The sequence below is a fragment of the Phoxinus phoxinus genome (assembly GCF_949152265.1).
Source record: "Phoxinus phoxinus genome assembly, chromosome: 13".
In the NCBI taxonomy this organism is placed as follows: Eukaryota; Metazoa; Chordata; class Actinopteri; order Cypriniformes; family Leuciscidae; genus Phoxinus; species Phoxinus phoxinus.
The window spans coordinates 4,970,246-5,114,424 of NC_136888.1; the positions used below are offsets into that span (position 1 = coordinate 4,970,246).

Genomic DNA, 144,179 nt, shown 5'->3' on the forward strand with positions numbered 1-144,179 from the left:
CGCCGAGACTGCTCAACCGCCCCCTGTAGCGCCGCGCCGTAAAAAGCGCCGCGCTCAGCGGGTCCCGGAACCTCCCTCCACGAGGAGCTCGCCGCCGCCACCGCCGCTAGCTCCTCTCAACGTGTCGCTTGAGTCGCTCACCGACGGACAACAGCCGCAGCACGCCGCTTTGTCCGTTATGGAGGACGACCAGCACGCCGTATCAGAGGGGGATGACGATTGCTGTTCGCTTCTCGCTTCGGAGAGCGAGGGATGGGCGAGCTCTGTGGACCTCCCCTCCCCCGCCGTTCCGGAACGTCGAGGAGGGAAGATCAGCATCGAAGCAGAGCTGATGCGTCTGCTCACACAGGCCGTATCGAGCCTCGGCCTCGAGTGGTCGACGCCCGAACAACCTGCACTCAACCGGCTGGATGGCCGCTTCCTCGCTGGAGACCGCGCTGCGCCCCCCTCCAGACACGCACCCTTTCTTCCTGAGCTTCACGAAGAGGTAGCGAAATCGCGGAAGGCGCCATTTTCAGCCAGAGTACGTACTTCTGCCTCGCCAGCATTCTCCGTAGTGGACGGTGCTCGAGACAGAGGCTACCACGCTCTCCCTCCGGTCGAGGAGGCTGTAGCGACTCACCTTTGCCCACCCTCTGCTGGACGGCGGGCTAAGGGAGTCCTACCATCTAAAGCTTGCCGCACTTCGTCAGCTCTGAACGGCCGCGTGTATTCCGCCGCCGGACAAGCTGCATCGGCGCTGCACACCATGGCGGTGCTCCAAATCCACCAGGCTAACCTCCTCTGCAAGCTAGACGAGGAAGGCCCGGGCGCGATCAGTGTTCCGGACTTACGTAGCGCCACAGACCTCGCTCTTCGCGCTACAAAGTCCGCCGCACACGCCATCGGCAGGATTATGGCCTCAGCTACTGTTTCCGAGAGACATTTGTGGCTGACTCTCTCCGAAATGGCGGAGTCGGAGCGCTCTGCGTTCCTCGACGCTCCCATTTCACCGACTGGCCTCTTCGGATCCTCCGTGAAAGACTTCGCGGACCGATTCGCCGAGGTACAGAAGACTTCGCAAGCCATGAGACATTTCCTGCCAAAGCGCTCCAGTTCCGCAACAGGCCGCCCTAAACAGCCGCCTGCCCGAACTCAGCAGCGCCCCGCGCCCGCCGCACCGGCCCAGCAGCAACAGGCCCGAGAGAGACCACGGTCTCGCTCCGCCGGACGCCGCCCGCCACCGCGTGGTCCTCGGCCCAAGATCTCACTCAAGCCCGAGGCCTCGGCGCCATCCTAGCCCTGCTAGGAAAAAGACGGTGTTCGGGTCCCGCTGCGGCCGGACTTCCACCAAAGGTTTTCGCTTGTACAGCCCTAAGTTCCGTGTTTGTACCAGTGTATTTAGAAGCCAACAAACCGGCCGTAAAGCCCGTTTGCCTGCACACAAACGCCGTTTTCACGGCGACCCAGATAAATCTAAAAAAGAGTTTAATTTCTGGTGTTCCGGCCAAGGCCGATGGTGTAATGTGTGTAACTGCAATGCCCACCCAGTGCCCATTCATTCACACAAGCACAGCCCCGTTCAACACAGGGTTTGCACACATAAAATCGGCTCATGCCGGTTGTGCTTTACATGTAGTGAGCGTGCCCACTATCCAGTGCCCACAACCACTACACACTGCACGTTCCGCGGTTTCTGTAAAAACGAAACTAACGAACGGTCAGTCAGTACACAAACACAGTGTCCCCGGTGTTATAAATGTGCCCGCCACCAAGCGCCCACGTTTATTCACAAACATAACGAGCCCCGTAGGGCTCGCCCCGCGTGCTCTCTCTCAACTCAGAGAACAGAGCGCGCGCGGGACGCATACTGTGTTAAACATGTCCCCCGCCTCAGACGCCACGGCGTCCATGTTACAGCACACGGTTGCTCTCGTGTCGCCGCCATTTCGCGACCAGGGCCCAGATTACATTCAACCCCTAGTCACACGTGCACATGCATGGGAAAGACTTCCCGGGGTCTCAGAATGGGTGCTAGAGACTATAAAAAGAGGCTATTCGCTACAGTTTCATCGACGCCCTCCCCGTTTCACGGGAAAAGTCGAAACCACGGTAAAAACAGAAGTAGCACATCTACTTCGAGCCGAAATAGCGAAGCTATTGAGCAAAGGGGCCATAGAGCCTTTATCTCAAGCTCAGAGCGAAGGGGGTCTGTACAGCAGATATTTCCTGGTACCGAAGAAAGACGGGGGTCTCAGACCCATTTTAGATCTAAGGCGTCTGAACAAAACGCTAACAAAGCGGAAGTTCAGAATGCTCACGACCAGAAAAATCCTCGCGCAAATTCGCCGAGGAGACTGGTTTATGGCGATAGATCTGAAAGACGCGTATTTTCACATACAAATTGCGTCACGTCACAGGCGATTTTTGAGATTCGCCTTCGAGGGCCGGGCATATCAGTACACAGTCCTGCCATTCGGCCTATCCCTAGCACCTCGTACATTTACAGTGTGCATGGACGCGGCGCTGGCACCCCTGAGACTCCGAGGCGTTCGAATTCTGAACTATTTGGACGATTGGCTGATTCTAGCTCAATCTCCGTCAGAACTCGCTCACCACAAGACACTAATACTCGATCACCTCGAGTGCTTAGGTCTGAGAGTCAATTGGGAGAAAAGTTCACTGTTTCCCAGTCAAAGGATCTCCTTTTTAGGACTGGATCTGAACTCACTGTCTCTAGCCGTGTTTCCATTACAGATTTGCGCAAATGTTTTGCGCTATTATCTAAATATCGATACAAAACTATTGCGAAATGACGGCGTTTCCATTAACCGATGTTATGCGACTAAAACGTCCTTTTTTCTCTCGCGATAAGTCATTCCAAAACATCACGGCAACGGACGTTGGTTTATATAATCTCACAGCCACCACATTATACATTATTAGTATTAATGGAAGGAGACGTAGGCCTTACGTGTTATCCAAGCATTAATGGCAGGGAAAGACCCTTATATTCCAAACGAAATATAAGGAGTTTCTGGGTGTTTCACCCTCATTTCTGCTCTGAGGTTTTGGCATTTCTTTGAGGTTTAGAATCCAGTATTCCTATAGGCTAATTATTGTTTCTTTTATTAATTTAATAAAGAACTCTGTCTCCTATTCCAAACGTTGTGTCCATTCGTTTTTTCCTTTTTAAACCCGTAATTTAAAAAACGAAAAATGAACGGTTTTCTTTTTAAAACGCAAAGTTGAACACCACAATTTTAATTTGAACTGGCTACACCAACTGCTGCGCCAAAAAAGTAAATATCAACGAATTTTCAGATGTTTGTTTAATGACTTTTTTCCCCTTTATTAAACATGTAAAATATTCACAAATTAATATGGAAAACATGTTGATTTTACTGGTTTTCTAAGGCCAAATTAGAACCTGGAATTGACATTTTCCCGCAGTGCTGAATTGTTTCTAACTCGGCTAAAAACATCTCCATCTCCGCTGTCAAGCAGATGCGCTTTTAGAGAGAAATGCACCTTTCATACGCATTACTTAATCAGAACAAAATGTATTAGCTTTCGATTCGAATTTGTTCGTTTTAAAGTGGACATTTCAAGCTTTAGCTAGTACATAGGCTATATTTTGTTTCAGTTCTCGCGCTCCAGTTCACGGAGATCATGAAAGCGCGCCTGATTGTTTTATTTTATTTTACAAAAGCACAACGCATTCTTGTTATTGTGAGTTTACACAAATAAAAGTAGTTACAAATAATGTATTATTATTTTCTGTATGACCAGAAATTATAGAGTAGGCTATATTAAGTTGTTTCACTGTTAATAGGAAAATGCAAGTGTTCACGCCCGCGCCTCCGTGCCATGTACTGCGCGCTCCACACTCCACACATAGCCTACCCTTAGATATGCGTCAAAATATTGTGTTTATTTGTGATAATCTCAGCCCTGTATTATTATTGTCTAACCCATATTATGAATGCCATTTGACGAATTGCTTTGTTCCTTTTTTGGATAAAAGCATCTTCTAAACATGTAGCCTAGTAAATGTTATAATAATGATGATAATTATTATTATTTGCGTACACGGACCCCAAACACACCGCGTCTTCTAAGTCAGGTGACTGTAAATGCGCAAAAACTGTTTCCATTGCAGTTTTGCGAAATATTCCTTTTTCGAATTGCCTGAAAAACCTCCTCATGCGAGCGTACAAACTTTTTTGCGATAAACGAGAGTTTTTGCGAAATTGACGTGTTTCCATTGTGCGTATTTTCAATTCGCAATTTCAATTTGCGCAATTTGAAGGGTAATGGAAACGCGGCTTCTGACAGCACGCCTGTCATCACAGCGCAGGCGAAATACCCTGCAAATGGCGAAATCCTTCCGCAGCGGCCACATAGTGCCGCTCAGGAGATTTCAGAAAATGCTGGGCCTCATGGCCTCAGCCTCTACAGTGCTGCAGTTGGGCCTGCTGCGCATGCGCCCACTACAGTTCTGGTTGAGAACGCGCGTACCGCGCCGAGCATGGTTACACGGTCGTTATCGCCTCAAGGTCACTCAGGAATGCATTTCAGCCCTGACACCATGGAGAGCGTCAGACTGGTACCGGTCAGGTGTAAGCCTGGGGACTTCCTCGAGCCTGAAGGTGGTGTCCACGGACGCGTCCACCTCAGGCTGGGGAGCACTGCTCGACGGCAGACCGCTCTTTGGCCAATGGGCAGAGCGAGCCAAACTACCGCACATAAACTGCCTGGAAATGATGGCGGTGGACTTTGCGCTGAGGCGTTTCTGTCCCCGGATAAAAGGACACCACGTCCTGGTCCGCTCGGACAACGTGTCGGTAGTAGCCTACATAAACCACCAGGGTGGCCTGAGGTCCCGAAACCTATTCAGGTTAGCGGAACGCATACTGGTGTGGGCCCAGCACAACCTGCGCTCGTTAAGAGCAAAACACGTGCCAGGCCACTTGAACGTAGGCCCGGACAGACTCTCACGGAACAATGTTCCTACGGGAGAGTGGTCCCTACACACACAGACAGTGCGTCTGCTGTGGAAAAGGTTCGGCAGAGCGGAAATAGACCTGTTTGCAAACCAGGAGAACGCTCACTGCCCAGAATTCTTTTCGAAGAGCGCGAACGCGCTGGCCAGAGTCTGGCCCCGCCGTCCGCTCTATGCCTTTCCTCCTGTCTCACTCCTGCCTCAAGTGCTGGAGCGTATCAAGGAGAGCGGATGCTCGGTACTACTGGTTGCTCCATACTGGACGAATCAGACCTGGTTCCCAGCTTTGATGCGACTAAAAAGTACTGCCCCGTGGCCGATTCCAGTGAGGAGAGACCTCCTCTCACAGGCCAAGGGCGCGATCCTGCATCCTCACCCCGAGCTTTGGTCCCTACACGTATGGGCCATAAACGGGTACCCGCTAACCTCCCAAGAGGAGTGTTAGACACGATCGAGCAAGCTAGGGCTCCGTCTACTAGACGGCTCTACGCTTCCAAATGGTCGGTGTTCTCTGGATGGTGTTCAGATCAAGGTCTGTCACCACTTCAGTGTGGAGAACCGGAGATTCTCTCCTTCTTGCAAGAGCTATTGGATAAGGGAAGAACCCCATCCACGCTCAAAGTCTATGTGGCTGCCATATCAGCGTTCGTTAATCCAACGCTTGGCCGTTCACTAGGCAGGAACGACCTGGTGGTCCGTTTCCTTAGAGGCGCCAGGAGGTTAAACCCCCCAAGGCCCCCCTCAGTCCCCGTTTGGGACCTTTCTACAGTGTTGAACGCTATGAAAGGGGCCCCTTTCGAGCCTATTCACTCAGTTGACATGAAACACCTGTCTTTCAAGACCGTGTTTCTTTTGGCTCTCGCTTCAGTGAAGCGTGTGGGAGACTTGCAAGCGCTCTCAGTGAGAGCTTCTTGTATGGAGTTCGGGCCAAACGACTCTGTAGTCGTATTGAAACCGAAGCATGGGTACGTGCCTAAGTCCCTCAACACACCGTTCAGGGCTCAGGTCATCTCCCTGTCGGCTCTGCCGGCTTCAGAGGACGGAAATAGCCCCCTTTGCCCGGTCAGGGCATTAAGAGCTTATGTGTCCCGCTCCGCTGTTTTTCGACAGACGGAGCAGCTCTTTGTTTCGTTCAGCGGACGCTCCAAGGGGCGAGCCGCGACGAAACAGAGTCTGTCTCGATGGGTAGTGGACGCCATTGCGCTAGCCTACGCATCTAGAGGTTTGGAATGCCCTTTGGGCATCAGAGCACATTCCACGAGAGGCATGGCCTCTTCATGGGCTTGGTATAGCGGAATCTCGTTACAAGATATCTGTATGGCGGCAGGCTGGGCCTCCCCGTCTACATTTATTAGGTTCTATAACCTAGAGGTTCCTGCGTTGCAGGCTAAACTGCTCTCGGTCTAGAAGACTATGTATTAGTGTCCTGCCCCGCGCTGCGGCCCAGGTCACTTCAATGTTAATATGTATAAGTGTTTCTGCCCCGCGATGCGGCCCAGGTCACTTCAATGTTTAATGTGTATAAGTGTTCCTGCCCCGCGCTGCGGCCCAGGTCACTTCAATGTTTAAGCATCACTCACTGACAATGTGTCCCATGAGCATGCTATTACCCCTCATATATATCTATATTTACATATATATGCTATTATGCCTTAAGAGGCACTACTATAAAGGGATGATGCTAATTTAGCCGCTCTCCCTATACTTCTTGGGGTAGGCACTTGTATACCAGGGCGCGCGTGCCCTTAGGTGTCTGTGTCGGTCCAAGAGCACGCACGGCGTTTTACATGGGGTTCCCGTAGCGTTCTTCGACGCAGTACGAGAGAACTCTACGTAAGAGAACGTACTCGGTTACTAACGTAACCTCGGTTCTCTCTAGAAGAGGGAACGAGTACTGCGTCTCATGGCCGTGCGTGTCCGCGCTGCGTCGCTTCATTGACGAAAATCGGCGTGTTAGACAGCTATGCTCGTATTTATAGGCCTAGGCCACGCCTGTTTGGGCGGGATGACGCAGAAGGGCGCGAAGCGCCCTCATTGGTCAGCGTCCTGGCCTCGCATAGGCTGTGCTTTTCTGGCAGAGCAGCCAATGGGTGAGCTGTATTGCTCCGCCTAGGTTGTATGCTTCAGAAAAGCGTTTTACATTATTACAAAATTAAGGATTAATTTTAGGCTTCAATCTCGACAAAGAAATATCTTTCCCGTAGCGTTCTTCGACGCAGTACTCGTTCCCTCTTCTAGAGAGAACCGAGGTTACGTTAGTAACCGAGTACGTTTTACACACCAGTTTTCAAACAAACAAAAAAATAAAACAAAAAAAGGGAAAAGTAACAAAAGGGTTTTTGTGGTTGTGTTCAACGTGTGTAAAACTGTGAACAGAAAAATAAATGTTTGAACTGAAGAAGAAGATAGAAGAAAACGAAAAGAAATGCAGAAGGAACTGGAATGTAGGGAAAGGTAGTAGGAAGATAGAATGGTTTTACTGATAGAATTTACAAATTTTGAATGGTTGGATAGCAGATAAAAGAGAACAGACGCAGAAGCAACTGGCATGTAGGGAAATAGGGAAAGATGAGAAGAGATATATAGTAGGAAAATGCATGTAATGAAATACATTTCTAATAGAATTTATGGAACTATTTATGAACACCTGTTAAATTAGATTAAGTTGAAATGGTGTCACGGGGTGACAAATAATCCCCGGAACTATTCCCACCAGAGAAGTGTTCCCGCCGGGGCACTTTTAGTGTAACACTGTCCCCGGGCTTGTGTGTGTGTCTGTCGTCATGACAACTAAACGGCAGATTGGCAACAGGTGTGGGGACTTCACTCTGAGTGTCTGATTGAGGAAGCGCCAGTGTTTGGAGAGGATAAAACACAAGGGGAAGAGAAGGCTGTGTGTTCGCTTTATAGTATTCAAAATATGAAATCTAATAGAGAAGATTTAATGCTAGAAATTCAACAAAGTTTATATAGATTACGGAGACTACAAATAGATGTGAGATTCTGCTGGGTACCTGCTCATATAGGTATAAAAGGGAATGAGGGAGCAGACAAAATTGCAAAAAGATCAACAAGGATAAACGATATCATAAGTATACCCCTTGGAAAAGGTGAGGTTAAGGCAATAATTAAAAAAGAAATGATGAAGAAATGGCAGGGTAGGTGGGATGTGGATAAATGTGGAAGGAATTATTACAGATTGCAAAAATCTGTTAATGCACAGGGTGTAATTAGAAATAATAGAAGAGAAGAGTGCGTTTTAACCAGACTGAGGTTTGATCACACAGGGTTAAATAAAACAATGTTTTTAATAGGCAAAAGTCAAACAGAGGACTGTTATGATTGTTGGTCAAAAGAAGATGTTGAACATGTACTACTACACTGTAGGAAATACAGGGAGGAGAGAATGAGTCTAAATTTAAAAATAAGACAGGCAGGAAGAGAATGGAATCTTGAAGGTTTGATAGGAACAGTAGGAGATGGGGTTAATGATACTCAGGAAGCAGTGGTACAATATCTTAAAAATATAGGGATATATAGTAGGATTTAGTTTTTTTTTTTTTTTTTTTTTTTTTTTTTTTATGATATAGTTACAATGTAGCTCATGTTACATACTCCTGTACAGTAGGTGGCGGTATGCACCTTATAGTCATGGTTGCAATCTGCCATTAATCGAGAAGAAGAAGAAGAAGAAGGCTGTGTGTTCTCTCTCTGTGTTGTGTTGTTGTTTCTTTGTCTCCCCCTGTCGATCTGGTGTGGTTCTCTCCCGTTGGGAAATGTTTGTAGAGTGTTGCAGCTGAAGGGTCATCGTGAAAGAAGAGGAGTGTTGCTTGTGGGATCCGAGGGCAGTTTTTGAAGAGTGGAATTCGTCGCCTGGACTGGAAAAGAGTGAGATGAGTGATTGATAAATTAAATCTCATAAACGCATGTTTTCTACACTAAATTGGATACTGGTTTGGAGTGCTCGGATCACGTTGTACACCTCGCACTGAGTGAAATATACTGATTCCTTGTCGATCTCTTGCCTCCTCCTTGGCCATTGGAAACAGCGAAGTGAAGGCCGCTTGTAGTGGTGAGGAAATTATTCAGAACATCTGTCCCAACTCTGACGATCATCGGCTCTTCAGATCGAGACCTCTGGGTGAGTGTTGGCCTTATTTTGCACTTGAAGAGTGGATTTGTAGTGCTGGAATTGACGTTTCCCATCACGTTGCATGTTTGGAGTCGGACTGTTGTGTGTGAGTGGAAGATTTATCTTTTATCGCCGTGCACTCCCCATGTGTCATGCTGGTCTACCGTTCATCATAAGAGCCTAGTAAGATCGATTTGTAGTCACCTGTTGGATGTCAGAAGGAAAAGCCCCCGTGTGCACACTACACGTGAGAACTGTTTACCTCTGCTTGAAGTTTTTTATGCTGTCTGTCCCAGTGAAAGCCCCGCTCAGCTTGTGACTCTGTCTCATGTCACCTATGTGAGAGCTGTTCACCTCTACTTGAAGTGTTGATTCCGTCTGTTCCAGTGAAAGCCCCGCTCAGCTTGTGACTCTGTCCCTGCAACACACTGGAAGCCCCGCTCAGTTTGCGACTTGAGTCTGTTGCAGCCCTGAAACCCACCTGTATGGTGCGAAGTGCCCGCCCTTTACAACCCACGTGAGAACTGTACATCTCTGCTGGAGGTCTTGGTCAGGCCTGTTCAAAGAGAGTTCTGCTCCGCCGACGACCCTGAGGTTGCTGTGGCCCGGAGGCCCCTTGTGTGGTGTTCGTCACTTACCACTGTGAGTCTGGTACTAGTGCCAGGAGGAAGTGAGCCCTGATCCACCTACTCTCCTGTGATGCCCACCTGTTTGTCACTTCCCACTGGGAGTTGGCACCAGCGCCAGAAGGAAGTGAGCCTGACCATCTACTCACCTGTGATACCCACCTGTTCAGTACTTACCACTGTGAGTTTGGCACCAGCGCCAGAGGGAAGTGAGCCCTGACCCATCTACTCACCTGTGATCCCCACCTGTTCAGTACTTCCCACTGTGAGTTTGGCACCAGCGCCAGAAGGAAGTGAGCCTGACCCACCCACTCGCCTGTGATACCCACCGGTCCATCACTTACCACGGTGTCGCCTTGGATTCCTGGGAAGAGGAAGGAAGAGGATTTTAGATTAGGATTTTCAAATTACTTTCATATATTAAATAAAGCTTGTCATTCTCTTTATTCCTGTCTCATGCCTCCTCCTTTGACGCTCCTCAGGGTGATCCTGGTCCAGGGGTGGGTGCAGTCTGGCTTGGCCCACCTCGACCTGTGACAATGGTATGAAAAGTCAGTTTTTAGATAAAAATAACGGATTGAGTATGATTAACATGATATAAAGATAAGGAATGTTTCATTAAGTGGAATGGGGAAAATTCTATATTTCAGTGATAAAGTAATGATTATGTGAATGTGCTTTATTGTATTAATGTTATGAAAACAAGGATATTGAAGAATAGAATTTAGTAACTGAGATATGAGTAATATAATCTTGTGATTTATGTGAAACAGTAGAGATAAGTGGGACTGAGGCATAATGATAATAAGTTGAACCTGCAGACTAACCATTTGATAGAAGAATAAGCCTTCAAACCAGTAATATTTAATGTTGGATATTTTATTGATATTAAGCCATTAAAGAAAATATATATTGTCTGTTGTGTAAAGGAGATTATGGATTGGAGATAAATTCCTTAGACACGTGTGACTAAAGTTAATCAGAAACTTTGTGAATCCAGCATAGAATCGTCTCGGTTACAGATGTAATCCTCGTTCCCTGAGTAGGGAACGGAGACGTTACGTCGAATGACGACGAAATGGGGTTCGCTTAGAAGCCTATCCTCTTCGAACAGTAATAAAACGAGCCAATGGCAAGCAAATGCCATGGGTGTGCTGAATTTGCATAGCATAACTCCGCCCCACCTTGTGGGTATAGAGGAAGTGAGCCGGCAACATGCAGATGTGTTTCTTCAGCCAAGGCTGAACTCGGCTGTTCCAGCGGTACAGCGGAAGTGGCAGGAAGACGTTCCCTTTCGTTGTCACTTCCGAATTACGTCGAATGACGACGAAATTGGGTTCCCAGTCCAATCACGCCACCTCGGCTGTCTTCCAGTGCCCTGCGTAAGTCTGAGCTCCCTCCACGGACTAAGGACTCTTACTTAACACATGAATACCAAGGTACACTGGGAAGCATATCTCAGTGGAAATATGCAATCAGTTCCTACCCAAAGGGGTGGGGGGGGGAGACTTAAGAATACACATATGACCTGGAGGGGGGTGCATACAGAGAACACTGGGGTGTCCAGCCCGCAGGGTGGAATATTTCAACCCCAGGGGTGGCAGACTGGCTTGCCAAGGGAAATACACATGCTCGAGAGAGGCTTACAGTGGAAATACACACGTGGGGGTTGCCCAGAGGGGGAACCATGCACATGGCGGCACCTAGCCAACGCGAAAGCTGCCAGAGGCATAACTCTGGCGTTGACGTCAACAGCGCTAGAACTCAGGGCTTATCAGGCTCACCTGAGGAGAATATCGCACGTATCCAGTCCGTGGAGTGGAATGGCGAGCAATTGAAGACACCTGAGCGGGTCCTAGCACCGGCTGGTTGAAGCGAGTACTCTGGAGGACACTGGCTCCACTCGGAGATTTTAGAATCTGGCGAATGTGTTGGGTGTCGCCCAGCCTGCAGCTCTGCAGATGTCTGTTAGCGAGGTGCCATGCGCTAGAGCCCAAGAGGAGGCCACACTCCGGGTGGAGTGGGCTGTCACACCAAGGGGGCACGCTCGACCTTGCTGCTGGTAAGCCAAAGCAATGGCGTCCACTATCCAGTGAGACAACCTTTGCTTGGAGAGAGCCCTTCCTTTCAGCTTCCCACCATAACAGACAAAGAGCTGGTCTGAGGTCCTGAAACATTGCGTTCTGTCTACGTAAGCACGGAGGGCGCGTACTGGACAGAGCAATGCCAAGGCTGGGTCTGCCTCCTCCAGGGGCAGCGCTTGCAGGTTCACCACCTGGTCCCGGAAGGGAGTGGTGGGAACCTTGGGCACATATCCAGGCCGGGGTCTCAGGATCACGTGAGAAAAGGCCGGCCCGAATTCCAGGCACGCTTCGTCTACAGAAAATGCGTGCAGGTCCCCTACCCTCTTGATGGAGGCCAATGCAACCAGGAGCGCTGTCTTGATTGACAGGAACTTAAGCTCCACTGATTGCAGAGGCTCAAAGGGAGCACTCTGCAGGGCAGTTAGAACCACTGAGAGGTCCCAAGAGGGAACGAGAGGAGGACGAGGAGGATGTAGTCTCCCCGCTCCTCTCAGGAACCTGATAACCAGGTCGTGCTTTCCCACGGACTTACCTTCGACTGCGTCGTGATGTGCGGCGATAGCGGCAACATACACTTTCAGGGTGGAGGGAGACAGCCTTCGCTCCAACCCATACTGCAGAAAGGAAAGCACGACACTGATCGGGCATGATCTGGGGTCTTCTGAGTGAGAAGAGCACCAAGAGACGAAGAGGTTCCACTTCAACGCGTAGGCATGTCTAGTGGTCGACGCTCTAGCGGAAGTGATGGTAGCCACCACCGCTGGTGGTAGGGTACTCAAACCTGCTTCGTCCCGTCCAGGAGCCACACGTGGAGGTTCCAGAGATCGGGACGAGGGTGCCAAGGGGTGCCCTGTCCCTGAGAAAGGAGGTCCTTCCTCAGAGGAATTGGCCAGGGAGGTGCTGTCGCGAGGAGTACAAGTTCGGAGAACCAGGTTCGGGTGGGCCAGTGTGGCGCAACCAATATGACTTGCTCCTCGTCCTCCCTGATCTTGCACAGGGTCTGTGCAAGAAGGCTCACTGGGGGAAACGCATACTTGCGGAGGCCCCGCGGCCAGCTGTGCGCCAGTGCGTCCGTGCCGAGCGTGCCCTCGGTCAGGGAGTAAAACTGGGCGCAGTGGGACGAGTCGTGGGAGGCAAACAGGTCTACCTGTGCATCCCCGAACTGATCCCAAATCAGCTGAACCGCCTGGGGATGGAGTCTCCATTCTCCAGGAAGAGGTTGAAGCCGTGAGAGCTCGTCGGCTGCACAGTTCAGGTCTCCCGGGATATAAATGGCTCGAAGCGACCTCAGATGCTTCTGACTCCATAAGAGAAGGTGGCGGGCAAGTTGCGACATACGGCGGGAGCGTAGACCACCTTGTCGGTTGATGTACGCTACTGTCGCAGTATTGTCTGATCGGACTAGTACGTGCTGGTTCTTGAGCAGCGCATGGAAGCGGTGCAGAGCGAGACGTACTGCCAGCAACTCGAGGCAATTGACATGCCATAGGCGGTGGGGTCCTGTCCAGGAGCCCGCGGCAGCATGTTCATTGCACATGGCGCCCCAGCCCGTGGAGGAGGCATCCGTTGAGACAACAACATGCCTGGAAACTCGTTCTCTAACTCGTCCCTGTGTTCGCAAACCTGGTCCGAGAGTGAGCTAGGATTAGCCAGTCGTCAAGATAATTCAGGATGCGAACCCCGTGCTGCCGTAGCGGCACAAGGGCTGCCTCGACGACCTTCGTGAAGACGCAAGGAGACAGGGCCAACCCGAATGGGAGAACTGCATACTGGTATGCCTGCCCCTCGAAAGCAAACCGCAAGAACGGTCTGTGTCGAGAAAAAATGGAGACATGAAGTAGGCGTCCTTCAGGTCGATCGCTGCAAACCAATCCTGTGACTGCACACATTCGAAAATGCGCTTGGCCATGAGCCTCTTGAACGGAAGCCTGTGAAGGGAACGGTTCAAGACGAGCAGATCTAGGATTGGCCGTAACCCACCGGATTTCCTGGGGACAATGAAGTAGGGGCTGTAGAAGTCGGACCTCATTGCGGCTGTAGGGACAGTCTCGATCGCACCCTTCGCCAGCAGGGTGGCGACCTCCGCTCTCATGACAGGGGCATTGCCACCGACCATAGTGAAGCGGACTCCCCTGAAGCGGGGAGGAGACCGCGCGAACTGAATCCAGCAGTCAAGCAAGCCAGCGGGACAGGGGGGAAGCTCTAACCAGGCTCCCACGGACTGTGCCAGCGGGGTCATGCGAACGACAGACGTCCCCCTGGGGGTGCAGCGAAGCAGAATGACCGGCCCGGACGTGGGTGGCATAGCGGCCCGGTGTGGGGGCACGGTCATTAGCCGCGTCCTGCCAGAGGAGGCCAGGGAAGGATCAGCGTTCCACAGGTGCGTGCTCTGGCAGGGGTCTGGCGACAGAGGAGGACGAGAGTGGCGAGGCCCGTGAGCGTGTGCACTGTTATCCGAGAACTCTGTGACAGAGGAGGGCGAGAGTGGCGGGACCCGAGGGTGGTCCGAGAACTTTGTGTGCTCAGAGATGGGAGAGACAGTTCTTTGGAAAAAGAGGTTTTCCCCCGGCCCTCCACCGGGGGAAGGAGTGGCCCTGCAACCACCTCCTAGACAGAACTGCAACCGATCTCTGAGCTGCCCGTAACGGGAGCACCGGGAACTCTGGGCAGAGTCCTCGACTGCGCCGCCGAGGAGGCCAGTCTGGGATATGGGGAGTTGAGGAAGCGGGTTCGCTCAGCCTCGCACATATCAACCAGATAAAGCCAGTTCTTGTCTCTGGACCACATATGTGGACATCACCTGACCCAGGGAGCGTGTGGTCACTTTCGTCGCCCGTAGAGCGAGGTCGGTGGCGGCACGCAGCTCTTGCAAGAGCCCTGGACCAGCCCCACCCTCGTGCATTAGCAATGAGCACCCCTGGCCTGGTAGACCTGAAGGATGGGCATAGCATGCAGTGAGGTGGCAGCCAGCCCGCAGCTCTATAGATCTCTGCCACCGGAGTAGACAAAAACCTACATGCTTTGGGGTGGGTGGGTGCTTAGGGCCGCCACGCCAGTGGAGGCGCTGTGGGGACACAGTTGTGTTGCCACAGAACACTCCACAGGGGGAACCCCAGTGTACCCACTGGCCGCGACCTCATCGAGGGCAGAGAAGGCGGAAGAGGCCACTGAGTAGTCTCATGACCTCTTCATGCACGTCCAGGAAGAAAGGAATTGGGGGCGGGCCGACGTGTGCCGGTGCGTCCCCAAAAACCGATCATCAGCTTTAAGCGCTTGGGACATGGCGGAGGGTTCCACACAAGCCCAATGCTCGCGACTGCCCGGGGAAGCATGGCAGAGTTCTGGTTCAGACTCGGGCAATGCTGGCACACCCGGAGGAGGCAGCACAGCCGAGTCTTCTCCAGTGTACTCATGCCCACCTTGTGATGCGGCGATAGACAAGATTTCATCTGCCGGGGCATCGAATGAAATGCTGGACCAGCCCGCGACCTCTGGCCGGGACTGGTCAGCGATCTCATCCGGATACCACACGGGTTGCAATGTGAAGAGGAGTGTGTGGACCGAGGATAGATCGTCGGGTTGGTTCCACACAGCAGCCTCTGATCACCCTGGCCACCAGCCGAAGTATTCCCTCTTGCGGAGAGAATAGATCGGGGTGTGGATGAGGGGACTCTCTCTCAAGGAGGTCATTGAGTCTCGATCGTTACATTGCGATGGTCATGTCCCCACAATGAGAACATGATGCATCCACGAACACTGTCTGTGCGTTTGCCCAAACACATCAGACAGCATCCGTGCCCATCAGCTGATTTAATCTGTGTATCGCACCCAGAAACACACGGGCGAACCGTCTTTAAAAAGACGCGCCGCGTGCAGCTCTTTTAGAGAGATAAAACTCAAACAGCAGTGTTGAAGCGCCCAGGGAGAGAGACACGACTGGCAGACCACTGCGCAGATCGGCAGGCAATATGAAGCTCGCTGGAATTCGCCGTCACACCAACACCTGAAGAGTAGCTCGTCTCGAAGAGTGAAGAGAGATGATCTCAGAATGGCTTGTGGAGTGAAGAATGCTCTTGGCTCCGAAGCGAAAAACATATCTGCATGTTGCCAGCTCACTTCCCACATGGTGGGGCGGAGTTATGCTATGCAAATTCAGCAGACCCATGGCATTAGCTTGCCATTGGCTCGTTTTTATTACTGTTCGAAGAGTATAGGCTTCTAAGCGAACCCCCATTTCGTCGTCATTCGACGTAACTCGAAGTGACAACGAAAGGGAAATACAGTTTACTCTCAAGAAACACTTGGTTGTTTCCCATATGATTTGTGGATTAGTAGTTGAACATGAGTTTTCTTTGAGAAACTTTATTTATAATTTAGAACGTAACCGTTTCACAAATTCTTCATTTTGCAAAAAAGTGGTATTCATACGCCACCCTTTGGAGCTTAGGGGAATTATCAGAGGAGATACATTACAAATCACTGCGGAATGATCTGAAATTAGTATGGGTAGAATATCAATATGGTTTACGCCATGGGTAAGGGATTTAGAAATCAAAATGTAATCTAACCTTGAAAATGATTTGTGGCGTGTTGAATAAAAGGTATAATCTCTACAGTTCTCATTCTTCACTCTCCAGATATCGCATAAGTCGTTATCAACAGTAAACTCGTTTAAAGACTGCGAAGCCTAATCACCATGAGCAGAAACAAGGGATCTATCGATTAAGGGGTTACAAACTGCATTAGCATCCATACCTACGACCAAGTTGTAGTCGACAAAGTTAAGGAGGAATTTGGTAAGAGATGGACAAAAGTGTACCTCATAAACATTAGGGGAGTATACTGAGAAGAGAACCATTTTTAAATTATTCCATGAACCTGAAGCATATGTAAACCGCCCGTTTTCGTCCCCACCCGTTTTCGTCCCCACCCGTTTTCTCTACTAGAAATGGGAATCTTCTGTTCAGAAGAATAATAACTCCTCTTGAGGCACTATTATGCGATGATGAAGCTATCAATTTAAAATGTCTATTCTGAAAGCGGGTAACATTGGAAGCTTTGAGATGGGATTCTTGTATTAGGGCAATGTCAGCTTGTTTGCGATGCAGATAATCTAGGCATTTGGATCTTTTTATGGGAGAATTTAGACCATTAACATTCCACGATAGGCTAACACAGTAACCCTCCGGGGACCAAAAACGCGCCGGCGCGTTGTCCTCTGTGTTTTTCACATAACAGCAAAATAGACTTAAAATACTCCCGTCATTTTTTGTCATAGCCTACAGGCTTAAGAAATATGAAAAAATAAACTGTTAAATGTTTTTTTATTCATGGGTTCACTTAAAATCGAAATAAAACATTGTGCTTTTGTAAAATAAAGAAAGTAAACAGGGGGTGCTATAATATTTGTGTTTATAATATTGTCAATTGTAGACATACTTCTCTCTGTAACACGTGTGTGTTTATCAATAGTAGGATAGAATGATGTGGAGTAGAGGGTATTAAAAAAATTAATTCCCTTTATATCTTCTTTAGAAATTGTCAATATTAAAGTCACCCATAATAATACTGTTTTTGTTCATCTGGTTTATACTGAGAAGGAGATTATCAAAGTTTGTTTGTTTGTTTGTATACTTTATTGTCCTTTTTCAGGAAATTTGTCTTGGACTCAAAGCTGCATTTATACAAAAATACATACATACAACATATGCACACACAAACCAATAAATAAAAAGCTAAAATCTATATGAGCATTACCAGACTACATTACTACATCTTGCTATTTAACATATTAATAGATACAGGGATAAAATACTTTTTGTAACGGTTGCTCTTACATAATGGGACTCTATACCGTCTTCCTGATGGTAGAATCTGATACATTGAAAATAAAACATGGCTTGAATCACTCACTATTGTCTGTGCATTTTTTAAAATCAGCGATTCGTAAATTGATTGAAGTGATGAGTACTCCCTTACACCCATAACTTTCATTGCAATTTTCACAAGACGAGCAAGCTGTGATTTTAATTGGACCGTAAGATTGCCATACCAAGTTTGCATCCCATAATTCAAAAGACTACCTAAAACAGCGTAATAAAATAATTGCATAATTCTCTGATTTACACCAAACAGCCTAAGTCTTCTTAAAAAATAAAATTCCGTTGTTGGAATTTTGAACAAAGATAATCAATGTGGGCTTTCCAAGTAAATGAACGATCAATGATCACACCTAGATACTTATAGGTATCCACCTGCTCAACGATATTATCATAGATGATAACTGGGCTATAATCACCTAATCTTTTTGGATCTATTATCATTTCCTTCGTTTTTGATACATTTACGATAAGATGATTTACATTGCACCACCGCACAAAATTCTCAATTTCAGACTGATACGCTAATATATCTTGATCTTTCTCTAGGAGACTCAATATCACTGTGTCATCAGAGTATTTAATAATATAGTTGTTCTTATTTATACTAAAACAGTCATTTGTATAAAGAGTAAACAGAAAGGGCGAACATACGCAACCTTGAGGCACACCAATACTAATAGATTTAACATCAGAGAGTGTATTATTTACTTTTACATATTGTGTACGATTGGTTAAGAAAGAGAAAAGCCACTTAATGATAAAAGGGTTTACATTGCTTTTTACAAGCTTACCCAGGAGTAACTGCGGCTGAAGCGTATTAAAAGCGGAGCTAAAATCTACAAAGAGCAGTCGTGCATAAGCATTAGATGTTTCTAGATGTTGAAGAGTCAAATGAGTGATAGTGTTAACAGCATCAACAGTCCCTCTTCCCACCATATAGGCAAATTGAAATGGATCCAATAATGAATTTACACTACATTTCAGTCTCGACAACACATACCTCTCCAGACATTTCATAATTACAGAAGTTATAGCAATTGGTCTAAAATCATTATTATTAACAGCACCTGTTTTTTTAGGAACAGGAGTAATAATAGTCTTTTTCCATAACAAAGGAACCATATGACTGTCTAACGATTGCTGGAAAATTGGACACCAAGCTGGAGTTAATTCTTCTGCACACACTCGTAGAAGATAAGCTGAGATACCATCTGGCCCAGTTGATTTCTTAGTGCAAGTTTTCCGAAAAAGAGAAGTAACTTCTTGAGGGTCCACAAGTAATCTAACATCCATTGCACATTCAATATTTAGTAAAAACTCGTCACATTCCTTAACAGGATCGTTTTTATCAAACCGAATAAAAAAGTAATTCAACTCATTTGCTTTCTTAAAATCGCCAGTGGTAATGAAACGTTGTTTTTTAGAATCCATGTTAGAGATTGTTCTCAGTGAATTCCACAGTTTATTATTGTTCATCGATGCAATGTTTTGTTCAATGTAGTCCTTTTTTCGCTTCCTTTTGGACGACTTTTAACTCAACCCGGTCCTTTTTCAGAAAAGCTACTTTTTTCCTATTGATGCAGCCTTTCACTTCTTTTGTTATGTGAGACTTATTATTAGGGAACACCGTTATCTCCTTTTTGGGGAGTATTGTATCCACACAGAAGCGAATATAGTCCGTAGTCGTCTCCGTAACTACATTCAGATCTGTGTCATGAAATACTGACCAGTTCGTACTTAGAAAACATCCTTTTAATGCCTCTACGTTTCCTTCGTCCCATATTGTTACTGTCTTGACCAGTGGTTTGTTCCTTTTTAAAACAGTTTTGTATGTCGGTATTAAATTAACTATATTATGGTCAGACGTGGATAAAGGGGGTTTAGTTTTTGCCTTATAGGCATCCTTAATGTTGCCATAGCATTTATCCAAGACGTTATTATTCCTGGTCGCAGATTTAACATATTGGAAGAAGCCTGGTAAAAATGGCTCAAGTTTACAATGATTAAATTCGCCTAAGACAAAGACTGGAGCTCCCGGTGTTCGCTGTAGCTGTTTTTGAATACAGTCAGATATACTTAAGGCAGCTCTGGATGCGTTTCCACTGGGAGGAATATACACTACACACAGTATCACGTTGCCAAACTCCCTCGGGAGATAAAAAGGTCTTAGACTTAGACAGAGGTATTCGGCATCAGTAGTACAGGCAGATTCTTTCACTGTATAGTGTGTGCACCATCCGTTACTCACGTACACACACACTCCTCCACCCCTGACCTTCTCCGAGGACTCCCCTCTATCCGCTCGAACCAAGGAGAAACCCTCAATCTCCATTAGCGAACTGGGAATGTCCTTGTGAAGCCAAGTTTCTGTAAACGCCATTACACTCGAGTCCCGGTATTCGAAGCACGATCTGGCGTTGATACGGAGCTCTTCCATCTTAGTTCTCAGTGATCTTACATTTCCAAGAATGATGGAAGGGAGAGGCGGCCTCTTCGACCTCCGTCTGAGACGCTGTAAGACTCCCCCTCGTCTGCCCCTTTTGCGAGATCTTCGGCGTGGTAGATCTGATTTCCGTTTCAGCTCCTCCGGCAGGTCCACCATCGGATTTAAATCCACTGATTGAGGTGAGAGCAAAAACAGGGCTTCTCTTGTGTATGATATAAGAGTTTGAGTCTCCCCACACATAGTGGTTGTTAAAAACCATGGTGATAAGAGCTCCCAAGTAATAAATATCTAGACGAGGATGTGTGCAAGTGTTGCCATTGAGTAGCTCGCTAGCGCGCTAAACTAAGGAAAAATAAAATAGCTAAATGAAGCAGTCAAACAACAACAATAAAAACATAAACACGTGCAGCCAGAGCCCGGGTCGCAGTCGTGCAGCGCCACCGGAAGTTAGTTGTGTTGAGTGGTTTCTGAATGTTTCAAAGTCAGAGTTCGGTGGTCGATATATTACTCCAATGATGATACATGCACCACTCGCCATTTTAACTTCTAGGAATAATGAATCAGTGTGGTCATCATCATCATCAACTGTCAAATCGTGACGCTCCTTCACAGAATAAAGAGAGTTTACATACAAGCATACACCTCCTCCGATTCTACCCTGCCTATTAATACAATACAATGAGTCTCCATCTATTTTATAAATATCTAAAAGGGTTTGCTCACTCATCCATGTTTCACTACAACCAATGATATCAAAACTTGTACCTGCGCTAGCAAGAAGTGCAACAATATCATCAAGATGCTTTTTAAGACTTCTAATATTTAGATGCATTACAGAAAAGGAAAAGTCATTATTTTGTTTCAGATCTTCAGGGTTGTAATAATCACAGCTTGTATTGGTAGAGGTACAGAGGTAATGTTTAAATTTCTCATATTCAGTAGCCGCCTATAATTTATGTCTTTCACACCCATTGTTTTATACTAAATTTATATTCCCGGTTGTAGAAATACATTCCATACAGAAAACCTAGGACCATACTCTTCTTTTTATTGAGGAACCCTGTAGCCTATATGAGAAAGAACAAAAAAAGAGAGAAGAAAGAAAAGAAAAAAAGAGAGAAAAAATCAAAAAGTAGGACATCCATCCAAGCGCATCTCTGGAGTGTTGGAGTTTAATGACCACAGCACGCGGGCGGTCCTCTTTAGGTAGGCTACTCCAAGGCCCCGATGGGCGCGATCAATGGATAGTCTGGACGGGTAGCTGCAGGAGCTTGGGAATAAACGCCTCGAAGAACGCGAGTGGGTCACTCCCTTCAATAAACTCCTTCAGATTTAACAGCCTGATGTTCTTCCGTCTTTGCCGACATTCCAGATACTTTATCCTTCAGCTCCTTGTTCACTTTCTTCAACGCGTCCAGTCGATCTTTTATCGGAACGATGTCGTCCTCGGTCCTCCAGCTGGGAGATGCGCGTTTCAGCCTCGGCTTGGTAAGCAACAAGTGCCGCTGTCGTAGTTGCGACATCATCAATGCGCTTCATCATGTTATCCTTTAGTCTCAAGTTTCCCAAGTGACTCGTTTACAGACCGTAAGATGCGCTGTCCCTCCTCTACAATTGTCCCTATATTGCCTACTGAGATGAGTAAAAATCGACTGAATACGTTGAAATAAAATGTCTTTGTATAAGCAACATATTAAACTGCAAATTAACATGTATGCCCTATATTATAAAAGACGATATGTTACAGACGAAATATGAAAGACAACATTTCGTTTTGGATAGATTATAAAGTTTTTAATGCCACATCAAAACCTATACAAGGTACAAACTAAATCTTAAAAGGTCAATATAAGCCTTCTCTTTAAATTAGTCTTGTGTTTTATTAGTGACAAATTTGGGGAGAGGTATAGCCTACATCTTCCAAAACTTTCTGAAAATACGAATGAGAATTAACTGCACAATTACTAGAAATGTTTACCTTGGATATTATACAATTTGCAAGCATAGCCTACACAGTTTGTGGAAAAATACACTTTTTTTCAAGATGTTTCCAACTCTGAACCAATTCTGTTGTTATACCCAGCTAACACAGTTACGTTGTGAAGACGTAACCGGACCGGACCATATTCGTCGTAGCGACGTACCACATAACGTTCCAGCGACGTAACTTTGTGATTATGGCGCGTACTCCGTGCCAAAATTAAACATTCGACCGACCGATTGACCGATCGAACGTCTATCCGAACGTCTATCTGAACGTCTTGTACTTTGAGCGTCTTACCAAACGGGTGGACCCACGTGACGATCTGACGTGACGTCAGCGTCTTGAAATTAGCAGTTTTTTTAACATGCAAGTATCCAAGCTGATGTGTAAAGACTATAAATGGACAAGAAAGGCAATACATATAAATATTGTACCCCTAAAACAACACTAAAACATTTTTCCTGAATCCTGTGCTTGTGTTTTACTTTCAAAGTGCAGAAATAGGCTACTGTAGGCTAGCCTATACAGACATTCAATAGTCTTAATTTGAACAATATAATCATTATAATAAATTTTTTTTTTTTCATTTTATTGCCCAATGTACAATGTTCTCACAGTCCATAAAAGACACTCCAAATTAATAAATGTAGCCTATGTTATTATTTTACTTTTGGAATAATCTTTAAAAAACAGATCCAGAAGGTTTTCGTAAATATAAATATTAGATTTATACCTTTGGAGAAAAATAAAATAAAAAATAGTGTGTGTATTGTGTATATATATACACATTTATATATATACACATTTATATTTTAACTGTTGTGACCGGTGAATCTACGGTTTAAATATGACACACAAGCACGAAACTTGTAGTCTTGTACTTTGATGATTGTACATGGCCTATACAATTTTATAACATAGTTTCATTTATAAATGGGGTGTTCGTCAATTGATTGCACGCCGTCAGAGTTTCCAGTGTTGACATCCGTAGCCTTTAGTTTTTCTGTAGGCTTACTGAAAAGTAGACAATACACAAATAACGTTTTAAATTAGGCCTACTTCCGTCTATGAACAAATAAAGTATAATTGATGTCATAAATACACAAGCATGATTTTTGTTTTAGCCTAATTGTCAGAATATTGTGCATGACGAATATAAAAAGCACAATCATGATGCATCTTACATTTTTTATCTAATGAAAAAAATTAAAAAAAATAAAAATTCTAGCCTATATACAGTTTATAAGGCTGTGTAATGTAAGGCATTTTATTTAAAATTAGGAAAAGAAAGTGGATTTGAAGTAGCTCTAAAATTGTTTTAGAATAGTTGTCTGAAGTTAAATGCGGCATCCGCAACTCTTGCTGACGGCGACCAGAGACGAGGGGGCACACTGGCCGCATTTGGTTTATATGACTTTTAGAGGCTTATTTAAAATATGCTGTACTTATATGTATATGCCTAGTTAACCGATGAAAAGTACATTGTTGAACATGTATTTCACATTAAAAACTGGTATTTACAAGCTTTCTCTGTGTTTGAGCAGCAAACCAGCAGGTGGTGCTAATGTCCCAAAAATGCATTTACGCGTTAACACGCAATTTACGTGTTAACACGCATTTACGCGTTAACACGTAAATTGCGTGTTAACACGTAAATGCGTGTTAACGCGTAAATGCGTGTTAACGCGTAAGTTTCACACGTTTTGGCCCTTTTGGCCTTCCATATATCCACACGTGTATCCACACGTACGTTATTCAGATGCAAAGTAAAAAAAATGCTTTCTCAGCTACGTCGCCGCCACGTCGCCGCGCACTTTAAACGCAGCTCCAACACGTGACCGTGACGTCTAACGTCTCAAATCTTACGTCTGACGCCTGAATACAATGGGATTTTGGCCAGACGGCTGGCGAGCGTATACACGTTTGTTCACCTCTCAGTTTGCTTAGCGATCGCTAAAAAATGCACAAAATACACCTCATAGAATGTTTAATTTTGGCACGGAGTATGCGCCATAAGTGGCTTGACACGGTCGGACCTCCGGCGGCACACCATCGGCAACCCGACCAATCAATAGGTTACTTGCGTAACCCCGGTTCTCTGATAGCATTAAGTGAGGTGTCTCACTATGGGATACGCCCCTTCCGCGTATTCCTCAGAAGCCCTATTACATTACGCCAGCCCCAATTGGCTGGCAGACGTGACGTAGTGTCTGGGAGGGGCTACCCCACTCCTCGGTATAAGAGGAGCAGCACAACGTCATACGACATTCAAAACAAGCACACCTCTTCCTCGCTTCACACAGCAAGGAGGGTGATCTGGTGAGACACCTCACTTAATGCTATCAGAGAACCTGGGTTACGCAAGTAACCTATTGTTCTCTTTCAAGCATACGTTTCGGTGTCTCACTATGGGATATCCTAACTCCTGTATTGCCAGATAGCCTGTCTCGAAGTCACCTGCCAACCACAGCACCGCCTCCGGGGCCAGACGAGTCATGAGTCATGACTCAGTTCCAACGCTCAATACTGCATGTGCTAAAGTTTGAGCTGTAACATCCAGTTTATAAAACCTAGCAAATGTATGCGGCGAAGACCAACTCGCCGCATCGCAAATATCCTGTATCGTGACTCCTTTAAAGAGAGCCCACGAAGTTGACATTCCCCTTGTTGAGTGTGCACGTAAACCAGCTGGGGGCGCATGGCCCTTACTGGAATATGCTAACGAAATCGCCTCCACTATCCAGTGCGACAACCGCTGCTTCGTAATCGGCTTTCCCGTACGTGGCTTCATCCAAGATACGAACAGCTGATCACTTGCCCTGAACCCTCTGGTTCTCTCCATGTAAATGCGTAAAGCACGTACTGGGCACAGCTCATTTAGCTTTTGCTGTTTTGATGAAGCAAAAGGTGGTGGATAGAAAGCTCTTAACTCAAAAGGAGTGATAGAATTAACTATCTTGGGCATAAATGCAGGATTAGGCTTCAGAACTACCCCTGCATCCCCTGGCATGAACTGTGTACATGCTGAATGCACAGAAAGTGCGTGAATCTCACTTACGCGCTTCGCCGAGGCCAATGCTAACAGCAGCGCTGTTTTAAACGACAATATTTTTAGATCAATCTTGTCCAGTGGCTCAAACGGGGACATTGAGAGAGCATCGAGTACCAGTGCTAAATCCCATGAAGGGGAAAGCTGTTTTGAGACTGGCAAAGCGCGACGCGCGCCCTTCATGAACCTGCATACCAAGGGATGCTGCCCGACGGTTTTATTATCAAAACCTATGTGACAAGCAGATATAGCGGCCAAATACACTTTTATGGTTGAAAATGCCTTTCTTTGTTCTATCAAATTCTGGAGAAATGTTAGAACGACTGCCACCGAACACTGATAGGGAATCTCGTGCTTAGCCGCGCACCAGCGCTCAAACACGCCCCACTTGCATTCATAGAGAGACCTAGTGGACGACGCTCTAGCATTCTGTATGGTTCTGATAACACTTTCAGACAGACCAGCTGTATTCAGATTGAACCACTCACTGGCCAAGCCCATAGTGCTAGGCGCTCTGGGTGGGGGTGAAAGATTTCCCCCCCTGCTTGTGACAGTAGATCTCTGCGTATCGGGAGAGACCACGGGTCTTCGTACAGCATATGTATGATCTCCGCCAGCCAGTATTTCCCTGGCCACCTCGGAGCTATTAATATCAGCTTCAGTCCCTCCTCTCTCACTCTGTAGAGTGTCGGGGATATCAACGCTATCGGAGGGAACGCATACAGTAGAGTGCGGGGCCAGTCGTGTGCCAGCGCATCTATCCCAAGAGGCGCGCTCTGATCTTTCATTGAGAAAAACAGAGGACACTGAGCATTGTCGTGGGACGCGAACAGATCCACTGTCGCTCTGCCGTATATCTCCCAGATCTGTTCGACCACTTCCCTGTTCAATTTCCACTCCCCGTAAAGTGGATTGCCCCTGGACAGCAGATCCGCACCCCGGTTCATGATACCCTGTACGTGCGTCGCTCTCAGGGATGACAGATTGGCATTGCTCCACAAAATCAGTTTGCGCGCCAGCATGTGCAAAGGAAGTGATCTGAGACTTGAGTCGATTTATATATGCCACAACTGTAGTGTTGTCCGTCCTCACGAGAACATGATGCCCTTTCAGAAAAGGGAGAAAATGCTTTATCGTTAGAAACACGGCCAGCATTTCCAGATAGTTTATGTGAAGATTGGTCAGATGCTGACCCCATCTTCCATTCACTATCCTGCCCTCGTGAACGCCCCCCCAACCGGACAACGACGCGTCCGTCGTTATGACTTTCCTGGCTTGAACCACGCCCATGGGTACCCCTTGAACCAGAAAGGTTTGGTGCCTCCATTCTCGTAGTGCCAAGACTGTCTCTGACGTCACTCTCACTCTCCTCCGGGAGTGCCTTAATGGGTCCAGCCTCAGAGACGCTACCCAGCGTTGAAATTCTCTCATAAACAGTCTGCCCAGAGGAATAACTATTAGGGCTGAGGCCATCAGTCCCAATAACCTGAGGCATGTGCGGAAAGAGACAATTCTTCCGTTCTGAAATTCGGCCAGGCATCTGGTGAATTTCCCCACCCTGTCTTCTGACAGTCGTGCTTTGAATGTCACTGAGTCCAGTGACAACCCCAGATACGTTATAGACTGTGCGGGAATCAAAACACTCTTTTCGGTGTTTAGTTTTAAGCCCAGTTTCTGTATGTGTTCCAGAAGCATGATCGTGTGATTTCTCACTTCTCGCTCTGACTGAGCTGTCACCAACCAGTCGTCTATGTAAGTAGCGAGACGAATGCCTTTTTCCCTGAGCGGGGTCAAGGCCGCTTCTGTACATTTTATAAATACTCTTGGACTGAGAGACATGCCGAACGGTAGAACCAGGTAATCGTATGTCACTCCAAGGAAAGCAAATCTCAGGAATTTCCTGTGGGGCGGGTATATCTTTATGTGGAAATATGCGTCTTTCAGGTCGATCGATGTGAACCAATCGCCTGGGCGCACCAGTTTTAGGAGTGTAGAATGAGTGAGCATTCTGAACTTGTACTTCCTTAAGTATTTGTTCAGTGCACGTAGGTCTAATATGGGACGAAGAGCACGAGTCCCTTTCTTTGGGACTAGAAAGTATCTCAAGTAAAACCCACTGTGGCTTTGCTCGGGCGGGACCACTCTTATCGCCCTTTTCTTCAATAGGGAGTAAATTTCGTCCTGAAGAACATGTTTTAACTCTCCCCGCACCTGAGAATGAATTATCCCTTTGAAATGCGGAGGGGAAGTGGCAAACTGCAGTCTGTACCCGTATTGTATTGTCTTTAATACCCATCGGGACTGTCTGCACTCTCGCCAATTGTTTATTCGCAGCGCTCTGGCGCCATCGTGTGGCTGAGTCATGAACGAGTTTGTGGTCTCTACTGCGCATGCGTGGGTACTTAGCGTTTGGACAGAGTCCGAGTGGCTCATCACCTCTAAGGGACCGAAATCTCCCCGAGGTGATGTTATAGTTTGTTCTGTGCATATGTTTTTGACCGGTGCGTCCAGGATGGCTTCTTTTTCCCTGTCGGAGAGATTCGCCAGATTAAGCCACCGTCCTCTCTCTTGGATCACCATTGTGGCCATGGCTTTCCCAGCGGCTTGAACCGCGCATCTCTGAAGACGCAGAGAGAGATCCGTGACGACACAGATCTCTTCCCAGTGTGCCTGACCTGGCATGGTGGACACTTCGTCCTGCAGCTCCGCTTGGTATGCGGTCAGCAGAGAGATCACGTTCATAGCCCTGACAGAGAGCGCAACCGCTTTATAGGCGCGTTCCGTCATGCTCGACTGGAAACGGTCAGCTTTTGATGGCAACGTCGGATTTGCGGCCGCCGTGCGTCTCGGTTGCAAGTGCGCGGCAACTAATGGCTCCATGGGGGGCATTCGGAGAAGGCCTTCCTTTTCCATCCCCTCTACGTCGAGAACGGAGCCACCCTGCACGGGCATTTTGCTGGTAAACGGCTTGTCCTTCCATGTAACCGCGACCTCCTCCAGGAGCTCTGGGAAAACAGGAAGGAGCTGTCGTGCTGCCCGTTTTGCACTCGGCAGCCTCTTGCCCTCATAGCGAGACTTCGCAGTCTCTGCTACCACGGTCGGCCACGGAATGTTCAGTTTCCCTGCAGCGCGTTTGCACACATCTTGCAGGTCAACACTGAGAAGCGGGGGGGATGGTGCCCCGCCCGCCTCTTCCGTGGATCCCGCCGCAGCGAGGAGTTGTGCCGGGTGCGCGGGGGGGAGGAAAGGGGAGTCCTCGAAGTCTTCCTCCTCATCAGAGAGAGAAAATTTCGATTGTCCCTCTTCCTCGAGATCGAGTGCGTCCTCTTCCTCGTCTGTGCTGAGCACACCGGGCAGAGGCATGCACACGTCGAGCTGCTCGCTCCAGGATAGAGCTGCCATGGTGGGCAACTCTACAGGAATGGATACCTGTGGAGTGGCAGCTGGCGAGGGGCTAGGTGTCATAAGGGGATCCTGGCCCGACAGGCTAGCTTGGCGTGCTAGCCTGCGACGAAGGCTCTTCGTGGTGAAGCGTGCGCAGTGTTCACATGTGCCGGGATTTTCGATCGCCAATTGAGCATGTTTCAGCCCGAGACATGCAGAGCAGACCTGGTGTGTGTCTTTGCATGAAATTTTGTTCCCGCATGAACAGAGTCGCACAGAATCTCCCTCCCCAGCCGGGGTAGTCTGCATTGCTGCAGCCATCTTGGTGTCGAACAGTCCTTACAATCGTCTGGAATGCTGATTAAAGGAGCCAGGCGAAAAACGGCGTGGTGGCCAGTAATCCGTCCAGAAGTTCGTTAAGGTTTGTAGGCTTCTAGGCTTCTGGTGTGAAGCGAGAAGAGGTTTTTGAATGTCGTATGACGTTGTGCTGCTCCTCTTATACCGAGGAGTGGGGTAGCCCCTCCCAGACACTACGTCACGTCTGCCAGCCAATTGGGGCTGGCGTAATGTAATAGGGCTTCTGAGGAATACGCGGAAGGGGCGTATCCCATAGTGAGACACCGAAACGTATGCTTGAAAGAGAACTGAAAATGCCGTCGGTCTGCCAGCGTTTTTTGGGTGGCACGCCACCGGCGGTTAGCATTTTGAGCATGCATTCAAACGAAATATGGGGCTTGAGTGTTCGTAAAAACAACAATAAAAAAATATTATTTATAAAAATTATAAAAATGCCACAATTGTCCCACTATCACGTGCAGGAGTGGTAATTTGCACCTATGAACGGGTCATAGAACTTCAAAATTAGTTTTACCTTTATGATTTAATAATGAGATTTTTATTCAAGTAAGCTTCTAATTCTAGATATTTATGTTTGTAAATGCTGCGCGTGAGTCGTGACTTTGACGCGTTTTAATGGGCGTGCGCGTGAACATTCGAGTCGCACTGGAGCGGAGATGAGTTGCCATGGAAACGGCGCGTCACCCCACCAACTGACAGCAGCAAAACTCCCTCTCTCGCTGTTGTTTTCACTGTGCTTTCAGGTGAGTTTAGTCTCTAAAATCACACAAATAATACACACAACTGTTCTTGACACTTCTCTTACTTGTAATTGACACGCTTCTGTTGAATATTTACTTTATAGAAATGGTTTAGTGTCTTCGGAAAAGTCCGTTAGCATCTCAACCGTTTTCAGAAAAGATAACGTTAAGGCTAACTTTATAGCTTGAGCTATTGTTTATGAAAGTTTGGGCTTTAAATCACATCTTATGTGTAGATGAGAAGTTAGGATAGTTTTGTAAAGATTTTGCTTGGAAGTGAGCTAATTTATTTAAAGGATTAGTTCACTTTTAAAATGAAAATTCTGTCATCATATAGTCACCCTTAAGTTGTTTCAAACCTGTATGAATTTCTTTCCTCTGCTGAACACAAAGGAAGATATTTAGAAGAATGTCAGTAACCAGACAGTTTTTGGTTCCCAATGACTGCCATAGTATATTTTTTTCCTACTATGGCAGTCATTGGGAACCAAAAACTGTCTGGTTACTGACATTCTTCTAAATATCTTCCTTTGTGTTCAGCAGAGGAAAGAAATTCATACAGGTTTGAAACAACTTAAGGGTGACTATATGATGACAGAATTTTCAATTTAAAAGTGAACTAATCCTTTAACATACACGTATGTATTTAACATAAACGTACTGTTAATCGGTGACGTCACTTACATGGAGCAAGGAAATTGGCTGAAACTAGCTCAATGGGTAATACATTTTGATGAAAATTGTTCTGTGATTTCAGCAGCAACAAAATAATCATTTTACAACAGAGGGGAAGCTCCACGGCTTCAACATTTCTGAAGAAAGCAGCTGCCAGAGAAGTGGGAAACACACGTCACGTGAGGAAGCTCATTAATAACGTCATATCCATTTTCTCACAATATTTTTCAGAAAATTATTTCTTAATTAGGAAAACGGAATTTATGTTTTTAGGTTTACTCATTCATTTAACCCTTGTGTTGTGTTCAAACCCCTATAACACTTGGCCTACAAAAAATAGCTTATAAATCACTCATTATGCTATATTATCACCCAATATTGGATTCAATCTTTTTGTCTACTTGTTCTCTTTCAATTAGGACTGGTTTTATATTTCTATTTGCATCTAATTAATCGTAAGCCTCATTTATCTGAGAGTAGGCATCTCATTTTTTTTGTACAAATCATTATTTATGAATCATTTTGGAAATATTAAATAAAATATGAACATGTCGAACAGGAGAAGAAGCTCTCTGTGCATGATGTTCTTCATCAGATCATTGATCGAGACACGAGTGAGGAGGAGGCGATGCATGATGAATCTTGTAGTGAAGGAGCATTAGAAGATGTATTAGAAGGCAGATGCTGGAGACCTTGAAACAACTGAAGAGCAGCAGTCTTCTGATGATGAGGGCCCAGCTGATGGTTACATTCTGGTCGAAAGATGTAACTTTGTCCTGGTCTTCATCCCCACTTATGAGGCAAGGTAGTTTTTCTTCTGAGATCCATCCTGCATCGCCGCCTCCTCACTAGTATCTTGATCAATGATCCGATGAAGAACATCATGCACAGAGAGCTTCTTCGCCATTTTGCTGCTACAAAATGAATGACAACCAAGACACTGTGAAGCATTTATATGTGTCTGAGCTATAAGATCTATATTTGTACTTTTTTTTTTTTTGTGCAGAACACCAGTCCCAAAACACAATGTCATAATAATTTGTCTGAAAACTGAACAAAGAACATGAAAGATTCTTTTGAAACAGGGTCACTGCAGACTAAAAGCAGTTTGCGTATACGTGTGTGTGTGTGTGAGTGTGTGTGTGTGTGTGTGTGTGTGTGTGTGTGTGTGTGTCGTAATGTCAGATGGATGAATGGATATTAGATGCAGTTCAGGGTAGGATCAAGTTTCTCTGATAGAATGTGTGTAATACTCAAAATAGTTTGTGTTTTAACGTGTGTACGTGTGTGTGTATCCAAGGGCGCGATGTTTGCAAGCACACGTTCATTATATTCATATACACGTGTACATGTACATGTACATATTTTATTTAATATTTCCAAAATGATTAATAAATAATAATTAGATGCCTACGATTAATTAGATGCAAATAGAAATATAAAACCAGTCCTAATTGAAAGAGAACAAGTAGACAAAGAGATTGAATCCAATATTGGGTGATTATATAGCATAATGAGTGATTTATAAGCTATTTTTTGTAGGCCAGTCATTCGGGAACATAAGAAGTGTTATAGGGGTTTGAACACAACACAAGGGATAAATGAATAAGTAATTCTAAAAACATAAATTCTGTTATCCTAATTAAGACATCATTTTCATCATGTTGTGTTCCTAGATCCTTCCATGCTGATGCCCTGCAACCGTAGCAGAGTTGGGCGGATCATCATCTCTAAGGCACTATCATCCATATGACTAGTAAGTAAAACTAAGCCAAAGACAAAAAGCATCACATCATCTTTCAGAAATCATTCTAATATGATTATTTGATGAAACATTTATGATTATTTTCAGTGTTGAAAACAGTTGTGCTGCTTCATATTTTTGTGTTTTTCAGGATTATTTGATGAATAGAAATGGGGGGGAAAGCAGCATTTATTTGAAACAGAAATCTTTACTCTCTTTTCTGGTCAATTTAATGCATCCCTGCTGAATAAAAATATGATTATTTATTATTATTTTATTTTTTTATCCCAAACTTTAGAACAGTAGTGTAAACTACCGTTTATATATGTTGGGTCTATTTAACAATGAATCCTGGAGAGAGAGAGAAAATAAAATGTATTAAACCGTTACACTGGTTTACACACAATTATTAATCAGCACAACTATTTTCAACATTGATAAAACTCAGAAATGTTTAGGACATTTGCATTGTAAGAATGTATAGTATTCAAATATAAAAATGCTGACTCGTTAGATCATGTTTTCTCATTAAAATCAGACGATTTCCTATTAATTAAATAGAATGTATGGGAATAACTCTAGAATAACCTTCCTGATAATGTTTGGGGCCCAGAAACACGATCCTAATTTAAATTATACAATATTTAAAGACACATCTCTTTAGCCAAGCATTCAATTAACACATTTCATAATCTTGCACTACAGTTATATGTGATGAAACGTGATATGTGATATCAAGTGCAATTGATCATCTTTTGCCTGAAATAATATGAACTGCAGGCAGCTATGCTAATCTTTCTCCTGTTGCTTCCCTGTTTCTATCTCAGGATGCTCAGCAAGTTCACTAGAGATTACAGCAGCTCCCGTTTGGATCCAGCCTCACTTGTGAAGACTTCAGATGATGCAAACACTCACAGACTTCAGATGATGGCAACTATAGATGGACATAAAAAAACTGCTAGATATTATCCTTATATTGCATTGGCCCGGTTTCACAGACAGGGCTTAGATTAAGCCAGGATTAGGCCTTAGTTAAATTAGGATATTGAAGTATTTTTTTTAAATGTGCTTTATAAAAAAAAAAACATTACTGGTGGTGTGCATCTTAAAAACAAAACAATGGCACTGAAATATTTTAAGATATGTCAGTGCAAATTGCTTCCAGTTAAGACCGTTCAAACATGCATTTTAGTCTGGGACTATCTTAAGCCTTTTCTGTGAAACCGGGCAAAGTGTCTTATAGGGAAGGTTTGCATGACAGTTTTGCTGACAAATAAACAGGAATAAGAGTAAACATTGTTCATATTACCAACATTGTAACAATAGTGGTTGGAAAATCTGCAAACTTGCACTTTAAAAATGTTGAAGGATAGCATAAATTTGTCTGTTTAACTGAACATGACTTGTATAATCTTATTGACATTACTTTGTTGCCAGAAGATGCTCTCCAGTGAGTAACAGTCTCTTCTGGCTGATTAAAGGATATTTTGCGATTGTATAACCTAGAACATGCATTTTCTGTAAAGCTGCTTTGAATCGATATGTATTGTGAAAAGCACTATATGGTTCACTGTAAAAATGAATATATAGATTTTATTGATATCTAATCAATAAAAATGAGGCAACAGATTACAAGCAATATTATTAATTAAATTTAACAAATTAGACTTGAGTAATAATTAATCAAATGAATTAATTAAATGTTAACCATTTAAAAGGAGTAACATTTACAAAATATATGTTATTGCCAACATTGAAGACACCTGATGTTAACTAGCAGAATCACTGAAGGAGAAAACCATAATTAAAGTCACCATTATGTTGATCAGGTTGTGTTTTAGTTGGGCTCTTCACCCTTAAATTATTAACTTTAAGTTTTGTTTGGCTGCTGTACGTGAGTTATAACAGCCAGAAGAAGAAAGAGAAACTAACTAACGTTAGTTGAGCTGTATGCGCGATGTTTGGATTTACAACACGTAAATCAATCAATTCCTCCACTTCTCCCGAAACACATGAAAGTAAGTGGCTGGTGAACTGGGAGAAGAATAGGGTAAAATGTAAAGCTACTTACACAATGTGTATCTGATATGAATAAAACGTGTCGTCTTTTTATAATATAAAGGATTATTATTGCCGTTTCCATAGCATCAGTGTGTCTATTTTACAAACTCAAATTCAATGTTTTTTAGTACTTATGGGATTTTTTAATGTCATTTAAATTTTAAATGTCTGAAATTATGTGGTTGAAAACACTGAATAGTTGTGACCGTACGTGCGAAAGGGTTAAAATAACAGCATAGACATGTAAACAACATTAAAAACTGGATTTTCATCACAAATTGTCCTTTCATGCCGACTTTAAAATGTATTTTTAAAACTATGCAGAGACCCTGTCATCGTGATGTTTGAGAGTTAATGCTGTGATATCTGACAAACGTTGACTTGAATAGAAAAACATGTGATGCGATTTCAGAAGTATACACTAAGTGTGTTTTTGTGTGTCCCAGCTGGTGTTTCTGCACATCGACCGCAGTGTGGCGTTCCACTCTCAGCACGGCCACTACTATAAGACCCGCATCCCGAAGTTTGGCCGGGACTTCTCCTACCACTACCCTTCCTGTGATCTCTACTTTGTTGGTGCCAGGTAAAAACAGAGACCGTTCACACCAAGAGCAAAAATATGACCCTGGACCACAAACCCAGTCTTTTTGTATATTTGTGGCAATAGCCAACAACACATTGTATGGGTCAAAATTATTGATTTTACTTTTATGCCAAAAATCCTTAGAATATTAAGTAAAGATCATGTTCCATGAAGATATTTTGTAAATTTCCTTCCGTAAAAATATAAAACATGTATTTTTGTGAGTGAATGCAGCACAATCGTGAACATAAATGGACACCTTTAAAGGAGATTTTCTCAAAGTTTAGATTTTTTTGCATCCTCAGATTCCAAATTTTCAATAGTTGTATCTCGACCAAATATTGTCATATCCTAACAAACCATACATCAGTGGAAAATAGGGATGGGCAACGATTAATCGCATCAAAAATAAAAGTTTGTGTTTAAATAATATATGTATGTGTACTGTGTATAATTATTTTGTATATATTTACACACACATGCATGTATATATTTAAGAATTTTTTTTTTATATATATATATAAAATATTTATATGTATAATATAAATTATGGATAAATATATACATGCAAATAGTTATTAAATATATATATGCATATGTGTGTATTTATATACAAAATAATTATACACAGTACACATATTATTTAAACACAAACTTTTATTTTGGATGCGATTAATCGTTGCCCATCCATTAATCATATTTCGCTTTCAGGTTATGTATAAATCTCAATTTAAAAAAAATTACCCATGTGACTGGTTTTGTGGTCCAGGGTCACATATATTATTGTCTATATACTGAATATATTCCTTTTATGGTTGTCTGGAATAAATGATTGGTCAAACGTGGCATTCTGCAGGCTTGTATTTGTATAATCATCCTTAAAATATAAAATTGGAAATAAAAAAACTAGCAGTTTAATTTCTCGCTTTTTCTTTTCCTTTTCTCCTGTTAGTAAGGGAATAAGGGATCAGTGAGATTATTGGTAATACTCTTGCTAACATTTCTTTTGCTAACATTATTAATGTACAAATTAACATGAACTGTAACATGAGTAATACATTTGTTATAGTATTTATTAATCTTTGTTAATGTTAGTCAATAAAATCCATCTGTTCATTGTTTGTTCATGTTAGTTCACAGTGCATTAACTAATGTTAACACAACTTTTGTTCCCTTTCGTCGTCACTTCGAGTTACGTCGAATGACGACGAAATGGGGTTCGCTTAGAAGCCTATCCTCTTCGAACAGTAATAAAACGAGCCAATGGCAAGCAAATGCCATGGGTCCCGGTCGCGGATCGTCCTCATGTGTCATTCGGCGCTCCTGAGGATGACTCCATGTCGATCGCTGCATCACAAGGTGGGCAAGAGTCATCGGGAGATGAAGACTCGGCTGTGCTGCCGCTTCCGGGCGCGTCAGCATTGTCCGAGCCTGATCCCAAGATGACGGCCATGCTTTCCCGGGCGGTCGCGAGCATCGGGCTAGAGTGGATCCCTCCGCCCTGTCCCGAGCACTCGCGGCTGGACGGTTGGTTTTTGGGTGCGGCCGCGGATTCACGTTCGCGTGCATGAGGAGGTCACGAGGTCCTGGAAGGCACCCTTGTCTTCCCGCGATCGCTCTGCGACCTCCTCCGCCTTGCCTCCTCTCGATCAGGCGGCTGTCCACGGGTACACTGGGGTACCTATGGTGGAACGCTCTGTTGCGATGCAGCTGTGTCCGCAGAGTGCTTCCTCCCGTGGTGACCCTAAGCACCCCTCCAAGGCCTGTAGGTTTTCGTCTACTCTGGTGGCGAAGACCTATAGAGCTGCGGGGCATGAGCTCTTTGATGAGCTGCGTGCCGCCACTGACCTCGCTCTCCGGGCGACGAAAGTGACCGCACGCTCCCTGGGTCAGGTGATGTCCACTAACGTGGTCCAGGAGCGACATCTGTGGCTCAACCTGGCTGATATGAGAGACGCCGAGCGAACTCTTTTGCTCGACGCCCCCATATTCCAGGCTGGGCTTTTCGGCGGAGCGGTCGAGGACTTTGCCCAACAGTTCTCAACCGCCCAGAAGCAGACTGAGGCGATTAAACATATTCTGCCCCGCTGCTGCCTCCACCCAGCCGTCGGCTCAGACGCCTCAGCCTGCTCGCTGCCGAGGGCGCCCTCCCGCCCCTCCCGCCCCTCCCGCACGGCCCCAGCAGCAGCCTTCACCCGGGCCACGTCATGGAGGACGTCGCAGGCAGGCGCCACAGCCCTCTCCAGCCCCGCGCCCCGCTAAACGCCAGGCCAAGCGGCGCTCCTGAGACGGGCTGCTCAGAGATGGTGACCAGTTCTTTCCAGGAGATGGTAGCAGGACCATTCCTTCCCCAGGTGGAGGGCCGGGGGAGAATCCTTTGTTCTCCACTCCCCACTGCTCACCCACGGGTGGGCAGCACCCTAATGTGGTTAAAGAAAGAACTGAAATTCCCATCTCTGAGCCCCCAGAAGGGGATGACAGTGTGCGCCGCCCACGGGCCTCGCCGCTCTCATCCCCCTCTGTCGCCAGAGCACGCCCCCGTGGAACGCTGGTCCTTCCCTGGCCTCCTCTGGCAGGACGCGGCTAATGACCGTGCCCCCACACCGGGCCGCTATGCCACCCACGTTTGGGCCGGTCATTCCGCTTCGCTGCACCCCCGAGGGGACGTCTGTCGTTCGCATGACCCCGCTGGCACAGTCTCTGGGAGCCTGGTTAGAGCTTCCCAATCTGTCCCGCTGGCTCGCGCGAACCATCAGGCTCGGCTATGCGATTCAGTTCGCACGGTCTCCTCCCCGCTTCAGGGGAGTCCGCTTTACTACGGTCAGGGCCAATGCCCCTGTCATGAGAGCAGAGGTCGCTACCTTGCTGGCGAAGGGTGCGATCGAGACTGTCCATCCAGCCGCAATGAGGTCCGGCTTCTACAGCCCCTACTTCATTGTCCCCAAGAAAACCGGTGGGTTACGGCCAATCCTGGATCTGCGAGTCTTGAACCGTTCCCTTCACAGGCTTCCGTTCAAGATGCTCACGGCCAAACGCATTTTCGAATGTGTGCAGCCACAGGATTGGTTTGCAGCGATCGACCTGAAGGACGCCTACTTTCATGTCTCCATTCTTCCTCGACACAGACTGTTCTTGCGGTTTGCTTTCAAGGGGCAGGCATACCAGTACGCAGTTCTCCCATTCGGGCTGGCCCTGTCTCCTCGCGTCTTCACGAAGGTCGTCGAGGCAGCCCTTGTGCCCGACTGGCTAATCCTAACTCACTCTCGAGACCAGGTTTGCGAACACAGGGACCTAGTGCTCCGGCACCTAGCCCGCCTTCCGGTCAACTGGGAGAAGAGCAAACTTTGCCCCGTGCAGAGGATCTCTTTTCTCGGTATGGAAATCGACTCGGTTGCCATGTGCGCGCAGCTTACGAGCGAGCGCGTGCAGTCACTGCTGACTTGTCTGAGACAAATCGAGGGCAAGAGTGCGGTTCCACTGAAACTTTTTCAGAGGCTCCTGGGGCATATGGCATCTGCAGCCGCGGCAACACCGCTCGGATTGCTTCATATGAGACCGCTTCAGCACTGGCTTCGCGATCGAGTCCCGAGGTGAGCATGGCATCAGGGCACGTTCCGAGTACCAGTTCCTCCAACCTGCCGTCAGACCTTCACCCCGTGGACGAACCTCAGCTTTCTACGGGCCGGAGTGCCCTTAGAACGAGTTTCCAGGCATGTTGTTGTCTCAACGGATGCCTCCTCCACGGGCTGGGGCGCCATGTGCAATGGACATGCTGCCGCGGGCTCCTGGACAGGACCCCACCGCCTATGGCATGTCAATTGCCTCGAGTTGCTGGCAGTACGTCTCGCTCTGCACCGCTTCCATGCGCTGCTCAAGAACCAGCACGTACTAGTCCGATCAGACAATACCACGACAGTAGCGTACATCAACCAACTAGGTGGTCTACGCTCCCGCCGTATGTCGCAACTCGCCCGCCACCTCCTCTTATGGAGTCAGAAGCATCTGAGGTCGCTTCAAGCCATTTATATCCCGGGAGACCTGAACTGTGCAGCCGACGAGCTCTCATGGCTTCAGCCTCTTCCTGGAGAATGGAGACTCCATCCTCAGGCGGTTCAGCTGATTTGGGATCAGCTGATTTCCCCCGACTCATCCCACTGCGCCCAGTTTTACTCCCTGACCGAGGGCACGCTCGGCATGGACGCACTGGCGCACAGCTGGCCGCGGGGCCTCCGCAAGTATGCTTTTCCCCCAGTGAGCCTTCTTGCACAGACCCTGTGCAAGATCAGGGAGGACCAGGAGCAGGTCATATTGGTTGCGCCACACTGGCCCACCCAAACCTGGTTCTCCGAACTTGTACTCCTCGCGACAGCACCTCCCTGGCCAATTCCTCTGAGGAAGGACCTCCTTTCTCAGGGACGGGGCACCCTTAGGCACCCTCGTCCCGATCTCTGGAACCTCCACGTGTGGCTCCTGGACGGGACGAGGCAGGTTTGAGTACCCTACCACCAGCGGTGGTGGCTACCATCACTTCCGCTAGAGCGTCGTCCACTAGACATGCCTACGCGTTGAAGTGGAACCTCTTCGTCTCTTGGTGCTCTTCTCACTCAGAAGACCCCAGATCATGCCCGATCAGTGTCGTGCTTTCCTTCCTGCAGGATGGGTTGGAGTGAAGGCTGTCTCCCTCCACCCTGAAAGTGTATGTTGCCGCTATCGCCGCACATCACGACGCAGTCGAAGGTAAGTCCATGGGAAAGCACGACCTGGTCATCAGGTTCCTGAGAGGAGCGAGGAGACTACATCCTCCTCGCCCTCCTCTCGTTCCCTCTTGGGACCTCTCAGTGGTTCTAACTGCCCTGCAGAGTGCTCCCTTTGACCCTCTGCAATCAGTGGAGCTTAAGTTCCTGTCAATCAAGACAGCGCTCCTGGTTGCATTGGCCTCCATCAAGAGGGTAGGGGACCTGCACGCATTTTCTGTAGACGAAGCGTGCCTGGAATTCGGGCCGGCTGATTCTCACGTGATCCTGAGACCCCGGCCTGGATATGTGCCCAAGGTTCCCACCACTCCCTTCCGGGACCAGGTGGTGAACCTGCAAGCGCTGCCCCTGGAGGAGGCAGACCCAGCCTTGGCATTGCTTTGTCCAGTACGCGCCCTCCGTGCTTACGTAGACAGAACGCAATGTTTCAGGACCTCAGACCAGCTCTTTGTCTGTTATGGTGGGAAGCTGAAGGGAAAGGCTCTCTCCAAGCAAAGGTTGTCTCACTGGATAGTGGACGCCATTGCTTTGGCTTACCAGTAGCAAGGTCGACCGTCCCCCCTTGGTGTGTCGGCCCACTCCACCCGGAGTGTGGCCTCCTCTTGGGCTCTAGCGCATGGCGCCTCGCTAACAGACATCTGCAGAGCTACAGGCTGGGACCTGGGACCTCGGAGCTAGGACCCGCTCAGGTGTCTTCGCTTGCTCGCCATTCCACTCCACGGACTGGATACGTGCGATATTCTCCTCAGGTGAGCCTGATAAGCCCTGAGTTCCTCCAGCGCTGTTGACGTCAACGCCAGAGTTATGCCTCTGGCAGCTTTCGCGTTGGCTAGGTGCCGCCATGTGCATGGTTCCCCCTCTGGGCGACCCTCACATGTGTATTTCCACTGTAAGCCTCTCTCGAGCATGTGTCTTTCCCTTGGCAAGCCAGTCTGCCACCCCTGGGGTTGAAAGATTCCACCCTGCGGGCTGGACACCCCAGTGTTTTCCGTATGCACCCCCCTCCGGGTCATATGTGTATTCTTAAGTCCCCCCTTCGGGCGGGCACTGATTGCATATTTCCACTGAGATATGCTTCCCAGTGTACCTTGGTATTCCTGTGTTAAGTAGGAGTCCTTCGTCCGTGCTAGTCTCACGACAGGGAGCTCAGACTTACGCAGGGCACTGGAAGACAGCCGAGGTGGCGTGATTGGACTGGGAACCCCATTTCGTCGTCATTCGACGTAACTCGAAGTGACAACGAAAGGGAACGTCTTCCTGCCACTTCCGCTGTACCGCTGGAACAGCCTGAGTTCAGCTTGGCTCCTTCAGCGAAGAAACATATCTGCATGTTGCCGGCTTACTTCCTTTATACCCACATGGTGGGGCGAAGTTACGCTATGCAAATTCAGCAGACCCATGGCATTTGCTTGCCATTGGCTCGTTTTATTACTGTTCGAAGAGGATAGGCTTCTAAGCAAACCCCATTTCGTCGTCATTCGACGTAACGTCTCCGTTCCCTACTCAGGGAATGAGGGTTACATCCGTAACCGAGACGATTTTAATGTATAGATAAATGCTGAAATTAACATTAAAGGGATAGTTCGCTTTGAAATTTAATTTTGATATGTTTTAGCTTACCTCAAGGGCATCCAAGATGTAGGTGTCTTTTTCCGCAGTAGTTTCAGTTTTGATATTTTTAGGTCAAACCGTTCTTGTCTGACAGTCATATCATGCAGGTCTATGGTCACTGTCTCAAAGAGCATGCACATAGTCCAAATTAAAACAATTCCCCATCGTCCAAATTAAACAATTCCCCATCGTAAATACACATTGATGGCCTAAGACACGAAACGAGCGGTTTGTGTGCGAAACAAGTGTATACATGTGTATACATCTATGCACCAGTCTGCGCACACGTCACACACCAGGATGCGCTCGCGCCCTCAGATCACTTGGTCGTGGCTGTGTTACAAGAGGTAAAAACGATATAAATACTGTTTGTTAATACGTGTCTTAGGCCATCAATGTGTACTTACGATGGGGAATTGTTTAATTTGGACGATGGGGACATGTTTTAATTTGGACTCTGTGTATGCTCTTTGAGACAGTGACCATAGACCTGCATGATATGACTGTCAGACAAGAACGGTTTGACCTAAAAATATCAAAATTGAAACTACGGAAAAAAAGACACCTACATCTTGGATGCCCTTGAGGTAAGCTAAAACATACCAAAATTTAATTTCAAAGTGAACTATCCCTTTAACTAAGATTAATAAATGCTGTAGATCAGTGTTAGATCATGTTAACCATCAAATGAAACCTTATTGTAAAGTGTTACCTATTTTTTAAGACCACTTTTATCGAGCAAGGATGCTTTTTATTAAATTAATCAAAAGTGACAGACATTTATAATGTTACAAACAATTTCGATTTCAAATGTTGTTCTTTTGATGCTGTTTTTCACAATATTACTGTTTTTATTGTATTTTTGATCAAATAAATGCAGCTTTTGTAAGCAGAAGAGACTTCTCTCGAAAACATACTTACTGATCCCAAGCTTTTGACCAGTAGTGTAATAATTTATATCCATTTATCTGCGTATCTGTGTCGTAAGCTATGATGCTATCAGTATATAAATGCATTAAAGCAAGTGAAATATTTATAATCAGATGATGGTTGTAAATGTGGGCTGATTTGCTAGAACGACTGACGTCTGTTGTTGTCTGTCCATCTGACATGAACACCCGGTGTGCTTGTTCAGTTCACTCTCGATCTTTTTTTTTTATTGCAATTTTTGTTATTAAGCGACCTTTAGAACCATTACAAACTATAGACATACACAGGACTCTGTGCAAATCCCTGTTAACTCCTAACTTTGTGTCCTCTGTTTTGTTTTTCTGAATGAAATGCATGTGTAGCTCAGAGATCTTCAGGCTGAATCTTGAACAGGGCAGATTCCTGAACTCCTTACAGACAGATGCTGCGTAAGTACCTCTCCACCAGAGGGCGCCATTATACATTCCTGAACACCAGTACTTCAGGTTCATCTCGAATTAATCGATCCTATAAGGAATAGTAACAATATTTCGTGTCACAATAAAAGTGACTATACGTATTGTGTATAGATCACCCAAAATGAAAATTTCTGTGTGAGAAAAAATTAACGTTTTCAGAGTTTTAGTGTCAGGACTACATTAAACTTCTTTATATAATGTATAATAATGCAATGGGGTAATATTTGTGGGTCCTGATGATGTCAAATGTCTGATGTTACCAGTAAAGAGTGGCCTACATTATTTAAAATGTCTAGTCAGTGAAAGAGTGCATGTATGCTGTATTTTCAGCTTCAGAATCATGAATTGTTGTCTCTATTGTCCTGTGCTTTGAGTTTCCAGCACTAAGTCCAATCCTATTAATTTACACACACAATGTAATATCAAATTTAGCATTTTAATCAATACATTTTTTGTCAACCTTTTACCAAATGTCTTGGAGTATCGCAATTAGGGCTGCACGATTATGGCCAAAATGATAATCACAATTATTTTGATCAATATTGAGATCACGATTAATTATCACGATTATTTGAACCAAAACCAATTTTATTGTCAAATAGGCTAATTAATAATTATGTAATATGCTTTCACATCCATATTGTGCTACATTTCCTGCTAATGTGCATCAAAATAAAATAGGTCCTCTTATTCACCAAAATTCAGTGCATCTCCTTAAAGAATAAATACAAATAAATAAGTTATTATTCTTTTATATTGTATTTATTTTATATACATTGTATTTATAATTATTATTAGGATAGACTAGAGATATTATCTTCTGTTATAATTATTATTACCTATTATTACATGGCTTGGTTAAATTCTAATGTAGAATGCAAACACCGCTGCCAAGTATAACACACCGTTGCCATGAAAAACAGAGCGTTGCCATAGACACGGTGTTCTTCAACGGAAGCAATACAATCGTTTTTAAGTCCATAAACTCCTTTTTAAATCAATATGTTGTGTCAAATTGTTGATTTATTTGGTAGGTAGCCATGTAATAAGCGGGATCCCGATGTCGGTGAATAAAATTCAGAGTTATTTGAAGTCTCTCGCGCGCTATAGCTCGCTCGCGCAGACACACTCGGTCTCTCGCGCACTATCGCTCGCTCGCGCACTATCGCTCGCTCGCGCAGACACACTCGGTCTCTCGCGCACTATCGCTTGCTCGCGCAGACACACTCGGTCTCTCGCGCACTATCGCTCGCTCGCGCAGACACACTCGGTCTCTCTCGCGCACTATCGCTCGCTCGCGCAGACACACTCGGTCTCTCTCGCGCACTATCGCTCGCGCGCAGACACACTCGGTCTCTCGCGCACTATCGCTCGCTCGCGCAGACACACTCGGTCTCTCGCGCACTATCGCTCGCTCGCGCAGACACACTCGATCTCTCGCGCACTATCGCTCGCTCGCGCAGACACACTCGGTCTCTCTCGCGCACTATCGCTCGCGCGCAGACACACTCGGTCTCTCGCGCACTATCGCTCGCGCGCAGTCTCTCGCCCAGTTCACTTCGCTTTTGTCCAGTCCGGCAAAACATGCTAGTTTCTACATCTAGAAACTAAGCTGCGCGGTGCAGGGAACAACTCTGATTATTGGCTCATGGAGTCACACGATCAGACACTGGTTTACGGAGTGCTAGATTGGCTTTGCAAAAAAAAAAAAAAACTTTAATATGGAGCGTTCTATGAACGGAATGGCGCATTTTAAATATCACACGATCACACGAATTTGATCGTGTGAAGCCAAAATGGTGATCGTGATTAAAATTCGATTAATTGTGCAGCCCTAATCGCAATAATATCGTATCGTGAGTTCAGTATCGAATCGTGACATGAGGGTATCGTTACACCCCTAATAAGAAATGTATATTTTTAGTAGATGATCACTATTTCTTTACGTTTTTAATGCGTAGTCTAGCTTATGACATATTTAAACTGACACATATATTCTCTCAATTAAAGAGCGACTGCTACAATAAGATATATGGAATAGAAAATGCTGCTTATGATAGTTTGAGATGTTTCACTACATGATGCTGTCATGATAAAACATTATGCCAAACATTATTTCTCATATTTTCGCAGGGAAATCAATGTGTGCGACATCAACCCCGTTCACAACTTGTTTGCTGCGGGAACATTAGAGGTATGTGTTGATGCCAGCAGACTGACTGGTGTTTGTGCCGCTGTGTATCAATGAGCGTGTGTGTTTGTGAAGGGCCGAGTGGACTGCTGGGATCCTCGTGTCCGGGGTCGAGTGGGTGTTTTGGACTGCGCTCTCAGCAGCATCACTGACGCCACTGAGTAAGTTTCATTCATCTCTGTTATTCATGGACAGAAATAGTTCAGTGTTCAGCCAAGAATGAACATTGTCATTGTTTACTCTCCATCTCGTCTATCAATACTCGTGTGATTATGTTTTTCTGGCGACTCATAAGAAGTGTTGTGCAATGAAAATGTCAGACTGTTAAACAAGATGTTCTGTGAATAAGGTTCAGTCTGTTTATCATACGGCTTCAGAAGACCTGAGATATCACATTATATATATACTCGGCTGGTTTGGAAAAATTACAGTGTTTTTGAAAGATGTCTCTCCTGCTCACCTAGGCTGCATTTATTTGATCAAAAATACCAGAAAATCTGTAATATTTTGAAATGCTATTACAATTTAAAGAACTGATTTCTATATATGTAAAAATGTAATTTATTCCTGTGATCAAAGCTGAATTTTTAGTATCATTACTCCAGTTTTCAGTGTCACATGATATTTCAGAAAACATTATAAAGTACTCAAACAATATTTATTATTATTATTATTATTATCAATGTTGGAAAAAGTTGTGCTGCTTCATCTTTTTGTGGAAACTGTCAGATACTAAAAGTTGAGTAAGATAAAAAAAAAACATTTCTTCAGCAATTGTGATTGTAAAGACATTTATAATGTTACAAAATATTTCTATTTAAAATTTCTGTTCAAATAGAAATTTGTTCTTTTGAGCTTTCTATATTTAACAAAGATTCCTGAAAATGATCATGGTTTCTTCAAAAATATTAAGTGGCATATTATGATTTCTGAAGGATCATGTGACACTGAAGACTGGAGTAATGATGCTGAAAATTCAGCTTTGATCACAGGAATAAATGACACTTTACAAAATATTCACAAATATTTTACATTTGTAATAGTATTTCACAACATTACTGTTTTTTTCTGTAATTTTGATCAAATATATGTCATACACTTTACCATAGTGTCATCTGTTAGTATTAATGCATTAGCTAACATGAATTAAAATTAGCAATATTCTCGCAGCATTTATTAACCGAAGTGTAAATGTTAATAAAAAAGCTTGATGAAATGTTGAATGTTCATGTTAGTTCACAGTGCATTAACTAGTGTTAACAGATACAACTTTTGATTTTAATCATGTATTAGTAAATATTGAATTAAGATTGCTGTAAATGCTGTAGAAGTATTGCACATTTGTTAGTTCATGTTAACTAATGCAGTTCATTAATGGTAACAAATGAATGCAGCCTTGGTTAGCATAATAGACTTCTTTCAAAAACATGAAATAAAATCTTCCATGTTTCAAACTTTTCACCAGTGGTGTGAGAATAACTTATTGTTAAATATCCAGACTTATAATATATGTATTATAAACATTTAAATAATTGTCTTATATTTTAATATTTTTGAGTATCACACACGCTCATCAAGGCTGCATTTATTCGTTCAAAAATAACAAATCCAATTTTCAGTAAATTATGCAATAATTTTGCAATTTCAAATAACTGTTTTCTATTGTAGTAGATTTTAAGATGCAATTTATTCCTGTGATGCAAAGCTGAGTTTTCAGCAGTCTAATACTGACTTGTGATAACCGTCTGATGTTCTGTGTCTGAAGGGTGGAAGAATATCTGTATTATAAATATTTCAACAATCATTGTATTATATTTGAATATTTTTGAGTTTCTGCTCACCAAGGCTGCATTTATTTGTTAAAAAATAACTAATAAAATTTTCAGTAAAAATAGTAATATTCTAACTGTTAATAAATAACTTTTCTATTGTAGTAGATTTTAAGATGCAAAGCTGATTTTTCAGCAGTCTAATACTGACTTGAGTGATAACCGTCTGATGTTCTGTGTCTAAAGGGTGGAAGGCCTGCCATCCGTCAGCGCTCTGAAGTTCAACGGCTCTCTGGGAATGGCGGTGGGCACCAGCACTGGACAGGTCACTACTGATTTAACCCTCACATTTAGGCCTCGTTTACACTGTCAGTGAAATGAGACCCAATTACGAGTTTTTTGCTCATATGAGACACAGATCGGATGTGATCTATGACCGCGTAAACACAACAGGAAAAAAACGCATACATTCGGTTATTTCGAGATCGGTTTCAGGCCTCATTCATATGTGGAAATAAATCGGATTCAAATCAGATATGTGCCAATGCGACTGTCATGTAAACGGGCAGATCGGATTTTCTGAGGCATTTGGCAACGTCTCCGCGGTTTAATGACGAGAGAAACCCCGACGCGCATCTGCAAAGGGACAGATGGCCCGGGAGAGGAATCTGGACACATGTTGACACAACATATCAAAGGTTGGCTTGCTCATCCTAAAATTTCAGACCCACTGCTTCCTCGTTAAAGCCCGCCACGATCTCATGAAAGTGCGTAAGCCTATCTATAGCACAAATTTTATTTCTCGTGCCATTTACGCTAAAAATAGTTTTTGCGTGCATATCAGCAGTTTTCATGTGCATATGATAAGCAGTTTATGGCGTGTAATACGCACGCACTCCACACCCCTAATCTTACCCAAGGGGTTCACAGTGCGTATCATGCACGCAAAAACTATTTTTGGCGTATAAATGGCATGAGAAATAAAATTAGTGGTATAGAGATACGCACTTTCATGAGATCGTGTTTTATGTTCCCACCAGTCCTGAGATCTCTCTCGCACACAATAACTCAAGCACATGTGCAATGATGCTTCTTTACGTCCTCCTCCGCCTCAAAATCTTGATGAAGTTTGGCGAACTTCGCATATATCGTAAAGCTAGCATCTAGCATATTTCGCATACGTCTATCTGTGCAAGAACCCCTTTTAAGCATGCGTGACGCTTCAGATCGTATGGCAAGTGTAAACGCATTAATCGGATATGGGTCACAATTGATAGAACGTGTAAACGGACGGCCAAAAAAAATGTATATAGGCAACCAATCAGAATTGGGCATCGAGACCTGCAGTGTAAACGAGACCTTAGAGTGTAAAGTCCTGGTAAAATAGAGACGGCTCAGCTCAAAAGAGAGCAAACGTAAACCATCAGTGCTTGATTTGACTTGGAGTTGTGATGCCTTCTCAGATTCTCGTCTATGATCTTCGTTCTTCACATCCTCTGCTAGTTAAAGATCATTACTATGGTCTTCCCATCAAGTCCCTTCGCTTCCACGAGCCGCTGGACCTGTGCCCGGTTGCATAAAGCACCTTAAGTTTTTCCCTTAAGTATGACACTTAAGGGGCGATTTCCCCTTACCTAAGAGAATAACTTAAGGGTGTTGCATATAATCTCTTAAACGATTCTCTTAGGTAAGGGAAAAATTTAAGTGTTTCACGACAGCGATCCTGGATTCACGTTATAAAAGTCTGTTGTTGCCATAGATACGCAAAACACTAACACAAGCGGGAAAGAGCCGCCGCAACCCGGTGAACCACTCTGCTGACAGACAATTTATGAACGTGGAAAACATCTCCCATTATCGTCTGAAAACTCCCAGTTGCAAAAAAACGCAGTGCTATAAGCAGTTGTAACACCGCAGGTAAAGAGTGGTTGCGATGTGTGACACGGTCAAGGGCGCCGTCTAGTTTGTTAGTGATGTCAAATATTGCGCGTCGATCAAAACGGTATTCATGCAACAATAGGGTTCTCCCTATCCCTAAAAATTATTCTTGGCACATAATTATCTTCAGCTGGTTCCATAAATTCAGCCATGTCGTCTTATTTTTTGTCCGCGTTACTCTTAAGGTTACGATTTCCAAACCTTAAGTTATACTTAGGGAAATGACCGTTAAGGGGTTTTATGCAACACTTAACGCTTTTTAAGGGACTATTAAGTGAAAAAACAGCATTTAAGGGAAATTCTAAGTGTTTATGACGTTTCACTTAAAAAAACAGTTAAGTAACACTTAAGGGTATTTTTCTGCAACACCCTTAGGTTTAAGGGAAACATAAGGGCGAACTTAAGGGAAAATTTCACTTAAGGTGCTTTATGCAACCGGGCACTGGTCCTGTCCGCTGACTCCAAAATCATCAAGATGTGGCAAAAAGACAACGTAAGACCGGCTTCATCCGTCCGGATCCTTTATTGGAAAAACATCAAAAGCGTAACTACTTTTTGTTTTTTTGTCTTGATTTCAGGGAAGAGTATTTTCCTCCATCGAACCACAGGCCAACATCAACGATGTGTGTCTCTACCCCGGCTCTGGTTAGTTCACACAAATAGAACTGAAGTTTAACCACAATAAGATACTAGTTCATTTCTATCTGACCCCATGAAACCTACATTTGAATTTTGTGGCATGAGCTTTAAGGTCATTTATACACTGCAGGAGGTTGCCAACATACACTTTGTAGAAGAAATATATATTTAAAAGTTACAGTTTTTCTATTACTGGAAAGCAGAGCAAAATGATTGATCTCAACTTGCTCTCATGGGGTGTGTACAAACATTTATTTTTTGGTCCAAAAAAATCAGATGCTCTCTAGAATGAGAATGTCTCTGTTTGTCTTAAACGAAAGACTGTAAGATATTTAAAACACCATAAAGAGCTTTTAATGTATCCCACCCCTTTTAAAAGGCAATCTGCCAGTCATTATCACTGCAGGGTGATCTGGACCTAAAGAGGATCCTGTATTATCCTGAAGGATTTATTTATCTATAAATAGATGTGTGAAGTACTGATTTGGGTTTTCAGTTTTAATTAATTATTTTTTGAATGTTAGAAGAAAGACTGTGATACACAAAACTAGCACACTGACATTAACGTTTTGATTTTTTAACTAAATTAATACTTTTATTAATCTAGAATGCATTAAAATGATCAAAAGTGACAGTAAAGACATTTATAATGTTACAAATTATTTATATTTCAAATAAATGCTGCTCTTTTAAATTGTCTATTCAAAAACATCAATAGACAATTTCCAGAAAATAATTATGAAACAGCACAAATGTTTTTAAAATTACATAATAATAACATATAATAATAATAATAACCTTTATTTTCTATAGCGCCTTTAAATGTAGATCTCAAAGCGCTGTACAAAAACAATTAAAAATACAAAGATACACCACACAAATAAACATAATACACTGTAAAACAAATCAATTAAAGGCTAACCTAAAAAAATAAGTCTTAAGCTTAGACTTAAAAATACCAAGAGATTTAGCTTGCCTAATTTCAATCGGAAGAGAATTCCAGAGTTTTGGAGCCAATGAAGAAAACGCCCTGTCTCCAATTGTTTTTAAACGAGTCGAGGGAACAGTTAAAAGAGCGGTTTCCGAAGAACGAAGATTACGTTTAGGAGAATATGGAGTTAAAAGCTTGGTCAAGTATTCTGGTGCCAAATCATGTAGTGACTTGTATGTAAGCATTAAAATTTTAAAATCCACCCTAAAACGAATGGGAAGCCAGTGCAACGACTCCAAAACGGGAGTAATATGGTCACGTATATTACATCTAGAGAGAATTCTGGCAGCAGAATTTTGCAACACCTGCATTCTGTTTAAGATAGCTTTTGATACGCCAGCTAACAAGGCATTACAGTAATCAATACGCAAAAACGCAAAGGTGTTTATCAATCTCTCAGCAACGGTAAACGATAGCATCGGACGCAATCTTGCAATATTTCTAAGATGGAAATATGAAATCTTAACAGTATTCAAAACATGAGGCTCAAATGATAGATTCGCATCATAGATTACTTCTAGATTCCTCAATTTTGTTTTAAACTCCACATTTGAGCCATCAAGTATAAGAGTAGCCGGCTCTGCTTTGCGTAGTTGGTGGGGTGAACCAACAAGCATAATCTCTGTCTTTTCACTGTTAAGACAGAGAAAATTATCTGTCATCCATTCTTTCATCCTAGAAATACACTCAGAAATAAAATTAACAGGCACAATTTCATTAGGTCTAAAATGAATATAGATCTAAGTATCATCTGCATAAAAGTGAAATTTTAGACCAAGTGATCTCAAAAGCTGGCCAAGTGGATAAACATAAATATTAAAAAGAAGAGGGCCCAAAATTGACCCCTGGGGTACACCAGACTGCACAACACTAACCTCAGATCTAAATCCACCCATGGCAACAAACTGTTTCCGATCAAAAAGATAAGATTTAAACCAATTAAGGACAGTATTTGAAACCCCAAAAACATTTTCAAGACGAGAAATTAAAATTGAATGATCAACAGTGTCAAAAGCGGCACTGAGATCAAGTAGGAGCAAAACCGAAAGACAGCCAGAATCTGAAGCGATTAGCAAGTCGTTGGTAACCCTAACCAGAGCTGTTTCTGTACTATGTAATTTACGAAAACCTGATTGCAAAGGCTCAAAAAGATTGTTCTCAGTTAAATGAGCAATCAACTGAGAAGCAACCACTCGTTCCAGAAGTTTTGTCAAAAAAGACATATTAGATATTGGTCGAAAATTTGTGAAATTCTCATATTGAATATTCGACTTTTTTGAATTGATGATAATAATAATACATGTTTATTAAATTATGCTGAAAATTGAGCTTTGATCACAGGAATAATTTGAATTTTAAAATATATTAAAATGTTATTAATATTTTAAACTGTTGTTGTAATATTCCTCAATATTTTTGATCAAATAAATGCAGCATTGGTGAGCAGAAGAGACTTCTTTCAAAAACATAACTTTTGAACAGTGGTGCAAATTTAATTGCCGTTTCATATATGGCTAAATAATAATTATATATGACAGTAAAATACATATAAAATGTATCAATTTATGCATATAAAGTATAAAATTAAACATCTCACAACAATACAATAACTACTATATAAAATATTTCATTATAATAATTGTAATATTTAAAAATGTGACTTTTTCCTGGGTTTTTTTTCCTGTGACCATCATCTGACATGTGCTGTTGAAGGTGACTCGTGTATATAGGGGTTTTGTGTGGTGTTGCTGTTTTCTAATTGCTTCTATATTACTCAATTTACAGGTATGCTCTTCACTGCCAATGAAGATCCCAAAATGAACACCTTTTACATTCCTGTAAGTACCAGATGGCGTGATATGAAGTATGACGTGAAAATGAGCAGATGCTTTGAGCACATTTTTGTCTTTGCACCTTAATTAGTCACGGCACATCTGTGAACGCCTTCTTCCAATTACAGCTTCTCATGTCTTTCTAAGTAAAAGCAACCCTCCCTCCCTGTGCTTTTATAGTGTTTATAGTTAACAGAGCAGTGGTAGTTAAGGGCAACCGAAACCTTTCTGAGAAACTGCCTTCTGATCCAGACCTGCACATTATATAGCTTTGTGTGTTTGGCAATAAGAGAGCGTTTATTCTTTCTGTGTCAGGAATTCTGAGAGGGAGGACCCAGATGCAGAATAGCCAAGGGTTGTTATTTATTGACAACAAAGTAACAACACAAGATAGGTGAGGTGGGAATACAGGGCACACAGCTCAGTTGTTGGGGGATGAGACCGCAAAGATGTGACGGCCAAAGAAACTAAATTCTGTAATAGCAGGATCTAAATAAATAAACAAACAAAAGAAAAAAAAGTCTAGAAATAAATAACTGGAAACTTGCAAAAAATAAATAAAACAAGACTGCAACCTTGCAGATAACTAGAGAGAAAAGAAATAAACGATTAGTTAAAGGCACACTATGCAAGAATTGTACCTTAATATAACATCTTCAAGTCATTTTGATGGTAAACGAACTCGTAGTGCGAATCATCCCGAAAGCAAAGCCTGGGGGGGACGCCACTGGAATAACCAGCAATGCAAGTTTGAGAGGTGGCGCCCCGACAAATCTCGCGAGAGTCACGACTTGCTTTACGGCACGACGTCACACACATCAACAACATATGCCTCTATGGACGGCTGCGTTTACACTTGGCATCAACATGCCATGTATCCGGATGTTGTCCACACACACATTAAAAAGACAAGTGTAAACGCGTTTCTGATGGGAATGTTATCTGATCAGCTGGTTCGGAGGTAGTCGAGGACGCATTGTGAAAAAAAAATCTCAGTGTAATGTAAACGCAATCCAGCCATCGTGTGTGTGTGTCGTGTCTGCATTCACAGGTGGACGTCATATAAATCCCCGCCCAGTCTCCCCACGTGGCTGTCAGAAAATAATGGCCAGACGCAGTTTATTTAGACTTACATGATACTGTGTGTGTCATTTTTCATTTTAATTGTGCAACATTATCTGAACGAGGCGATCGCCTGTACAATCACAGCTGTGATCATGAGATCTTAATGAAGAGCGTGCGCTGCTGTGCCAGAGGAATAATAGGAATAAACTTTTAATTTTTTTATGTTTTAAATGTTGAATGTTTTTATTGTTTCAGCATGTTTATTAATCTCCCATTTCTGTTAATATAGTCATTGCATGCTATAACCTTAAACCCCGATGATCGGATGATGTGACTTAACCATGGTTATTTTTGTATGATCATCTCTGGAAATATTCCTTCATTCAAAAAACATAATTTGATCTAAGACTGTAGATTGCACAGGAAAGTAAAGTGAGTGAGTGAAAGCAATTGGGAAATTGCTTAATTTGTATTATCTTTACTCTTATTGGTGTCGTGCTACAGACCTAATTTAAATATTATGCAGGAAACAGAAATCCGATCGGTTATCCAGATACAGAGGCTACTTAATATGAACAAATGTAAACGCACGGTGTCCTGATTGGCTAATGATCCGATCTGCTTGAACATGGTGATTGCAAAGTTAATGCCAAGTGTAAACGCAACCGAAGACACTAGCACGCATTTCAGAAGTGAATCATGGCAGAGTCGATGAAAAAGCTACAACATGTCATTTTTTTCGCCACTGGGGGTCGCTAACCTCTTACAATAATGCTGCGTTCACACCAAATGTGAATAGAGCGTCTGGCGCGGGTGATTTCAATGTTAAGTCAATGTAAAGACATGTTTAGGCGCGTCTAGAGGTCCTGCGGCGTGAATGAGGCGTTTAGCGCGGCGCGGTAGATCCCGGTAATAGACGCGAATTCACGTCTGACGCCCAAGTTGAAAAATCTGAACTTTGGCGTCAATTTGCACATACATTTTGTCAATTTGTCAACATTCCATATCTAAAACTAGATTATATGAAACATTATTATTCTAATGAAGACAACCAACATACTTTGTATAAGAACATAGTTTGTGTCTGGACAGAGTTGTGTGAGAGAGAAAAAATCACAGGACCGGTTAATAACTTTTGGAGGCTGGCTCCATTTATCATCCAAACACAAATAAATTATAGATTAGGTGGGTGAGGGTGATCCTCGTTCCGATGCGGGACAACCGGTCATCAAACTGAGCGTTGAAAGCTGATCATATTCTAACATTTAATCATGTTGAGCTATATAACCTTGATTAGTTTTATGTACATTTGCTCACCTGTCTAATAAAGTACATGCAAGAGTGGCGTCTCTGTCAAGTCAAAGTTTGTCGCGGACGCTAGCTCTCGGCATCTCGAAAACGCCACGCTGATATTGATCCTCGTTTTAGTTCTCCTTTTGTCCCAAAGTCTGCTTGCCATGGTCCATAATGTTTGAACGAAACAACAACAGCGTGAGCGTGCAGCTAAACATTACGCATTTGTCCACGTCTGTCGCCATGGTTACTATGGCAGTACGAGCGGAAACCAGGGATAACTCGGATATTACGTCATTGACAGGAGACAAGGGACGGGCACTATTTAAAATTGTGAATTTCTCTGAATGTACAAATTCTTGGAAATGTATAACACTGTGCAAGTGTTTTTTGGATATTTTGATACAAAATACCTTTAAAACTGCAGTGAACCAAAGACAGTCTCAAAAACATGGTTTGAAATCGCTGGTGTTTCTGACATCACAAACTACCTTGTAACCAATCAGATCGACGTGTGATCGTCAACGAGTGGATCTCTGAGCTGAGTGAGTGAGTGAGTGGAGGTGGGGCTCATTTGCATATTCATAGAACCGCGTATACTAAATGAGGCAAGGGTGTCGAGTTACATTCAAGCTATTCTAAGGCATGAATAATTTTTTCCAAGGAAAAAAAAACTTTTAAATATGTAATTTTGGTGATAAAAGATGAGCTTTTAAGGGATACAATTATTGACTACAGGGGGACTTTAACAATCAAATCAAAAACAAGAGAGTAACAAAAAAAACTTTATCAATTTAAATAACTGCATTTTTATTTTTTTGTCAAATAAGGTGCTGCACAACAGAACTTGTATAATTTACGAGTTAAAACATCTTTTAAACTATCTTGGTTTTTTGACATTCCTAATAATAATAAATCAATCTAATGTTTTTTATACATTATTATTATTACTTTGAGAAGTACATTATACTGTACAATATTAATAGAATTCTGTCATAATTTATTCAAGTGAACCACAATTTTATCTGGTGGTTTGTAGTGAAGATCAGAGGGATTTTTTTTTTTTTCAGCATAAATTATGGGCAGTTACATCAAATATTGCCATAATGTACCCTTTTTTCCACTTCACTGGGAATTTTGGAAGGAAATGTGGTTGTCACGACAGTTCAGCACAATGCAAACTGATGCATAAAATAGCCTTTATTTAAGCAACTTCTTTTGATTTTGCTGTGAAATCTAATCATGATCTACCTGAAAAGGATGCCATTGACTCAGTTTCTTCTGTTGTGTGTGTGTCGCTGTGTTTCAGGCTCTCGGTCCGGCTCCACGCTGGTGCTCCTTCCTGGATAACCTCACCGAGGAGCTTGAGGAGAACCCGGAGAGCACCATCTATGACGACTACAAGTTTGTCACCCGTAAAGACCTGGAGAACCTGGGTAAGTTGGAGAATCTGTCCTAAGATCACCAACAAGGTACTTGCATGAAAGCGACGTATATATTCCAAAGTGAGGAATATATACGGTAATTCGTAGTGGTGATTGGCAGCTGTGGCTGGAGATTGTTTCTAAGTTATTATACATGAGAATAAAGCCATATTTCACATACTCCAAACATGAACCAGCACCGTATATGCGCACATATTTCATCACGTCTTCAACAAATGAAATGTATATGTGCAAATAAGGACACGGATACAGTCTGATCATGAACCCAATGACACGAGGAATTATTCTGATGCACAGAAAGCAATAAAGTAGACCAAAAATTCAAAGAAGAATGGGCAAAAAAGTAATTATGCCTTTATTCTTTATTCCCCCAGCTCTGTTTTTTCTTTTTAGTGTTTTGCACTATTTAATGGAAGTGAGTGAGTGGTAGCCTGTGTGTGTTCAGATGAAGAGGAAATCTGCAGATTCAGTCCCAACATATTTCTAGTTTTATCATTGAGGAGCGCGTTATGACTCGCCATATGCGGTGTGTGAGGTGTGTCTGCATACAAAGTATTTACTATGAGAACATTCCAGTAATTGTGAAAGACAGGCAGAGCTGTGATTACCAGCTCCAAACGTCACTCTGCTAAACTTCAAACACAGACCAATATCACAGAGATGTTATTCGCCACACTGATGGAGTCAGACTTACCGCGGTGATAAGATCCTGTTCAGCGGCTCGGAGATGGGAAAACCACTCAGGAATGCTGCCGTCAGCAGAAAGCGGATCGAATCGTGTGTGTGTGTGTGTATGTGTGTGTGTGTGTGTGTGTGTGTGTGTGTGTGTGTGTGTGTGTGTGTGTGTGTGTGTGTGTGTGTGTGTGTGTGTGTGTGTGTGTGTGTGTGTGTGTGTGTGTGTGTGTGTGTGTGTGTGTGAGAGAGATGTGGAGGGCCAGGTGCAATGGCTGGATTGTGTAACAGGAGAGAAAGTCTAGTGAGTGTATTTCTCGTATCATTGGCAAAAGTTGTGGGAACTGAAACTTTCCCTCATTTACCAAAATTTTGAAAACATTGATGAAGCAACTCAAATGCTGTTTATCATTTTGACCGATAAAATACATGAATCTAACACATTGAGATGCACATGAGATCCGATAAAGTTGCTTGCGCCTCCTCCTGAACAAATAAGATGGTAAATCAATAAGGCTGTATAAATCAGCATTAGTTAATGCAAAGTATGAGCAGCATTTATTTTAGGGAACAATGTACAATAGAAGTCCCGTCTAGTTAACGTTCACTAACAACGGGCAATGCATACAGTATTTATCAATCTTCAAAATATAACTGGTTATTGTTAGTTCATGTCAGTTCAGGTCCTTTTAATAATATTAACAGATACAGCTTTTGGTTTTAATTAAGAATTAGTAAATGTTGAAATTATCATTTAGATGAATAAATTCTAAATTAAAAAATGCTATTAACCCCTTAACCGGCACCCTCCTTTTTTTTAAATAGACATTAAAATGCACATTCCGAACTTAAATGGTTGTAATTCAAGAATGCTTTGGAATATAGATGCTTATATGGAATCTATATTCCAAAGCATTCTTGAATTACAACCATTTCATTTCGGAATGTGCATTTTAAACTCATAGATTGGTCTTGTTATAAAGAAGACATTTGGCAAATTTTTGTAGAAGTGAAATACATTAAGAAAGTTAAACAGAAAACAAGTTATAGAAGTTTGAGTTTATGAAAATGTACAATGTAAGAAGTTTAATTATTCATATTTTATATAAAATATATATTTTCAAAACCTGGTGGACTCTAAAAATGCAAGCCAAAAATCTGAACAAGTTGTGTTTCAAATTTTAGGTTGATATCTCAAAAAAATGAGCTTTCAGTGAGATTTAGTTTGGGCGCAGTACCACACTTTTCCACTAGTTGACATTACTGCCCATATAAGGGCGCCTCAATTTCCATATGTTGTTTGAGTGATCTGAACCATTATTTTTTTCATACAATTTATGAAGTAGACATCCTATTCAGAAGTAGTGTTGGAAGTTTGGCAGATTTTTAAATGAATTAAACCTCTAAGAAACACAAAAGATCACGTATGTGAATTATAGCTCGCTGCCACATCACAAATGGTGAATCTATTATTTTTTTCTTTATATTTAAAACACATTTTCAGACCTTTTTTTCTAAAAGAATTGAATGGATGCTATCTTTGGAACTCTTGGCATGAAAACAAACTGAGGTTTCTACCATTCTTTCATGATTTTTCATGTTCATCACTATTTCAAAATAAAGGTCTGAACACGCCTTAGGAGTATGAAAATATTCTTGTTGCAAATTGATAAATTACGGCTCCTCTGTAATTTATTTTGAAAATCAGTCACCAAAAATGTAAACTAGAGATTGTAAGTTTTCAAATGATATATAGTTTGTCAAGATTAGTTTAGGTTTAGTATAGGATATTACTGTTTTAAATATGTAATGGCTTATATAAGGGGTTAAATCAATTTAATTGTGAGTTCAAGGTGCCTAATGCATGAAAATTATGATAATATACAGGATATTTGATGTAATGTGAAGTGTTGCTGTAAATTTATTGGGTGCATCATGAATTGATTGGATTGAAAGCTAAACTTTTATTGGGAAATGGTCTTGAATTTCGGTTTGTTTCTCACTCAAAGCTATTCTCGGGCTTCAGAGGAATCTCTTGTCGAGTGGGAAAGTAGCTCAGCGTATCTGCTGAATGTTTCCCTTTGAGTTGCTTAGAAGTAAAATCTAAAGAGGGTCTTGAAACTTGGAAGGGTTTTAGTGTGAAGTGGAAATAAAAATAGACCATGATGAAAATGTTGCATTCTGGTTAGAGTGCGTCAGAGACATGTTTGCTGTGCGTCTGGATCTATTTGTGTGTTTTGTGATCCACTGATGTGTGTTTTATCAGTTGTGTAATTGCTGAGCTCCAGCCTCTTTGCTGATATCAGTGAATGTAATCTATAGAAAAGCTCATCCCTGCTCAATACAGACAAAGCTCAGCTGAATTCTTCAAATGCTTTAAGTGTCTTCTTTCAACCTTGTCATTTTAAATCAATGGAAACAATGAAAAATCCATATAAGCAGGAAAAGTGTTGTCCTGCGGGGAGCTCAAACTTCAAGAGTGTGTCTGAGTGTTTAGGTGGTGATCATGAGGTTATAGAAACATAGAGACTTGTGCTAGAGTTGCTGTAAAGCCAAAACATTCGCTGTTACTTTAAAGGGTGGTAAAATGTCGTTTTCACAAGATGTAAAATACATCTCTGATGTCCCCAGAGTGTGTGTGTGTGTGTGTGTGTGTGTGTGTGTGTGTGTGTGAAGTTTTAGCACAAAATACCCCACAGATATTTTTATATAGGATGTTAAAGTTGTCACTTTTTGAGGGTTTGCAAAAACGCACCGTTTTTTGCCCGGCCCTTTAAATGCAAATGAGCTGCTGCTCCCGGCACAGGGGGCGGAGCTTCAAGAGCTCGTGTGTGTTAAGGCGGGCGTACACGGTGCGATTTTTTGCTGTTTTACGAGCTCGCAGATAATTTTTTCACTCGGGAGAAATCGAGTGCAAATCGGTGATGCTCGCATGGTCGCGGCTCGCAGCGTGTGAGAGGAATTACGAGCCGAGCCGAGCATGTTATGAGCACCTCCCCGACCTCCCGATCATTTTTAAACATGTTTAAAAAATTCGGGGAGTCGGCCCGATTTTCACCAGCGTATAGGCTGTCCCCTATTGCCAAATCATACACAACCGCCTCACAGGCTAGATCGATGGGGCTATACCTCAGTGGCAGCAACCACAGCGTGCGCATACACTGTCACACACACACACACACACACACACACACACACACACACACACACACACACTCTCTCTCTCTCTCTCTCTCTCTCTCTCTCTCTCTCTCATGTTTTTATGTTGAACGGAATGGCTATCTGTCACAGTATCTGCATTTGCACACACATTTCTGTCATTTTTCTATCTGAAGCTATTGCCTGAAACATTGAAAGCTCTCACAGAGACTGTGTTTAACCGCCAGCTCGGGATAAAATTCGTGCAGGAGGACAGTCGTGCCGTGTACCAGCTGCTTTGACGCGATTATCAGTTTAACTGACTCGTAACGTGTGCAATATCTCACGACCTCCCGAGTGTCCGAACTCGCACCGTGTACGCCCGCCTTTAGTGTGTTAGCAGCTGCGATTACCTCACACAGACATGGGTGTCCTCTTCTCAACATGGACTGTGTGTTCAGGGGGCGGGGCTTATGTACATTTTAGGGTTGGTGATGTCACTAACCCGGGAGGAATGTCCTGTAGTTCCTACCAGCCGTTTGTTGTAGTCCTTTTCTTTAAAAGCAAATATCTCCCTTTGCTCTGTACTTTGAGCGTTGTCACTTTGCAGATGTTGTTTATGATCAAACAGCAACATTACACACTAACTAAAGTTAGAAAAGTGAAATCATACTTTACCACCCCTTTAATCTCCTATTATCTCTGTAAACCTGCTTTGAAACAATCTACATTGTTAAAAGCGCTGTATAAATAAAGGTGACGACTTTTCATTTTTAAGAATATCTTTATAGTTTATATTACTTTAATATTAGTGCTTTAAATCTGTGCTTTAAAAGTGTCCATACCAAGAAAATAAATAGTCGATTGGGACCAACTGAACTGGTTATGTTATTTGTGCAAAATGTCCACCATAGTGTTCTGTGTAATTGGATGAATTCCTGTCATGTATCTTGTTTTCCTCTCTAAGGTCTGACGCATCTGATTGGTTCGGCTCTTCTGAGGGCCTACATGCACGGCTTCTTCATGGACATCAGGCTCTACCACAAGGTGCAGATTTGTGTCAGGGCATTTGTGCATGTTCTCTAAAACTCATCTTTTAAATGGTTAAATGATGATACATGTTTGATTGCTGTGCTTTTCTGCAGGTAAAGACCATGGCGAACCCGTTCGCCTATGAAGAGTACCGTAAGGACCGAATCCGACAGAAGATCGATGAGTCGAGAGCTCAGAGAGTCCAGCTCAAGGTAACGCTTGTCTGCATGTTTGACTGTGTGCTTATCTCTGCTTTGAGTCAATATGGCAGAATGATTGGCGGAAAGAAAGCTTGTTACAGAAAAGTTAACGCTTTATTTTAGTGTCCTTGTTACAGTGTGATTAGTACTGAGTAATATTAATTACATGTACGTACTATAGGGTGAGGGTATGATTAGTGTTTGTTTGAGGGATAGTTGCGTTTAATTATGCTGTTATTACTATGGTAAGTAGGCCTACATGTAATATATGTAACAAGGAAATCCAGAAAATAAGTTTAGTTAGCTGTGGTTATGAATTTCATTAATTTTTTTTGCAAAATCCGACCCCATTTCCTTTATTTTCCTCTATTTAAAAATAAATAAATAATAATAATCTTGAATTCCATTTGAATGCTTAAAATTATTTTAGTAGTCAAAAAGCTTGTCTAATTAATTGAAAACATGAAACTTAAACAATTTAACAACAATTTATCAAAACTGGAACAAAAAAAATAGCATTTTTAGGACCCTATACAATATATATATTTTTTTTAAATACCGTTTTAATGGTTTAATTAAATTTGAATAATTAGAACTTTTACACTTTAAGATTTCACAATTTTTTTTACTATAATAGAGCCGTATAAAATGTTTTGTATTTTCAGAAAATCTGTTGTTGTCTTTTTCTACATTTATGATTTAATACAAATTTATTAGCAAAAACGGTTGTGATCAAATTTAGGCATAAAGCATTAACAAATGTAATGATTTTTTTTATAATCAAATGAAAATGTAACTGTCAGCATCCTGCCTCCTGTTGTTTGTCTCCGGGCCTCTAGAGGTCACCTGTGTTCCCCTCTGCTTTAGTTCTTCTTGTTAGCGTTATTCAGGTCACCTGTGTCTTGTTTCCCCTAGAGTATTTAAGCTGTGTTTTTTCCCCTTGTTCCTCACTCGGTTTTTGAGTCCTGGCTATGTGTCTCCTTGCTGTGATTTTGAGTCCTTCCAAGTCACCTAAGCTATTCCAAGTAAGCTATTCTGAGTTATTTGATTGTGTTTTTCTCCCCTCGTGGAGTTATTTTATTTCTCTCCTGTTACCTTTTATTTTTGGATTACCTGTTTTTAATACCTCTTTGTGAGAAGAACTTTTGTTGGATTTTTTTGGACTTGCAAAGTACCTTTTTTTTAATAAATCTACTTTGCCTGGAGTTTTGCCTTGAGTGTTTCGTTTGGGTCCAACATTATCACCTCTGTGGCTAAGTGGTAGAACCCTCACTCTCCACACCTGAGACCCGAGTTCGAGCCCAGCTTGTGACAGAAAGTTCTCGTCCCCCTCCAGCGGCGGTTTTGGTGGCCGTCCATCAAGAAGGATGTTCAGATCTATGTTGAAGCCTGCCCTGTGTGCAACCAGGGAAAGTCTACACGTCAGCGACCCCAGGGATTGCTCCATCCCTTACCTGTTCCTCGCAGGCCGTGGTCACACCTTTCTCTGGACTTTGTCACAGGACTCCCTCCATCCCAGGGCAACACAGTCATCCTAGTGGTTGTAGACCGGTTCTCTAAGGCCGCTCGGTTTATTCCCCTCCCCAAGCTGCCTTCAGCCAAGGAGACTGCTGAGCTCCTCATGAACCATGTTTTCCGGATATTTGGGATTCCCCTGGACATTGTCTCCGATCGAGGTCCCCAGTTCTCGTCCCGGTTCTGGGGAGCCTTCTGCAGGCTTATTGGGGCCACTGCCAGCCTATCGTCTGGGTTCCATCCTGAGTCTAATGGTCAGACGGAAAGGATTAATCAGGATCTGGAAACCACCTTGCGCTGTATGGCAGCCAGTAATCCCATGTCTTGGGCCTCCTATATCGTTTGGGCTGAATATGCCCACAACACCCTCCAGTCCTCGGCCACTGGATTGTCCCCTTTCGAATGCCAGTTTGGATACACCCCTCCATTATTTCCAGAGGAAGAGGTGCAAGTTGGTGTTCCCTCTGCCCAGCGCTTTGTCCTACGCTGTAGGCGGACATGGAAGAAGGCCAGACGTACCCTCCCTCGGACCTCCCAGAGATACCAAAGCCAGGCTAATCGCCGTCGCCGGATGGCCCCTAATTTCCGAGCTGGTCAAAGAGTTTGGTTGGCCACGAAGAACCTGCCCCTCCGGGTTGAATCCAAGAAGCTTTCCCAGAAGTACATTGGCCCTTTTCGCATAGCAAGGAAAGTTAACCCTGTTTCTTATCGTTTGTTTCTCCCTCGCTCCCTCAGAATTAACCCCACTTTTCATGTTTCGTTACTAAAACCTGTCTTGTCTTCTCCTTTTGCCCCCCCACGCAGACCCCCTCCACCTCCCAGGATCATTGACGGCCAGCCAGCCTACACAGTGCGCCGGATACTGGACTCCCGGAGGGTCCAGAACTCTCTGCAGTATCTGGTGGACTGGGAGGGCTACGGGCCAGAGGAGCGCTCCTGGGTTCCAGCCAAGGACATCCTGGACCCAAGTTTGATTCGAGAGTTTCGCACCTGTAAGCCAGGGTGTTCTGGTAGGAACGTCAGGAGCCGTTCCTAGAGGAGGGGGTCCTGTCAGCATCCTGCCTCCTGTTGTTTGTCTCCGGGCCTCTAGAGGTCACCTGTGTTCCCCTCTGCTTTAGTTCTTCTTGTTAGCGTTATTCAGGTCACCTGTGTCTTGTTTCCCCTAGAGTATTTAAGCTGTGTTTTTTCCCCTTGTTCCTCACTCGGTTTTTGAGTCCTGGCTATGTGTCTCCTTGCTGTGATTTTGAGTCCTTCCAAGTCACCTAAGCTATTCCAAGTAAGCTATTCTGAGTTATTTGATTGTGTTTTTCTCCCCTCGTGGGGTTATTTTATTTCTCTCCTGTTACCTTTTATTTTTGGATTACCTGTTTTTAATACCTCTTTGTGAGAAGAACTTTTGTTGGATTTTTTTGGACTTGCAAAGTACCTTTTTTTTAATAAATCTACTTTGCCTGGAGTTTTGCCTTGAGTGTTTCGTTTGGGTCCAACATTATCACCTCTGTGGCTAAGTGGTAGAACCCTCACTCTCCACACCTGAGACCAGAGTTCGAGCCCAGCTTGTGACAGTAACGATTCCTTTGAAATGTTTTATTATTCCTTTAACAAGCTTGAGGATATGTGTTTTTTTTTTTTTTTACTTTAAAAGTTTACAATGACATTTAACATCAAACATAAGACAAACAGAGATTGGGGGAAACGTATAACAGATCTTACCTAATACAGAGTAAAGCATTACATTCTACAAATTATTTTTTTCAACAAAAGAGATTGTAAGGCTGGAGAAACTGGTTGGAGGGATAGACTGGTCTATGAAACAAAGGACCTTGCTGGAAATTAACATCTGACCTCCCCCATACAGTCTCACTCCCTCTCACGCCTAAAGACTCACACACGAATATATATGTGGTTTAATGTGAATGATTATTATGTTTAGTATCATTTTTTATGTCTCAGAGTGAGTGGTACAAATGTCTCATTTCCAACTAGTTTAAACAAAAATAAATCAGGTTTTGAGAAGTTTAGAGAAACTGGCACACAAAGGAAGGTTGTCTCTAGGCAAATGGTCGTCTCCTACCCCTAAAAGGTGTCAACTCTGAATGTAAATTCCCATTGTTAACATATGAAAGAGGTTTTGGCTATTTAATGGAATGCGGCAGAGGAATCGAGGCGCTTTCTGTATCTAGACTGGCCCGTGATGGCTGGGAGTGACCGAGACTTCCAGCCTCATGTATTTGCATCAGGTTAGGTTCACATCTCTTCTTTTTATTCATGTTTTATATTGATTATATTTGAATTGATTATACAATTGACCTGATACAAAATTAATAAATTGTTACATTTGATTATTCAAACTGATTTTGACCTTGTTCATTTAATACTCTAAAAGTAATAATCAAACATTCGCTCACTTTTAGTGATGCATAGATATTATAAAAACCTTTCATTTATGGAGTCAGATGAAATAACGAGTAAATACATATGAGAAATGTATTGCATTTAACCCAAATTACTTTGAGATGCTGGAAAGACGGAACGCGCAAGAAACCTTCCCCGTGCTATTGGAAACCGCCATTGGACCAATATAGCGCGGCTTACAAGATCTTTTTATGCATTTCTTATTTCTAGTGATTGAATTCAATGAGTCATGGAATATTTTAAGATCTTTACAAAAAAAATTAAAGGAGTGTGTTATAGACATTACTTTAGCTTTATGTATATGAAACTTCCCAAGAAGAATTATTAACTTTAATGTGTTATCAATGATATCTGAGCCAGTATTACAGTCTAGCTTGAGGATATGTAGTTGACGAAACTGTGCCGCTCATTCACAGAGATGTGCAGATTTCATATTGCAATATCAATATTCTTTTTTGTGTTTTTATATTCACAGACACTCGTCCATATCTGTGTGCAGCCTTACTTTTTATTTATTCATTCAAAATTATCCAAATTCTTATGACTGGATTCCTGAAATGATAGAGCCCTATGTTGAGTGAATGTAATGTTTCTAATTCCTCAGAGTCTGTTATCGTCAATGCTTTGACGGTTATTCTCTCTCTCCTATCTCTGAACAGAAGCTGCCCAAGGTCAATAAGGAAATGGCCTTGAAACTCATGGAGGAAAGTGAACTTCCAAGCAAGAAGAGGAAGAAAAAGGCCAATGTGGGCAATGTTTCTTTCACACTGATTTACTTTAGAAATATTTTAGTCATCTTTTAAATCTTTTTGTCTCCTTTTCAAAATTTTGCTTTTATTTTTTTGTCTTTCCAAGGCCGTAGACAATCTCCTGATGGACGACCGTTTCAAGGTGATGTTCGAGAACCCGGAGTACCAGGTGGATGAGCGGAGCGAGGAGTTTCGTCTGCTGAACCCCATCGTGTCAAAATTGGGAGAGAAGCGGAGGAAGAAACTCAGCCAGCTTGTCCAGCGAGAGGAGCAGGTACACAACATCGTCACTTCAATCCGGCACTTTTTACTGCTCTGTTCCAGAACCTAATGACTATTTTAATGTGTCCCAAAGTCCGTTTGAAAAGATAGGCGTCATAATGCTGCCTAATAAGATATAAGATCATTTTGGCCAAATTCTTAGGCAGTATCGCATGTATCCAGCTTAGAGAAGATCATTACAGTGGGGAACAAATACATGAATAATATTTAAATAAAAGATGACAATTATAAATTAGTGCTGTCAATTGATAAAAAAAAATAAAAAAAAACGAATTAATCGCGCATCTTCCTGTAATTAATCCCGATTAACTGCACCTAACTTTAAAGTGTTTAATATATTATTGTAATAATTTCACATTGAATCTGCAAATTAATCTAGAAACAACATGCAGTATATTTAAACCATCTTAAATGCCATCTTTTTGTATCAATGGTATCACCGATGCTGCTATGTCTCTAGAATTTTTATTTTTTTTAAATTTTAGCCATTCAGCATTACAGTATATTTGAAAACTATAAATTTTTTTTAAATGTAGGCTTTACAAAATACAATACCTTTAATTTGTGAACTTAAAACAATCTTCACATAAACCCATTATAATAAATGTCACATTTTCCTGCCCTTCAATATATCAGGGCTCATTTCTTTCTGTTTTCACGCACACATCTTCTCATGCTTAAATGCTTAAAGTAGTTTAGTTTAAACACAGTTAGCAACATGTGCTGTTCAGGTCTTGCCTGCGCTCGTGCGCTATGAACACCCGGGTGATGACGGGTAAACGACTGCTCATATAGAGCATATGACACTCACTAACAGAGTTTACAAAGAGTGACTGATTTGTCCAAATTTTTTATTGTAACATTTTGGGAAGCCAGAATGCGTATCCATCGACAGAAACATACATTAGCGGAACGGTCTGTCTGTTTTATGCGTTATTTTCAACAAACCTATATTGTAGATACATTGACCAGCAGCCATATCACCCTGTAGCCCAAGACTGGTTGCCCACTGAAGCTAAGCAGGGCTGAGTCTGGTCAGTACCTGGATGGGAGACTCCTGGGAAATCCAGGTTGCTGCTGGAAGAGGTGTTAGTGAGGCCAGCAGGGGGCGCTCACCCTGTGGTCTGTGTGGGTCCTAACGCCCCAGTGTAGTGACGGGGACACTATACTGATAAAGAGCACCGTCCTTCGGATTAAACCGAGGTCTGTGGTCGAGGACGAGGACGGTAAACTGACGGTAAACTGACCGACGGTATGGCTGCTGTCGCATCATCCAGGTGATGCTGCACATTGGTGGTGGTTGAGGAGATCCCCCCCCCCCCCTCTATGTAAAGCGCTTCGAGGTCTCAGAAAAAGCGCTATATAAATGTAACAAATTATTATTATCATCAGATTTGAGATGAACAGCGGTGCAAGTGAGTGCCGAAAGCGTGGCTGGAGAACAGTGCGGTTCGGATTTTTTTACTGAGAACCGTTACACGCTGCATTTATTTAATCCAAAATACATTAAAAAACACAATATGGCGTAAAATATTATTCGAATTTATAGTAACGGCTTTCTATGTGAATATATTGTAAAATTTAATTTATTCCTGTGATCGAAGCTGAATTTTCAGCATCATTACTCCAGTCTTCAGTGTCACATTATCCTTCAAAAATCAATGCTGATTTATTATAATTTCTGCTGAATATTTTAGTGGAAACTAAATTTTATGATTCTTTGATGAATAAAAAAAAGGTTAAAACGAACAGCTTTTATTTGACTTTTTTTTTTGGTAACAATGTAAAAGTCTTTACTGTCACTTCTTATTTAATTCAATGCATTCTTGCAGAGTAAAAGTATTCATTTATTTTCTTTATAAATCTTAATGACTCCAAACCTTTGAACGGTAGTGTATTGTTGCGGGCCATATTGTTTATGTAGGATATCCATGCAAAAGAAGATGAGCGCTGAGCGACAGCACACTGAAGCTCTGGCTGTATTGTTGTGAATGATCAGATTGATTGAATGGTTCAGCGCGAGCTCTCTGACTGTCACTGCATCCTCACAAACTCTCTCGTTGTGATGAGGGAAGCTGTCAGCGCTGCACAATAAACCTCTGATTTAGACCTGCATTGATTATAATGCTGCTCCACGACAGTCAGTGGGTGAGCTGGCGCTGAACAAAACACTGGCGTTTCTTATTTATCTAGTAAAACATGCATATTTGTATCAGACTGCTTAAACTTTCCTCACTGTGACTGTTTCATAGACACACAAAGGCTTATGACCTCTGATTTATCATTGCATTTATGCTCTTAAAGGGATAGTTCACCCAAAAATTAAGATTCTGTCATCATTTACTCACCCTCATGTTGATCCAAACCTGTGTGAGTTTCTGTCTTCTGCTGAACACAAAAGAAAATATCTTAAAGAATGTCGGTAACCAAACAGTTGAAGGTAGCCGTTCTTCCATAGTAGAAAAAAAAAAATACTATGGAAGTTGATGTTTGGTTACTGACATTTTTTTCATCATTTTGTTATCGAAATTAACTATTTCAATTAACAGACATTTTTTTTGTATTAGTTAGTCGTCATAACCCTGAAAAACACAACAGGGTAACGCCCCAACTTAGCGTTAAAGCTAAACATTTAAAAGGAAACACAAAATATTAATAAAAAATATGAATAAAAACTACAGTAGTATCTCAGTGATACTAAAAATAACACTGGTGTTGACGAAAGTGCAGGTCACAAGGAACAGAGCTAACGTCTTCTGATTTGTGGGAGATAATAATATAACAAGTAGAGCATCATTTCTCTGAACCTCGTGGTCTCTCTTGCAGGACGGCTCAGAGGAGGAGGTGGAAGGCCGTGGCTCAGAGGAAGAGGAGAGCTCTGATGATGACGATAAGAGTTGGGTGGAGGAGGTGAGGGTTCAGCGGCGTCTCTTACGGACCGAGGAGCGAGAGCGCAGCTTCATCCAGAGGAAAGAGAAGAGGCAACAGGACCGAGACACCAACTTACAGAGTTCAGATCAGAACCAGAGCCAGCCTCGATTCTACCAGATCAAAGCAGGAGAGGAGTTTCGCAGCTTCAGAGACGTTTCCCACAAGCAGAAGATGCAGAAGTAAGTTACCTCTTCTCATAGATGCGTTTTAAAACCATTTATAGCACCACATTGTAGAAAATTAAGTCCACCTTGAGCTTATAGAAGCTTTTTTCACATGTTTATCTTTCTTTAGTGCATTTAATGTTATTTGAGCATGAAAAGTCATTTCAAAGCACAAAGTCCCTCCAGCGGGAGTTCTTCTCTATATCAGTTTCAGTGTTTCTGAACTCCTGAAACACCTCCACATTAGTCTTGAGTTTCTTCCGTGAACAAACACGTCACAATATTCCTCATTTAAATAATTAATACGCAGAATAAAGGGGCGGGCCTGGTTGAGTTAGTTAGTAGTGTGTTAGTCACACTTGAAGCACATGACCAATCACACAACACACTCATCCAGCCGACCAATCAGAGCACACAGTGCTTTTCAGAAGGAGGAGCTTCATAGAGACAGGAACTAAACAGAGCGTTACTGACAGACTGGGAAGAGAGGAGCTGCTACAATATGGGAAAATATTGTGTTCTAGTAGACCCAGAAAATTAAGACTTTAAAAAAGGACATAATAGGTCGTCTTTAAAGATGGATTGCTTAAAGGGAAGGGACTAGTGTTGTCAAAAATATCGGTTTGATGCATATCGATTGTGAATATTTGAAACTCTTTTAAAGGGGAAACTCGAAAAATTTGAATATTGTGCAAAAGTTATAATTTTGATCCTTATGATTATGAAAACCCCAAATTCAAAATCTCAGAAGATTAGAATATTACATGAAATCAATAAAAAAAAAGGATTTTAAATGCAGAAATGTCGGCCTTCTGAAAAGTATACTCATGCATATGTACTCAGTACTTGGCTTTGGCCCCTTTTGCTTGAATTACTGCCTCAATGCGGCAAAATTAATTAACTTTTGCACGATATTCATATTTTTCGAGTTTCACTTGTATTCATTAGGGGTGTAACAATATGCTAATGTCCCAATTTGGTTTGATTCATAATTCTTCTAACAAAGCCAAAATAGAGTTAAAATGGTGCTTTTTTATTATTACTTCTAAGACAGGATAAATGTGTACATGCTGTAATGAAACTACTAAAACAACTATACTAGCACTCCTGTGCTACCCTCGCTTGACACTCAGTGGGTGGTGTATTATTGACAGGTAACACATGTTGACTCAGGGCCACATATAAAGCAGCGTGCCAAATATAGAGAGCATGTCCTTCTGAACCTCCTAATGGCTTTTAAAAGTGCTAGACTATTGTCTGATGCTCCCAGACTTGGTTTTACATGATTAACCATTTGCACCTAACCTAGCACGGTTTTGACATATTAAAGTCAACATGAGATCAAAATTCGATCTATTTGCATTAGGGGTGTAACGGTACGTGTATTCGTACCGGACCGTTTCGGTACAGCACTTTCGGTACGGTGCACATGTGTACCGAATGCAATCATTCACGTAAATTAGACTAGTTTTGTGTGCGGAACATAGGTCAATTCCGGGTTTCCACACGAACATATTAAGTGTCGGAAGTCTCCGTGTTGTGGAAATCCCGCCCTGCAGCTGATTCTAAAGTTGTCATTGGTCATATCACTGTACAGATTGTCTACACCAAACACTGATCTCTAAACCTACCCGTCACTGTAACCTAAACCAATGAAATCGGCTGCAGGGTGGGATTTCCGCTGAGGTTTGTTTGGGTGAAAAAAAAATCCCGCACCGCGCGCTGTACAACTGTACAACCACATACACGACACGCTTAGCCCAGCCTCTCGCTAGCTAGCGTCATGGCCAATGCAGACAAGTCAGAGCTTGAAGACCCACCCATAGCCTTAGGGTCTCCTGTTTGGGAACACTTCGGTTTTGCAGTGAAATACGTCAACGGACAAAGACTAGTCGATAAGGCGAAAGCAGTGTGCCGACATTGCTCAGTAATGATCGGGTATGTTGCTGGCAACACTTCAAACTTGTTAACGCACTTGAAAAGGCATCACGCGAATGTGAACATCACTACTACAAGGAAAAAAACGACCGTAGTTCAAACGCAGCTCCCGTTGGCATTTAAACAGACCTTTGCTGGTAATTCCGATCGGGCACAAGCAATAACGAATGCAATTGGTGTTTTTATAGCAGCTGATCTACGACCATACTCGGTTGTTGAGAACACTGGTTTTAAGCACATGATGAAGGTGACTGAGCCCAGGTATGAAATTCCTTCTCGTCCACATTTCAGCCAAAAAGTTATACCTGCCCTTTATGAACAGGCCAAAACTGCTGTTGTCCACGATCTGTCCAAGGCATCTGCTGTAGCACTCACAACTGATGGATGGACATCTAGAGCTACAGAGAGCTACTTAACAGTGACTGTCCATCACATTACTCCAGAATGGAACATGGTAAGCCATGTTCTGCAAACCCGCCCCATTTATGAACAACACACAAGCACAAATCTGGCTGAGGGACTTAAGGAGACAGTGTTGGAGTGGAAGTTGGAGATGCCAGGAACTACAATTCCTGTCACAACCGACAATGCTAGGAATATTGTCAATGCAGTCAGTGAAGCTGGACTGGGCCCTCAAATTGGATGTTTTGCAAACACAATTAATTTAGCATCACAGAAAGCAACAGGTCTCAACCAGGTGTCCAGGCTGCTAGGTAGAGTCAGAAGGGTTGTGTCTTTTTTTCACCGTAGCCCAACAGCTGCACATATATTGGAGAGCAAACAGGAAATGCTCAATATACCAAAACACACCCTTATTCAAGATGTCACCACCCGCTGGAACTCCAGTTATGATATGCTTGAGAGGTACCTTGAACAGCAAGCAGCTGTGTACTCTGCACTGACAGAAAAGGCCCTCAAGAAGAATAAAGACATAAGCACGTTGTCTGACCAGGATGTGGAAATAGCAGAGGTACTTGAGGTTCTTAAACCACTAAAAAACCTCACAACACTGATGAGCACTGAATCCACACCTTCAGTATCAATGATCCTCCCCCTCAAAACCACAGTCCTCAACTCTATGGCACCCAATGAGCAAGACAGTCCAACTGTGAGAGAAATCAAGGCTGCCATCACAGAAAACCTGAAGAACAGATACTCTGCTTGTCATGACTTCCTCCACAAATGCACAGTTCTTGATCCGAGGTTCAAGGCCCTTCCTCATGTGGATGATGCCTGTCGTGAAAGAAACTACAACAACCTCATCACAGAGATTGCAACCATGGAAGAACAGGTATAATGTTAATTTGCTTGTGTGTATTGTATAATTTGAAATACTTGCTGCTACAGTGCCATTAGTAGTAGTTTATTAAAGTTTTGTCATTTTATTTTGCAGAGTGAGGAGGCCAAAGCAGTTAGTTCATCCCCAGTGACAGAACACCCAGAGGCATCATCTCATCCTGTCAAGCAGTCAGCCATGGCTGAACTGTTCGGTGAACTCTTCAAGACTCAGGTGGGAAACAAGCCTACTTTGCAGCTGGTGAAGGAAGAGGTTACCTTATATAAGGCTGTGGACTGCATTTCACTGGATTCCAACCCACTTGAATGGTGGAGGACCAATGAGCCCACATATCCTCATATTGCCAAGTTAGCAAAGCACTACCTTGCTGTACCTGCTACCTCAGTCCCTAGCGAGAGGGTATTTTCTACAGCTGGAGACATTGTAACTGCCAGCAGATCTTCCCTTTCTGCAGACAATGCGGACAAGTTTATCTTTTTGACAAAAAACATGAAAGTTTAATGAATCTGAGCAGGTCTAAAAACTGAAATTGTTGATGCTGCACTTTACACTTTTGAAAAGTTATATATTTTTTTAAATATGAGCAGGCCTACAAGCTGGGATTGGTAATGCTGCACTGTAATCCATAGTTATTTATATTTTTCATTATATTTTATTATGTGATATTGGTTTGAGAGTATTTTATTTAGTGGAGAACTTTGCAGCAGTATTTTATTTCTTCTTATTTATTTGAGATATATTTTTATTATATTTTATTAAAAAGTGTTTAAAAAAGTGTAAACAAATTGTTAAAGTTAGTAAAATAGTAAACAACCAGCAGTTTAATGTTTGCATTTCTTTCCCTTACTGTACCGAAAATGAACCGAACCGTGACTTTAAAACCGAATTTGCATTATACATATTCATAGTTTTATTGTGAATGATTCTTAAATGTACATTATTATAAAGAATACGTCACCTAGGCCGCTTAGGCTCATGCTAACGTTAATACTTTCACACTTTCTTTCAGTTAAAAACTGTTGATTTAATTACCTTGAACACATATGAAAATCATTAAGACCTTTGATTCAACGTATATTTGGATATTGTACCAAAAATATACATTAAAATAAAAATATTTTAAAAATTAGGCCTGTCACAATTCTTTGATTAAATTTGAGTACTCGATTTAAAACCATCCTCAATTGCAATTAACCCGTGTCGAGGAACCGGCAAAACACCGGAAGTGGCTCAGGACACTTCCTTAATGTAGTCTAACAAAACTTAAGTGTGAACACAGCAGACAACAGAAGCATTTATAACTAATAAACACTGGTAAATACTTAAAGCGCATGAAACTGTCAAGTAACACTGAATAACACTCGCACATACACACACTCGCACTTATGTCTTTGCTTAGGTCCATTTTATTACCACAAAAAATATCCGATTACTCTTTTAATCCTCAAAATATGGATTACTCGATTACCAACATGACCGTTAGTGACAGCCCTACATTAAATATAAGAAATAAGATCAAATTGGTGCAGAATCAACTTTGTGTTGCTGCGCTGCGGTGAGTGTTTGTGCCGTTGTGTCTCGTTACTAGAGACGCTCTTTGTTTGTTGGTGATTTTTATGTCTTTTGCTGTCGCTGTTAGCTGAAAGTTGAACACTGTTTGCCGTCACACAGGACATCTCTGGAGGAGCGACTGCAGCGGGAGGAGAGATCAGGGATGCTAAACGTCAGCGACGCAGCAGTTGGAAGCAAACAGCTCACTTTCACGCTCAAGAAGGTAAGCATGATGATGGCTATCCCAGCTGCCACCTGTGCAGACTAATGCTTTATAACACTTGTTTGAGCTCTACTGGTGTGTCATCCAGATCAGCTGAGTTGCAGAGCACTGAATGTGTGTTGATACGGGGGAATTTTCTTTAATGAACAGTTGTGATGTTGTAACCCTAGACATTTCTGAACGAGTAAAAACAGATTACAATCAAACAATTACATAAGCCATTACTTACAGGTTTGCGGAAAACCTTTTCATTTAACCCGGACCTAGTCATATGTTTGTTTCTAGCTCTTCCTCCCTCTGTGGTTAAATGAAGATGACGGTGTGGTAAAATTGGGTCAGACACATTCCCAGCTCAGATTTCGGCTGACTCACACCAGAGACTGAAGAATGGCTTCAGTATGCCCTGAAAATCTCACCGTTGTTCTCTGTCCTTTGACCGCCTGCACGCCCATTTAATTCCCATTCTCCTCCTGTCGGTTGTACACATCACCCAGTCAAGTCACTCTGCTGCTTTTGTTTGATGTTCATGGTAATATTTTAGTAATCGGATAGTCTGAGGTCATCTGATCCTTACAAAATCTAAACATACATGAATGTTCTTTGCATTAAAGGAATGAATTAGGGATGCACAATATATCGGCCATCATATATATATATATATATATATATATATATATATATATATCAGCCAATATATGTTCAGGTTTAATGTATTTATCGGCTTTAATATGTCGGCCAAATTTTCTTATTTGGACGATATATTAAAGCCGATAAATAATGGATTATTTCCTTCAGATGCGCACTGTTTGAATAGCTTGAAATATGATTGAAATCGCTTCAAAAAAGGAAAATACAGTAAAGTGCAACATGTGCAGCCCAAGTCTGTCATATAGGCTTCATAAAATTATAATGACAACATTAAAATTGTGTGCTTGGGACGTGGATTTTAATGGTGAGACTTTTATTTTTGTGACCCTCAAAAATTATATAAAAATGTGGATTTAGATTTATTGGCCAATATCAGTTATCGGCTTTCAAATATAAAGAATTAACGATATCGGCCAAAATGTTCATATCGGTGCTTCCCTAGAATGAATAAATAAATAACTTTTTAACTGTTCACTGACATGCTAATAGATTTTCCAATGGAACACCAAACAAAAGTATCTTCACACTGATCTTTTCCATAGACCGACAACAAACTGTCAAGCGCCAATTAAAATGACTCATGCACTATAATCCAGCTCTACTAAAGTCATGTTTAAACTTTCTGTAATTGTTCAGTGATTATCTTCACCTGCTGTTGCTCTCAAATTAATATAACACAGTTATCGTTCAAAGTTTGAGGTCAGAAAGATTTTTTAAAGAGATTAATACTTTTATTCAGCAAGGATGCATTAAATGTGACAATAAAAACATGTTAGAAATAATTTATTTTAAACTTTCTATTCTTTGGAGAATCTTGAGAAAAATATATCATGGTTTCTGCAAAAACTGTTCTACATTGATAATAATCAGAAAAATTTATTGAGCATCAAATCATCATATTAGAGTGATTTCTGAAGGATCATGTGAAAATTCAGCTTTGATCACAGGAATAAATTACATTTTAAAATGTATTTTAGAAAACGGTTATTTTAAAATGTAATAATACAGCACAATTCCTGTTTTTTTTATCAAATAAATACAGCCTTGGTGAGCAGAAGAGACTTCTCAGAAAACTTACAAAAAAATCTTACAAAATATAGCATGATAGTCTATAAAACATAATTTGTTCTTGACCGTCTCAAACAAACGACAGTAAGGGAGAGTTAAAACACTAGACTGATAGTAGATTTTTTTGGACCTCTATGACAAGTTTAAGCAGTAGTTGTTTTCCAATCCATTTAAATTAGGTTTACCGCTTTAAACTTGAACTAAATACTAAACACTAAATACAACTTACAAAACTAGAAAAGACTCTGAATACACTGATGGACCACAGCACTTATTTAAAGACTGTATTTTACTATAAATACCATGCTGGGACATTTCTTTGAACTGTTTCTTTCTATGAACTGTCTGAACAAACCAAAGAATGACTAAAGAAAGCTGATGAATCACTAAAATGAATCAAGTTTCCCAGTGCCTCTTAGGAGAGAAAGCACAAAAAAATGCATCTGATTATAGCCAGAGTGAGTTTTGTCACACTAATCTGATCTTTTTTTGAAAAGGTCTCATGTTAGTGGAAAAGAGACTATTTTTAAAACACTGAGGTATTGTGCTACTGAACAGTGGAGATACGTCTATTGTGTCGCTGCTTTTAGTTCATCACATCCCAACACTGCTAAGATTAATCAGAGTAGTAGTTTTGTTACCAATTATAAAAAAAAATCCCTTTTGATGAGTTGTGGACCATTTTGGGTTCGCCACTAACTCCATCTTATACTTGCACAGACGGAGAAGCAGCGATTTCAACAGAAGGCTGAACGTGACCATCATGATGAGAGGAGGAAGATCAGACGGGCGGCTGGACACTTGCATTCTGACAGGGGAGGAAGAGGAAGAGGCGGTTCGAGAGGAAGAGGAAGAGGCGGCGGGAGAGGAAGAGGAAGGAGACCCTTTTAAACTCAGGACTGATCGTGGTCACTAGGCATTGACACAGGACTTTTAATACTGCCTTAAAATGTGTAACTTTTGTATTCAAGTGACCTTTCCAGTACAGATGCCGTCACTGATTCACATTAAGAGACTGTATATCCGTGTGTGTGTGTGTGAATCCGATCTCTTTTTTTCACAATGTCTCTCAGTACAGTAAACAGAACCTTGTGTTTTGTGAAGAACCATAAAACATTTTTATCAACATCTGTTCTGTCTTGTTCTGTTCTCTTACATTTACACACAGAAATTAATTCCCATTCAGCATCAATTCACTTTTACTGCTGATCATTTTTTAAATGCTTTTGAATCTTTATACTAGTTTACAACTAAGTCATGGTTTTACTCTACAAAACTAGTCAAATTGCATCAATTTGTCCTCCTATAACTTCAATTGTGAATTCATCGGGTTCTGGATCTGTTCCTACAGAGTTAAAAACAACTGTCATTACACCAGTCCTTCAGAAGCCTGTTTGTGATGTTTCTGACTTGTCTAACTATAGGCCTATTTCAAACCTCCCATTTCTGGCTAAGGTCCTGGAGTGTGATGTGGTTACTCACTTAAATAATCACTTAGCACTAAACAGTCTCCTTGAACCTTTTCGATCTGGTTTCAGAAAAAGGGCATAGTACTGAGACCGCTCTAGTGAGGGTCGTAAATTATCTCCTTATTGCAGCTGCCTGGTGTATGTGGTATCTTGGTTTTGCTAGACCTCAGTGCTGCTTTTGACACCTTATGCCGTTCTGTTTTGTTGGATAGGCTCTCTGGGACCGTTTTAAATCTTATTTTATCTTGTGCCTAGTTTGTAAGCCTGGGAAATCACAAATCTGATACCGTACCTGTTCGACAGGGAGTTCCTCAGGGTTCAGTGTTGGGCCCAACTTTATTTAGTATGCACATGCTTCCACTTGGGTAGATTATCAGGAAGCATGGCCTTGGATATCACTGCTATGAGGATGATACTCAAATCTACATCACTACTAGCCCTAATGTCCACCATACGTTAACTATTTTAAGTGTCTAGAAGAGATCAGAACCTGAAGAATAACTTCCTGAAATTGACAGACTCAAACTAAGCTGATGCTTCTTGGTACGAAGGCGGCTACTCGTAAGGCTAATCATATTAACTTGGTTGTTGACTCTAATATGGTGCTTCCCACTTCACAGGTGTGCAATCTTGGTGTTCTTTTTGATCCTCAACTAACATTTGATGCACATATAAAACGCATCTCAGAAATCGCCTTTTGTCATCTTAGGAACATTGCATGTCTTTGACCTTTTCTCACTTTTGAGATGCAAAAAGGCTCATAGATGCCTTCATTACATCCAGGTTAGATTACTGTAATGCCTTGATCTCTGGCCTTCCAGCTAAATCTTTAAGCAGGCTTTAATACAGTATATTTAAAATTCTGTTGCTCGTGTTAACTCTCGTGTATCTCTCCTCTGGAACACAATTACAGCTGTGCTTTCACAGTGGCACTGGCTTCCCATTAATGCTAGAATAGATTTCAAAAGGCTAATTTTAACGGATAAAGCATTACATGGAACAGCACCAGTGTATCATTGTTTTTCTTATTAGTCCATACACTCCTTCACGTTTTCTCTGTTCCGCTAACACTCTTTTACTTCATCAGGCTTCATGTAAACTTGAGACCATGGGGGAAAGAGCTTTTTCATTTACAGCCCCCAAGTTATGGAATGCGCTTCCCCTTCAATATCAGAAATGCTTCTACTTAGGAATATTTTAAAGAGTTAAGACGCATTTATTTAAGGTTGTTTTTAATTTATTGTTTTGTTCTTTACTTGTTGTGTTAGTTTTTATTTCACTGTAGTACTTTAGGTTAAAGAAAAGCGCATTAAAAATAAAATGCATTATTATTATTAACCAACACACAGAGAGACAGACCAAAACAATAAGTTACTTGCGTAACCCCGGTTCTCTGATAGCATACGTTTCTGTCTCTCACTATGGGAATCTTGCTATCGGAACCCCTTCCACTAATTCTTCAGAAGCCCTATTACATTACGCCAGCCCCAATTGGCTGACCGACATGACGTAGTGTCTGGGAGAGGCTACCCCACCCCTCAGTGTAAGACGAGCCACACAACATCATCATGACATTCAAAACAAGCTCACCTCTTCCTCGCGTCACACAGCAAGGAGGGTGATCTGGTGAGACATCTCACTTAATGCTATCAGAGAGCCGGGGTTGCGCAAGTAACCTATTGTTCTCTTTCAAGCATATGTTTCGGTGTCTCACTAAGGGATATCCTAACTTTTGTATTGCCAGATAACCTGCCTCGAAGTCTCCTGCCAACCACAAGCACCGCCTCCAGGGCTGGACGAGTCATGACTCAAACTACTACAATCAATACTGCATGTGCTTAAGTTTGAGAATATATCCTGTATCTTGACTCCTTTAAAGAGAGCCCACGGAGTTGACATTCCCCTTGTTGAGTGTGCACGTGAACCAGATCGGGACACATGACCCTTACTGGAATATGCCAACGAAATCGCCTCCACTATCCAGTGCGACAAACACTGCTTATTAATTGTCTTCCCCGTACGTGGTTTCGCCCAAAATCTGAACAGCTGATCACTCTCCCTGAACCCTCTTGTTCTTTCTGTGTAAATGTGTAAAGCACACACTGGGCACAACGCATTTAACGATTGCCCCTCTTCCTCGTAATCAAGCGCGTCCTCTTCCTCATCTGTGCTGAGCAAACTGGGCAGAGGTACGCACACATCGAGTAGCACACATCAAGTATTTCTCGACCGCTATCAGTCCCAGACAGTTTATATGGAGGCGCTTCTCCGGGTCTGACCAGAGGCCAAAGACCGGTCTGCCCTCGAAAAGACTGCCCCAATCTAAGTTGGAGGCGTCCGTCGAGATAACTTTTTGGTACGAGACTACTCCCATAGTCACACCCCATAGTCACAAGGCTGTAGAGCTGAAACGCAGCTCTGAGTCACTCTGATTCGCGAACCGCCGGAGGCCCAGGCTCGGTGATGTACACGAGCGTTCAGCCAGCGTTGCAGAGGGCGCATACACAATAGACCCAGCCGGAGCACTGCTGCGGCTGAAGCCATAAAGCCCAGCAATCTCTGAAACGTTTTCAGGGGAAAAACACTGCCTTTCTGGAAAGACACGGCCAGGCGCTGAACACGGCGCGCGCACTGTGTTGACAAGCGGGCCGTCATCGCCACCGAGTCGAGCTCTATTCCCAGAAAAGAGGTTGACTGACGGGGCAGCAGTGAGCTCTTGGCCCAATTGACCGTGAGACCCAAGCTTTCCAGATGACTGAGTAGCACAGTTCTGTGAGACATAAGTTCCGCCTCTGATTGTGCTAAAATCAGCCAATCGTCCAAATAGTTCAAATTCGCATACCCTGGTGTCTCAGGGGAGCGAGAGCCGCGTCCATGCACTTCGTAAATGTACGGGGTGCTAATGACAGGCCGAACGGTAGGACAGTGTACTGCTGTCTTGAGCGCTCATTGGCTGCCTCGCCGGCAACTGCAGCAGCCTACCACTGAGCCGGGCGTGACGTCACGCCCAATGAGGGCGCCGCCGGTCTATACTGAACTCATCGACCCTTATAGCGCAGCTATACACTTCTGCACTCGAAAACACCGTCGGCATGAGCCGGAAAAACAGACATTACACTCTTTATGAGATTTATCTGGGTCGCCGTGGAAACGGCGTCTGTGTGCAGGCGAGCGGGTTGAGCAACTGGCTCGTTGGCTGCGGTATACACTACTGCAGTAGCCTTTGCTAAGGGGACTGGCAGAGTGGGTCGCTTTGATGGCGGTCCGGCTGCGGCGGGACTCGCGCATCCTCTCCTCCGTGCGGCTGCTAGGAGGACTTCGCGGCTCTGGTTTCAACGCGATCTTGGGCCGGGGTCCCCGGGGGGGAGGCGGCTTGTGGCGGCTGTTAGAGTGCGATCTAGGGCGGCCGCCCTGTCGTCGCTGCGAAGAAGGTCCATTGCAGGCCTTAGGCGGAAGGGCAGACTTTGAGCACCATCTCGCGGATGGTGGGCAGAAGGGCGCTGCGACCGCTTCTTCACTGGGGGAATTTGGTATCCCAAAACAGCCGGCATCGATGGTTCTCCCTCCACCTCATCCCCTGAGGCGACAGCAGTGAGGGCCGAGGCCGGCAGCTGCGTGTCGAGAGGGGGTGGCTGGGGCGGCTGAGACGGGGAGAGTGAAGTTCGAGGGAAGGGTTCCGGCGAGCGTTCGCTGGCGACATCGGACTCCTGAAGTCTCTGGGAGCGGCACTTCTTGTTGCGCAGCCCGCCGATGACAACCGTCGAACACGGCAAGTCGAGCCCGCAGGGTCGACATTGGCAGTTCTTCGCAGTGGACGCAGCCTCCCGAAGACAGAGCGAGGGCTGCGTGGTCTTGTCCCAGGCGGAGAGCACAGAAGATGGCGGTCTCCGTCGGTGAGCGGGAAAAACGAGGCATTTTGAAACAAACACCTCGTGCTCTTTTAGACTGAGAGGATAATACATTATATCAAAGATATAGAAAGGATATTGACGCCGGATAGCGTAGCAGGCACGGATGGTTGAAGGTGGCGAAGACGGCCGGCTTCCTCAGACGCTTTCCTAAGCTAGCTGGTCGCTGGTTTCGACGGCGGCGCTTCTCTCAGAGTCCAGCGATGCGTAGAGCTCGCTGAAGAGATGAAAAATCAGTGTTAGCAGCCTCTGAGCCTCCTTTTATATGCTAAGCCACCCCCATTCTGCTTTAATGGAATATGAAACTATCAGTTGCTAATATTTGAATATTGAGAGTAATATAGAGAAGTGAAAGTACCAGATTGCCCATCTGATGTGTGAATTGCTGTTAGTCACTTCCTCCTGCCCTCAGTGTCAGATTTCCAGTGACGACTTGCATTCAGACACAGAGTATTTGACACCAGATAACTTAAAGTAACTTAAATTTAATCTTTGATCACCAAAATTACATATTTAAACTTGCCTTAAAATAGCTTGAATGTAACTCGACACCCTTTCCTCATTTAGTATACGTGGTTCTATGAATATGCAAATGAGCCCCGCCTCCACTCACTCACTCACTCAGAGATCCACTCGTTGATGATCACACGTTGATCTGATTGGTTACAAGGTAGTTTGTGACGTCAGAAACACCAGCGATTTCAAACAACGTTTTTGAAACGGTCTTTGGTTCACTGCAGTGTTAGGGGCAGATTTACTAAACAGGGCAAATTAGCGTGAGAGCCCAATTCCAAAACAGCGCCGATGGGAGAGGAAAGTTCTGCTACTTTTTCACTGCGTCTTTAGTAAATCCTGATAGTAGTTTTTAACACCAAAAGAGGGTTTTCGGTGGCGCAATGTGTTAGTAAATCTGGCCCTGGCATATTAAAAACTCCACATAGACAAATAAACAACATTAAAAGCCGGAATTTAAACATCTCACCGCTCTCGCAGAAATATTGTAATAATTACTTTAAATAAATAAAATATTTTTAAAAATTAACTTCTAAATTTAATTTTCATTCAGTTTATCAGGATGTAGCCTACTAAAATAACTTAAACCAAATCTCAATGATAAAATAACACAGATTCAGATCATCTTTTCCTCATCAGTTCCTTAAAATAACAAACCACATGAGGTTTTTTGAGTCTTTAATCCTGCAAAGCAATAACAGAAGAGCTTTAGAAGTGTGCTCTGGTTCTACTTTCTCTTAGGAAAGTGCAGCGTGACATCATCACTGCACAAACCACATGATTACAGGAGCCGAAAAACTCTCGCCCAGCAAATATGTTGACTCAGTGTGTTTTAATTTCATTGTTTTAACATGAAATCATTCATATACATTCTGAGTTTGCTCATTGTTAGACACTACATCCTTGAGATGTAGTGCATCTTGAGTGGAAATATTAAGGACACAAAGATTCATTAAATCATTGTTTTATTGATCAAACTACACTGTGGGGAAATGCTGCAGAATGTATAGTTTAGTTTGCATTCAGAAATGACTTGTAAATCTTGAATATAATTAAAAAGAAATGGTTAGTCACATTGAATCAAAAGTGATATTTTGAAGTTAAAGGACTAAAATAGAAAATAATTTAATAAAGAAAAAAATTATCTTTTTGTTTACAACTTTTAAAAAAAATTATACAGTGTAGATTTACGATATAATGGTGAAATGCAAATTAATGTTAATATAGGTCTCTATACACTTCCAAATTATTATGCAAGTGACATCTGTAGGATTTTAAGTTTTCCAAATGAAAATGTTTGTCCACATCTTTTTAGATAACTGGTAGGCTATCATTTTCAGACAGGTAGTTTGCCACGTCTACTTAGATAAATGGGAACCCTTAAAGAGGTTGTTCCGCATTATTAAGCAAGTCACAGTTCTCATGAAACACGGCGAGGAAGAAAGATCTCTAAAGAGAAAAGCATGAAATGGTGCAATGTTATGCAAAAGGCATGAAGACAACTAAATGTGTGAAAACTGAATAGAGATTATCAAACTATACGATTTGTGAGTTATTTATTTTATAGCACAAGAGAACTCGGTCAGATAAAGGCTTATTGAGGAAAGTTAACTGTCAAACAAATTCATTTGATTAAAAGGGCTACTGTAAAAAAAGCCACTGTTGAGCAGCAAACGGGTATTTGGAAATGTGATATTTCAGAAAGATCTTTCTTCCTCTCCATGTTTCATGAGAACTCTGACTTGTGATAACGAGGAACAATCTCTTGAAGCAGGTTTTTCCATTTAAGACCCGGCAAACTGCTTCAACCTGTCTGAGATTCTTACCAGTTATCTTAGATGTGAGAAATAAAACAAAAAAGCTGACATGTGCAGGAACACATTTGCATTTACACAGAAGTTGCTGAGTATCTGTCTTAAACCGGCCTCACCAAGTGCTGAGCAGAAACACTGCCTAAATGCTGCAGTTATGAGATATTTATCTCTCTTCCATGAGAAGATGCTTTTACAGTAATTGTGACTGATAAGAGGCTTCAGTGATGATAAAACACAAAGGGAAGCAGCAGGCTATTAAACGATGTGACGAGATTGGGTTCAGGAGAATGAGATGAGATGTTTGCACAATATTTTTTTGAAATCCTCAATGACAAAATGAATCACTGTAAAAATAGTCTGCCGGTGCATTTTGAAATGTTTTAACTAATATGCTTGCAATGAATGTCATTTCAGTTCGCGGAGGTGATAAAGTTTTTACGGCTTGCATCTTGGAACTTATTTCAAAGTTTGCGCTCTCGAGCCACTAGGCACTGTTGCAAATCAAAACGAACTTTAGCTGGAGAATAACTTGATTCTAGAGCTGCTGTAAAGCCAACTCTGTTACTCTGTTAAAAGCGCTACATAAATGTAGGTGACTTGACTTCTAATTTGAATAATAGTTTATGAATAATTGTCAGGATCTGGGTTACTTCTCTGTTCTCTCTCACTCTTTTACCACCACACACACTCATTGACACACCCATCTCTCTCACTCTCCAGCGCACACACATACTCTCATGGTTTCACTCTGTCTTCACCTGTTGATCATCACAATCAGCGCTCACGCTGCTTTGCGCTCACACCTGTGTCTTGTCTTGTCTGATTACTCAGTCTACTTCTAGTGTTTGTTCTCTCTGTTCTGTGTTGGATTATTGTGTGAGTAAGGCTCTCTTATGTTTGTCAGCAAAAGGATATCTTACCATGTCTTGTCTTGTGTAGCAGCATTCGCCTTGTTGTTCCCTGTTACCTGTTGTGACGAGCCACATCTGTAGTTCTCTGCCCGACTGCCTTCTACAAGGACCCTTCTATCTGAGAGTTTGTTCTGTTCATCTTAATCTCTCCCGACAAAGTATCCACTGTGAAGCTGTCTTCCTGGAGAGCACCTTTGAGTTCCAGTTTTGAGCTATCTACCTAAGAGCTGATTTTTGTTGGACATTAAAGACTTTGCATTGATTTACCTTTGCTTTTGGATCCTTTTTGTATTTGACCTGACAATAATCAAATGCTAAGCAGTGTAAAAGGTTTTGCCACAAACTCAACAGACTGGCTTTTCTCCTGTATGATTTCACACGAGTCTCTTCAGATCTTACTGTACATGATTTATGAGCTTTCAGATCTTCTGATTGAGGCTGTGTGTGTGACGACCTAATTCAACTCCTTTGCAGTCTATTGTATGTAGCCTAATTTGCGTGCATCAGGGAGCTCGTGTTCTCTTACGAGAGGTCTCTCGTACTGAGTAATATATTACGCTAGGTGAATATCTCTTTTTCTATGAGATAGCCTATTGAAACCAAAAAAAAATTATCCTTAATTTTGAAATAATGTAAAACGCGGTTGCAGACATAGGCAAGACGGCTTGCGTGCCTATTGGCTGCCCTGCGGCAACTGCAGCAGCCTATCGAGAGAGGCCTGTTCAAGCGTGTTCAAACGACAGTGTTCAAGTCCCGCTGCGGCCAGACTTCCACCACAACTTCTCGCTTGTTCAGTTCCAGAAAATGCGACTGTTCCAGTGTATTTCGCAGAAAAAAGCCGGTACGACAGCCCGTTTGCCTGCACACAAACGCCGTTTTTACGGCGACCCAGATACATCTCATAAAGAGTGTATTTTCTGGTATTCCGGCCACGGCTTTGAGTGTAGTAAACATTACTACAGCCCATTGCTCATTCCTACACACAAGCACAGCCCGCCACATTGCAGGGCTCGCACACATAAAATCGACTCATGTCGATTGTGCATTAAATGTAGTGAATGTGCCCAAGACCCAGTGCCCACAAACACTACACACTGCATGTCTCACGGTTTCTGTAAAAACGAAACCAACGCACATACAGTCAGCTAAGGCCACGGGGCTTGCCCCGCTCGCTCTCTGTCAGCAAACCGCCATAAGAGAGTCGAGCTGCCCGCTGTGATCAGCGCGCCCCCCGCCTCGAACGCTGCAAGCACGGCGTCTCACAGCATACCGAAGCTCTCCGGTCGCCACCACGTCGCGGCCAGAGCCCAGATCTCATTTAACCCCCAGCTATTCATGCAAGTGCATGAGCAAAGCTTCCTGGGGTATCAGAATGGGTGCTGAACATTATAAAGAGAGGCTATTCGCTACAGTTCGCTCGACGTTCCCGCTGTTACACGGTGCGAATCGAAACTATGGTAGAAAAGGAAGTAGCACATCTACTTCGAGCCGAAATAGCAAAACTATTGAGCAAAGGGGCCATAGAGCCTTTATCTCAAGCTCAAAGCGAAGGGGGTTTAAACAGCAGATATTTTCTGGTACCGAAAAAAGACGGGGGTCTCAGACCCATTCTAGATCTGAGGCAGCTGAACAAAGTGCTTTCGAAGCGCCGGTTCAGAATGCTCACAACCAGGAAAATCCTTATGCAAATTCGCCAAGGGGACTGGTTTATGTAAATAGATCTGAAGGACACGTATTTCCAAATACAGATAGCGTCACGTCACAGGCGATTTTTGAGATTCGCCTTCGAGGGCCAGGCATATCAATACACAGTCCTCCCGTTCGGCCTGTCCCTAGCACCCTGTACAATGTGCATGCGAGTTTTGAACTACTTGGACGATTGGCTGATTCTAGCTCGATCACACTCAAAGCTCATAGAACACAGGACCATATTACTCGAACATCTCGAGAATCTAGGTCTCAAAGTCAGTTGGGGGAAGAGTTCACTGTCTCCCAGTCAGAGAATATCTTTTCTGGGCACAGAACTGGACTCGCTGTCTATGACAGCACAACTATCGCCACAGCGCAGACTGAATATTCAGCGCATGCCGAAAACCTTCCGCTGCGGCACTATAGTCCCGCTCAGAAAGTTTCAGAAAATGCTGGGTCTCATGGTCTCGAGGATCTTCAGTACTCCAGTTGGGTCTGCTTCGCATGCGCCCACTGCAGTTCTGGCTAAAAGCACGAGTACCGCGTCGAGCGTGGACCTCCGGACTTTTTCACCTCAATATCGATCAGAAATGCGTCTCATCTCTGAAATCCTGGAGAGCGACCGATTGGTACCGGTCAGGTGTAAGCCTGGGGACTTCCTCGAGTGTGAAGGTGGTGTCTACGGACGCCTCCACCTTGGGATGGGGAGCGCTGCTCGAGGGCAGACCGTTCTTCGGCCAGTGGTCAGAACGGGAAAAGCTTCTACACATAAACTGCCTGGAAATGAAGGCAGTCGACAACGCGCTGAGGTGCTTTTGTCCCCAGATGAAAGGACACCACGTCTTGGTCCGTTCGGACAACATGTCAGAGGTGGCCTATATAAATCGCCAAGGAGGTATCAGGTCCCGAAACCTTTACAGGCTGAGGTCAGGCTTGCCAGGCCACCTGAATATGGGACCAGACAGACGTTCCAGAAACAATGTTCCGGTAGGAGAGTGGTCTCTACACCCACAGACAGTCCAACTGCTGTGGAAGACATTCGGCAGGGCGAAGGTAGACCTGTTTGTGTCTCAAGAAAACGCTCACTGTCCGGAGTTTTTCTCCTAGAGCAGGGATGCGCTGGCCCACGTCTGGCCCCACTGCCTGCTCTGCTTTTCCCCGTGTCACGCTCCATCCTCAGGTATTAGAGCGAATCAGGGAAAACGGATGCTCAGTGCTTCTTGTGGCTCCGTTATGGAAGAACCAGGCTTGGTTCCCAGTTCTGATGCAGCTGACAAGCACTGCCCCATGGCCGATACCAGTGAGGAGGGACCTCCTCTCTCAGGCCAAGGGCTCGATCTGGCATCCTCACCCAGAGCTTTGGGCCCTACATGCGTGGGCCATCAACGGATACCCGCTATCCTCCCGGTGGGAGTGTTAAACACGATCACGCAGGCTAGGGCCCCGTCTACTAGACGGCTCTATTCCTCGAAATGGTCTGGGTTCTCTAGCTGGTGCTCAGCTCGTGGCATATCACCCCCAGACTGTGGGGTGACGGAGGTTCTCTCCTTCCTGCAAGAGCTACTGAATAAGGACAGAACCCCATCCACGCTCAAGGTTCATGTGGCGGCCATAGCAGCGTTTACTAAACCGACGCTTGGCCAGTTACTTGGAAGGTACGATCTGGTCATCCGCTTCCTTAGAGGAGCTAAGAGGCTGAATCCCCCCAGACCTCCCTCAGTCCCCATGTGGGACCTTTCTACGGTTTTGGAAGCCATGAAAGGTGCCCCATTCGAGTCAATCCAATCAATAGATATCAAACATTTGTCTTTCAAGACAGTGTTTCTTCTGGCTCTTGCTTCGGTAAAGGGTATAGGGGACTTGCAAGCGCTCTCAGTGAGTGCGACGTGTATGGAATTTGGGCCAAATGAGTCGAAAGTCATAATCAAACCCAGAAATGGGTACGTTCCTAAATCCCTTAGCACACCGTTTAGGGCACAGGTGATTTACCTGTCGGCCCTGCCGGTCTCTAATGAGGAAAAGAACGCAAGCTTCCTTTTTCCGGTCAGGGCATTAAGGGCTTATGTGTCTCGCTCGACTGTCTTCAGACAGACAGAGCAGCTCTTTGTTTCATTCAGCGGAAGTACTAAGGGACTAGCTGCATCGAAACAGAGTCTATTCAATTCAATTCAAATTTTAATTCAAATTTATTTGTATAGCGCTTTTCACAATACATATTGTTCACAATACATATTGTTGACAGGCGTCCCTAGATAACAACAAAAGAAGGCAGATGGGAAATAATTAGCGTAGCTGCTGTTCATAATATGAATGCATTTGATCTGATTTAACTGTAGTATAAAAGGTACGATGCATTATGTGAATGCTTGGCTAAAGAGATGCGTCTTTAATCTAGTTTTAAACTGGGAGAGCGAGTCTGAGCCTCGGACAATATCAGGAAGGCTATTCCAGAGTTTAGGAGCTAGATGTGAAAACGCCCTCCCTCCTTTAGTGGACTTAGTTATCCTCGGTACGACCAGAAGCCTCGAATTTAGCGATCTTAAAGAGCGCGATGGATTGTAGGGCGATAGAAGATCCCTTAAATACACAGGAGCTAAACCATTTAGGGCTTTATAGGTCAGTAGCAATACTTTGTAATTGATACGGAACTTAATAGGTAACCAGTGTAGAGATGATAAAATTGGTGTTATATTATCATATTTTCTTGACCTAATAAGAACTCTAGCGGCTGCATTTTGGACTAACTGTAGCTTGTTTACTGAGGATGCAGGACAACCAGCTAATAAAGCATTACAGTAATCTAGTCTCGAGGTCATGAATGCATGAACTAACTTTTCTGCATCAGAAACAGAGAGCATGTTACGTAGCTTAGCAATGTTTCTAAGGTGGAAAAAGGCTGTTCTTGTGACATTTGAAATATGATTTTCAAAAGACAAGTTGCGGTCTAGTATAACACCCAGATCTTTTACTGTAGAGGATAAAGTAACAGGACGTCCATCTAGATTAAGGTTGTATTGTAAGAGGTTTTGTGGGCAGTTTTTAGGACCAATCAGTAATACCTCTGTTTTATCTGAATTTAATAGAAGAAAATTACACGTCATCCAATATTTTATATCTTTAACACACATTTTAGATAATTTAGTGTTATCATCTGGTTGTGATGAAATATATAATTGAGTGTCATCAGCATAACAGTGGAAACTTATTCCATGTTTTCTTATAATATTATCAAGTGGCAGCATATAAATTGAGAATAGCAGAGGGCCTAATACAGATCCTTGCGGCAATCCATAATTTACTGACGTTATCTTTGATTTTTCCCCATTTAAATGGACAAAATGGTAACGGTCTGATAGGTACGATCTAAACCAGCTTAATGTCTGTCCCTGTACACCAGTGTAATTTTGAAGTCGATCTAAGAGTATTTTATGATCTATAGTGTCGAACGCAGCACTAAGATCGAGTAAAACTAGTATTGAGATACACGCTTGGTCAGAAGCTAAAAGTAAATAATTTGTAATTTTAACCAGCGCAGTTTCTGTGCTATGATGTGGCCTGAATCCTGACTGAAATTTTTCATAGATATCGTTTTCTTGCAAGAAAGAGCACAGTTGAGCGGACACAACTTTCTCTAGTATTTTAGACATAAATGGAAGATTTGAAATGGGTCTGTAATTTGCTAGGTTATTTGGATCTAATTGTGGTTTCTTAATAAGAGGTTTTATAACTGCCAGCTTGAACGTTTTTGGAAAGTGACCTAAAGATAGAGACAAGTTAATAGAATAGAATATACTTTTATTGTCCCCTGGGGGAAAGCTATTATAGCTATTTTTAGCTATTATATTTGTGTATGTGTAGTTGTGTATTTATTCTATCTCTATGTGTATTTATTGTCTGTAACGGCAGCGATGGCACTTAGCACTTTTGAGTCCACAACAAATAATATTGAGAAGAGGCTCTTCCACTACAGGTAACACTTCTTTCAGTAGTTTAGTGGGTATTGGATCTAATAAACATGTTGTTGGTTTAGATGCAGTAATAAGTTTAGATGCAGATGGATAGTTGATGCTATAACGCTGGATTACACCTCTAAGGGCCTGCAGTGCCCGTTAGGTGTCAGAGCGCACTCCACAAGAGGCATGGCCTCGTCGTGGGCTTGGTCTAGTGGGATTGCCTTGCAAGATATCTGTACGGCGGCAGGCTGGGCCTCCCCATCTACATTTATAAGGTTTTATAACCTAGAGGTTATCGGCTCAGAATACTGAAACTGCTTGAGCGCCACTCGCTGATCGATTAAATAACTCTATGGGCAGTGTGTAAGACCCATAATATTCACCCTGACAGTGTGGAACACTATTGATATAATTTGCTCCTTATAGGACGCTACTTATTATGGGAATGATGCTGTTCGCGCCCCTCTTCCCGGACTCTCTGCGAGTCCCTGGTGATCATGCACTATATGAGCCCCGGGCACCTGCCCTAGCGTAAGATACGCAGTACGAGAGACCTCTCGTAAGAGAACGTACTCGGTTACTAACGTAACTTTGGTTCTCTCTAGAAGAGGAAACGAGTACTGCGTATCTTTGCTGTGCCTGAAACACGCTCTGGTTCGCTTCGGCGATGAAAAATCAGAGTCTATCAGCCTGTCGAGCTGTTTTTATAGGCCCAAGCTACGCCTGTTTCGGCGGGACGTTACGTAGTGGGCGCAAAGAAAGAACACGTAGTGGGCGCAAAGAAAGAAAGAAAGAAAGAAAGAAAGAAAGAAAGAAAGAAAGAAAGAAAGAGAAAGAAAGAAAGAAAGAAAGAAAGAAAGAAAGAAAGAAAGAAAGAAAGAAAGAAAGAAAGAAAGAAAGAAAGAAAGACACCTCTCGGATGGCCTGAGGGTGAGTAAATGAACAGCAAATTCTCATTTTTGGGTGAACTATCCCTTTAAACGTTTTGCTTCAGTGTAAGTTCTCTTTGGTGTCTATAGTGGACGGATGAGATGAGAAGGTTTGGGTTTCACACAGCCGGATAAAAGAGTGTGTGTTTATTCAGAGTAATCCCCCTTCAGCGGTGCAGGTCTAAAAGCCTCCCCTCTTCACATCACTGTCTGAGCCCGGGACCGTCGCAGGCCGCGCTGGGATTTACAGGCTGAATGCTGGAGAGCCCACAGGGAAGTTTCTAGGAAAAGGAGGTGCACTCGCTTCTCTCCACTTCATCACACTTTTTTATCTTGTAAATGTTTTATAGGTTGTGTGCTGACAGATCACACAATGCCAGAGAACACTAGCACTTATTAAAGTCAACATGCATTACAAGCTGAGCATATTTGCCACCTCAATGCACACTCCTGACTTACATATGGTGCACATTAAAGGGAAAAGAAAAAAAATCTTCACCAATCTTTCATCAAAATCTCGTTCAGAGTATATTACAAATCTCAGCCCCTCGTCTCCAACAAGCCGAATCCATTCTGGTATATTACGTCCACTCTTAATCCTGTAAACCCTTACAAAAAATACAAGTTCAAGAATATTTTTAAGTCTACTTTGTCGTAAGTATACTAATATCAATGTACTATACTTGAAAGTGTATTTCAATACTGCTTGGGAATAAATTGGGCCAATGTTTTAGTGTATAAAAGTATACTTTAAGTGTTACTCGGGTAAACTGAGTTTTTTTGTTTGAACTGCAACTATACAAGTGAACTTATATCTGATAGTTTACTAGTTAAATACTTTTTTTGTATTTATACTTATAATTTGCATAGTTAATGCAAAAGCATTGAAATATTTTTCCTCCCATCTCATATTTTCCTTCATCATGTCCCTTTAGGGGCTCTGTACTATTGAAACTTGTATTTCATGTATTTGAAAATATTATGATTAAACATTTGTTAGTACATTTAACAAATGCACAACACATTACAGTTAAAACTATAGTCAAGTGCTTCACATGTAGGCTACTTTAGGATGTTAGTCAACCCATCAAAATAAGTGAACTTCTTTAGAACACGACCAAAGATTATTAAAACATAATGATTTTAAATGTACTTTAAAGTAAAACTTTTAATTCGACATTGTTACAAAGGGCATTTTTTGGTAGACTTAAATGGCCTTTTTTCATTAATCTTCAATGTTTTTCAATTATTCTTTGAAGATCTGAAGTACACATTCACTAAGTGCACTTCTTTTTCACAAGCGGCACATGAGCCCGTCTCTGCTGGCACTTTGTCGTTCTCTATAAATGTCCATCCATGTGTGTACAAAAGTTGCCCCAATCACGGCGAGCTTCCCTTTGACGTCTCTTTTTTTGCTCTCCGTCTGCCCTCATTTATCCTCTTTTGATCCTGCCGTCATTTGCGCTTTCCTTCTGATCTCCCTCTTTTGTCTGCCTCGTTTTCTGCGGGAGAAATGTGCTGACCTCAGCTCTGGCTCTTGGCATGTGTGCTGTCTGTCTGTCTAGTGTAGGAGCAGCTGAGAGTCATAAAGGACATTTATTGAGATCATCGCCATCTCTGCGTTGTGAAATGTAATGCGGGGAGCTTTTGAAATGAATGGCCTGCTTTGGGGTCAACGCTCACCTGCTAAAGCCATAGCCCAGATAGATCAAAAGCAAAAGAAACATGTAATCTAATGCATTTTGTCTAGAACCGGGGCTTAAATGCGACCACAGAAGAGTGTGGTTACAAAACCCTTCAGACATGATGTAACAGAAAAAAGCCACGCAAATCCCTCCACTTCTGTTCTCATAAAAGTGCTGATTGTTAAAGACATTATGCTTTTAACTCATTTAACTAGTTGCCAAAACAGAGCAGGCTAGTCATCAAAGATGGAATTATTTTAGAATGGCCAAGATAGTGTAAAATTAATGTTTCTACTTCTTAAGGCGAGACACTAGAGGCAAAAACTGTTTTTTCAGGCATCTGTCAATTTTGACATTTTGGGCTTTTGGGCTTTTCATAAAGTGTTTTTTCAGACTATAGTGGAAAAAAAACCTTTTAACTGTATGTTTTAGAGCACTTTGTCTATTTGCTTCTTTAGATTTCAATTACAGTAGCTATATAAAATCTTTGAAGGCCGTTTTCTTAAAATGAGTTTTTCCTCATTGACCCAGAAATCTCCACTTCAGTAGCACTCACATTCACCAAACTTTACAGATTTATTCTTATCTATATTCTGAAGTTTTTTTACAGAGGTGTTTGTTCATATATAATGTTCCTAATTTTACACAAAAAAATGTTCCTATCATTTTGGTTTTTTAATTCCTTATTTGTGGCTGTTGACAATGTCTATTGTCAATGTCTATATAAATAGAGATATCCAAAATCCCTTAAACACATTTGACTCTAATATATATATATATATAAAATGGCTCTATCCAATGTTCAGATTTTTGTTCTAGAAATATATGCAAATGAGTGCATATTTAATTAGATAATGCCTCATTTGCATATTTAAACATAACATTTCAGAAAAATTGTAATACACATTTTTTTTGCAATTATTAAAGGGCACCTATTATGACATTTAAAATGTTCCTAATGTTGTTTTGGGAGTCCCCAACAACAGTTTTACATGCATGCAATGACAAAAAAACACTTTTGTTGTCGTATAATATGCATTTATTTTTACCTGATTTGCTCACCGGCTCCCAAATGATTCGTTCAACGACTCATTTTTCCAAACCCCTCCTTTGCGCGACGCTAATCTGCGTTGATTGGTCAGATGACCCAGTCAGATTGGAGTAACACGGAGTACAATAATGCTTTTATCAATTAAATTGTGTTATAATAATGATTATAGTCCACTGCTTTGTAGTTTGTAGTAAAAAATTAAAAATAAGATAAAGACTTTAATGTTATGTTAGCGAGCATAGCCCAGAGTTCATAATTTAAAAGCACAATCAGTCTCTTTTTTTTTGCGTTAGCCCGATGCATTAACGTTTTTACGGAAAAAAAGAAAAGAAAAAAAATGCAGTTACGTTACTACGAGGTATATTACTCTATTCTTTAAGACAACTCCGAGAACAACGACAAACACTTCACATATCTCAATACAAGTGTCTTTAGGAAGATACAAGTGTCAAAAGGCGTCAATACAAGTGTCAAAAGGCGAGCATTTGTGCTTATAAAACGTAAACTTTTTTATTTATTTTTGAAATGAGCGATCGTTTCGCTAGATAAGACCCTTATTCACCGTCTGGTGTCGTTTAAAGCCCGTTGAAGCGGCGCTGACACTGTCATTTGGACCTTGAACCGTTTGGTCGCCAGTGAAGTACATTATATGGAGAAATGTTTTCATCAAAAACCTTAATTTCTTTTCGACTGAAGAAAGAAAGACATGGACATCTTGGATGACATCGGGGTGAGTAAATTATCAGCAAAAGTTTTTTTTAAAGTGAACTAATCCTTTAAAGGCACACCGCATAACTTTTGGCCACTAGGGGCGCTAGACCTGTAACTTTCACGTCGAGCGCCCCTAGAGGCCACAAGCGCCGCAGCACTGTCGCAAAAGTCAAGAAGACATCCACGATCCCTCTCATGTTTTCTCTTTTTTGCCTCAGACGCAGTTTTAAACTTTTTCCTTGCCTCAGCCATATCCAGGAGTCGAACAGGCGGGAAAATAGTAGCAAAAGTGTTAGCTCCTTGAGCATATCAGAGCTTGTGGTCACTTGGCGGTCGTAAAGTGATTAGTTCTCCAGGCATTCCCCAGGTCACATGACCTGGCCAAAGACTTGGTCTTCTCCAAACTTATACGCGGTATTTCAAGAGGGCAGCCCCGCTCGGAGCATTGATCGTGTCAAGCGCTGTATATTGGCCTGAGGAATCATTTACAATAACTCATATGCTTCAACTCTTTAGGTCACAAAGTCCGCGGTGTGCCTTTAAATGAGAAGGTAAACTTATTAATAGTTTATTTATTAAACACCAACTACCAGAGCTCCAGAAAAGCTTTGTCATATCAAACAAGTTTTTCTTTTTATCAATTTTTTTAAAAATATTCAGGACTCATCCGCTACCAAATAGATCATCAAGAAGACTGGGTTTTGATGTCAGAAATCCCAGTTTTGGACTTTCATTTTAATGCATGAGTAATACAAACAAACGCAGTTAAAAACTGTATTTGCCCTGATCTGTTTATAGGGAAACTTTTAGAACAACATGATGGAAAAAATCAAGCCAAATATTAACTTCCTCCTGGACACATGCTATGACCCTGAACATTTTACAGATTTACATTCACAAAGCCAATAGAAGAACCAAAGAATACAGGAAGCGAAAGAAAGAAAGAAAGAAAGAAAGAAAGAAAGAAAGAAAGAAAGAAAGAAAGAAAGAAAGAAAGAAAGAAAGAAAGAGATTGAGAGAGAGAGAGAGAGAGAGAGAGAGAAAGAAATAAAGAAATAAAGAGAGAGAGATTGAGAGAGAGAGAGGAAGAGAGAAAGAAAGAGAGAGAGAGAGAGAGGGAGAGAGAGAGAGGAAGAAAGAGAGAGAGAGAGAGAGGGGGAAGAACTAGAGGGAGAGAGAGAGAGGGAGGAAGAGAGAGAGAGAGAGAGGGGGGAAGAACTAGAGGGAGAGAGAGGAAGAGAGAAAGAAAGAGAGAGAGAGAGGAAGAAAGAGAGAGAGAGAGGGAGAGAGAGAGAGGAAGAAAGAGAGAGAGAGAGAGGGGGGAAGAACTAGAGGGAGAGAGAGAGAGGGAGGAAGAGAGAGAGAGAGAGAGAGAGAGAGAGAGAGAGGGAGGAAGAGAGAGAGAGAGAGAGAGAGGAAGAAAGAGAGAGAGAGAGGGGGGAAGAACTAGAGGGAGAGAGAGAGGGAGGAAGAGAGAGAGAGAGAGGAAGAAAGAGAGAGAGAGAGGGGGGAAGAACTAGAGAGAGAGAGAGAGGAAGAAAGAGAGAGAGAGAGGGGGGAAGAACTAGAGAGAGAGAGAGAGAGAGAGGAAGAAAGAGAGAGAGAGAGGGGGGAAGAACTAGAGGGAGAGAGAGAGAGAGGAAGTCTGTGAGGAAGATGTGTGATGATGTCATCAGCCAGTGAGAAGCAGTTCTTGCTTGTTTCCACAACACTGTCCTGTTCATTCCCATGTCAACTCCCATCGGGTTATATTATCTCTATACTGTGATAATGCAGAAGAGTATTATTATTATTATTCATAGATTTTTTTTTTTTTACATTGTTACAAAAGATTTCTGTTTCAAATAAATACAGTTTTTTTATTACCCCTTCTATTCAACAAAGAATCCTTAAAAAAGTTTTCAAACTTTCCACAAAACTGTTTTCAACATTGGTAATACTCAATAAATGTTTCTTGCGCAGCAAATCATCATATTAGAATGATTTCTGAAGGATCATGTGACTGGAGTAATGATGCTGAATATTCAGCTTTGATCACAGGAATAAACTACATTTCACAATATGATAATATCTCACAATATCACTGTATTTTTGATCAAATAAACGCAGCGCTGGTGAGCATGAGATACTTTTTTCATCTTAGCAGCCCCAAACTTTTGAACGGTAGTATACGCATGTTATTTGTTGTTTTGATGGAGGGTACTAATAAATGCATTCATATCACAGAGATCTTCAGCTGTCATTACAGCATTGAGTGAATGATGACTCATTTCTGTCTGTTTACACCACACAACCTGTCTGTGCGCATTCATGCACGCCTGTTACGCAACCGCGTGACGCTGACGAGTTTCCTCTTGAGAAAGTTTGTCATTTCACGAGTAATAGACTACACGTTAATTCTGTGTTTGTTGTTAAAACTAAAACTATTTAGAGGATTTCTGTTAAATAAAATACAGATTTTCCATGGCAGTTTACTAACTAAAATGGAGGGGAGGGGAGGGGGCTAATAAAATGACAAAAGCTCATAACAAAATTACAAACAATTAAACAAAAATTAACATGAAAACAAAAAATGTAAAAATATAATTTAATTCAAAATATAAATAATATTACATATTATTACAAATAAAATAACGCTGGTTGTAAGTCTTGAGTAATTTCTCACTCACACATTTCTGCGTCCCAATTCGAAGGGTGTTTTTGACTTGGAGAGGTTAAATTTTACAGTGTTTGTGTAAAAACTACATGAATCATTTATGTTGACATCTAACTGGGCAGTGGATCTGTAGTTCCCAGCATGCTTTGCAAGGTACTGCATAAATGTAGGGATTAAAGTGTTATTTTATGTGTTTTTCAGTAAATGGAAAGATGTTGTTAGTTAATGTTAGTGTTTAATGTTCAGTTATGTTAGAAACTTAGAGGACTTTCTGTAATGTTTTTGAATTTTGTGGTTACCATTATGCAGAAGAGTGGCGACTGTGTTTACGGGTTGTGGGCACTCAATACACACTTTATTTGCATTAAACCTCACTCGCAGAACTACACAAGTAATATTTAATAGTACTCTGTAAAAAATTCAATAGAACACTAGTAACATCCTACATTAGAAGTGATTGTAGAGTCAAATTAGCTAAAATTAATGTTGGCGATTTTAGGCAGGACAAAAACTAACTGGACTAAACTTCATCTAGCAGGATTGACTACATTAATTTAAGATTACAACAAATAATTTCAAACAAATTTAGATTTTGTTGGAAAAATTTAATTAAATTTAATTAAGTTCGTTCAACAGCTTATTTTTTTTGAGTGCACTTTTTCATATTCCACTGTCTGGGGAAAAAAACAGGGTTCACAACTATAAATGTTCTCCACGGCCCATTTATGTACATAATAAAGATTATAAACTACGACTGCATCTTTAGTATTTGAACTTTTAACTTGAAGCTTTAAAGTATTCGCAGATCTCCCATCTGCTGGAAAGATGAAACTGAACTCAAAGAAACCGGCGGATATCAAGTTCCCTGTAATTTTCCGAGTCGTTTATGTGCTCGGCTGAATTAGTGACCTGTGGCTGTCTTTATTTGTCATATAAAGAAATTGCCTTTTACAATGCACACTTTTGAGTTGCTTCTGTTTGAGTAGCACTGAATTGTGTAAAAACTGTATTTGTATTTCACCATATAGCTATCAGGTCATTTATAAGCACATTTTCATCTTGATAAAGGACATATTCCGGCTCTTTAATGTGGTAACTAACGGTTGTCTGCAGACTCTGGATGTGTGGTTTAAAGATATCAAGACGATGAGAGAGTTTAGTTCAGAATCTGGTGAAATGCTGTTACAAGGGAAAGTTCAAAGTCCTGGTTGCTTAGTGTAATGCATTAGGCTCAATGAAGTCAGTGTATTATCTGCACGTCTGTATGTTTTATATACAACTTGCACTCAGTGTTTGTTTCTTATGTGTCTTGGGACTCCATGTTCTCTTCTCTTTCATTCTCTTTAAAAATCAAGCAAGTAACGTTTAAAAAATGTTAGATGAACGTCCAACTTAAACATTCCCAAAAATATGTTCCATGAACAATGTACAGTATAAATAATGTTTTTGTGCTGCTACATAAAGACCAGATAACTTTAAACGGTTGTTCTAAGAACGTTTTCTCTTAATGTTATGAGAACTTTTATCAAGTAAAAATATAACATCGGAAGGACGTTTCATGAACGCTGTACTCGGAATGTTTATGATAACATTTAGAAAACAAAGACATTTCGAGAAGGTTATTCTAAGAATGTGTTGTCTCAACATTATGAGAATGTATATATTAACTATTAATAGTGTGTTATTAGAATGTCCCTTAAACATTCTTTTAAAGAATGTTAGTGAAAGTTATTGGAATGTTTCCTGTTAGCTGCAAGCTGTAGCCGCGCAGAGGTCAAGGGTTCAGTTTTAGGGAGCGCACACGTTGATAAAGTGTATCATTTGAATATATTGTAAGTTGTTTTGTAAAAAAATAATGTTTTAGCGAACAGGCATCGCATACATAAAGTGAGCATGCTCTGAATTCACTTTGCACATTGTTTAAAGGGATAGTTCACCAAAAAATGTACACACCCTGAAGCCATATAGGTGTAGGTGTATATGAGTTATATTAAAACATGTCCTGGCTCTTCCAAGCTTTATAATGGCTGGTGAAAAATTTGAAGCCCAAAAAAGTGCATCCATCCATTATAAAAGTAATCCATATGGCTCCAGGGGGTTAATAAAGGCCTTCTGAGGCGAAGCCTGAAAGGAAAATACCCATTTTTAAAGGAATAGTTCACTTTAAAATGAAAATTTGGTCATCATATACTCACCCTCAAGTTGTTTCAAACCTGTATGAATTTCTTTCCTCTGCTGAACACAAAGGAAGATATTTAGAAGAATGTCGCTAACCAAACAGTTAACTGGACCCATTGACTTCCATAGTAGGAAAAAAATAAATACTATGGAAGTCAATGGGTCCAGTTAACTGTTTTGTTACTGACATTCTTCAAAATATCTTCCTTTGCATTCAGCAGAAGAAAGAAATTCATACAGGTTTGAAACAACTTGAGGGCGAGTATATGATGACAAAATTTTCATTTTAAAGTGAACTATCCCTTTAATAGCTTAACATTTTGAGTTCATTAAAATAAAAACAGCCAGTTAATACAACAAAGGAGATTGGTTTAATAAATAGAAACTTCTTCTATCCCTTTAAAACTTTATAAACTATAAATACTGGCCTCCGACAGATGGCCGTACCCATAGATTTACTGTGGAAGACTGACCCCTGACCCGACGCACAGCGTAATGACGAATGCGGAAGTGCAGAGGAAAGAGCGAAACAAAACACTGGTCTTGAATTAGAGATTTGAAGAGAAATGTTGGAGGATATAATAGAAGAGGAGCTTCAGTTTCTTTGCAAAGCCCTATTTGTTTAAACCACGGGAGGCGTCTAAGCTTACGATACTCCTACTTCTAAGTCATACACACGTCAAGGGTTACCCTTGTGGCGCAAGTCGACTTGTGTAGTATGCGGTCATCTAGTTTTTTTAGATTATAAAGTTATAAATATGGGTGTTTTTCTTACAAAAACCCATGGCTTCTCATCAGAAGGCCTTTATTAACCCCCCGGAGCCGTGTGGAGTACTTTTTTATAATGGATGGATGCACTTTTTTGGGATTCAAATTTTCACCAGCCATTCACTCCCGTTATAAAGCTTGGAAGAGCCAGGGCATTTTTTAATATAACTCTGTCCGATTGTATTCGTCTGAAAGAAGAATGCCATATATACCTAGGATGGCTTGAGAGTCAGTAAATAATGGGCTAATTAAATTTTTTGGGTGAACTATCCCTTTAAGTGTGTGTGAATCAGGGAATCAACTGAAATAATAGAACCCACACTGCAAAAAATGCTTTTCTTACTTAGTATTTTTGTTTTGTTTCCAGTCCAAATATCTAAAAATTATTAATTCAAGAAGCGTTTACTAGAGAAGTAAAATGACATAAGAAATTCTATTTTGTTTTAAGATAAAAAGAAAGTAATTTAAGTAATTTTTGCTTAAAACAAGCAAAATTATCTGCCAATGGGGTAAGCAAAAAAATCTTAATTCGAATGGAAACCAAGAATTTTTTGCTTACCCCATTGGCAGATAATTTTGCTCGTTTTAAGCAAAAATTACTTAAATTACTTTCTTTTTATCTTAAAACAAAATAGAATTTCTTATGTCATTTTACTTCTCTAGTAAACGCTTCTTGGTTTAAGAATTTTTAGATATTTGGACTGGAAACAAAACAAAAATACTAACTAAGAAAGTATTTTTTGCAGTGCAATAACAGAGATGAGCACTAAATGGTGTTTAATTGGACAATATGGGAATCAATGTGCAACAGGTGAACAGTCATTAAGAGAACTCTAGACAATAACACAAAGACAAGAATTGAGACAGGTCTATGACATAAACGCAACACAGCAATCCAGCAAAGGCATGAAGCAAGGAAGCACAATATAAAGGGAGTAGAGCACATGGCCAGGTGAGAGACATGTGAGTGAGGTGTGACAGGATCAAGAACAAGTTTAATCCAGACTCCACTGGCTTAAAGAGGAAAGAATCTCTTTACCCATGTTTACACATCCTGTGTGAGGATTAAAAGACTGCCGTCTAAACCACAACATGACCTGTGCTCCTGTATTGCCCCTTAAAGTCCCCCTTTAGTCAATAATTGTATCCCTTAAAACTCTTTGATCACCAAAAATTCATATTAAAAAAAATTTTCCTTGAAAAAACAATTATCCATGCCTTAAATTAGCTTGAATGTAACTCAACACCCTTGCCGCATTTAGTAGGCTATACGGGGTTCTATGAATATGCAAATGAGCCCCGCCTCCACTCACTCAGCTCAGAGATCCACTGGTTGACGATCACACGTTGATCTGATTGGTTACAAGGTAGTTTGTGACGTCAGAAACACCAGCGATTTCAAACCGTGTTTTTGAGACTGTCTTTGGTTCACTGCAGATTTAAGGAGAAAATCCTCAGTAATGCTGTCGACTTATGAATTTACACATGGTTTGTCTTAAAGCTATGTGTAATTTTTTAAGTTGATTCTTAGCAAAAAACACTTTGTTCTTTCAAAATTATATGTGCTAATTAATGTATAATTACTTCTACCAACTAATCAAGTATTCTCGTAAGCGTAGAATCTGCCGTTCAGAATACATACAGGTGAGCCGCTCGAATGGCGGAAGCCATGTTGCGCCTCCATCTTGAAAATACATTAGCCAAAGAGCTAAGAGTATAATTTGTATACATTATTTTGACAAGAAAAAAATTTATGACTAACTTTATGCACTACTGGAATCGTTATCGGCCCGATAATGAGTTGATGTACTCATACTCGTAAAAATGCTCTGATACCAACAACCGATACCAGGCAGCGTTTGTGCACTTGTGCCCAGACAAAGAAACACTGACAACAGAGAGTATAATGGGGATAAAATTGAAGGCTGTTTATGAAGTAAATGTATCTTATTAGTGAAATAATAAACAATATATGCGCAAGCTTGTCGAGCGCATCCCTTTTTCAGACGTCAGTGGAAAGTTTGTAGTTCAGTCGGATGTCAATGGCAAAGAAAGTAAAACAAGACATGTAGCTTATTATTAACGTTAACTGACGAGAGAGTGAGAGTGAGCGCACTTCTGTTGAATGCTCTTGATTGCTGATCGTTCACTCACGTGTTATTTGGATTAAAACTAAATCGTATATGTAAGTAAAACATGAACTGTTACCTGATGTAGGTATAGTGAGTGGTTCCCAACATTATTACAGGACGTGTGCAAGTCAAGAAGTTCCATGAAGCAACATGAAGCAAACATCCAAAGTGCCCCCCCACATTTGTATTGATGTTCAACAAATAAAAAACAGATATAATACAGATGAACAAATGATAAAGCTCGGGTTGCTAAATATTCGATCGCTTACTTCAAAAGACCTTATTGTTAATGATATGATTACAGATTATAACCTAGATGTGCTGTGTTTGACAGAAACCTGGCTAAAACCAGATGATTACATTACTTTAAATGAGTCTACCCTCCAAGATTACTGTTATAAACATGAGCCTCGTCTGAAACGCAAAGGGGGAGGTGTTGCTGTAATTTATAATAATATCTTCATAATTACTAAGAAGTCTTGTTTTAAATATAATTCTTTTAAAGTGTTGGTGCTTAGTGTAACACTATCTAATGTAAATGATGAATCAGGTTTGAGATTTGTGCTATACTCTATACAGGCCACCATACAGACTTAATCAAAGAATTTGATGATTTTCTATAAGAGTTAGTACTGCTGCAGATAAAGCCCTAATTGTTGGTGATTTTAATGAAAAAGATGCATTGATTTAGCCTGGGAAAACCCAGACCACCCTTAGTTGTAACTGAGTTAGGGTCTGGCAAAGCTCCATAGACAATTCATTTCCACAGGGGCGTCACCAACGGACGTCGCTCAAATGGCTCTGGGCGCAATTGGATAGATCTAATTGAGACCAATTGAATTGAGACTAATTGAACCAATCAGAGCGAAGAAGGACATGACGTATGACGTACGTCACTACCAGAGGACTCTCGCTAAGACTCATTAGTTTAGCCACCAACGGGGCAAGCTGGTATATCAGACTTTTTCTGAATCCAGTTGGTAAGACAGCAAACACATCTTTTTTAGATATGAAGGCTTCGAGTGCTGTTTTTTGCTCGGGTTTTAACGAAAATGACAATTTTAAATCGCTTGAAACAGACGCGAAAGCTGATTCGAACGAGTGATGTTCCACGGCGGCATCCATCTTTGTAATGTACAAAATCTGCGTCACCGTCGCTGCTCTGTCGTCATCGTGTAAAGCCCGCCCCAACATTTCTGATTGGTGCCGCGATTTCGACGGATTGGAAATGGGTTTCAATGGGCTCTTTGCCAGACCCACTTGCAGAGCAAATCTAAATTTGCCGGAAGTGGTCTGGGTTTTCCCAGGCTAGCATTGATTGGCATTTAAAGACATTCTAAACTCTCAGACAACACGTGTCAGGACCTACTTATTGTCGTAATCATACTCTAGATCAAATATTATCACATGGAATAAATGTTGATGCCGTTGAAATTCTGTAGAGCGATGACATCACAGATCATTATCTAGTCTCGTGTAAACTTCATTTAGTCAAGGTTGCAAAGCCGACTCCATGTCACAAATAAGTTAGAACTATCACTTCTGCTACTAAAGATTGATTTATTATTAATAATATTTATTCATATAGATAGCTTAGATGCACTCGATATTGTGACAGAAACTTTTAACTCTCTCTTTTCCAGCACTTTAGACACAGTTGCTCCTTTGCACTTAAAGAAGATTAAAGAAAATAGTCCAATGCCATGATACAACGAGCACACTCAGGCCCTTAAGAGAGCAGCCAGAAAAATGGAGCCCAATTGGAAGAAAACCAAACTAGAGGTATTTCGCATTTCATGGAAGGAGAGCTCGATTGCTTACAGAGAGGCTTTAAAAGCTGCTAGATCTGCTTATTTTTCAACCCTATTAGAAGAAAATAAACAAAACCCTAGGGATTTATTTGAAACAGTGGCTAAACTAACGAAAAATAAAGCTTCAACCCCAGACGTTTCCAAGCAGCACAGCAGTAATGACTTTATTAACTTCTTTACTTACAAGATTGATAATATTAAGGAGAAAATTATAACTATGCAACCGTCTAATACAGTATCGCATCAGGGAGAGCATTGTAGTCTCTTTGAGGAAATTTTTGATTCATTCATTGCTATAGGAGAGGAAGAATTTTCTAAACTCGTTAAATCATCTAAATCGACAACGTGTATGTTAGAACCTATACCAACTAAACTACTGAAAGAGATGCTTCCCGATGTCATAGATCGTCTTCTTAATATCATTTATTCATCTTTGTCATTAGGATACGTACCAAAAACTTTTAAGCTGGCTATGATTAAACAGCTTGTTAGAAAAACGCAACTGATCCTACAGATCACAACTATGTTCTTTTTTAAAAAGAAATGGTATATGCAAGGATTTATAGTCAGGATTTAGACCGTACCACAGTACTGAGACAGCTCTTATTAGAGTTACAAATGATTTGCTGATTTTCACGTCATGCCTGAGCTTCTTCACGTAATGCCCGCCATGCCTGAGCCCTCGTCTTCAGCCAAGATGGCCGCCGCCTCACCACTTGAGCCCTCAGCCAAGATGGCTGCCTCCTTGCCGCCTGAGCCCTCAGCCAAGATGGCCGCCGCCTCACCACTTGAGCCCTCAGCCAAGATGGCTGCCTCCTCACCACTTGAGCCCTCAGCCAAGCTGGCCGCCGCCATGTTCTGTTCCTAGACCTGTTCCTGCCCCCGTTCCAGAGTCTCGTCCCGCCGAAACTTCTTCTTCTGCCTGCACCACACCGTGACACATATGCTCTCAATGACAAATGCGGGACAATTAGTTCATGCGTTCATGACCTCAAGGCTAGATTATTGTAATGCTCTACTGGGTGGTTGCCCTGCACGCTTAACAAACAAACTACAGCTAGTTCAAAACACAGAAGCTCGAGTTCTTACCAGAACCAGGAAGTATGACCATATTAGCCCCGTTCTGTCAACACTGCATTGGCTCCCTATTAAACATTGTATACATTTTTAAATATTGCTGATTACTTACAAAGCACTAAATGGTTTAGCTCCGCAGTACTTGAGCGAGCTTTTACCACATTATAGTCCTTCACGTCTATTGCGATCTCAAAATTCCAGCCAGTTAATAATACCTAGAATATCAAAATCGACTGCTGGCGGTGGATCCTTTTCCTATTTAGCACCAAAACTTTGGAACAGTCTTCCTAACATTGTCCGGGAATCAGACACACTCTGTCAGTTCAAAGCTAGATTAAAGACACATCTCTTTGGCCTAGCATTCACATAATACATTATAGACTTCTATAACTCAATGTTAGGCTGCATAGATTAGGTCAGCCGGAACTGGGAACACTTCCCATAAATCCTTATGTACTCGTTACATCATAAGAAGAATGGCATATACGCTAATTTTAGTGTCTTTGTTTATCCCGAGGTTTTCCCGCAGCCTGCCGGATCCAGGCCGTATCCAGATCTAACAAAGGACCTTCGCCTGGACCCGATGACAACGCAGTGCTGAAGTGCCAACTAGCCTCTCCCCTGTGAAGGCCTCCTTCCCTTTACCTCTGTACAGATAAAACGTTGTCGGGATAATTCAGGTTCACGTGGTTACGTGGAAGCGATAAATAATTATTTATTATAAATTTTTAAGGCCAGACAAGTAGTTTGTTGAGGGTTGGTTTGTAAAGAAGGACTACACGCCTGCGCACATATATATTCAAACGCATATATTAAAAAACATATAGACTAAACACGTGATGCGCATGTGCATACCGCCGGCATTTTCACTGGTTTGTGTTTTTGATGTTTGTGCAGAGATAACCTTTTTTTTCCCACACATTTTCAAGGCTTGCACCTTGGAATCTATTTCAGGGTTTGCGTTCTCGAGCCACCAGGTTAATAACAAATGATCTTTGCAACGGAAGTGAATCAATCAATCAAAACTAACTTTAGCTGGACAATAACTTTATTCTAGAGCTGCTGTAAAGCCAAAACTACCTCTGTTACTGTAATTTCCTATTATCACTGTAAAGCTGCTTTGAAACAATCTATATTGTTTAAAGCGCTGTATAAATGAAGGTGACATGAGAGAATGGTTTTATTTTATTGTACTTTATTTTAGCATTATTTAAATGAACAGAGATGAGTTTATTGGTTTTATTGGTTTTATTGGTGTGTGTGTGTGTGTATGTACCCGTGCGTGCGTGCGTGCGTGCGTGTGTGTGTGTGTGTGTGTGTGTGTGTGCCCGTACGTGTGTGTGTGTGTGTGTGCCCGTACGTGCGTGCGTGTGCGTGTGTGTGTGACTTGTGTTTGTGACACACATAGTGTCTTAATGCTCTTAGGTCTGTTTCCATCACAGATGCTGCCCCTGAAATAGTCACCTGGTCAGTCCTGGTAAATACAGCAGGCTTACATGTGACATAGAAACCTCCTTACTCTAATCACTGTCATTATACATTATACACTATCAGAGAAAATGTACAGAAATAGTACCTTTGGGGGCACAAAAGCTTGTCTGTTTCCTTCTAATGCAGTGAAATAAACATTTAGGAATAAAGCACCATTTCCACCTCATGTGATCAAGAGTTATTGACTTCCAGGGAACTTGGTGCAATATATCAATAATAAGATAAAAAGTCACTGCAACCTAGCCTGTCACTTTTTTACGTAATAAAGGAAATGATGCAATAACAAATTACTTATATCAAATCGCTCAGGCATTTCAGAATGACTAAAACAACATTTGAGATTCAATCATTTGATCTGCTAAATCACACAAGTTTTTGTTGCACAACCAAGAATTTATTTGGTAAATGCAAATCATAATTTATGCACATCTTTTTATCATATTAAAAATATCCTCAACTAAGATTTTGAGTGCATCTTGGCGTTCCCATCCAGAATTTTTTTAAATGCGATATCCCAAAACTTGCATTAAATTATGTGGATGGAAACATCTTTGTATCTTAAGGCACATTTTACTACTGTAATTGTTTTGTGTTTTTTGTCCGAGCTCTCTTGGGATGTTTCTATCTGGGATTATTTTGATATGTGAAACAAAAACTCATGTACTCAATTATTTACCCAGCATGTTCTCAGAGTTTATGTCAAGTGTTTGGGTTTGATCATATAAGGCACATCCTTCAAACGGCTTTGACTCAAAACTATCAGTGTTGCTAGAAATAGAGGTTTTGAGGTTGTTAGTTCAAGACTGTGTATACTGTACACAGAACAGCCCGTGTGTCGTGTATATCATATTTCTGAAACGTGCCATTTTGTCTCTCTCCAAATCAACACACAGCTGTAAATATCTGTATATTATCATAATTATCAACTGCACATACAGTAAATCCAATATGAATCCTTAAAATGTCCACTAAGGCCATAGAAATCTCCTTATTCTTTCCATGATGTCTCTGTATTAACTTCCAGGGAAAATGCATGATTGACAGATTAGGAAAACCGATTCAGATCTCAACATCTTGATATGTTGCCACATGAAAAGTGTTGCCTGGAGCCTTATGGGAGTGGGAAAAACTGACATAGGAACTGTCTTACGCATTAAATATTATTGCGTTCACAAGAAAGTGATGTGGTTTGTGGTGTTTGAGGACAGTAATAAACAATGACCTCATGTTCTTGACCTCTAATGGTTCTGTGTGGACTCTGGAAACACACTGACTTGGCGGCAAGACGATGAATTACAAAAGGTCTGGGCTCATTTGCATCTGGAAAACGTATTCCTGACCACAGCAATGTAGTCTTCATGGATCATAGAGTTTCTCGAGTTGAAGGGAGCAGGGCAAAAGCCACAGCGAGGATGTGAAATACAGAGGCTTATGACTTATCCAGTAGTACTGATGATTTTTGAAGCATTTGTGAATACATTTAAGCACAATTCTGTGTGAATTCGCAAAATAATATGTGTATTTTTTAGGGCTGTCAAAAGATTAATCGCATCCAAAATAAAAGTTGGTGTTTGCATAATATATGTGTGTGTACTGTGTATAATTATTATGTATAAATACACACACATTCATGTATATATTTAAGAAATATTTGCATTTATATACTGAATATACATTTATATAATTTATATTATATATAACTATTTTATATATAACAATAACCAATTTTTCTTAAATATATACATGATTGTGTGTGTGTTATATATATATAAATAATTATACACAGTACACACACATATATTATGTAAACACAAACTTTTATTTTGGATGCGATTAATCTTTTGACAGCCCTAGTATTTTTTATTATTATTATTAATTGATTGATTGTAAGTGTTTGCAACAATAATATCAATAATCACTCTGTTAACTTCTAAAGTAAATGCTATGAATTTACTATTTTGTTTCATGTGAACTTTAAAAACCGAGCACTTATGAATATTAAAACATATGTTACATTTGTATATGTTCAGATAATTGCCAATGTGAAGTTATTTGACAACATGGTAATAAAACTGCGATTATATGCAGTAGTAAAGATAACTCTGTTGGTTTGAAGACAATTGAAAGACCGATTCAAAAGATAACAGCAGTTAAGATGTCTGAGTGTTAAGATAAAATCATATAACAAGGGCCTATATGGTGAATACAGTATGAAATACTGTGGTTGTAAGGAAGTTAAATCTATGTTAAGATGCTTCTGAGCCTCAATGGATCTAAAAAATTTGAACGTATTGTGTATTTCAAAAAGAAGAAGGAAAAAGTTGTTTGTGCAGTGCCCAGGTGCACAGGATATAGCCATGATTAGTCTATACTCCTTTGATTACGGGGAGTTTTAGGATTGATATATTTAGTGTCCACTGCTAATTTCTAACATCTGGCAGGATGACAACAAAGTCTGCAGAACAAAGATAAAAGACGGAAGGGGGCGTCTGTGCGAAAGGTGAGGAAACATCCATTTTGGCATCTTCAGCCAGTTCTTGCAGCATGTGGACTGCCATGAAAGCGAGGTTTAACTGGAACCAGATTGCTTTGGTTACGAGAAAGGAACAAAGTTACAAAGGCACAGAAACTCTCCTCCACATGACGTCATCATCCGCACTGGCACGATATAAATACAAGTGCTACTAATGAAATGCAAATGTAGCTGTATATCTGTTTCCCCCTAATATATCTTCCTTCTCTCCCTTCCCTTCTTTTCACTTCCAAACACTGGGGTGCAATAAACCTGTCTCACGAACTGGAAGTGCAACACCCTTCCTCAGCCAACACACATACACTGTACTCCATATATATACTTTTTGTTATATACATCTATATGTGTATTTATGTATGTATGTATGTATAGCTATAATGTGTATATGTATAGTGTGTGTGTGTGTGTGTGTGTGTGTGTGTGTGTGTGTGTGTGTGTGTGTGTGTGTGTGTGTGTGTGTGTGTGTGTGTGTGTGTGTGTGTGTGTGTGTGTGTGTGTGTGTGTGTGTGTGTCTATATATCATATGGATAAGTATCTCGTATATATTGTCATGTTTATAGTATACTATTATTGTTACAGCACCATGATGTTTTTTGGCACAAAAACGATTGTTTATTTTATCACACTGTCTTAAATTTACGCTTTTTCTATTTTTGTCAATCCTTGTAAACTGCTAAACAGTCTTACGTTGTTTTAATGACAATAAAGACATATTCTATCCTATATTTGCATTTGTATTTACAGTTAACAGAGGGATTTATCCAAAAGGACTTAAGCCAAATAGTTTAAAATGGAGAGAGAATATATAGTGCTATTTTAGTATTATTTTAAAATGTTGAATTAGCTTTGACCATTATATTTCAAGTTTTAGTGTGTACTTTTGTTTGTCTTCAATCTAATATTTCATATTTATAACATATAACATGACTTTCATCTTCATATCAATTACCTACAGAAAATCTGTAGTAGTTTTACTTTGTTATCAATAACAACACTTATAATATGCATAGATCAGTCTTATTGTACAATTCACACTTATCTATGCTCATAAAGAAAACTAAAATGTAAGTGTAACTTCCCTACAACTATAAACTTTTCCAATTAGCAACAACAGTTCAGTTGGGAGTTTATGTTTAGTAAACCACAAAACCTTTATTTTATTATTTCAGCTGTATATATATTTTTACCACGTTGTTCATTTCAGGGGATTTTGTATCATTAACAGGTTTTAGTATCATATTTATTAGTTTATTTACCAAATGAGTAAGTACCTTTGTTGATAGGGAAGCGGGAAGTCTGTCACTACTAGTTCTTTATTCAGATCCTCCATTATCAGTCGCTCGCGCCTCAAGCCGCTAACAAGACCAAACCGGTTCGCTCTTTCGGAGGAAGCCGGTTTCAGCTAGTGCGTCACCATGGAAACCACGTCACTATATATAGGGCTGGGAGAGGGCGCCGGCTTTTACTCCGAGAGTTCGCCAGTTGATCATCACCATAGCCGTTTGTGCACGAGGAGAACAACGTTTTTAATTTTCAACTGTCTGATCTAATGGAAACACTCTTTGTAAATGCTTTTTAAGGTGAGTTATATGATATTATTGAGTGAAATTTAGCATAATTATAGCCGTTATGTTAGGTTACACTTTCAGTATGCTACAGTCTAATCATAAATTAAGAAAGTAGCCGCTTGTTACATCGCTAAAAGTGTTTTTCTGACTTCTAAAGATCGTGGCTTGTGTAACTTAGTTGTGGCGTATGTTGTGACATAATGGCCTTCTGTGGTGTGTGAGTCAACGTGGCCGGTGTGTGTGTCACGCTTTCTTGCGTACTTTTAACTTCCGACTGATAAATGTTATAACTAATATCTTTATAGTCGTAATCAGCTGTGTTGACAAGCGCGAAGTAATTTACTTGTATATCGTGATTATTTGGTGAACGGTTATTCTCAAAATCAAGATCAATGAATGAAGTCACAGTCAGGAGTCTCACACACGCTGCAAAGCCTGACTAGCCTGAATGACTGCATTCTATTGGCTGAGCTGGAATCGGAAGCCGGCTGGAGTTGATCAGTGATTGGCTGACTGGAATGCCTGTTATAGTTTTGTGCAAATAGCGTTTCCTTATTGGGTAACTGGTCTAGTCGCGCTCTTCGAAGGGGAGGGACTAGTTGTACTGTGTCTTTGCGTAAATGCCGGGCGTCGTGTACAAAAATGTGTGCAGTTCCAGTTCCCTTGAGAAACAATTTCCCAATCTTACACGATACGGTCTTGTCTGTGTCACGATAAACCACAAATTTCGTGTTGTAACTTCAATATAAGCAATGAAAGTTTCACACGCAATGTCAATGTGACTCAACAGAAATGTCGTATATTGGACTGATGTGTTACATATTCTCTTTAGGCTTTTATAGACTGTAAAGAGTACGATGTAAGTAAATCATTTTTCTTGTCTTTTTAATCCTTTCAGAATTCTTGCTTGAGAGAAGTACAGACTGGCCCTGGCCTTGAGGCTTATCTGAAAGGATTCAACTTCACTGGTGAACCTCCCTGGCTGTCTGACGTCTGCTAGCATATTATAATCCCATCTCTTCCATTCAATTGGTAAGCCATTATAAGTGTAGAAGAAGAAAAAAGTGAAATTAGTGTGGAAATGAATAGGATCTTAAGTCTTGAACATTTCTGAATGTGAATATTTTAGTTATGTTTAGCTAAAAAAAAAAATGAAGATATTTTTTTAGTGAAATCTCTATTTAAAAATTGGTCAAAAGCTATGAAACCCTGTTAATGGGTTGCTGAGATGTATAAACTCGCAATTCTGAGAAAAGTCTCTTTTATTTCCTCATAAATGGACTTTAAAACTCGCAATTGTGAGTTTATTTTTCACAATTCTGAGAAAAAGGTCAGAATTGCAAGATAAAAAGTCGCAATTACCCTTTTTTTATTTGGCAAGAAACAAGCTTCCATAACATCCTGCAAAGATGTTTTTATAAAGTTAATTAAAACAAGTTTTACATTTGTAAAGTTAACATCCTAAAAGCTTTAAAAATTTAATATGAGTGCTTTCCTTAGACTTTATGGTTATTATAGTAACAAAAATCATTTAACAAAAACGTTTCTTGAAATGTAAATATGAATTAAATGAATGCTACTTGCCAAGGAAACATTCCTCATTTTAATTTAGTTTATCCTGATGTGCTAGAATAACTAAAACAGAAATAAAACTCTTAATACAATTTTTTTTTAAATAAATAAAAATGACAGACTTTAAATAAAAACGACAATGTGAAATATAAAATAAAAAACTATTGATAACTCTTATGGTATCTCATTGATATTATAATATTAGAGATTAGCGGAGACTAACGGCACAGTAGCTGTGATGGTCCTCCTGTACAGGGTCATTGGAGCAAAGATAAGGTGCTTGTTTAGGGACACTGTGGCTGTTGAATTCAAGGAAAGACTATCTGTCTGGGTAAAGTCTGTTATCTTAGAGGTCACATTTTATAACACCCCTGTCATTTTCTTTTACAGTTTCGTTTGCAATCAATTCTTGAATAAACACGATGACCACACTGACTGGATCAGACTTTGACTTTGCCTTCCTGGAGGAGGGATTCTGTGCACGGGATATCGTGGAGCAGAAGATCAACGAGTCGTCCTTATCGGTGAGTTAAGCCTTTCTTTTATACCTGCATTCCTACTTGTCCGCTTAAGGCAAGGCAATTTTGAGATTTGGGGCTGTTTTTTTTTAACACGAATTTTGTCTTTCCACTTGTCTGAATATATATATATATATATATATATATATATATATATATATATATATATATATATATATATATATATTCTGAAGGTTTTTACAGAGTCCCCCCCCCATATATCTTTTGCCTGATTTTATACAACATTTTATTTCTAAAAACAGTGTATATATATTTTTTTTGGCTGTTGACAGTGTTGTCTGATTTATGGAGTGATAAACTTTAATATGTCAACAAAATAAAACACATTTTGAATCTGGCTTTATCTAATGTATGCATATGAGTGTATTTTTAATTAGATAATGCTCATTTGTGCATTTTAACATACAATATCAGAAAACTTGTAGAATGTTTGCAATTCTTAATATAATCAGTCTGCTGGGAAGTATGATGTTGCTGTAAAAAATAATAAATGTTAATATAAAAATATGCCTCCTTTTGTTTATGCAAATGTTTTTTTTTTCACGTTTTCATGAGATTCGTGCACTATAATTAATCTTGATATACCTCCATTTGTTCCTAAATGGGGCTGCAAATACAGTCAAGAGTTCTGATCGCATCTCTTCTCTTCCTTTAGGATGACAAAGATGCCTTCTACGTGGCTGACCTGGGTGACGTCATGAAGAAGCACCTCCGTTGGTTGCGCGCTTTACCCAGAGTCACTCCGTTCTACGCAGTGAAGTGCAACGACAGCAGGGCTGTTGTCACGACACTGGCGTCTCTGGGAGCGGGATTCGACTGTGCGAGCAAGGTATGTGGAAGATTCTTCATCAAAGTCCCTTAAATCGCAAATGTGACTTCTCCATGTGCCTCAATGACCTCCGCAGCAAAAACTAAGTATGTTTAGCAGCTTTAATCCTGTATTAACCTGACTTTTAATCCTCCTCTCCTCTGCTAGACGGAGATCCAGCTCGTGCAGTCTGTGGGTGTGGACTCCAGCAGGATCATCTATGCTAACCCCTGCAAACAGGTGTCTCAGATCAAATACGCCTCCGCTCACGGCGTGCAGATGATGACGTTTGACAGCGACGTGGAGCTCATGAAGGTTGCACGATGCCATGATAGTGCCAAGTGAGTAAAGTCACTAGAAAACCATTTCTCACTTCACCACAAAATAATAGTGGTCGACCGATATGGAGTTTTCTGATTGGCGATATCTTAGAGAGCAGGGTGACTGATAACTGCTAATAAAGCTGATGTATGTTAATCAGACCATTACATTTATTGCTGCTATTATATTTTACATGCAACTAGTAAATGTATAGAAACATTTCAACTTGGAATTTTTTTAAATATAACAAATCCATTAAACTTATATTAACTGATAAATAAAGACGGTAAAATAATGAAGACTAAGCCTGTGCTCAGGTGTTCTCAATCAAAATGAAAGTCCCACTCATGACGCTTATCGGCCAAACAGAAAGATTTGTGCCGATAATGTAAAAAAAAATCCCCAATATCAGTTGACAAGTACAGACTAATAACAAAAAAGGAAGATTTTGTGCAGTGTGAGAAGGTTTTCATGACCATTAAACCCATTCTCTGTGTCTGCAGACTGGTTCTCCGTATCGCCACTGACGACTCAAAGGCCATGTGCCGGTTAAGTGTGAAGTTTGGTGCCACGCTGAAGAGCAGCCGGCTGTTGCTGGAGAGGGCCAAGGAGCTTGGGCTGGATGTGATCGGGGTCAGTTTCCATGTGGGCAGCGGATGCACTGATCCTGAGACATACAGGCAGGCCATCTCAGATGCACGCTGTGTTTTTGACATGGGGGTGAGTGGCCTTTTGCTGTAGAAATTCAATAAACACCCTAAATTTCTGCGAAAGTGCATAATTAATCTGAAAAACGCATTGTCCACCAGGCGGAGCTGGGATATAACATGACCCTGATGGATATTGGCGGAGGCTTTCCAGGCTCAGAAGACACCAAGCTGAAATTTGAAGAGGTATTTTATTATTATTTTTTAATCACAATCTTAACTTTGGGTGATCGAAGACGTTTATATGATAAACTTTTGTTTGTTTTTTGTGGTTTGCAGATCGCTGCTGTGATTAACCCTGCACTGGATAAATACTTCCCTGCTGACTCCGGCGTGAGGATCATTTCTGAACCTGGCCGCTTTTACGTGGCGTCTGCATACACGCTGGCGGTCAACATCATTGCCAAAAAGGTCATCATGAAGGAGCAATCAGCCTCTGACGGTAAAAGCTAACATCCAAAACCACGTTTGTTTCTAATATGCTCTTAATATTCAGCAATATTATCGATTTAACTACACTGACACTATCCAATAAGAAAATTTTAACTGAATTGAGATGGGTCATGACACATTTGCAGTATCGTCACTGTTATTGAACTGAATTTTATCAACATTGAACTGATGTAAGCTGAATAATGACACTTGTCTTCTGTAGAGCTGCTTCTAGCTGATTTTTAAAAAAAAAAAATTATAGTTGAACTTTCCAGTATTGACACTATTATTGACCTGAATTGAATCATCATTGGAGTGCCAAATGAATAAATGTGATGACTGACTTGGTTTCTTTTCTTTCTTTTTTTTTTTCTCCACTTCAGAAGAAGAGGATGGGACCAATGACCGAACCTTGATGTACTACGTGAATGACGGTGTTTATGGTTCCTTCAACTGCATTCTGTACGACCATGCGCATGTCTTGCCCATTCTGCACAAGGTGTGGAAATTAGTTTTAGCCTATCAGATCCTTTTTTTAGTTTGATGATGGTTTTTATTCTCTAAAACTAACCCGTACTCTCTTGTAGAAACCCAAGCCTGATGAGCGCATGTACCCATGCAGTGTTTGGGGACCCACCTGTGATGGGCTCGACCGCATCGTGGAGCAGTGCAGCCTGCCGGACATGCAGGTTGGCGACTGGCTGCTGTTCGAGAACATGGGTGCCTACACTGTAGCCGCATCCTCCACCTTCAATGGCTTCCAGAAACCCGACATTTATTACATCATGTCCCGAACAGCCTGGTAAGTTGGGTTTGGGAAGTCATTTTCATGATTTTAACTGTTCTTTAAGTTCTTTCGTTTGACGTAGACCAAACGCCTTACTAAAATGCTCAGTAGCATCTAAAATAACACTGAATTTCTTAAATATTTAGTTTAAAATGATACAAATAATAATATATCAAAATAATGCTGCTATCCAAACAAAAAGTATGATTGAGTAACGCTTTACAATAAGCCTCATTAGTTGAATGAACAACACTTCTACAGCATTTATTAATCTTAGTTAATATGAATTAATTTGAACATTTACTAATACATGAATATAATCAAAGGTTGTGTTTGTTAACATTAGTTAATGCACTGTGAACGAACATGAACAAACTATTAACCGCTGTATTTTTATTAACTAACATTAACAAAGATGAATACATGCTCTTAACAGATGTATTGTTCATGTTAGTTAATGCATTAACTAATGAACCTCATTGTAAAGTGTGTTACCGATTGTTACTGGAAAGGCTGTTTTTGACGGACTGATCTTTGGTTGTAGGCAGTGCATGCAGCAGATCCGTGACCAGGGGATTCCTCTTCCCGCGGAGGAGCAGAGCGCTGGAAACATGCCATCTCACTGCGGCCGCGAGAGCAGCCTGGACGTGCCAGCCAAGCCAAGCCCTGCTCACGTGCTGTAACTCTCTGACCACCACGGCTAGAGCCAGTTCTCATTCAGACAGCGTTCATCATGCTTTTCACAGCTAAACACTGTCTTGGGGTCCATTTCCAAATTTGTGCTTTTAAGTTACAACATAAGTTTAATTAACTATTCTAAATGCAGCTCTTTTGCCTCTTGTTTGTAAAAGTTGCAGACCTGAAAGACTTTGTCTGACAGTCCTGTGGCTGTTTTTTAATTTAGTTTTTTTTTCTACTCATTTTTTTTTTTATGTATGTATACATATATACTTGTAATTTGAGGCCAGATACTTGGGTGGAGGATATGAGGGAGGTTTAAATGTGTCTGATATTCTGTGTGTCTATTCCTGAACTGATTTCCCTCTTAAACATCCGAATGGAAGACATGCTACTTTCCACGGAGGAGCGTTAAGAGCTTATATTGGGAGAACGTTTCATGAAATGCTTTTCGATCTCGCCCTCCATAAAGACACATACAGATTTCCTCCTCAGTGACCAGTTCTCTTTTTTTACTTGATTCGTAACTTAACATTAAGATTATTGACCTGAAATGTATTATTGGTCAGAATTGTATGCCACTGATGCATTTGAAGCGGATATGAAAGAGATGGGATTGCATTTATATTGCTTTCCTATGGAAACTTTTTTTTTTTTTTAAGTTTTGTATTTTTATATAAATAAAGGTAGCTGTAAAATGTTGAATTGCCTTGTTTTTCATTTATATGCCTTATGTTTATATTTATCATTCATTTCAGTGTTTACAGCTGAATATGTGCAAAAAGATTCTGGGTCACAAACACTGGAACAAATCAGGAGTAGCTATATAGGGAACAATGGGAAAAGCTTGTAAAGTGAATAAGCTTCATGGCTGTTCATAATTTCTGATTATTCATGATGCATGTGTGCAAAAAATGCAGAACTACACACTTAGTTTGTTTTTGTTTTTTTTAAATTGCTTACACGCAATTTCTGAAACTGTTGCTCTATTTCCTGGAAGACCACACAACCACATAGCATGCAAAATGCCACATCTTTTGCAAAAGCAAACACTTCATCTAGAAGTCCACTTTAATTCTTCATAAAAATGTGTTTGTATAATAACTACATGCATACATCATAAGATTAGCCATAAACACGTCAAACTACACAAGTGAAAAATGTAAAACACTACTCTTGTGTCTTGCTTGTGGAGTGTACAGGAGTTTATCATCGCACTCACACATACACTGCATACAGTCCAAATGCACAATTTAATTTTATTGAACTGAACCGAATCAACACTGAATAATGACACTTGGTTTGCAGCAGAATTTGAATGTTATTAATTGTGAAGCTGCTTTGAAACGGTATAGTATAAAGCACTGTAGAAATAAAGGTGACTTGACTTGGATGCATATTCAGTATGGCTATATATTAAAATAAGCCAGAAATGCAAGGGTGAAAAAGTTTCTCAGAACATCGAGTTTTGGCTTCAAAGTGAACAAATTAGGTATATTTACACTATAAATAGAAAAAAGGGGGTACATTTTTTTTTATTTCTTTCTGAAAATGAGTTTTCACACATGATCATTGGCTGTATGTAGGTCATCAGTAGGCTACATGTGTGTCATTTAAATGCGTGTTTTCAAATGAAGGGAAGGGAAGGGAGGGGAGGGGAGGGGAGGGGGGGGGGGTTCCCACAATTGCAAACTGTAATGTGCTGTACAACAGATTATGTGCTTGCAGTTTTTCAGACTTGGTCTGAAGAGAAGATAAATGAGTGAATGGTTTCGAGTGGGCCCTTAAGTTCCACTTTTTGTTTTATAAGCAACGGTAAAGCAGGACTGTAGCGCCGCCTAGCGGTGATGTTTGAGTATTTCTTACAGTTAAAGGCAACAGGTTTAGATTTGCTTTATTTTACTACATTCTTTTGAACGGATAATTGCAATTAAACAGACCGTTACTCAGTTATCTCTGAAATATAAATGATTATTCATTTACCAGCCTTATAATGTGCCTCAAAATGACCATATCAGTGGACATTTGGGGGAAAAGTATATGCATTTGTTTTAGGCATGCACACGTTCACCGTTATTTGTTCTTCATACAGTATTCTTTGAATACAAAGCGACGCACATAAGGTTTGGATTCATTGTAGGCCTATAGTTTGCCTGAAGCCCTACACTGCGTAATATTTAGTTACACTTTATTTTAAGGTCTCGTGGTTAGTAGGCTACTTGTATAGCCTACTGTAGCCTACTGGGTAATATTAATTAACTACATACTTACTATAGAGTTACGGTTAGGGTTTGGTTTAGGTTTAGTTACTTGTAATTATGCATAATTTACTGTTATAGTAAGTAGGCTATACTGCATGTTGTAACCACGTCAAAAAAAAAAAAGTAAAAAAGTGTTACCTAATATTTTATTAAACTTATTACCCTCTACAAAATAAATAATGGATTATAAATATTGATCCATAACATTTAATATTTTGGCTTTGATCCGTTGTGTATTTTCCTTCACTCTGCAAAACACATATTTTCAAAGCAGCTAATGGTATGTTTAGCCTATAATAGGCCTACCTTAATGCATTATAGTCCACATTTAGGTAATGGAAATTTTCAGGAATTTGACTGATTTGACATTTAACCAGTTTAATCATTTAACTGACTAGATAAGACGTGGAAAACAACACACATACACACAGTTATCTAATCATGTTAACATTATAAATGTTTTTAAAATGTATACTTTTTTTTTGGAAACACATCGACATCAATTGTGATAATTTTAGCGATTTAGAGTGGCAACTGATCTCGGTGAAAAAAAAGAGAGAAAAATAATAATAAACTAAAAAAATTCACGCGTTCTTTAAATTATTTGCACAAGTTGTGAAGCCCGCTTCCGGGTCCGGGATCCTCCTCCTCCTCCTCCTCCTCCTCCTCACTGACGACGGCACAGCACAGCGAGTGCGAGAACGTGAGGTAATGCGGGGAAACATCCCATCACGGGTCTGTGACTCAAGCAAGTTACGAAATCTTACATAATACATTTCTTATTTAATTTAAATACATTTCTTATTTAATCCTCCATATGAAGGTTTATATGCTCGGATTATTTGATTAAACAATAGTTCAAAACAAGACATGGTTTGTATATTGATTATTGACGTCCATTCATCCGTCTTATAGTATTTTTACAATGAGTTTTGGTTAAGAAAGAAAAGGTGTAGGGGAGAGCAGGGCACAACCTAACACTTTTTGACTTTCTCAGTTTGTGTAAATCCACTTGGGGTTCAGTGAATTTTTCCCACATTTATTTTCCACACGTCTAGTACAATTATGACGTTTTGTTTCATTAATACAACATATTCATTTTTTCTTGATATACCCTGCCTGAAAGAATGGAAGTGTTAAAAGAATATACAAGACAAACTAAAATATGTTGTTGTTAATAAAATACAATACAAAAATAAAATATAATATATAAGTTTTAAAATAAAATATAAGTTTGTTTTTAGTTTGACAACAAACACTCCACAAAACACAGCTATACAGCATAGTTCAAAACATAATAATTAATAATTTCTATTAACATAAACAAAACAAAGCATAATCACAGATTCAAAGGATTATTACAGTGAGATCAATAATAATACACTATTCAGACAGGAAATCCACCAAGGGCTGCCATACAGTTTCGAATTGGCGATGAGATTTGGACACGTATCCTCTCCAGTTGTTTGACATGAAACAATTCACACAACCAAGCTTTGAAACATGGAGAGTCTGAAGATTTCCAGTTTAAAAGTTTTTTGTTTGTTTTTCCGCAAGAGTCATAAGTAGATATCATATAATAAAGGCTAGATGTCTCGTCCGCGCTACTGGCCAATGGAGGCCAACGTCCGCACACGGCGGCCATCTTGCCACAGGGGGCTCGCTCACTCGTAATATTGTTTTAATGGTACTTTTTAAATAACCATAACTTGCTCAATTTTCTACCGATTTTCAAACGGGTTTCTTATAAACGTCAGAGATGTAGTTACCCAGATAGCAGACCGATGTCGATTCAACGTTGATTTTTAGTTGTAAAGGTTAGTATCAATCATCAATCAAATTTCAACGTTGAATCAACGTTCAATATTTGGTCGGTATATCAGAACGTTATTACACCGAAAATAAAACATCGATTCAACATTGAAATGCGGTTGAATGGCGTGTCTGACGTTGATTCAACGTTAATTCGATGATCAAAACGATGTTGTTTCAATGTCACGAGAAACGTCGTTTCCACATTGATTCGATGTCAGTTTGCTATCTGGGTATTACACTGCGTACTTATGAATAATTATAATATTATATATTTAAACATGTTCAAGCATCCAGAATTATAGCCACGTTAATAACGTTTGTAAGAAACCAAACCGTTTGTAAATCCGTCAAGATTTCAGCGAGTTAAGAGTATTTGTGTTCGTGCAGATCACTTGCCTTACAGAAAGCTTCCCTGTGACAAGATGGCCGCCGGGTGATGCCGTTCGAGACTCCGCCGTAAGACATCTAGCCTTTATTATGTAGACTATATCTATGGTCATAACCATCAGGTCGTTGCTGAGAGTTGAAGAGTGTTTAATGTCTCAGAAGATCAGAGAATTGCGAGGCCATGGTCTGACTTAACCTACTTTTGAAAAAAATTAATAAAATATGGCAGTTTTGTTTGGGACAATACCAAATATGTGACAAAGACCCCTCCTCTGTTTCCGCAGACTGGATAAATATAATTGTATATTTTACTCAATTTAGTTTAGGAATAATGCAGTGTGTACCATGTAAATAGTAAATGTACCACTTTAAACTGAATCAACATGTGCCTCACATTTATTGAGCAGTCTTGAATCTTCTTGAGGTTTTCATTACAGATTTCATTGGACACTTCTTCATGAGAGTCCTTAGCCCAGGCTTCTTTTATATCATTTGTGTTCACAGGCAGTTGGAAAGCATTAACACAGCGTGAAACCAAATGTCTAGAGCTTGGATTTACCAAAAAAAAAAACATTGCTCAAATTTATTAGACTTTGGTTTGTCAATAAATTGTGGAATAACCGTTTGAACATGTCTCACTTGTAGAAACCGAAAAAAGTCGTAACCTGGGAGATTAAATGCAGATTGCAATTAATTAAAAGATGCAAATTTATCATATAAAGATACCCAATAGACATCAGGCCTTTGTTTTTCCATTCAATTAAACCCCCGGTCCAGCTGAGAGGGTAATACGGGATTGTTGTGTGTGTAAGGACAGAGACGTCAGGCGGCTTAAGATGTTTCCTTATTTGAGTTAATATTTGTATTGAATTTTTAATTATTAAATTGGTCCCAATTAGTTTTGATGAGGGAGACACTTTGGAAAAATAGTACAACTGGGAGACAAGATGTTGTTATAGAGACAATTTCTCTATCCTAAGCCATAGAGGATCAGCCACTGAGAAAGTTTCACCAGGAATACCCTTCTGCCAATAAGATAAATATTGCGTTTGCTGCCCAATAGTCAAATTTGAACACTGGGAGCTCTAGGCCTCCCATCTGAGTGTGTTTCTGTACGGTTTTGCTATTCGGGGGGGGGGGGGGGGGGGGGGTCTTGTAAGCCCAAATAAACAGTATGATAATTCAATCAACAAGCTTGAAAAAAGATACAGGCATACAAATAGTTACATTTTGAAAAAGGCAGAGGAGTTGTGGTAAAGTGAACATTTTAATTGCATTAATTTTGACAATCATAGATAGCGGAAGGAGCCTCCACCGCAAGTTATCTTTTCATTTGTCAGTTCTATTTTTAAAATGTTATTTAAATATTTGCTTAGGGATCTTGGGAACCACAATGCCAAGGTATGTAAAGAGGTCTTCGACTGTTTTGAAAGCCAAGGGACCAACCTGGCTGGGATTTGTGTGACTAGCAAGTGACATAAACTCGCTTTTGGACCAATTACTAGTATACCCGGAGATTTTACCAAAGGCATTAATATAATCAAGTAAATGGGGAACTGATTTGGCAGGATCAGAAAGATGTCATCAGCATAATAGACTAACCAAAGCTTCCTAATTTCACATCTTTATGTAGGCCTATATGTGGGTGACTTCTGATCCCTGCTGCTAGGGAATATCAAACTCAATATCAAAAAGAAGAGGAGAAAGAGGATCTCCTTTGCCTAACTCCTTGACACAACTCAAAGAGGTTCAATTTGTTCGAATTTGTCAGAATGGATGAACGAGAACATAAAAATTGAATTTTTACTTGATAAAACGACTCCCAAACCCAAAGTGCTCTAGCGCTTCTAGCATGAATGGCCACTCAATTTGATCAAATGCCTTTTGGGCATCTAGTGAAATGATTACTCCTGAGGCTTCCTTACCTTTAGATAAGATTATTAAGCAGAAGACATTGAAAAAGGAAAAACGGCCAGGTATAAACCAAGCGTGCCGCACAAATGCTGAAAAGTGAAGCCAAAGCGTCTCGATCGCCCCCCGGTGGCTGGTCCCAGTATAGGTCATAAACCCCGCCTCCCCATGAAGTCTAATTGAACACAATGGAAAATAAACAATCAAATTACACTTCAAATTTTTTTTTTCAAATATGTTTTCTGTCATTTTCATATCACACTGATTTAAAGGTTAAGTTTTGTTGTTGTTTTTTTGATAATGACATTTACACACCCAGATGGTATTAAATCGAGAGAAAAAAAACACTTGAGGTTCATCAGTATTTGGACCATATATATTTAACATCGTATTATGCTAAGAACAAAGTCTTTCTGAAATCATGACATATCTGCCATGAGAATCAGTAGTCATTGAATCAAGCTGAAATGAAATACCCTTCAGAAATAAAATGTATACCCCCTGAAAAGATCCTGATATACATGGGATATCCGATTCGTCTTAAGTTTGTTTTCCTGTCCCACAGCTATATGTGTTTCCTGAAGAAATAAAATGTCTGCTTTCACTTTGCCTCTTTTAATGGGCTGGCCAAGCCCTTTAACAATAAAAGATGCCAAAGTTTAGATTTGTTTGATCATTCCCTTTCATTTCACTCTTATACCACAAGGTAAAACCACCATAACATGCCGGCCTCCACAAAAAACAACAACAAACAAACCAAACCTCAAACTTTTAGCCCCCCGTCCCAGAATGTCTTCCCCAAACGAAGCATTATGGCTCCCCCTAGTGACTAGAGCACTGGATACTTGAAGCAGAGTATCAAATCACACTAACACTCCCAATTAAACTAAGTAAAACAAGATAGGAAAAACAAAAGAAACAACACCACAACCAAGTCTTCTCCAAAAAAAGAAAAAAGAAAATATGCACTTACAGTCTCTATATAGACTCTATAGTCCTACACAACAGAATTTATTCTTGATCTGTCACAGCGACTTGCCTCAGTTTTTGGTTTATATATACCTTTGCGTCCGTGGGAGATGTAAACATTCCAGTACTTCCATTATAACCATAATATGGCCAGCAGCCATTTCACCCTGTAGCCCAAGACTGGTTGCCCACTGAAGCTAAGCAGGGCTGAGCCTGGTCAGTACCTGGATGGGAGACTCCTGGGAAAGCTAGGTTGCTGCTGGAAGAGGTGTTAGTGAGGCCAGCAGGGGGCGCTCACCCTGTTGTCTGTGTGGGTCCTAACGCCCCACTGTAGTGACACTATAGAATCCCGTCCTTCGGATGAGACGTTAAACCAAGGTCGTGACTCTCTGTGGTCATTAAAAATCTCAGGATGTCTTTCGAAAAAGAGTTGGGGTGTAATCCCGGCATCCTGGCCAAATTTGCCCAGTGGCCTCTGTCCATCATGGCCTCCCCATCCCCATACACTGATTGGCTTCATCACTCTGTCTCCTCTCCACCAGTAAGCTGGTGTGTGGTGGGCATTCTGGCGCAATATGGCTGCCGTCGCATCATCCAGGTGATGCTACACACTGGTGGTGATTGGGGAGATCCGCCCCTTCCTTGTAAAGCACGTTGAGTGCCGAGAAAAACGCTATATAAATGTAACGAATTATTATTATTATAAGTGATTATAAGCTTAGCAGGGAAGTGCAGAGCATGACGCACCTTACACACTTAGAAGAAAAGGTTCTATATAGAACCTTAAAAGGTTCTATAGGCGCTTCGTATTTGGAACCCCTAAAAGGTCCTATACAGAACCCTTTTTAAGGGTTCAATCAAAAGGGGTTCATTTAGGGGTTCATTCATTAATTTTGTTTTGTCAAATAATAGCCTAAAGAACCTTTGTGGCAAAAGGGTTCTTTCTTGTCATTGTAGAACCTTTTTAGCATAAAAGGTTTTCTAAGAGTGTAGAACCTTTTAGGGGTTCCAAATATGAAGCGCCTATAGAACCTTTTAAGGTTCTATTTAGAACCTTTTCTTCTAAGAGTGTAAGCTCTCTTAATGATTAACTTTTTCAGCTACTTCTGGGATAGCGACAATTCTGTTATTACAGTGCGATTGGCCTTCGAGATCCTTTAACTTGGACTTCAGCATCTTGTTCTCTTTATTTAAAGTGTCCGGGGAAGTTTCCAGAGAAAGGATATGAGTTTCATGATCACTGGCCTGCCCCTCTACCTCTCATTTAACTCTCGTTGCGTTGTCTGTATGGCTCAAAGAGTCGCTCCTAGTTTATCAAAGTCAAAGGCACTGATAATCTTATCCAGAATCTTCTCCATCATCAGCGACATATATTTTTCTTCAAGCCCGAGGCCTGCTGTTTAGTCACCCATCGCCATTTTGTCAGTAGCATCAGGCTGTGGCTGAGAGGGTTTAGTGACCTGGGGCTGTTTTTTGCACAAAGCATAAAGTTCAAGTGTAGTGCTATGGTTGTCTAGCTAAACGTTTAGTCCATTTAAAAGTAGTTTAGAGACGACAAGATAAAATTTTTATCAACTTGGATGTGGAGGAGTTGGCAAACACGTCTACCTCCTACGCTGCTCCATAGCGCCTCCACAACTGTATTTTTAAGAGTGTGTTGATGAAGTAGGAGTTTATGATGAACACAGGCACACATCAGACATCATTGGTAAATGGTAGTTTAATCTTCAGTATCAGTACCTAATAAAAAAGGAGATTTTAAGTGGTTCTTAAAAAAAAAAGAAGAAGAAACTTTTACTTTCAACGTTTAGGTCTCACGACCTTCATCAGGCATGCACAACTATTCAAACTCAATCCCATTTAAAATGATCACATGACCAATCATCGTAAAGATCCATTTCTAACCAGTTAAGCTCAATGACTGAATACATAATTAACACCACATCATCATAAACAGTTACAAACATAATTGTTCATAATATCAAAGATAGAGAAAAAACAAATAAATAAATGAACTTTATAATATCACTTTAAATAATGCTTCATCATTCATACCCCTAGGTCAGGGGTGGGGAACGTTCGGTCCTAGGACCAAAACGTTGCTAATTAAATTTTGAAACTCATTTGCAAGTATTGATAGTGTGCGGGGGTTTCTTTTTATTTATTTATTTAATTATTTTTGACCTGACTCATTTGGTCTTTTTTCCACCTATCACCTGCAGGTGTGCGATGGTGATTGCTAAGTGGTTCTTTAAAAAATAGTATTTGGGGTTGAAGCACCGAAAATGCTTGGAGTTGTGGGATTTCAAATTTAAGAATCTGTTTAAGATCTGCTGATCTTACACCCTTACATAACATCACGTGAAAAACTAAGGTGAACTACATAGGGGTTGAACGACTTCAGATTTTTTTAAGTCGACTGTTACATCAAAGTCGAGTGGACATCGACTAGTCACTGACGTCATTCATAAAAACACATGCCACAATTTGCAATTTATTAGCAGAAAATGATACAGTTGCTCATAATATGTTGCAACTTAACGGTAACAATGCAACAATAACTCCCGTTTTAGTGCAAAAAAAATATATATTGTTGATGCATTTGTTGGCATAACAATGCCATTTACGCAAGATAGGCTGTAAGCCTACTTACTGTCACAGCCCTGCTCATTCACAGTTTTTACTTTTCTATCATGGTTTGCATGGTTAGTGAAGTTTCTAATTGAACGTTCGATTAGGGTTCCAAACTCCCTGCGAAGGGTCAATTGACTGCTGTCGAGATTATTTGCATAATTGCATTCCTCACCTAACGTTAGCGGATGCCTTTTCAGATGAGTGTGCATTACACTTGTACTTTTGTTGTACTACAGGACAGACTTACTTTGCAAGTGACATTTTAACAAGCTTCATCTTTAGTGAAGTATTCATAGTATTCAAGACAATCATAGTGTCACATGATCAACGCGACTAGTCAACGTCAAGCTTTAAGCGTCACGGCATTGCATTAAGGTCGACTAGTTGACTAATCGACTAGTCGGTTCAACCCCTAGAACTACACTGTATTGGGCATTCAAGGTGAACATGATGGCAGCAATTTACTGACTAGATTCAATATAGTTTCCAGTGAGGGGGGTTTGTCAGTCTTTTGATCTTCCTTTGAATCTTCCTACTACTTCCTCCCTTTGGGGAGTACCATTATTCACAGTCGGGGGTAATAGCCTGTATTGTCTTTAGATGATTTGATTAAGTGGTCACCTCTAAGGCTGAGTGTAAGGTCAACACTTTTAAGGACTGTCAGCACCTTTAAAGGGATAGTTCACTTTAAAATTAAAATTCTGTCATCATTTACTCACCCTCAAGTTGTTTCAAACCTGTATTAATTTATTTCTTCTGGAGAACACAAAGGAAGATATTTTGAAGAACGTCGGTAACCAAACAGTTAACTGGTACCATTGACTTCCATAGTAGGAAAAAAAAATACTATGGAAGTCAATGGGTACAGTCTACTGTTTGGAACTATCCCTTTAAGAACTGCCCACTGAATGCCTATAAGATACCATGTAAAGTTCCCTTAGTCAGACTTGATGACTGCAGCTACCGACAGCTCGTGTTCGCAATAAAGAATCCCGTTGAAGATACAACCGAGTCTCCTGGTCTTCGCTTCTGAGTTTCTTACAGAGTGTTAAACATTCTGGCTAACTTATAGGTTCCAACTAAGGGTTTAAGAAAGGTAATTACTATTAATTACCTCTATTTTCATAATAACAAAAATAACTATTTGATTTGCTGCATTGTAGCAGACCTCATGTTTAACCCTTTAATGCACAGGTCTTTAACCAATTATAAATGCTTTCCTCAGGCCATATACAGGGGGTATATTTCTAAAATCTTGCGTAGAAACCACCTACATTGTGGCGATGAGAACTTTTCCACGTCAAAGACCATTTTTATAAATACAAACTTTGGTATGGATTTTATTGTAAAAACACTTTTTAAATGAGGCCCCGACTCTCTGCCAAAAGGAAAAGTGCGTACGTCTGCTTAGAACCTGACGTGGAGCTAAGCACTTTTCCACGTCAAAGACCGGTTTTACACATTTGAACGTCCAGATTTTCTCTAAGATCAGTCTAAGATCAAATTTGTGCATATTCACGTTTTATAAATGAGACCTCCAGTGTTGGGGAAAAACAGTGGTGTAGTCAATTTTTTTGTAGTGAGTATACTGTGATTTTTCCCTCCCAGCCTCTTACTCACCCGTCCCAGAGCGACACCCCATAAGCACCACCGCACTCACCAATGCATACCGTATGCATCTACATGTAATTGAGAGCATTCTGAAAGACTACTTATGTGTTATCAACATGTCAGCCAATGACATTTACAGCTGGGGAGACTGGACTGATTTCCTACCTTACTGTTTGCATAAATTAACCAGTTAAAAGCCTGGTAGTCTACAAAACTTTCCAAAAATGTTTATACTCCGGCATCTGAGGTGTGCATTGCCTCCTTGCTTGCATGGCAGAGTGAGGGCTTTTCAGTCATGTTGTAACATACTTCCTTGGCTCAAAAAGTCTTAGATGGCCTGGGTCCTTTCTGGGTCTTTTCAGGCCCATTGATAATGATCATTATCATATTAGTAACATTGGACAACAGTGTAGATCTTCTTTCCATGCATACATTGTTCATGAAACTGAAGCCCATTTCACACACAGCAGTGCTGCAAGAGATGGTCTGCATGCATCATATGAGTGCTTTTAGGCTTTCAGACTCACTGTCGTTTCACTTGTGCCAGGTGTTGACAGCCAGTTACCTGTATCCAGAACGCTGAGATCATTCTACCTTCAAATGAGAGGCTGTTGTCCATGTTGTTTGCAAGTTCAGACAGTGCATCTTACATGAGTCCAAGGTCACACAGGGATTCGATGCTTTGCATGTGTCAGGCCTCTGTAAGTTTGTCTCTCTTTGCCGTTTCTTGTTTGGTCTTCCCACAGCATTTTCAAAGTGTCTTCTTCAAACGACTTCCACACAGCCTTTACAGAACGGAAGCTGCTGGCCTCCCATCGCGTACTTAAACCTCTGCCAATTTTCAGGGCTTGTGAACACACTTCTGGCACTGCTTCCAGAAGCTCCCGTGAATTTTTATTTGGACTGACTGTAGAGATTATGGATCTTCTCCATCAACGCTTTGAAGTGGTTGACTGCCTGAAACTAATCCACAGCATCAGATACAGCCAGTTCCAAACGGTGGTCCATGCAGTGCCATGAGAAGAGGTTAAGGTACCTTGCAGTCAGCCTGGTTCCCACACCAGAGTTCTTGCCTGAAACAAATGAGACCCAGTTCGTTTGAAGCCACTCCTCACTGAAGCCTGCAGTGTCCAAAGTAGAGCTTCTTCTATATCCACTTCCCTTTGGCTCTCCAGCTCAACCAGCTATAAAAACACAAATTCAGGATTGGCTCCATCTACTGAGGCTTTCAAGTTGACAATCATGGCAGATTTGTGGCTGAGAGATGTAGCTTCGTCAATGAGAACAGACAACTTGCTTGAAGATGACACAATACAATGTACTATTTTTTTCTTCATCTCTTTTGCTATGTGCTCCAAAATTTTTGTATAACTGAACCTTGAGTGTAGACTAATGCCCATGTTGACACCATTTGTTTCCTGAAGCTCAATGAGATTGTCATGGTCAGTGATAGGTGGGTTCGCAAGATAGTATGCTGTTCTGAATACAGCATCTCTCTCAGCCAACACAGTCTCTGACACAGATCTCACCAAATTTCCAAGTAAATTCTGTCCACCCTTTTCAGTGAGCTCCTGGGCTATTTAGTGTGCCCTGATTGTCTCATGGCGTCGTATCTTGTTCCTCAAAGAGGCCAAGTTGATCTGTTTGCGTTTGAGGACTGGATCTTAAAGTAAAGCCACTCCTCAGATATGGACACTCTTTTTTCTGTGAGGATGCCAGTTGATTTTGGAAGCAAACAAAATCATGACTAAATAGCATCATCAAGTTTTGTATCTACAGTATTTGTCATAAAATCTGCTGAACATAGCCAAAATTTACTCAAATGTATTTAATAAACTGATGACAAATGCATGAAAAGCAGGCGCAAGGAGAAAAATATTACTTACTAACATTATCATATAGTAATTTAATGGTGTAAATGTTTTAAATGAATGCACATTTAAAGGATTAGTTCACTTCAGAATTAAAATGTCCTGATAATTTACTCAACCTTTCTTTCATCAGTCGAAAAGAAATTAAGGTTTTTGATGAAGACATTCCAGGATTTTTCTCCATATAGTGGACATCAAGTCAAGTCAAGTCACCTTCACATATATATCGCTATATATTTTATATAACAATATAGATTGTTTCAAAGCAGCTTTACAGTGATAATAGGAAATTACAGTAACAGCGATTGTTTTGGTTTTACAGCACCTCTGGTGTCTCGAGAATATACATATATAGAGAGAGAGAGTAAATGGACTGCATTTATATAGCGCTTTAACAGACCCATGGCCACCAAAGCGCTTTACATATTGCTTCACATTCACCCATTCATTCACTCATTCATACACCGACGGCGGTGTCAGCCATGCAAGGCACCATCCAGCTCGTCAGGAGCAGCTGGGGTTAGGTGTCTTGCTCATGGACACCTTGACACTTGGTCAGGTGGAACCGGGGATAGAACCACCAACCTTCCGGTTTGTAGACAACCTACATGAACCACTGAGCCATATACTTTTTAACCACAAATGCTCGTCTTGCTCTAGCACTGCGATGCGCCACGCATTTTTGCAAGTTATTCTTGTAGTGAAACATGAGAAGAAATTATGCAGCTGATGTCTATGAATGGCAAGTTTTGCCTTTTGGTGCTAAATGTAGCCCTTGTTGTGCCACATATGCTCTCCAGAAATGTGTTCAGATCCTTTCTGTTGAATTTCAAGATGTTCAATCTTCTGTCTTGCATTTTACTTTTATGTGGGTTAGGTTTGTAGTTTTCCAACTACAGAAGAGGTCAATGAGATGCTTATGAAGTTGCGTTTTTCCTTGAAAAAAGGAGGTTTCGAGATTCGGCAATGGGCGGGTAACCATGTCTCTGTGATTGACCACTTACCAGCAGAAGCTCGTTCAGTAGACACTGACCTGTGGTTAAGACATGACTGCACTGCATAGATCCATGCAAGGAAACCCTTGGACTCAGTTGCCATTGTTTGCAGGATAACTTGAGCTACAAGCATCGTCTAGTGGAGTATACTGTCCTAACATTGCGGGTTGAATATCGGATACTTGCTCGTCAGTATGACCCACTGGGTTTTATCATTCCATTCACGACACGTGCTAAAGTTCTTCTGCAACAGTTATGGATGAAGCCTACTAGAGGATGGGATGATTTAGATATTCCAGAAGGAATCAAGGCAGTCATGATAACATGGGAAGGAGAGTTACCAGATGTCCAAGTACCTCGTTGGTATGGTCCAAGAAAGAACTGGAAAGATCCAGTCATCAGAGAGCTTCACATATTCTGTGACTCAGTTGTCTACTTGCGTCTAATTAATGTAAATGGCAAGATTTCTTTATCTCTTGTCATGGTTCGTTCAAGGGTAGCACAGAAGAAGACCATTTCTATTCCTCGTTTAGAACTGCGTGCTGCTCTGACTGGGGCTTGGCTAGCGAACCTGTTGCACCTTGGCAATTGAAAAAGTGACACATTGGTCTGACTCTACAACTGTGTTGATCTGGATCCAGTCCGAATCCTGCCGGTACAAGATCTTTGTGGCAAACCAAATCACAGAGATTCTTGAGTATTCTAGACTGTCTGGATCAGTGGAGATATGTTGACACTGTAAGTAATCCAGCAGCTGACATCACTCGAGACAAGAGACTTGCTGAATTGCCTGGTATTAGTTCTTGGTTTCAAGGACCTACCTTTCTATACTTGCCCCATCAGCAATGGACAAAATCTCCAGCTTGGGAGGTTGGGACAGAGCTGAGAAAACCTTTGTTTTGTGGACTTAATCAAGCCCCAGCAATCTCTCCAAAGTCTGATTTGTCTAAATTAGATACCTAGTCAGAGTTGATTACAGCAACTGTTGAAAACCTCTCTTTGGACTTAAGAGATGAGACCAAACCTTCTCAAACACAAGCAGAATTATATATTCTGCATCAAGGCCAGAAGGAAGATTTTCTTGAGGAATATAAACTGCTTAAAGATGGTCATGAAGTTTCCTCACATGGCCGTTTAGTTGACTTGGCGCCAGAATAGGATCCCATTACAGAGCTGATAAGAGTGGGTGGACGACTACGTCAAAGTGAGGATTTGGATCCAGAAGCTATTTATCTGATTGTCGTAGACCCCAAGAATAACGTAACCAAACTTTTGGTTGCTGACTTTGATTCAACTTTGATTGACCACAAAGAATGTTAGCTCAGCGTTGTCTGGGTTCTGAGAGGGTGACCGTTAATAAAGAAAATTCAGAGGTCATGTCATGGGTCATGGGTGTAGAAAGTGGAAAAGTGGGCCTTCCATTCCCAGAATGGCTGATCTACCAGTTTCCAGACTTCGTCGGTATAAGCCTCCCTCTTGGTCGACGGGTGTGGATTGTTTTGGACCTTTAAACATCAAAGTAGGTCGTTGACATGAAGAGGTGGGGCATTATCTTTAAATGCTGTAAATAAACATACTGTCTCCATTTGGAACAACTTTCTTGTATGGATACTGACAGTTTCCGTCTGGCCCTTCGAAGATGTGTAGCTCGTACAGGTCGACCCTATGAAATATTGTCTGATCAAGGGACTAATTTCAAGGGAGGAGAAAGGCAACTCCGGGAAGCATTTTCTCAGCTTAGTCTCTCTCTTCAGGAGATGCTTGCCCAACAGAAAATTAAATTCTCATTCTCCCCATTTGGAGGTACTTGGGAGAGAGAGGTACGGTCTGTTAATACTGCATTACGAGTAACTTTGGGAACACAAGTAGTCTCAGAGGAAGTTCTGTATACAGTGCTTGTTGAAATTGTCTAGTTGCTAAACTCAAATATTTCAGACCCTGATCCCATCACCCCAAATATCCTAATGATGGAGCAGCGAGATACATCTCTCCCACAAGTGATGTATGCAGATTCAGTACTACTTACCCGTAGAAAGTGGAGACACAGTCAAGTTCTTGTGGATCGATTCTGGGCCAGTTTTTATTAAAGATTATCTTCCAAGTCTTCCGACTCATCAAATGTGGAAGCTTGATGGTAATCCTATTGCTCCTTCTACCATAGTAGACCATGTAAGTTCCTTTTGCTTGTTTGTTTGATATGTTTGATATTTTGCATACATTTAAATTAAGTTTGTTTCATTTCTTTGATCCTACATAATTATTGCTGATTTCAGATGTATGTTTTAAAACATGCTAATGTGTTTGTATTACATTAATTGTTTCTATTTTGTTTATGGTTTTATTAGAAACTAACAATTACCAGCACTGTCATCAATGGGAAATGTCTACTCCTACATGTTGAATAAACAGAGAAAAAGAGACCGATGACTGAATGAGTTTTAAAAGTAATGCGTAAAAGTAAAATACTCCCTAAAAAGTAACTAATTGCGTTACTTAATCACTTTTTATGGAAAGTAATGCGTTAGCTTTGCGTGACTTTTTCTCATCTGGGCTGGGCTTGCTTTGTTTTTAATAACAAAAAGAAGTTCTATTTTTGGCAAATGTAAAGCAGTAGTGGCTCCTGGCCATACATTTAGGTAGGGCAGGTCTGGGACTTAGCATGATAAACATTTTGTAAGCTTTATATTTTAATCACTGAATACATCAGACACACTTTTGGTAGAATTCTAATGTCCTTTTGATATTCAGCCTTAGGTGTGGCGCTTTAATGATGATTGACAGACTTTATAAACATGACAAACGCATAGATTGTCATCTAATAGCTTGTGTTTACCGAGCGGTACAGTACGCAATTATTTCTGTTTCGATTTTCAGAAGTTGTGAATGGTACCAAAGTACCGAACCGTACCCCTTTTTTGGGACCCTTCCATTTGGGTACCTAGTACAGTAGTCTGGTACCTAAAGGGTGGAGCTAGACTCAATGCAGAACTTTGATTGGTTGGTTGACAGAGAATCGTCACTTGCACTACAAGGGGAACGTCTCTGTTACGGATGTAACCCTCGTTCCCTGAGTCGGGAACGGAGACGTTACGTCGAATGACGACGAAATGGGGTTAGCTTAGAAGCCTATCCTCTCCGAACAGGAATAAAACGAGCCAATGGCAAGCAAATGCCATGGGTCTGCTGAATTTGCATAGCATAACTTCGCCCCACTTCGTGGGTATAAAGGAAGTGAGCCGGCAACATGCAGATATGTTTCTTCGCTGAAAGAGCCAAGGCTGAACTCGGCTGTTCCAGCGGTACAGCGGAAGTGGCAGGAAGACGTAACGTCTCCGTTCCCTACTCAGAGAACGAGGGTTACATCCGTAACCGAGACTTTCCCTTTCGTTGTCCCAGTCCAATCACGCCACCTCGGCTGTCTTCCAGTGCCCTGCTTAAGTCTGAGCTCCCTGTCGTGAGACTAGCACGGACGAAGGACTCCTACTTAACACAGGAATACCAAGGTACACTGGGAAGCATATCTCAGTGGAAATATGCAATCAGTGCCTGCCCAAAGGGGGGAGGGGGGGGGGGGGGGCTTAAGAATACACATATGACCCGGAGAGGGGTGCATACGGAGAACACTGGGGTGTCCAGCCCGCAAGGTGGAATATTTCAACCCCAGGGGTGGCAGACTGGCTTGCCAAGGGAAAGACACATGCTCGAGAGAGGCTTACAGTGGAAATACACACGTGGGGGTTGCCCAGAGGGGGAACCATGCACATGGCGGTACCTAGCCAACGCGAAAGCTGCCAGAGGCATAACTCTGGCGTTGACGTCAACAGCGCTGGAGGAACTCAGGGCTTATCAGGCTCACCTGAGGAGAATATCGCACGTATCCAGTCCGTGGTGTGGAATGGCGAGCAAGCGAAGACACCTGAACGGGTCCTAGTACCGGCTGGTTGAAGCGAGTACACGGGGGGACACTGGCTCCACTCGGAGATTTTAGAATCTGGCGAATGTGTTGGGTGTCGCCCAGCCTGCAGCTCTGCAGATGTCTGTTAGCGAGGCGCCATGCGCTAGAGCCCAAGAGGAGGCCACACTCCGGGTGGAGTGGGCCGTCACACCAAGGGGGCACGGACGACCTTGCTGCTGGTAAGCCAAAGCAATGGCTTCCACTACCCAGTGAGACAACCTTTGCTTGGAGAGAGCCTTTCCCTTCAGCTTCCCACCATAACAGACAAAGAGCTGGTCTGAGGTCCTGAAACACTGCGTTCTGTCTACGTAAGCACGGAGGGCGCGTACTGGACAGAGCAATGCCAAGGCTGGGTCTGCCTCCTCCAGGGGCAGCGCTTGCAGGCTCACCACCTGGTCCCAGAAGGGAGTGGTGGGAACCTTGGGCACATATCCAGGCCGGGGTTTCAGGATCACGTGAGAATAGGCCGGCCCGAGTTCCAGGAACGCTTCGTCCACAGAAAATGCGTGCAGGTACCCTACCCTCTTGATGGAGGCCAAAGCAACCAGGAGCGAATGGTTCCTGGTTGTCGAATTGTCTCAGGCAAGTCAGCAGTGAATGCGTGCGCTCGCTCGTAAGCTGCACGCACATGGCGATCGAGTTGATTTCCATACCGAGAAAAGAGATCCTCTGCACGGGGCAAAGTTGGCTCTCCTCCCAGTTGACCCGAAAGCCCAGACGGGCTAGGTGCCGGAGCACTAGGTCCCTGTGTTCGCAAACCTGGTCCCGAGAGTGAGCTAGGATTAGATAATTTAGGATGCGAACCCCGTGTTGCCGTAGCGGCACAAGGGCTGCCTCGACGACCTTCGTGAAGACGCGAGGAGACAGTTCCAGCCCGAATGGGAGAACCGCTTACTGGTATGCCTGCCCCTCGAAACCAGACCGCAAGAACGGTCTGTGTCGAGGAAGGGAGACATGAAAGTAGGCGTCCTTCAGGTCGATCGCTGCAAACCAATCCTGTGGCTGCACACATTCGAAAATGCATTTGGCCGTGAGCATCTTGAACGGAAGCCTGTAAAGGGAACGGTTCAAGACGCACAGGTCCAGGATTGGTCGTAACCCACCGGTTTTCTTGGGGACAATGAAGTAGGGGCTGTAGAAGCCAGGCCTCATTGCGGCTGGAGGGACAAGTCTCGATCGCACCCTTCGCCAGCAGGGTGGCGACCTACGCTCTCATGACAGGGGCATTGCCACCGACCATAGTGAAGCGGACTCCCCTGAAGCGGGGAGGAGACCGTGCAAACTGAATTGCATAGCCGAGCCTGATGGTTCACGCGAGCCAGTGGGACAGGTTGGGGAGCTCTAACCAGGCTCCCAAGGACTGTGCCAGCGGGGTCATGCGAACAACAGACGTCCCCCCGGGGGTGCAGCGAAGCGAAATGACGTGGGTGGCATAGCGGCCCGGTGTGGGGGCACGGTCATTAGCCGCGTCCTGCTAGAGGAGGCCAGGGAAGGACCAGCGTTCCACGGGGCGTGCTCTGGCAGGGGTCTGGCGACAGAGGGGGATGAGAGCGGTGAGGCCCGTGGGCGGCGCGCGCTGTCATCCCCTTCTGGGGGCTCAGAGATGGGGATGTCAGTTCTTTCTTTAACCACATTAGGGTGCTGCCCACCTGTGGGTGAGCAGCGGGGAGTGGGGAACAAAAGATTCTCCCCCGGCCCTCCACCGGGGGAAGGAGTGGTCCTGCTACCATCTCCTGACAAGAACTGGTTGCCATCTCTGAGCAGCCCATCTCAGGAGCGTCGCTTGGCCCTGGCGTTTAGCGGGGCACGGGGCTACGACTTCCTCCACGACGCGGCCCGGGTGAAGGCTGCTGCTGGGGCCGTGCGGGAGGGGCGGGAGTCGTGGGAGGGCGCCCTCGGCGGCGAGCAGGCTGAGGCGTCTGTGCCGACGGCTGGGTGGATGCAGCAGCGGGCCGGCGGGGCAGATTGTGTTTGATGGCCTCAGTCTGCTTCTGGGCGGTTGAGAACTTCACGGCTTCAGTTCGCTCGGCGTCTCTCATATCGGCCAGGTTGAGCCATAGATGTCTCTCCTGGACCACATTAGTGGACATCACCTGGCCCAGGGAGTGTGCAGTCACTTTCGTCGCCTGGAGAGCGAGGTCAGTGGCTCCCCTCGTGCATGTCCCTGAGCATCTGGGCCTGGTAGAGCTTCAGAGTGGCCATGGCATGCAAAGAGGCGGCTGCCTGCCCTGCAGCTCTATAGGTCTTCGCCACCAGAGTAGACGAAAACCTACAGGCCTTGGAGGGGTGCTTAGGGTAACCACGGGAGGAAGCACTCTGCAGACACAGTTGCATCGCAACAAAGCGTTCCACCATAGGCACCCCAGTGTACCCCTAAACAGCCGCCTGATCGAGGGGAGGAAAGGCGGAGGAGGTCGTCGAGCGATCACAGGAAGACAAGGGTGTCTTCCAGGACCTCGAGACCTCCTCATGCACATCCAGGAAGAAAGGCATTGGGGTTGGACGCCGACGTGAATCGGTGGCCGCACCCAAAAACCAATCATCTAGTTGCGAGCGCTCGGGGCAGGGTGGCGGATTGCACTCTAACCCGATGCTCGCGGCCAAGCATGGCTGTCAGCTCGGGATCTGGATCGGGCAATGCTGGCGCGCCCGGAGGCGGCAGCACAGCCGAACCTTCATCTCCCGAGGACACCTGCCCACCTTGTGATGCTGCGATGGACATTGAGCCACCCTCAGGAGCGCCAAATGACGCTCACGGCCCACCCGCGACCGGCGGCCGGGACTGGTAGAGTGCATCATCTGGCTCTCGGGTTGTAACACTTGAGAGGGGGGTGTGGCCCGAGGACGAATCGACAGTTGTTGTTGCCACACTGTCACCCTCAGGTCACCCTGGCCACCAGCCGTACCAGCTCTATTCTCACTAGAGGGGGTAGATCGGGGTGTGGATGAGGGGACTCTCACTCTTTCGAGATCACTGAGTCTCGACCGTAGTGTTACGATGGCCATGTTTCCGCAATGAAAACATAAGTCATCCACAAGCGCTGCTTTGGCGTGCTCTAAGCCCAAACACGCAAAGCAGCGAATGTGCCCATCCAAGTCAGACAAAAGTCTACCGCAACTAGAAGTGCACGGGCGATGCATCTTTAAAAAGACATGCCACGCGCTGCTCTTTTAGAGAGAAGGAAATCCCCGCAGATGCTGAAGCGACCAGGGAGAGAACACACACACACTGACAGATCACTGCTTAGATCGCAGGGAATGTGCACTCGCTGGAACTCGCTGTCACACCAACACTTGGAGGGAAGCTCGTCTCGAAGAGGAAGTAGAGATTTAACTCAGAATGGCTTGAGGAGTGAAGAATAAACTTGGCTCCGAAAGCGAAAACATATCTGCATGTTGCCGGCTCACTTCCTTTATACCCACGAAGTGGGGCGGAGTTATGCTATGCAAATTCAGCAGACCCATGGCATTTGCTTGCCATTGGCACGTTTTATTACTGTTCGGAGAGGATAGGTTTCTAAGCTAACCCCATTTCGTCGTCATTCGACGTAACTCGAGAATGACAACACCAGAGGCGCCATTTTTTTTAATAAACAGTTGAAACACAATGCAAAAACTTTGACACAAATTTTTCGTCATACATGGAGTGTAATCTGTATTCATTGATTATGTATTTAATGCTGTGCCTAAAGTTTTATTAGACAGCTGACAATAGTAAACTCTTTTTGTATTGTACACAATCATTGTTACCATTGTCATTTTTATGAGTCATAAGGGTAGTAGATAATGAATATTAAAATAAAATAAGTGAATTAAGGACTCACAACATTTATTAATTTGTATTAAAGCATTAACAGTCCAGTCAAAAGATCATTTGTCTTCGTATAATTTGTCTCGTCTTTTTTTTCTGTTGGCTTGTTCTGTTTGTTCTGTGAAAAAGCAAAAACACTATAATTGTGTAAAAAAATTATTCATCAACGAAATGAACTGCTCAACACTGAAATATCTAAAGTAAACAATATATTTAACAACATTCCTGTTTCTGTAAAATTACAAAACGTAACAGCCTGCTGGATATATCTTATTATTATATTATATATATTATTATTTATTTATTTATTTATTATTATTATTATTATTATTTTACAAAATATGATAATATTAGGATTTTAGTTTGAAGGACAGAATTAATTAAAATATTATTATTTAAGACAATCTTTGACACTAAACATACAAAACTACAGCAAGGGAACATGCATTAGTCTCTGAAGCAAATCTCTGAACAAGATGTGGCAAAATCAAGATTATGTGCAATGCGTGAAAGTGCCTCGTGTGTGTGTAAAGAGATGCGCGCTTCAGTGAAATCCATTCTTTCGCCTCCAGTGTGTTTCAGACTGAAGAGCAACACATGCACACGCGCTTTCTGTGTCTTCCACCTCTGTGTTTGTCACCCACCCGCACGAGCCCGTCTCCCCCTCCTCCTTGAGCATGTGAGTATGGATGGATGGCGCACAGGCCCCTCTGAAAGGACAATAATAAAGCACAAAGACGCTGGTGAGTTCGTCTCCTTCTTCCTCTGCGAAATGCCGCATTAGGATGCGCGCGTTATAGCGCGGCACGAGATGTGATGATGGGATACACGTGCAGCTGCGTGTTCACACGAAGAGCTTTTGTGTCCTCATCACCGTATTGAACAGCATCCCTTTAAACCTCAAGCGTCTGAGACGCAAACGCTAATGATTGCTCTGGTTTTGGGGCATGATAAACGGATAATGTTGGGATTGCTAAAACTGACTGTGATGTTAATTACAGCATTATAGCCTGTGTGTGCTGCGGTAATGAAATGCGGGTGCAGGACAGGTAAAGAAAAATAAGAAAGTGTCTTTGCAGGAGATCTGGTGCTTGGACCTCCGCTGAAAGTCAAGAGAGAGAGAGAGAGAAATAGAGAAATTTTCACTAGTGGAGATGGGTTTTGGCCAAAGCAAATGAAGGATAATGAACATATAAGGCTTGCATTTCATGATGTCCACGCGACATGTAGCCTATATTAAATATTCTGACATTTTATTTTAGACATTACATAACTAATATTATACAGTAGGCTACATTATGCATAATAGCATTTTTCTTTTAATGTGAAGTTATGGGATTGCTTCCGCCTGTATGTCTTATATCACTGAATGGTTTTAAAGAAATTGTAAACAGCGTATATTTGGTCATTCCTACAGTCCATACTTCTAATCTGTCATTTCTACAAAGCCTAATTCCTTTGAAACACACAATTAATTATTATTTATCTTTTTATTTTATCAATCAAGAGATATTTAAAATTGATAGATAAGTCATATTCAGCATTTTAATATAGGCCTAATATTTTAAATTAACAGTGAAATGTGCATTTATCGTTAATAAAATAACACTGAATAACTTAAACACTAAATCGTGGACTTTAAGATATTTTAGGAAAGTGAACCAAGTAAAATGAAGCCTAGCATCCAAGCCGGTTTTTTCTTGATTGGTATTTGCGTTATTATAAATAGGCTTTATTCTTTTTACATTATTAGTTACTTAAAAAGCACCAAATTGTACAATAGATTATTTAATAGGATTCTGTACACCTCATGTTTACCTTCTCAGATCCTGATGACTCGATGTCCCAGCTGAGAAGCATATGTCCAAATGTCTGGTTTTCTCACAGCCAGTCCCTGAAATCCAGTCAATGAAGTCCCCACACACTCTCTCTCCCAGCTCTGAATGGAGCCACTCTAATAAGAGGTTAGGTTGCTTCACAAACCTAGATTATTACATAATTGCATGGTTTTATCACATTTAATACATTGTGAAAGAGATTTGGCACCAAGCTAAGAAAATCTAAAATAGCGTAATACATTTTTAAAGTGAATTTGTCATATGAGTTCATTTATATAGTTCATTAAGTTTTATATGAACACAATACTGCATATTAGATTGAATATGAAGGGATGCATGCATATTTTATCCATACAAATTGTTATATGTTTGATTTTTTTTATAGTTTTGTAATTCCATTCTACCTTTCTTCTTAATTAGTTGAAATGGAGGATGAAGATGGTACTTGTTTATTTGATGTTTTGTGGTAAGTGTTACATCTAGTAAATTGAATTTTCTCAGTTTGTATGTATTTTATTTACAGCAAAAAAAAAACAAAAAAAACATTTACAACGGAAGAGTTCCAAGATATTTTGTCTCATGTAAACTACTAATTTTTTTTGCTTTGAAACAGTGACCCTCAAGCCCTGAATGATTTTCTTCATGGGACAAACGAGGTATGACGGGATTGTAATATTACTGTGTGGCTGTAATCTTTAAAGTTAGGAACATAAGTGACTACCTGTTACAGAACTTTCTCCAAAATTTTTCAGTTGTGGTAATTTGGAAACCTTTCCACACTTATAAGGTCATATGTAGGGAGATCTCACGTGAGGAACTGAGAAGGACCTTAACAAGAGAAACTTATGTGTTTGTATATACATTTTGTGTGCAAATACAAGGTCTAAAAAATACTCCAGGCAATTAACTGTCACTCCTCCCTTCTGTTCAAACAGCTGCCAAGTGGAGACTTACTCCTTAATTCATCCTCTGGAGAGCCATCACTCTTCCCAGACACTCCAGTGAGTCTAGACCTTTCTCCCTATGGAAGAAGCAATATATTCTGTTACTTGTGCTGGCAAAATGAGTCACAATGAGCAAATTTTCTAAAATGTGTTATTTTCTCTATTCTCTACATTCCCCATCCTTTTAAAAACATTCAAAATGATGTATGATTTGTTGAAATCAGACAAAAAAATTCCTGAGCCACACCTGTTTGAAGTCGATGGAGTCAGCAAATTCAATTTTGTGAAAAATCGATTTAAAGTTTCCTGAAGGCTCCAAAACAAAAGCACCTAGTAACCATACCTTAAAATCCCTGGGAATACCACCCAATTTGGCACACACTAAGTCAAAACTAAATAGGAAAAAATTATATTCAACTTTTTTTCCCAGGATACCAAAAATTTTTGATTAACATTTATTTATTTATTTTAATATTTTATTTAAAGGTACAATATGTGATTTTTTTTTCGCCGCTAGGGGTCGCTAACCTCTTAAAATAACAAAGGCATAGGTAGATGACGCAGTGACGAGCTGAATGCTGGGACTTGCTGTCAAGCTGATGGATCTAATAATGTTAATGGATGAGTGAAAACATTCATGTTTTTTAACATTACATTGGTATGAAGCAGGTCGTGATTGCTAGTAATAGACAGATATCACACGCGAGTCTAGCGGATATAAAGGAAAAATGATTAATTCTACCGAACTACCCGCAACTACTGAATTACTACTCGCACAGGTCAGTTTATTTGACGAATTAAACCTGTGAGGTAACGCAGCACTGTTTCACTTGGTCTAACGTTACACTATCATACTAAACAGCATGTGTTGAAAGTTATAATGTTATTCTATGTGTTAGTTCGTTTGCTATATGAAACTAGCAACTTACTAGTAAGCTAGATCAACATTATAATAACAAACAGATCATATTCTAACATTTCATAATGTTGAGCTATATAACATTGATTGGTTTTATGTACATTTGCTCACCTGTCTAATAAAGAATGTGCAAGAGCGGTATTGCTGTCAAGTCGTGACTCGTGAAGCTCTGTTAAGTCCAAGTTTGTCACGGGCGTGGAGCTCTCGGCATCTCGAAAACGCCACACTGATATTGAGCCTCATTTTATTTCTTTTTTGTCCCAAAGTCTGCTTGCCATGGTCCATAATGTTTGAATGAAATAAGAACAGCGTGCCGCTAAACGTTATGCACTACACAGTTGTCCACGTCTGTCGCAATGGTTACATCATGACTATGGCAGTACAAGCGGAAACCGAGGATAACGCGGATATTGCGTCATTGACAGACATCATTTTTACCCGGGACGGGCCATTATTTTAAATGGGAATTTCTCTGAAAAAAAAAATCTTTGGAGACTTTTGGGATATTGTAAGTACACAACTGCAGGAAATATATCACACTGTGCAAGTGATTTTTGGATATTTTATTACAAAATTCTTACATATTGTACCATTAACAGACAGTCTATATATTCAGACCTACTGTATCGCACAGATGTAATGTTACACATGATTTTCCCCAACAGTTAACCAAACATAAGACATAAGAGATAATGTTTGCGTGAATACTTGCCTAGACAGATATTTTGAAATACAGTATGTGCATAACGGGGCGCTGTCTGTCAGTCAGCGCAAGTAAGAACATTTTGTTTATATCAGCATAAGTTCGAAAATCTAATTTCCATGGTTCAGACTTATGCTATCGAGAATTTGCTATGAATATTCACAAAGTTGGAATACTGCTTTACAATGATTACCAAACTTATGCTGAGGGGAAGCGTGAGAAGCAAACAGAGGGAAAGGAAAGGTACTCCTCTCAGAAAACGCACAAATAAAGATACTTTTAGATGTTTAATCTCTATATTTGGAGCACTGGGATAGCTAAACGAGGGCTTAATGAACACATTTTTGTGAAGACCTCAAAAGCAACCAAAATTGTAACTTTTCACTTGTTTTGCCCGTAGCTCGAAATCAGCCCATGCTCGTTTTGCCAGCATGGTTCACATATAGATTTGTTTTAGCTGGGATCTCCCAGAACTCAGTATTGTATTTCTGTCTAACAAAACCAACTTTTTATCATCAAAATAATTGATATTTGAATTTAAGCTCTAAAGTAGTGTTTGTGTTCCTAGCGAACGTATTACATAATTGTTGTGAACTTTTGTTCTGCAGAGTCCTGCATCTCTGTTAGCAGATGATGCAAGTTCTCAGGACACTCCTGTCTCTGGCTGTGTAGATCTGTCCTTTCTGGAGGAGGCGCTGCTTGCATCACCGGTATCATCCCTAGGAAGTGGAGGTCCAGAAGAGGCACAAGAAGATCCCAATGTCCACATAGTGGAACAGCGGAAAGAGTCAGAAGAGATCTGTGACATTCTCCAGCAGAGTCTCCAAGAGGCAGACATCACTGAGGACACTCTTGCATTAGAGGCAGGACTTGCCCAGACAGCAGAGACTCTGCAACTTGGTTTGTCTGATGTATCCCTTTCTTTGCCTGCAACACCATATTTCTCCAAACCATTGACCATGCCTGGATTGATCTCTTTACCAAAGGACACACAAACAGCAGTAGAGCCTCCTCAGCCATCGTTGTTAGCTGTTGGTCCAGGCTGCCCCTCACTCAAGCCTCCAGGAACCCAGTTAATGAGTCTACTTCCTGGGAATGTCTTCCCCACACCTCCACTCGAGGCATCCTTTTCTATTAATTCAGCACAAAGGACCAGCATGATTACCCAAAAGACCCTGCCAAGCCTCACAAGCTGCCAGATGTTGGCCTCTACTGTTAAAACAATTACTCCATCAGTGGTCATGTTACAAAAAACTCCTCTACCCATTCAGCCCAAGTTACCCGTCAACATCCAGCCCAGGCTTGTACAAATCAGTCCCAGGCCATCAGGACAGAAACCATTGTCAGGATTTGCCTTTATCTCAGCAGCAAATACAACACAGAGTGTCTTGCTA

The 144,179-nt window shown here is 41.7% G+C and overlaps 4 protein-coding genes across 4 annotated transcripts in view; all 4 read left to right on the forward strand.

The window, feature by feature from the left end:
• Positions 1–31,024: 31,024 nt before the first annotated feature.
• LOC307009498 (nucleolar protein 10-like) lies at positions 31,025–76,576 on the forward strand (the record flags this gene model as incomplete). The annotated part of the gene is made up of 18 exons (XM_079633291.1): positions 31,025–31,148; positions 34,575–34,731; positions 42,389–42,454; positions 44,618–44,678; positions 44,751–44,836; positions 46,691–46,769; positions 47,908–48,008; positions 48,827–48,875; positions 48,961–49,027; positions 51,798–51,850; positions 55,512–55,638; positions 60,425–60,504; positions 60,603–60,701; positions 65,279–65,365; positions 65,475–65,642; positions 68,477–68,760; positions 73,652–73,754; positions 76,191–76,576. The coding sequence occupies 18 exons, from the start codon at positions 31,025–31,027 to the stop codon at positions 76,359–76,361; spliced, it is 1,962 nt and encodes a 653-aa protein (XP_079489417.1). The 3' UTR covers positions 76,362–76,576.
• On the forward strand, positions 71,693–72,634 carry LOC307009193 (E3 SUMO-protein ligase ZBED1-like). Its single transcript, XM_079632781.1, has 2 exons — positions 71,693–71,974; positions 72,077–72,634. Exons 1-2 carry the CDS (start codon positions 71,696–71,698, stop codon positions 72,479–72,481), a joined length of 684 nt encoding a protein of 227 aa, XP_079488907.1. The 5' UTR covers positions 71,693–71,695; the 3' UTR covers positions 72,482–72,634.
• A 33,511-nt stretch (positions 76,577–110,087) lies between the features above and the next one.
• Positions 110,088–116,861, forward strand: LOC307009804 (ornithine decarboxylase-like). The gene is made up of 11 exons (XM_079633893.1): positions 110,088–110,329; positions 111,216–111,349; positions 112,280–112,413; positions 113,084–113,257; positions 113,405–113,577; positions 114,061–114,277; positions 114,367–114,450; positions 114,544–114,706; positions 115,080–115,195; positions 115,284–115,498; positions 116,028–116,861. Exons 3-11 carry the CDS (start codon positions 112,312–112,314, stop codon positions 116,164–116,166), a joined length of 1,383 nt encoding a protein of 460 aa, XP_079490019.1. The 5' UTR covers positions 110,088–110,329; positions 111,216–111,349; positions 112,280–112,311; the 3' UTR covers positions 116,167–116,861.
• Positions 116,862–119,079: 2,218 nt separating this feature from the next.
• LOC307009499 (BRD4-interacting chromatin-remodeling complex-associated protein-like) overlaps positions 119,080–144,179 on the forward strand; it is a gene marked incomplete at its 3' end in the record, with an annotated part of 25,775 nt that continues 675 nt past the window's right edge. The window contains exons 1-7 of the mRNA XM_079633292.1: positions 119,080–119,130; positions 138,954–139,124; positions 140,208–140,345; positions 140,640–140,685; positions 140,833–140,875; positions 141,155–141,220; positions 143,394–144,179. The exon at positions 143,394–144,179 is cut by the window's right edge and continues 675 nt beyond it. Of these exons, the coding sequence (XP_079489418.1) occupies positions 140,645–140,685; positions 140,833–140,875; positions 141,155–141,220; positions 143,394–144,179 (936 nt within the window). The 5' untranslated portion in view covers positions 119,080–119,130; positions 138,954–139,124; positions 140,208–140,345; positions 140,640–140,644. The remainder of the gene's footprint in view (positions 119,131–138,953; positions 139,125–140,207; positions 140,346–140,639; positions 140,686–140,832; positions 140,876–141,154; positions 141,221–143,393) is intronic.

What these genes read in the sequence shown, in the direction of transcription:
- LOC307009804 (XM_079633893.1), top strand. Translation starts at nt 112,312, where the DNA reads ATGACCACACTGACTGGATCAGACTTTGACTTTGCCTTCCTGGAGGAG. An exon ending in GATTCGACTGTGCGAGCAAG is followed by an intron (nt 113,258 to 113,404) that starts GTATGTGGAAGA and finishes CTCCTCTGCTAG; the next exon opens with ACGGAGATCCAGCTCGTGCA. An exon ending in GCTGTGTTTTTGACATGGGG is followed by an intron (nt 114,278 to 114,366) that starts GTGAGTGGCCTT and finishes ATTGTCCACCAG; the next exon opens with GCGGAGCTGGGATATAACAT.
- LOC307009193 (XM_079632781.1), top strand. Translation starts at nt 71,696, where the DNA reads ATGAGCACTGAATCCACACCTTCAGTATCAATGATCCTCCCCCTCAAA. An exon ending in TTGCAACCATGGAAGAACAG is followed by an intron (nt 71,975 to 72,076) that starts GTATAATGTTAA and finishes TTTATTTTGCAG; the next exon opens with AGTGAGGAGGCCAAAGCAGT.